We start from the raw sequence: 121,896 nt of genomic DNA, 5'->3' as shown, positions 1-121,896 counted from the left end.
GTGCAGCCCTGCAGGAAGAGTGCTTTTATGCGGACCACACACGCATAGCTAGAGATTCACTAGCAAAATTGCGTGAAGGTTTGCTACAGCGCAAACGAGAACATGAGGCGCAGCAAGCAGGGTATGAATCCTGGTTTAACCAATCACCCTGGCTAACCACTTTATTACCTAGTCTTGCTGGTCCTCTTATTCTGATGTTGCTTTTAACTTTTGGACCTTGCATTTTTAATAGACTAGTAGCATTTATTAAGTCTCGCTTAGACACAGTAGAGGCACAGTATGTTTTACTGGCTCACATGACTGACCATCATCACCAATGCACTTAATGTTGTATCTTTGCTAGCATGGAAGGGGGGAATTGTAGTAGCATAGGGATGTGGTGATGCTGAAGATCATGTGTTGTGACAGAAACGTAGGAACTAAGTAGAAAACCACCCACGAAGGGGCTGGCTCTACTACTTGTATATAAGTGCCTGCGCCTTTCAATAAACTGCCGTTTAGCCTTCCTCTCCATGAGAGTCTGAGAGCTGATGGTCCCTCAGGTGCGGCGCTGAGGTTTGGACATGTCATAAGCTGCACCAGTGAGAAAGTTTGGGTTTTGCTGGTTGCTGGAAGAGAGCCTCAGCAATGCTGAATTGCCATTCTCTGGTTTCTTGTTTATTCCTGTACAATTTTATATCTTTCAAGGTGGTAGTTTTCCTCTTAAAAACCTACACTTGCCTGAACAGTGCAACCTCTCACTGTAGTTCTCCTTGTCTCGTGTGACTCTACTCTGCAGCTTTCCCTATGGCTTCCTTACAGCTGAGGGCCAAATCCCTGGGAGGGGGAAAAGGACAGTAAGTCACTATACATTATTAGTCAAGTGAAGCCCATTACTTTGGTGCCCTCTCTGCACTTCAAATGTCACGTAATGCCCCTTGCTGAACTCGTGACTCCAGACGCTCTTTTCCAGGCAGAATAGCAAAGCACTTTCATCTGGGTGCACAGTCACCTGTGTGTGCTAGCGCTGTGTTCTCAGAAGGGCCATGTGTTTCCTACTAATACAAAGGCATTCACTATTCTAAATAAATATGAATTAATTCATATGAATTGTATGAAGAGTGAAACAAAATTCCATACATCTTGCTTCTTCCAAAATATTTCTACACATTCCATCACCACCTGTCTTTCCATCTGCTTTGGACTCTTGCCAAACTGGTAAATATTTCAATGAAGGTGAAACTGGAATGACAGGCAATTTCACTTGCCTTTTAAATCTTAGCCCTGTGCAAAGGGTTCTTAAGACTGAAGTGCTGATCAGGTAAGACACTGCCAATTACAACTGATCTCATGCATGAGGTGCTAGGGAAAACACTATACAGACCACACATCACAAAGACTCCTTGTTATCATGAAGCTGTTGATGAGGACTTTTGGAATGGAGGGACAAGACAGTCGATGATCCTGTAGACAGACATGTGATCTGATCTGCTTCAGGCAAATACTGGAACTGGGAGACCCTTATGAACTGGAGTTCACAAGAGGTCCACTCTCTGGAGGCGAGTAGGGCACAACAGACCTCGCACCTGTAATGTTTTATATAGTACCCTACGGCCAGACTAGTACTAAGGACAGTCTCAAGTATGAATAAATCATCTAAAGCATTTTCTTTGCTTGGCATTTATTACTGTTTCCTGACCTGTGGTAAGTAACAGTTGCCTTTTATTCCTCTTGTAATTTTTTAATCTGGAAATCTGAAAAAAAACCAGCAAAACTGCACACAGATACTCTTTTGCCAGATCTTGCTGTTGTACTGATGCGAACTGACATCTTGAAAAATCCTGTAAACAAGTTCTACAGAAAAAGCCTGCAAAATTAAGAATTTTCTCATGCTGACTGAGCAGCCTCTGCCAACCTCCTGATACAGGACTGAAGATGTCAGTGCACTTCCCTGAGATATGACATTGACTAAGGCATCAACAGTCCCTCATCCAGTGAGAACACAGGGGCTCCTTTTTAAGGAGTGGATACAATCAAAAACATTCAACAAGCACCTAAAATATAAAACTCCAATGAAGATACAATAGTCCTATATGGAATATTGCAATATGGAGATCTTTGCAAGGTAAAAGGCCTCAACAATACATTATTTCATCATGCCAGGACCTTTTCACAGCCAAAAATCTGGAGAGCAAATGTTGAAAAAACACGGGTCAATTCCCTATTCTATACTAGTGCCAAAAGAGGAAGGTTAACTGACTTGAAAGGAGACATTAAGGTTTCCAAGTTATTAGGAAGTGACAGTGCTCCCCAGAGAAGAGTGGAAAGAATATATCTAGTCTTTTCAGGTTCTTTGCAGTGTTCAAAATACTTACATACCAAATAATCTGTGGAGCAGAGATAGGCAAGTAGTAGTCAGTACCCTTGTTCACAAAATCTGTTGCTTCACCTAGAGTCACTTGGCGTGAAAGACCATGGACTTCCTTTTTACTGTAAAGCATTGCTGCAGGGAGTTTCCCTTCTTACTGAAAAGGGAATGTCCTCAGCTGTTGGCCTTTTCTATTGTAGTCTTTCCAGAAAGAAGAAAAAAATATATATATGGTTTTTCGATTCTACCACAAAAGGTGGAGCAGGGATGAGAACTCACCTTAAAAGTCAAAGTACACAATATTAGAACTATTACAGAACCAACAAAGATCAACAAATTGTTATCCAGCTTGGAACTACAGACTTGCATAGGACATGCGGTACTGTACCTTGGCAAAACCAGCAAGAAGGGTCCTAGTAGCCTCATACACGAGCTGAATGGTCAGTGCAAAGTTAAAAAAAAAGCCTTACCAGGCTCACATGATGCACTCAAGGAGTACTCCAAAAACAACTACCCAGTTCATGACAGTAATATGAGTTTCTGACAAGAGAATTTGAAAAATAACACACTCTAGGGAAGAGAACAAAGCTATACACAGAGTTCTATCATGCTTCTACAGCATCAAGTATTATTTTTTTAGAAGCAGGTAAAAAAAAATAATCAGATAGAGTGGTCATGTGGAGTAGTACCCTTTAATGCTTAAGCTAGCAAATGGTTGCTTGGGAAGATTAACGCCAAAGGCAAAATGCGCATAAATCAGTTATCAAAGTAGCCTGGACCTTGGTTTCTTAGAGTTTTTAAAAAGCCACCTGTTTTGAAAAAGTTTAAAACTATTTTTATTCCTTTCAGTTTATAGGAAATAGATGTTTCTATGTTTACATCTATTTTTCCTTTATACTATGCACATTTAACAGCAAGGATAGTAAGGGAATTAGTATTTGCTGCTAAGATAATTACCTAGTTCCTCCAGGAAAAAATCACATTAATTGTAGTTTTTATGTCATGTTTCTATACTTGCAGCAATAATCTATCTTTCAGAGAAACAGGTTTAAGAAATTTTATTGAGTATAAAAATGACATAAATATGAGGCATATTAACTGAACTGTACAAAAGATGCTCTAGCAGGAAATAAGGGAACTGTATCCATATAAAAGCCAAAAAATTTACAAACTACTCTTACTACTGAAATGTGTAGGTGCCAATGGTACATTCTCATTAAGATTTTACAGTCTGGTAAAAAGAAACAAACCCAAAATCAATAGCAGTAATTATTGTTCTAGTGCCTATTGTCTAAATTTAAAAGCCAGAATACAAATAAAAAATGGCTACCTGACTTCTGGTATCATACAAGAGGAGGTATATTCAAGAAGCATTGAAAAATTCCCTCAATTTTAAAATGTCAAGATGCACTACCTAGTAAAAAATTGACTGATGTTAATCTATGTTATATTACAACATAAAAATCCCCATTGTATTTTATAGGACCTAGGTCAAGGCCCAAGCTGGTTCTAAAGTCAATTCAGTTTAACTGACACACAGACCAATAGTTCAGCCCAATAACAAAAACACATTGCCAACATTACAAATGTGGACTTTTCATTACTCAGACTACTTCAATTTCAAAATATCACATTTGCCAGTACATGAAGGAAGGTCTTTGTGAACCTTGATTCTTTAACCCATTCCCACTGGGTTAGTATTGGTCCTTGGAAATTAAATTTATTTTGCTTTCATTTACTCAAGTCAACTGACTACTCCACATGGCAAAGAACCTGCAGATACTAATAAACACAAGAACAGCTAGTTACAGAAGCAGAAACAAACAGGTATCAGGCAGCCAAGAGAGCATAACCCATAAATAAGCACATATTTAAAAATAAAGTGATTATTTTGTATGGTTCACAGTTTTGCTTTATTAGAATATTGCTTTAGATAACAAAAATATTAGAAAGATCACAAAAAAGCTTCTAAAGAGAAGGAACACATTTGATAATGACTAGGCTGTAACAGAAAAAAATGTAAGAGTTTGTATAAAAGAGGACAACAGAAGAAAGCAGAAGTACTATCCACCTGTTAGAAAACTTTCATAGCTGTCATATTAAACTTCTGGAGTACAACACAAAAGAACAGAAAGTTAGAAGCTATGATAATAATGGCTTTAATTAAGTATCTGAAATAAAATACTCATACCAGAGCCAGAAGGTTCACACACTACGTTAAGAACAACTGAGTTTTATATATGCTCTGCAAAAATAGCCTAGAATTAAAGACAATCCAGTTTTTATTTGCAGCCTCTGTTCAGATGGTTCAACTTAAGTTTGTTGTAGGGATCTGCGTTTCATTCCAATTCTATAGTTATACGCAATATTAAGGACAACTTCATTTAGCTATCAGCTACTAAGAACTTTTGAACAGACTGCAAAGTTGTTTTTATCATTGTATATTTGAATCAGTGATACTCATCACTGAACTCTTTAAAAACTCTCACATACTTCAATACTTTTATTAGGAAATACCTCATAAACTAAACTATCCAAGACTTAAGTGTCTTTTTTTTTTTTTAAAGACAAGGTATATACAGAGTAGATAAGAAGGTACTACTTCCACATAGCACTGAACAAGGGAGTACAAGTTCAAGAGATAGTGTATGGGGATCTTCATTGCAAATACTTTGAAAAAAAATGTATACCTAATTTTACTGCTACTTTCCTGAAGGAGAAAAAAAATAAAATCAAATAGAGTCTGTTCAACTGGTCTAACAAGAATGCAGACTCATTGTAGACCATTTTGATGTAGATTTGGCTAATGTTGGATACAAGTGATTAGCTTAATTCCCAGAATTTATATGTTGTTCTACTTAGAGCTATCTCTGATATACATATTTAACAAGTACAGTGAGTTTCATCTGGGCCTGTGAGCAGTTAAGTTAGAGGCAGGACTTTGCTTTCAAACTGTATAACTACTGCTAGACTACTGTATAACTGCTGCTCATCTTTTCAGATAGGTTTTTGTTAAAAAAATTCTTAACTCATGTAAGAGCGGTCTCTGGGCAGTTTCATAGATTCATGGAACAAGCGGAAGACTGAGACGTTTATATTTGGTGTTGCTACTAAAAGAAAGGCTTGGGGAAGGATGTGCACTGTCATGCATGTGCACTAAATAGGTACATATATTACGAAATACACAAACTGTACTCCAGAAAGGAAAGTGTAACTTCTTCAGCAAATCTTACCTGTTTACAGAAGTGTTTAGCAATCTTAATGTTTACAAAACCCACTGGTTATTTTTAAGTAGCAGTATTTCAGGTTGTCAGTACCCTCTGCATTTGTGCTGTCACTTGCAGTTCTGTTTTTAAGTCCACTGTCTTGTTTTTTTTTTTAACAGGTTAACTGTAGTCTTGTCTTACTAATATTCTTAGAAGAGCACAAATTATTTGATTATAAAGAAAAAATGAGATTCAGCTTTTCCCACAGTTGTCTTGTCACAAATGTAATTATATGTAATGTATTGCAAGGAGGAAGTGTAAGCAAAGCCTTTTTTAGAAAAATGCAAATATATAGTTTAATTCTTAAATGTATTTGTGTCAAAACAAAAGGAAGTTTATAAACATTTCCTTACACTTAAAATCAGTTTCACTGCTAAATGCAGGAAGTACCCATCTTTTTAGAAGGCACTATACCAGAGCTTCAGAAATGCAAAATTTTCATTTTCACCCTTTTGGTAATCACAGACTTTCAGCCTTCTTTGTATAACTGTCTAGAATTCTGGTCAAGGTTGACAATAGATCTTCAGACATGAATTCTTCATAGTCTCTGTCAATTTTTGCATTCTGTTCATCTAGATATTTCTAGAAAAGAGTTACCAAAAGTTCATTAGAACTATCATGGTCTCTACTGTACTGGTTCTGTTAAAGCATTTTAAGCAGTCATTGCACATGTTAAGTGATTTCAGTTAAACACTTCTCCAAAAGATGTCTACCAGAAGCAGATTAAATCTGACAGGATGTTACTGCTGAAATTTAACAATCAGTTCTGATTATTTATACCAAAGGTTTTGTCCCACAGACTCAGTGCAGCAGCACTAAATAACTGATACTTTATTGGAAGGAATAAGTTCTAATTTCCATGTGTTTAACTGCAGTTGCAAATACGTCTAGAAAGATTTCATTCTGATTATCAAATTTTAGCTTACCTCTATAGATACTACATGAGTAGCAATCACTTCTAAAAGACGATTCAAGTTATCACCAGCTTTTCTGCTCTCTTCTGTTGTTGTTTGCATAACAACTTGGTATCTAAAAAGTAAAGACATTCAGAAAGTCATGTCTGTAATTATAAAATTCCTGACATCTAAAACAATCACTTCACCAAGTCTGATATATCATGTTTAACATGATATTTTCATTAGTATTAAGCTGAACCAAGTTAGATTTGTATATTAATACTCAGCTTAGAAGAAAAAGGAGCATATGGTGCTAACTGGTAAGAAACAAAGTACCTTAGAGTCCAAATAGAGTCAGTATAGTCTTTCCAGAGTTTAGAGTGTAAAATGTAGCTGTCACATACGTTTGGAAACAAACTAATTTCCTTATTACAACCACATATATGAAAAAATTATGTGGAAAACTGTTCTGATGCAGCAGATGTATTCTAGCAAAATATAAAGTGTCAAAGAGAAACATCTTTCAATTGCGAATTTGTATAACTAATATACTGAGATACATACCTGCTCACCAAAGAATTTTATGTTAGAATTCAAGAAAATGCTTTTGTCCTTAAAACACAAAAAACCTAAAACTTGAAGTTATGGGCCTTACTGTCGTTGAAGATCATGTAATTCATTTGTGGCTTCACTGAGACCTTCATTGACACCACTCTCAAGTAATTGTTTATGCTTCTCTAACAATTCCTGTTCATTTGCACATTTTTGCTCTTCCTCTTCTGCCTCCTGTAAACATCAGAGGAAACAAATAAAAATAAATTGCATAAGTCAGGAATAATTAGGATTTTTTTCTCCTTTATATTACCTTATTACATCCTAATACTTGAATTCAGAATTCACAAGTAACTCCAAACTCAGAACTAAAAAACCCCCAAGGACACCCCCTCAGACCTAATATTTCAGTCATTTTCTGTATCTTCCACCCAAAACTAGCCTAATCTTCCCTTCAATTCTCTAACCATATTTCAAGGTCTGTGTTACAGCTATTTTCCCTCCAAAATTCATCTCAAAGTGTTATTTACATATTTTAAATAGCTTAGAAATGGAACATCAAGAACAACTGTTTCTAGCTTTAAAAAATACAATCACATTTGAGTAAGAAAATTGTTTTTCCTTTTTGTGTCTGAAAGATAAGGACAAAATGTAAGTAAACATCTCTCAGAGGAGAATGACACTGTTAACACTACACTTAACACAATTAAATGCACAAAACCAAACTAAATTCCACCATCAAATAAAAAAGAAATTCTGGCAAATTACTGAAACATCATAATTTAAAAATAATTTTAATACTGAAGTCTTATGGATAGCATTTTAACGATCATGTCTTCTTATAATCATCCAGTTGCAACTGGATATTCTATGAGCTCATCTTAAGAGAAAAGCCTATGCAACAGCCCAGATCAAAAGCTAAATTTCAGGTGTTTTTGAAAGCAATAAACGAAATGAATTGCTTTCAGCCACCTAAGCAGGTATTAGCAATGAAGTAACCCTTCATGGTTATATATAACCATTCATGGTTATAGCAAAGGAGTTTGGATTTGAAAGAGCAGATCTATTAAATACAAGCTTAGTTCAAAAAGCATTTTTCTCCTGGGCACCACAGCCCCACCAAAACCATGGTGTTAGAGAAGCCGGGAGGTACTGAAGCAGCCACTTAGTTGTTAACTGAGAGAGCCGTATTTTGTTGTTAAACTAGAAGTGAGGAAAAAGACAGGGTCAGCTCCTGCACTGGGGAAAAACCCAAAGAAAACAACAGTTTTATAGCTTTAAAACATTTAATGTGCTTTTAGTTAAATAATGTTTTCCTTAGTTTTTAATGTGATTAAACATTAAACTGTAAGTGTATTTATTATATATGAACTGAACAAACAGGGCAAATTCTGTTAATTTAAGACCTCCTTCAAGCCCATGCTTTGAGACATCCCGAGGTAAGGAGATGATTGCCACTGCTTTTATTACTGGATATAGTAGCTTATGATTTACAGGATTTGCCAAGGTATGATGCCAGATTGTCTTAAGAGAAACTGAAGACTGACTCACTTAAGGTAGCACTCATATTTCTGAAAAGAATGAGAATCCTGTAAGAGAAATGAAAGGAAGCAAGGGCAGAGGTCCAAAAAAATGAAAATACAAACCAAAAATTTATGTATATATACAAAGATCAATATAATTAAGAATTAATTGTCATCAAACTGAAAGAAGTTCTACCTTAAGCTTCTGATGGTAAAGATCATCCAGTTTTTCAGCTTCCTCTTTCAGCATTTTCACGCTGCTTTTCTTGTCCGCTACCATTACATTCACCTAGAATGAAAACATGTCCAAGAAAATACAATTCAAAAAGAATTCAAACGTAAATCCGTACTGTCACAAACAACACCTGGTAGCCCAGAAATATTTAAACTGGGCCAAGCTGGGATAGCATTCACTTTCTTCATAGCAGCCATTGGTCACATTGTGGTATCTTAGTCCTAATCTTCCTTTACTAACACACCTGTTCCAAGGTTTCTTCCAAAGACATTTTCCGTTGAGTAGCTTTCCCAATTTCTTCCTCAGTCTGGTTTAGGATCTCCGTAAGGGAAGTCTGTAATACACATACAAGAAAATCTGGCTAATGCAGTTTGTTAGTTTGAACTAAGATGTACCCCAGTACGCCTTTTCCCTCTCCCATTTTTATTTAGGCTGCTGTACCTTCCAATACTGAATTTCCTTCCTATACTATAATGTAGTTATGATAATGAATCAAGCTTTTCAATGAAGTTTCATGGGAAGGTTGAGAGACCTTTCCAACATTTCTAAGGAAACACATTTTTTTAATGAGTGGTAACAGAAACATTCAGTGTTAAATCTCCTTACCTTGATCTGAGTGCATTTGACTAGGCAATTTGGTCCTGCCTCCGGATTAAACTGAATCTCAAAGTCATGGCCTTTGGAATTCTCTGCACTTACTGGAATTAATTTCAGCTTCCGAGCCAGTTTATGATACTCTGCTAGCTGCATTTCGATCTGTTCAGAGAAAAGGGCAAAAATCATAGAGGAACTAAAGTGAAAAGCTTTGACAAAAGTATTCATATAGTACTTTAAACAGGTTTGAGTTACATGATTCCATGTCATGCCACAGTATGCAACAGCTGTATGTATTGACAGTCCAGCAGTTTGCATTGTTGGATTAAGTGTTGGTTTATGATTCTTTCAGAGTTTGCTCTGCAAGGTTTCTCAGTGTGAATGGGTGAGACTGAATGGTTTCACCTGTGGTTTTCCCTACTCATCTGCCATATTTTTTCCTGCCTTAACTTTTTGAGGATTAGTTGATAGGGAAAGAAAAACATGCTTGGAAAGAATACAAATAATTTAAATGATCAGTCATCATGTTGATATGCATTCTCTCATTAGTTTTGACAGGAAATGCCACATAGCCACACATCCTAATACAAACTAACTTGAACATACCTCTAAACAAAGTTTATTAAATGCTCTATTTTCTAATTAATGAGTGTCAGTTATATGCAAACACAAAAAATATAAGTATTTTTTCAAGTTTTTTTGTGCTTCAAACTTGCACAGTATAAGGAATTTAATATTAAGTGCTTGGTAAAGGGTAAACCTATCAAATGCAAAACATATTTGAAACCTCTTTAGTTTTCCATCTAGCAAAGCAGAAGCTTTTAAATCCCACTACTTACAGGACCACATCTTTTAATTCTGTTTGAGGGAATAGAATTTGACCTTAAAATCTGTTAGAACTACATAAGGACCAAGCTGGCCCCAAATGCATGCAGAGATACTGATTCAAAGCACTAGTGTTGCATTGCTTCCTTGCTATGAAATTTTAACACAGGTAATTTCAGGCTAATGTTATCAAAGTAATTTCAAAGCTAATGTTATCAAAGCTCTTGATGCTCTAACAGTGAGAGCTGATAGTGGTGCTGTCAGCTGTCCCCCTTATGATGCAGAAAAAAACCCGAACACATTTATATTATGATTATATCAGAAAAGGGGCAACTTCCCCCATTTTTTCAGAGACTGTAAACAGAAGACATGCTTGTCACTTTAGCCTGCTAAGACATATCTATACTGTTGTTAAATTATTTAGGAAAGAAGTTAACAATAATCCAAATGCCAGGTTTAAGCTTGCATCATGAAAACTGATAGCCATCTCTCGGTGTTGTAGGGTTTTCACATACCGTCTCTTTATTTCTGGCATATTTTAGCTCTTCATTCCACAGCTGATGTTCTTCTTCTTCCACTTCCTTAGTCAGCTTGTTAATGGTTTGCTGTAATTCATTTCTCTCATGATTTATTCTCTCTATGTCCGCAACAGAGTACTTTTGGTTATCGAAGACGTGCTGGAGCCGGGCATTCTCCTGCTTCATTGCTTCCACTTCCATTTCTAAGTTCACAAAACATTTATATAACATATATAGCTAAACTTAATATCTCTGTACTTTTAGAAGTAAATGATGTGTGGTTCATTACTCTGGTGTACAAACAGCTATCAACCAAAAAAAAATAAAATCTCTTCACTAGCAATCCATTTTGGAAAGTTTACTTGCAGCACGATAATACACTAAGTATGTCACTCTGTCCTGAATCGGAGAATTACAATTATTTTAAACCTATTTCTAGTTTCACTATGCCATTTGCGACTGAGGCCTTCTTACCTGCTCTCTCAACTTCTTCATTAACACCTTCCATTTTTTGATCAAGGTTGGCTATAAGAGATGCCAGATTAGCCAAATAAGCCTGGTATTTCTGGACATCTCCTTGAAGAGATGATTTCAGCTTTCGTAATGATACTCTACGATCCTAGTAAATGGTGGAAAGAACAACCACTATTATATTAATCTAAAATAATGATCTTACCTTCCAGACAAAACAATAAGGTAATTTATTAACTTCAATAATATAAATATAAAATTAAAGAACATTATTAAATGTTTATCTCTGTGAGAGCTAAATCAAGTTAAGCATCTTTAAAATAACAAAAAAGGCTAAAGGATGGTTTGTACCTTAATTCTTGCATTTCAGCATTAAGTCTTTGATTTACATTAGGTATTGCATTAAGAAAGTTCTTACTACAGGTAATTAATAACTTCAGTATAGTAATACACAAAAAGTAGTTAAAACTAAGGGCAAGGAAAGCTGGGAATACAAGCAGCACATTTTGCACAGTAGGCAGGAGTCTCAATTTGTCAGCTGCACAGCCACTAAACCATTTTTAAACTTATGATATATTAAAAGCAGAATCCATCTTCTACAAAAATTTTTTTTCTAAAATACATTGTTACCACTGAACTCCATGCTTTCATGCCCTATGAAGTTCTCATACCACCTTTGGAAAGATAATGTTGAAGTTCAGAGAAAAAAAAAGTGTTTCAAGTATTTTATTAATATTTCTGTCAATGCAAGATCTCACTACCTGAAAATACCTTCATGATATCAGTGCTTAAGACTCCACAGTAAAAGCCTTGTACTGTAACAGTACAGAGTCTGCAATAACCCGGCTTAATTAAAATATCATAGAGCACTGGAAATAATTTTCCATTTGTTGTAATGTATCATCAGTATGTTCATGTAATAATGACAATTATGGTCAAGAATAGAAAATTCAACTCGCCATATAAACAAAGCATAGACACAATTTACTAACCGGCTCGCTTTCCTTTTCTTTTTCTAGTCTTGCAATTTCTTCATGAAGTCTTTTGTTGTCAGCTACTAAACCTTCTATCTGGAATTCATCTATATGAAATAAATCCTCTGGGGGAGGGGGAATATAAAAAAAAAGGGTGTGTGTTTACAAATTAATCTCATTGAATATCATCACCTAATCTGAATATCTGCGCTTTAGCTTCACCATAGTAAATACCCATTATCTGGACAATTATTTTAAACTAAAAAAACAACACCCCTCCACCCCCCCACCCCCCAACAAACCCATAAAACACTCACTTTCATTACAAAGAAAAACAAGCAAAAAAAAATAGTTTTTTCAGTCCTTTTATCATAAAAGAGCTCAAAATCACTCCTGCAAGGTCAGTTTCTAAACTGTCATACAGTCCACACTACAGGGTAGTGATTGTTAGGTAAGTGTCATCTGTTCCAGCTTCACAAGGTAGTCTGATTTATGTACTCCTTTCTCATCCACATACTTCCATGCCTCTTGAGACATCTTTTCCCTCACTTCCCTCAGTTTTTGCCAAACATTAGTAGGAAAAAGTAATCACGCCAGTCTCTAGTAACAGTCATAGTTATGTTTCATCTCCAGCTGATGGCTCCAGCTTGCAACAGAAGTCTCCTTAGTCTGGCTTTTTACAGAAGGGCACAAAAAGCAAGAACTACTTTTCCTCCTTGTTCTCATATTCTGTTTGTATTTCTGTGGGTGATGGAAATTAATGACTCAAAGATTTGTAATTTTCCACCTGCCTGAAGACAAACACAGGTGCATGCCAAACCCTATGTGGGAACCTTCACAACAGAGTTTGGAACTCTTGCAGACTGTTTTCAGACCTTGTAGAAGCTGAACTTTCTTACTCATCAGATGTGCATTCTCTGGTAATACTTTTCTTTTTCTAATGGCTAACTTTGTCAGACACAGACAAGAGTCACCTGCATAGATGGAATTTCTGTCTGAAAAACTCTGTACTGCTTTTCTATCAAAGCACCACTTAAAACAATAAGGTTGCACAGGTACAGCTCATAGAGCTTGACCCATCTGTCTACTAGTAATAATGCATAAAAAATAAAGTCAAAGTAACAGAGATACTTGAGAATTTCAGGTTTCTTACCTTAGATCACTTTCACTTGTAAACTGAGCAAAACTGATGCTAGGAGAAAAGAAACCAGTAACACAAATACTTTATTAAAACAGGAAAACTTACTTAATTTTGACTGCACTTCTGCATCAAATTCTTCAAAAGTATCATTCCCTTTCATGAAGTGCTCATAGCACTTCACAGAGTAGTCCATGAAAAGCTGAAAACAATTTTAAAAGTATCAGTGTAAAAGCACACATTTACCTTAAAACCATTTTTACTTGTTAACTGTCAGGTTTGTAACCTTAGTTCAAAATTCTGATTTAGTTTGATTTTTGCAATTATCCGATTAAATATTCTGGCACATCATACAACTCATTCCAAACATCTGTTGTGGGTTAAATCTGAATAGTACTAATAATCTATGATAAATTAGAAAAAAAGAAATCCGCTGGATTTTTAAGTACCTGAATTACATTGCCACCCTGTTTTGTGGGTTGGAAATTAAACGTAATGACCAATTTTCAAATGGTAAACTGAGTAGATATTGGCAGGAGCCACCACGTTTATAATTAAGTCAGTCTTTACACTTTACTGCTATTAACCTTAGAAGACTCAAATGCTAAAGAGAAATATACCTGATACCCTACCAAATCAATAAACAAACAGCATAATGACTCTTTCTCCACAAAGAACAGAAACAGTAGCAGCTCAGAGAATAAGGCATTTCAGTTTAATACCCAGTCTTCACCAATGGACTGGCCATGATGCCTACGCAGGAAACAATTTGATCAGGCTTTTTATGTAATGCTACTGTACTTCCTAGAGAACTCTGTGAATATACAACTGAACAGAACATACAAATACACTTAAAATTGTGTTGTATATTTAAATTCTTTTGTTACAGCATACAGCAATATTCAGTTGAACAAGTCTGATGATAGTTTACTTTCTATGGTACCTTATTATGTATAATTCCATCGTCCGTCTCACCTCCCCAGTTCTGGCCATCATCAAATGATGGTGAATTTTCCTTCATGGCAACATACAACTGAAAGGAACAGGTGTACATACAAAGAACAAGTGTGAAGATCTCCATTAGTTTTCATATTAGTTTAATGCTAATGATAAACAGCAGAGCAACATGGGATTAGGATTTCAGCAAGCATTGTGCAATGGTGCTGCTTCAGAATGTGACCAATCACCATCAGGGTAATAAGCTTGTGTTAAATTGACTAAAAGCACAGATGAAGAGGCATTAACTGGACATTCAACACTGCCAAACTGCCTTGCTGAGCCCAATGTGTCTCTTCAGTATAAAGGATGGGATTTTCATGTGTGCCCTATTCAGCAGTGGTGAACTTCTGTCACAGATTCCAAACTTTGCTCAGACCTGAGCTGGCAGCAACAAAGAGTTACCACTATTAAAAAAAAACCCCAACCAAACAAAAAAAACCCAAACACAACCCTCCCCACTCTGTACAATTACAGGACTCTTGAATGATTGCTATTGAAAATTCCATCCTTAGACTTCAAATTTATGAGAAAATAGTAGATGTCACCAGAAGATCTGCACTGAAAAAAATACATGATTACACCCTTTAACATTTCATATTTTTATGTGTGTATAAGTCATCATTTCCCCCCCCTTTCTCATACACAAATTTATCCAGTGCACGGTTTTTTAAAAAAATTACCATAATGTAATATTAAAAACTCAGTTTAAAAGTTGCTAAAAGTAAGGCTAAGGGCTAGCTACCAGATGGCAGGTAAGAACACACACCTTTCTTCACATAAACATCAAAGATTTTTAAGCATTTGAGATATGTATTGAAACTAACGTTCCAGCCTGAAAAGTGGAAATGCATGGCTTAAAGAAGACAAATGCTACCTTGACACAATCGATTAACCAAACCAAAGCTGTCACAATCTGAGGCCACGTGTGTGGTGCTCCCACTGTGTACATGGAGCTTTTTGACAAAGGAAAGGGGTACCTACAAGGGCAAAGAAAACACATTTTTAATAGCTGTGGCAAACAGTGATGAAAAACCAGCATGTTTTTACACACAGATCAAGGCATAGAAGGAAGAACAAACTCAATTGTACTTTATCCTGTACATCAAAGGAGATCAGCTGAGTTCTTATAGCACTATTGTATTGAATTATCATGGGTTTCTCATTTTGTGATTCATAGAATATCTCAAGTTGCAAGGGACCATAAGGATCATCATGTCCAACTCCCAGCCCCTCACAGGACTACCTAAAACTAAACCATATGACTAAGAGCATAATCCAGATGCTCCCTGAACTCTGACAGGCTTGGTGCCATGGCTACTTCCCTGGCAAGCCTGCTCCAGTGACCAACCACCTGCTTGGTGAAGAGCCTTTCCCTAATGTCCAAACTGAACTTCCCCTGACACAGCTTTATTCCATTTCCTCATATCCTACCACTGGTCATCAGCAAGAGATCAGCACCTCCCCCTCCACTGCCCTCCTTGAGGAAGTTGTACACTTCGATAAGGTCATCCCCTAGCCTTCTCTTCTCCAGGCTAAACAAACCAAGTGACATCAGCCACTCCTCATTATTCCTGCCCTCAAGACCTTTCACTATCTTCGTCACCCTCTGGACACATTCTAATAGTTTGATGTCCTCCTTATATTGAGATGCCCAAAACTGGACACAGTACTTGAGATGAGGCCACACCAGAGCAGCACAGAGTGGAACAATCACCTCCCTCAACCAGCTAGCTATTGAAGAAATGATTAAAAGAAAGGTACTGGTTTTTTTGCATATCCAAAGATGAGGAACAATGAAGGTCTCATGCAAAAAAAAGCACAAACTATCCCTTCATATGCTCCTTAGCCCCGTCCTATTCAGCTTAGTATGTTGCCTTGGTTTTGGTAGCAGCCAGATCGGTCTTTCTCTTTCTGAAGCTACTATAGGGGGAGAGATGAGCACTGCAGTACTAAGGAAAAGAAGTGGGTGCCCTGCTACCATGAGGTGATGCATGGTAAGGGGAAGACCTCAAAGGCAAAGCAAATACAAAAGAGGGAGTAATAGTCCAACGGATCATTTTTAGACATCCAAACTGGGTGTGCGAGCCTGAAGGATTTCTTAACACATGAAAACAAACTGATACATAGGGGTTTTGTTCTTAGAGGGCAAGAATCTTGCTTATTGGGTCAAATGCACTTTGAAAACAGAAAAGCAGCTGATAATCAGCTTAATGTCATGCAATTACAGAAAATAATTTCAGAACAGCTGCATATCAAAGTATTAACACTACCTATAAATATTGAACACACAAAGGCTATAAAAGTCTATACTGCTATTTAAAGATGTTCTCTCAAAATCTTTTACAGATCAAGGAAGACGTAAGTGCAGATTTTATTCCATCTTTAGACTGACAGCTGCCCAAAGTTAATTTAAGTACATAGGACAAGAAGCTACCAATAAACTAATAGTTCTAAATAAGTACTCATGAGCCATTTGGCCTAAGAATTTTTTAAAATTAATGATTTGGATACATTTTCTAGCTCTCAAAAGACAATTTAAAGAGAGTTCTCAAAATAAGTCTTTTTATCCAGGGTTACATTATTGGTACAGCAGAGTAAAGTCTCTTGAGAGCAAATTCCTTTTCAACATTTTGGCTAGGTGGCTAGGTCAGCAGCTTCAAATGTCATAGATTAAAATACAATTTTATTAAGTTCTGAGAAGTCAACAAAACAGATTTATACCTACATATAAGGAGCCCTAGCACTTTGACACTATCATGGGCTCAAATCTACAGAAGCAACACACTTTCCTTTAATGAGATTGAAAATCACTGTTATCAACAGGCAAAGGATTTTCTTTCTTGGGAAGTGTAGGTGCATTAATGATTTCAAACACTTACTGAACACGAGAAAAGTAAAGCAAGCAGCTAGTTTGTGTTTTTTGCACCTTAGTGGTAATTTTTGTTATTTCCACCCCTGCTTTGAAAGCAGAAAGAAAGAAATCACAGGAAAAATGATTTTTAACTAAATGAACTGGATCCATCATCCTGAAATTGGTTTTTAGTTCTTGGATTTTAACAGATTGAATCAGAACAGTCTGTCAAAAAAAATATGTGTCTGTCTTTCAAAGTTTAACAGAAATAAAGATAATCAATTAGATTTTACATTACAAAGCAAGCTTCCAACAGCCCATGGTTCTGGAAGTTCAAATATAAAGTGTATAGTAGAGTCTGAGAATCAGAGAGTGAACTTAACAGCTAAACAAAAGTGAAACAATAATCACAACATCGTAACTTCAGAGTCTTATCTGAATAAAGAAGCCTATTCGTTCTCCTCAGGTATCATGCAGAATTCTTAGCTTTTAAATTCCTAACTGTACCCATTTAGCACAACAGTCTAACAATAATGATCTTACCCAAGCTCTTTAAAAACTCTAGGAATTTCCTCTTCAAATTTTGAGTTAGGCAGTTCATAAGAAGGGCAAAGAAATCCATAGATAAAAGTGAAGATTTTTAAGAAGTCCTTAACTGATGGAGACTGTAGTGATTTCATCGAAATATTATGGACGTAACCATTCTCAGCAAGAAACTAAGGAAAAGAAACATGGCATATTAGTCACTAAAAACACAACGTTGAAATAATGGAAAAAAATATTTCAATTAGTATCTTTATGCCTTACAACATACGTTTAGAATATGTTAATAAGTTACCTCACAAAGCTGCTTGATACACTGTTGGATGAATGCCTTGTCATGAAGTGGCCTGGGGTCCTTGATCTTTTCTGTACCAAACACACCATACTGACTGTTGCGTGAACCTCCAGCCCCACTAGTTCTAAGAACAAAAAATAAATACAGTTTTTATAACAATATGTATAAAGAAAAACTCTCAATGTTTAAGTGACTACAATTGCTATTTTTATGTTTCTTTTGCGTTTGTCATGCAAAGAGATGCCTGAAGGCTTCTTTTTATTTAGGATGATAGGAAAACCAACATCAACCTGGAAACCATGATGCACACATACAGAGGGATTTTACTGCAACCTAGATAGCATTTTCTTGAGTTTATTGAAAGAAATGGAGTTTTACAGAGCAGAATAATGCCCCAAAGATGAAGAAACATAATGATATAGGTGACTGAAAATAAGGACTAAAATATTTAAGGAATATTTAAAAGGAATAGATTGCTGCAACAGCCGGGTCCTAGGAAAGAAGATAACCTGCAAGACATCAGAACACAGAAAGTCATGAACTCAGCTGAAAGACTGCAGAATTTTGGAAGGTTTGCATCTCAGTGAGAAGAGGAAACTAAGGCAGAATGTACTGGAGATATTGTTCTTCCTTAAACAGGCAAATGTATTGAGGAGCATTTAAGGTCTGCAGTGCATATCATTCCCAAGACGAAGAACAGCTCTCAAAGCAATTCCTACTCCACAGCATTATTGTTGAGTAATCAGAGTGGCGAAAGGCAGACCTGAAGGTCTACTGGCCTCAAAACCATCACTCCCTATAATGAAACTCTGTCAAGAGAGAAAAATTAAAAATTATGCAGGACTGTTATTGTTTTAATTTACAGTACAGAGATCTAAAGTTACCAATACCTCTTCCCAAAAAAGCTGACTTTTCTTTCTGAAGTTCCAGATGTAGGTTTGCTCATGCTCAGCTTCCCAAACGTACCTCTGTCCTTCCTGAGGGATAGGGAGAATGATTCAAGTGACTATTTCTATAATTTCATCTTTTGGTCATGTAAGAAAACTATAAGCACAAGCACGTAAGCCTTATAGCCAGATCTTCAGCATAGCAGTGTCTTAGAAAAGTCAACTGATTTTAATGTATTTGCCCATTATCAAAACTATTTCTGCAAGAAGCTAAGTATACACTTCATACACACATACACTCACTCACCTCCTAAGAAATACGTAAAAAACCAAAGCGTTAGAATTTGGAATGTGTCACAGGTATACAAACAGATTAAGGAAGTTATTTGGCAGAACCGAAGCACTTGTGCAAATATCCTTTAGCGCAAATTTTCTTCTCGCTTTTCCCATTTTTTTCCAGCTGCTACTCATACACTCAAACACACTACAGTCTCTTCAGAATTAGATTTACATACTTATTCTTAGCAAGATGATCAGCAGCACTTACATCTGAGGTGTTTGAAGGCCCATCTTGTTGCTGTCCTGCACTCTCAGTGCCATCATAGATTGACGACCGCTGCTTCCGGCAATAATTGAGCTTCGTCTCATTGTGACTAAACCATAAATCACAATCTGTCAGTATTGGAAAATCCAGGATCCAAGGGTATTTGTTTTTTTTTAAACAATACAATGACTTTTTAAAGGGTCAGAATAGGCAATAGGGCTGTACTTTGGACCAACCAGTGTGACAGACAGTATCCAGAAATATTGGATAGCGAAAAAAAGTGAATAGAAAAAAAAAGTTGTATGTCAGACTCCAGAACTATGTAGCAACAGCTACAGCCTTTCAAATTAACAGTTTTATTGATGAAATTGCCAGTGCTTGTTGCAAACTTAATGTTTTGCCTTTATTTATACCTGGTCATTTCTAACCTACAGGTTCCAAAAGCAAAACAGCTTGACAAGTTTTTCAGCCCAGTCAGCTACAAGGAAGGTCACACCAAAATGACGACTGTTTCTAACACTTCAGCCACCCGCCTGGTCCTTACTCACTAATTCTGAGCCTGCTTGTTGACTTTGCAAATGATGTGTCACAGTACCATAGCACAATAACTGGAATAACACAATAGTAATCACCTATTCTGAGATGCTATAGCTTCAAACTATACACACAAAATATAAATCAGTCTGGAAGTACTGAACTGTTACCACAGTGGTATCAAGTAGGATTTTGAAGCAAATACAATCAACTCTGCAAAAAATTCCAGCTTTTGCCCTCTACAGAAGATCTATTTTATTTGTGGGGTGGGCTCAAGTAACTAGATTATAGCTAACCAAAAAACCTTTAGTACAAATGTTACCAAAACACATTATCAATATGAATTGCGTTTCAAGACCACGCTTCTAGTTCCACTTCTTGCAAACCACGACAGAAGTTTAGCTCTGGCCCAACTCACTAGGCAGTTTATCCAAGACCTCATTTTCCCTGGGGAAGATGCCACGTTCTTCCATTACTTTACCAGGAATCCACCGCAGAGGGAATTCTTGTTATAAATATGCCAAAATTTTAGTTTAAAAGCAGAGTTTGCTAGAGTCAACGCGCCAGCAGAAAAAGAGAAAAAGGTAGGAGCGCGGCAGACCTGGGCACAACTACATCCCCCCGCATTCAAAGCGCGTTTGAACAGTCAGTTTTCAGCCCAGCGCCCCTCACAGCTCCGGCTCTGCCCCGACCCACCTCACAGCCGCCCGACCCCTCGGCGGGAACGCCCCGCGCCACGGAGAGCACCATCCCAACAGCCCACCCCTCACCGTTAACGGCGCCGCCACCTTCCTCTCAATTTCAAATCCGCCCGCCGACTACGTCACGCAGCGCGACCGTCACAGCGGAGCGACGAAGGAGCAGGATGAGGAGTGAAGGGGCACGGGGGCCTGTCGTCACTTCCGCCCGCCCCCCGCCCCGCGGGCCCTTAGGCGCTGAGCTTGGGGCTGGGCAGCAAGATGGCGGTGGTAAGTGTGTGAGGTGGTGCCGCGCTGTGGCAAGCCCTGGGGTTTTTCCCTGCCCGTAGCGAGGGAAGGTCGGAGGACAGCCCCCGGCCTGCCCGGCTCTGTAACGGCTTGGGGCCGCCGTGCCGAGCCCCGCGCACCGGGTTCAGAGCAGCCCCTTCGCTGCGGCTCGGCGGGCCGCGGCGGTGAGGAGGCTGCTCCCCCCTCAGGCTGCTCGTCCCGCCGAGCAGCGCAGGGCCGTGGGACGGGGACGGGGAGGAACCCGAGCTCCCAGGCCCTGCGTGCTTGCGGGCACCGGGGCTCGGCCTCTGCCGGCTGGTGGTGCGGCTGCGCCTGCGTTTGTGTTGCTGCTCCTGGGTGCTGTGGTATCAGGCCTTGTTTTATACAGTTGCAGTGGCGTCGTGCCATTTTCTAACTTGTTAAATGAGTCAGCTTAAAGTGTACTATATGAAATTATAGAACCTTAGTTAAAACTTGCTTACTATAAGTAAGTGAAATAGAGATGGAACAAGTCATAATGGGGAAAACAGCTGAAGTCAGAAGGGTTTGCAGTGTGTCCTGCATGTGCATGGAACTGCCTGTGGAAACATAGGTGCGATAATTCTGAAAATTGAACTCTTAAACAAGTTTGCACAGCAGGTGTTTGCTCCAGGAAGTGCATACGGTTGTCAGCAACAGTTTCAGGGAGTTGATTTTTCTTCCTGAAAAGAGGACCCATGATGTCTGTGGTACATCGGCTGACAGCCGGGTGGCTCGTGGATCATCTCTCTTTCATCAACCAGTGTGGCTATGAGATCTGTGACTCCTTTGCATACCCTGATGATGCCAGGCACAAGAATACTTCTGGCACATCTACTGGAGATTGTCGTGCTACTTCTACCGTTGCTACCACCTCATCAAGAAATGGTCCTATTCCTGGACCTGGAGATCCAACAGAAACAGAAATTAAAACTGTAAAAATGAAATACGTGTTTCGGGAGGAGTTCTTTGATATTTCTAAGCCCCATATAGCTTCAGCTCTTGAGGAGCAGCTGTGGCAGGGGTGTCCTGAGTTGAGTCTCACAAATATTAAGGCCAACAGCAACAGAGAGGAACACCAAGAAGGAACCAAGAGTGGCATTGGAGATTCTGTTGCCAGTGCTAGGAAGGTATGTTCTCTCTAATGCAGTAAACTGCAGTAATCCCCTGGTAAATAATATACTGCTAACATTTTCTTGCTTATTTCAATGTCCAGAGGTTATGTAGGAGAGCAGGAACTTCACCGCAGTAGATTTAAAGATGCACCGAAAATGTAAGCACTGGTGAGGATATTCTTGTGTCACTTGTATCAATAACATGCATCCCATTGTTACCCCAAATCTGGGTTCTTCACCCAGTGTGCAAGAGCTGGGCCACACACAGAGTCTAGATGCTTGTTTTCTGCATAGAGATGGGTGCTAGGTATTAAATCCACAAAGCTAGCGCACCTCTTAACACATAGTAAAACATTTTATAGGCTTTGAACAATTGTTTACAATTGTGTTTAGTCACACTGTTTCTCATTGGTTCTTACAAGCCTTGTCTCCATTTAAAGATACAGTGTTGTTTTTTTTTTTTTTTTGTTCACTGTGCATGTCCTGTGGGGAGGGGGCTTTGTTAGTAGGGGCTCTCTTTGCTCAGGGATGGATCTTTCAGTATGCTGATTAGGATAGTTCATACATAGATCAAGTAATTTTTTGTTTGGTCTTGTTAACTGTTTTGGTTCTCATTGAGCTTATCTTGTTATTTCTTAGCTTGATTTATTTGTGGTGTCTGTTCCTTCTCCCAAGGCCATGTCTTATTAACTGTTTGTAAGGATTAACTAGCATTCTGTTTTTCAAATTCTTTCTTGTTTTTCACTATAGATGCTTACTTTTTTTTCTTTTTAAAAGTAAATAGCTCTTGTATCACCAAGACTTGAAAGCAGTGATTTGCTCACAAAATCTTCTGACATTGGTTGTGGTCAGGGGTTTAGGCTGAAACTGTGGTAGCTGTCAAGATTGTACAGATTAAGGAGGAGTGAAGGACAGTATGAATTTACTTTCAATATGTTGATTGTTCAGTACTGTTTCTTATGGACCAAAATAGGAGTTGCAGGTCTAAACCAACAAATGTAATTGTGAAGACATAGTTAATTTTCTCCTGTTATTGGTAAACTGCACTTGACAGCTGAACAAACACTTTCTAGTATAGGCCTGAAGGAGGCATGAATGTGAACTGTGGTGTGCACTAGATACCATCAGATCCCAGTGCCATGAGTGACATAGCACAGCTTTAAGCCTGTGTACCTTGAGTATGCCTACAGCAGTCTTGGCATTTGAGATCATCTTTTTACTTATTGGACTTGTGATAGAAAAGAGATGGAAAGCTTCTTCTGCTTTTAAAAAAGTTAATTTTTAAGTTAGGCATGTTTCATTTTTTTTCCCCTTTAATCATGGAGTAATATGGGTTATTTTTTTTTTTCATTGTTTGCTCATTCTGCAGAAACGTAAAAGGAAAAGTGTATTCAACCAAGGTGAACTGGATGCTTTAGAATACCATTCAAAGGTAAGTGAACTAAGGTATTATTTTGTGAGTACGTGATACCTGAATTTGGGCACATACAGAGTGCAAGATGTGGTTGCAAACAACAATTTGTGTTTTTGTACCTTGTTCAGCTAACAGGAAAGCCATTTCTCCAGTTCTTAAATGACTAAGTGTATACAGAGAATGTATAATCTGTGTAGATACATGTGACACAAAGTAGACCTAAAACTGCAGGTGAGACATTTCAAAGAGCTGGAAACTGCGTTCACAAAACATCTTTTACTGTTATGGATAACTGAGTGTCGTATAGTGAGGAGCTATTAGTTGAACAGGAGGTGACTGATTTGAAATAAGCAGTGTAACCTGTTCTGAAGACAAACTCATCTTTAGTATATCAGGATACTGTACTGAAGTTGTTCAAAGCTTCTCTGACCAAATGTGCTCCAAGATGTCTTCTGCTAACAAGAGTGAGTTTTTCCTCTAACATTTTATATTGTCATACTTAAAGCATCATGAATGATTTAGAATTCAAGCCTCTATTTAGGCTCACACCAGTGATGTACTGGTAAAGCTGTGACTGAATTAAACTGGGGCATGCTAGTCAATCCTAGAAGTGTAATCTTCGGATGGTGTTTGATATATTCTTATTCATTTCCTAAATAGTGACATGAACCCGAACTATGGCTTAAACTTGCTTTCTTTCCTGATGGCGTTAGTCATTTTGGACTTCTTGTTTAATTCTATTCCTCTTGGACTATATTTAAATGACTAAATTTTCCTTCTTTTACACGACAGCAGTTTTGTAGTAAACATGTACAATTTGCTGTGATACAGTGTAGAGATCCTGTAATTATTGTTGTGAATAAGCTATGCATGTGCAGAATCGTGCTGAAGGAGAGAAGTTTGAAATTCAACATCAAACAGGTTTATGAGTATGAAAATATTTAAGCCAAAATACAGGCATTCAACAGTAGGAATGTTGGAAGAAATGAAGATAAATTTGACGTCTTAGAGGCCTGTGTAATTCTAAATTATTTTTGGTGAATATGCAAAAAAGACATAGTTTTGAAAAATCTGTCATCCCAGTTAGCCTCTGATACCATTCACAGATTAGAATGTATCGGGTTTTTTATTGTATTTGTAGTGTTAAAGGTTGTAGTTCTGCAAGTCAATTCACATTATTTTGGCAGTTATTTGTATCTTTAGAATAGTTTACAGAAAAACCCAAATTTGTGTTTGCCAGTGAAAGCAGGTGTTATATCCACTTATGAATAGGGAGCACTACAAAATATTTTTTAATATTTTGTATTAAAATAAAAGCAGCCATTGTTAAAACTACTGTTTAAATTACTTGACAGTCAAGAGGCTTTGTCCACCTGCAAATTAACAGATGGGTGTAGGAAGAAAAGCTTTCTGCATTAATTCGACTGTACGACTTCTAGCATTTCTAAAGGTATCTTTATTAATTCTGTTAAAGCAGTATAAACTTTTACTGTCACAAACCTAGGTACTAAAAAATCTCAGATATGTAGATGGTGGCACTGTTAAGGAAATTATTACAACTTCAAAATTAATAGGGGTGCAGGGTGCAGTGCATGTAACAATTATAGAGTATTTTGTAAAAACATCTTGTAAAGTTGAGGATTCCATAATCAGGAGTTTTAGAAACCATGATAAGTATTTGAAATCTTTGATAAAGCCACTGTAACTGTCAGTATTGCTATTGTGAATGAACAAAATTGCCTGATAATTAAAACTCACAGAGGCTCAATAATTTAGGAATGAACTAGGTCTCTAAATTTTGCAAAGGGAGGGTGTGGAAGTGAATGAGTGTGTATATAGATCCAAGAATCTTGTCTTCCTGGTCTCACTGGCAGATTGTTTGAGGGCTGTGTCACTTATAAAAGTTTCAAAACCAAATTCTAATTTAATTTGATTTACTGATTGTACTTCTGTAGTACTTTTAAAATGCACAAACTACTGTTTTTTTGAAGTGAACTAAAATGTGGGAAAATACTGATTTTTGAATTCCAATATATGTCTCAATTAAAAGTACAGTAACTTGAAATTGGATTAGAATTTTAACTTCAAATTATTGCTTTGAAATTTATGTTTGTTTGGAACAACAATAATATTCTACCTCTATTGGTAGAATATTGGTTTATTTGGTAGTCTCTCTTTCTTTCTCCAGGTATCTAATTTTTATTTTTTTTACAAAAAAACCCCCAACAACGAAAGTTAGCATACCCTTATTGTCATGCCCTTGTAGATTTTGTCAGTGATCTCAGTGTCTGGAAAGCATCCTTTTCCCACTCTGCAGATTGAAAAGTTTTGGTTTCTCTTGCATTCCTTGATCAAGAAGATACTTGAAAGATCATTTCTTTTTCTCTTGATTCTGTATGACCATACAGGTCAGGAAGCTCATTTGGGAAGGCACTTTGCATTTAGTCCAAGAAGGACTCAAAAGTGGTTTTCTTCACCACACTACGGCAGAACTGAATTGCAGGAAGAATGTTGTTCCTGGACACATTGGCTGTGGGTTGGCTGAGTTATGTGAAATGGCAAAGCAGTTTCCAGATGTGAATGAAAGTGACCATCAAGCTGTACATGTGCTAGATGATGAAATCTCGATTCCAGAGCAGGACCTGCTTTCGTGTGTTACAGAAAACAGCTCAAACTGTGCAAAGATAGTTGTGTTAATGGGGCAGAAGTACTTGGTGCCACCAAAAAGCAGTTTCCTCTTATCTGATATTTCATGTTTACAGCCCCTGCTGAACTGTAAGTATCTTTAGGCATTGGAATTGACCACTTCTCTCATGCCTGAGAAGGGCAGTTAATGTCAAGATGGCTAAGGACTCAGTGAACAGATTTTAATATACAGCATCAAACTCATAGGAAATGCTGCTGCAAGCTTTCAGTTGTGCAAATAGGTGAGTTTTCAAAGGAATCTTGAGTGGTTAGGAGCTCAGGAAGCTCCTTTAAAAATCTCAGCCAAAATATGACAGTTTGTGAACATGTTCTGAGTCCCTGTTAGTATAGAAGCCATGTAAATGCATAACATTGGGGCTTGCTATGCTGCTGGGTCTCTCCACAGGGTGAGGCTTTAACATGGGTAAATCCATGCATGCTGCTGGGGTGGTGTTCCTGCTGTCTTGGTTTTTAGCTAGATTAGTCCATGGAAGAGGGATGTTATTATGTGCCTTAAAGCAAGGGGTCCCTTAGAGATCCATCCTGTTCAGTGGCAGGGTCTATTTAGATTGGCATAAACTGATGGTGAAACCAAATTCAGTGTCCCCCAGAGAAGATAATAATTTGAGAGGCTGCTGCACCCAGCTGAAGGTTAGTGACACTTGAGCAAGGCCATGAGTAGCAAATGTGAGTTGACTTCTTAGCTGCTACGTTTCACAGCTGAGAGTACTGGCTTAAGCCAAAATCAGTGACAAGGAAATAGTGGGATTTTTTTAGAGTTAATGATTACTCTGTAAAAGTAAATCAAAAGTTATCCAAGCCAGTATCCCTACCCTTAACGGACCATACAGAAAGCTTTAAGCTGACAATATGTGGCAGTCTTTGCTGTACTTCACAATTTCATTAGCTTTCAATTTGACCTTTGTTGTTATTAACAGCAGCAGCTAATCTGCATCAGACAGTCTTACAGGAAAGATGTTGCCTGTGAAAAAGAGCTGAGGATTACTGCTTTGCTCTCTAATCAGTAATTTTAGATTTGCTGCTTACATGTGTTTCCTCCCTTCTAATATGCAACTTGTATATTCACTTATTTTTTTAAATTTTTTTTATTAAGGTGACATGCAGAAGGTGGAATCTTATTATCCAAATAATAATTTTATATTTGAAGTCTGGAATTTAAGCAGTTAGCTGTTTTCAACGGTATGAAAGAAGGAAGATCACCATCCTGTGCTATCGCTATGCACAGCTTGCATACAGCAAGTTTGGATTCTTCCAGAGGTCAGAGAGCAGTCCAAGAAATCTGAGAAAATGTTTTTGAAGTAACCAACAGTGAGAGTTAATATAATGCCATGACTTTAGACTTTTGTTTTTGAGGAATTCTACTGTTGGATTTTAATATAATTTTTCTTCTTTCCTTTTACCTGCCAAAAGATAGGTATTTCTTGCTGGTCAACCCACCGTGAGGATATCACCTCCAATGTTAATAAAGGAATAAGACGTAGAAAGCACATTAACAGGCATTAAATATTAAGCTGTTGTATTTACTAGCTATTTAAATATTTAGCATCAGACTCAATGAAGGAACAAATATGTTCTGTAGAAAAAATAAAATTGGAGAGTCCTGTTTTTTCGTGGATATGTCCTGTATCTTACTACTTCCAACTTAAGTAAACCCATCTTCTTCCATGAAAACTTCCAGTTCTCTTCTCCATTAATTTCCATTTCATATGCTGGATCTTGCTCTGTCTCTCTTCACCACCAATAGAGTAAAACAGTTTCCCAGGGCTGGTATGGAGCTCTGTGTGTACCAGCTGGCCTGCTGAAAGATCAAACAGGGCAGGATCAGCCTTTCACTCAGCTGGGTGCCTTGTTACATTGCTTACGTTAGGAACCTCAGAGAAATTTTCGTCTTTGAGGCTTGCACTGTTACCAGTTTTTTTCTGAAAGTCCCCAAGATGTTCAAATTCTGAATTAAAACAAGCATGCTAGAAGCCTTTTAAGTTCTTATTTGGAAAGAACAGAAAAAAGTGGCCGTTCTGCTGCATATCAGTTTTAACTAGTAGATTTATTTTAAAACTAACTTACTGGCTGCTTTTTTTTTTTTAATTTTAATTCTCAGACAAGAAAAAATATGACGTAATTGTGATTGATCCACCATGGGAGAACAAGTCCATTAAAAGGAGTAACAGGTAAATTTTGTAGTAAAATAAAATGTCATCTTAGCTTATAAGGGGTGATTAATATTAATACAATCCAGGATCGATATAACTGTGAGACTGTAGGTTAAACTACCAAATATTTTGTCATGTGGCTACCTTCAGGTCTATGAAATGATTTTTCACTGAAATGGCTTGGATACTTTGCATACAAAATATTTGCAAGAGTAGATCTTAAATTACCTAGCCGGTGAGAGAATGTTAGTCCTTGAGACTTATAAGGAAAGTCTGGAGTCAACTGTTTTGTAAGGCCCAGACGGTGCAGGTATTAATTTGAAATTAATATGGTTCGTCTAGTGGGGATAAAGCTAGATAAATGAAAGTATTTCCAGGACTCAAGTCCTATCAGAAAGTTTTAGGTTTTAAATTTTTTTAGTTTGAGCTTCAGTCTGATGGGTAGAAGAAAGTGATAATGCAGCAGTAAAATCCTCAAGTGCAATAGGAACTTTGAGTACTGTACTTTATGAAGTCATTAACTTAAAATTTTATGGGCTTTCTTCTCCACTGAGTAACATCAGGCTTATGCCAGTGGAGCTCTCTTGATTACCACAGAATTGTATCCATGTGAAAGAAGGGCAGACAGGAAATGCAGCCTTACAACTTTCTAGAATAATGTCTTTGGAAGCTTGTTATGAAGACTTAATTTGAGGATGCAGAGACTGATTAGTAGGTTCTACTTTGAAAGCCCTACAGAAACCTTTAGAAACCCCTGAGTTAAACTCATTCTTAGTGTCTTAAGTGTCTTAACTACGTTAAGTTACCTAGAGGAAAATTCTAGTTATTCGCAAGCATGAATTAGCTAGAAAGACCCTCTCTCCCTTACAAAATAAAGGCAAAATGTGGAAGATCTATCTCTGCTGTTGGTTACCTTGTTGATGGCTAATCTTTGTTAAGCCTTTCGCATCTGTGCTGTGCATCTTGTTTTCTCTGGGCATTCTAGTCCAGGAGGTATTTTTAATTTTATCCTTGTTACCTGTTTCTTGCTGTTGCATGGTACAGGGATCCCAGGTACACAGATGGTGGCTGTTGATTCCAGGAGCATACCAATGTTTTTGATGCTGCAACATGTACGTTGTAAGAATTGCAGCTCACTAACAGTGTAAAGTAGCATCATAAGAAAAATGGTAGAACAGAGCAGAATCTGGAAAACATACTGTATTCACCAGTGTAGCATACAGTTAGCTCAAAAATGTGCACAACTGTTCTGAATAACCTAGAGAACTTTTACCATAAATGGTAATTTAAAAATACTGTATAACTTCTGCAAATAATTCAAGAGTGATAACTCTTTTATGACCTTTTAACTTGCCAGTGAAATTAGTGTTGCACTTGTAAATGACTCACTTGTAATTTTCATTCAGAAGAGAGATTGCTTTCTATGAAAAGCAAATAATGTTACATAGACTACAGAGCTACTTTTCACTAAATAGCTCTGTTCTGGTTTAAAGATGAGAGTGTTGAATTACATATGATAGTTCTTAAACTAAATGTGAGCTTTTAGACTTCTTCAGAATCACAACTCATAATACTTTATTTGGGGGAACAGTAGAAATGTAGTGAAATTTTCTGCTCAGTAAAACTTAAGTACACTAATAATTTTATATCAGAACCCATCAGATTCGGCCACTGGGTGTCAGTCTTGATGCATTTTTATTTTTCCTTGAAACATCTTGCCTGTGTAACTTCTGTATGTGTGTTGCTTTTCAGTTTTTGTTTGGTATATGCTAACTTGCTTTCTCACTGTATTGCCATATAGATACAGCCACTTACCTTCATGGCAAATCAAGCAGATTCCTGTACCAGCACTAGCTGTTCCAAATTGTCTTGTAGTCACATGGGTGACTAATAGACAGAAGCACTTACGTTTTGTTAAGGATGAACTTTATCCTCATTGGTCTGTGAAAACGCTTGCTGAGTGGCACTGGGTAAAAGTAAGTTCTCAGTTTCTCAGTTTGGTTTTGTTGCTTTTTTGGAGACTGAGAGGGCTTGCACTATGATGCTTTGTATTCTTATAATTTGTCTGCTTACTACCGTGTGCTTTTGTGTTTGAAAGGTATGGTGTCATCAGTATCTTCCTTTTTATAAAAAAAAAAAAAGTCTTGAAAAAATTGGATATGAAAATCTTCCACTGTGTATTTTTAACTCCTTTGTGTCAGATCACTAGAGCTGGAGAATTTGTATTGCCTTTGGATTCTTTACACAAAAAGCCGTATGAAGTTCTTGTATTGGGGAGAGTTGAAGGAGATACAGAAGAAGGTTTAAGGTATGCCAGGATATTTATGGTAAATGTTTTGGGTTTGGTTGTTGTTTTTTTTTTTTTTTTTAGGCTGCTAGGTTTGTAATACAATATAATTGTCCCCAGATCTTCTCTTGGCATCATTTTTTGGCTGATCACGGACTTAAGAAAAAAAAGCCTTAGTAGCTTTGGGATAAGGGAGTGCTTTAGTGAGATTAAAGATGGAAACCTTTGCGTGTTTTTTATATCTGTCTGTGTTGAGGAACTGGCTCAGAGAAAAGTGTGGACAGGGCTTCCTTAGCTGACAGGTTCTCTTGGACCATGAGTCCTTGGTGTAGGCTGATGCCATTTTGGGGATGCTGGTGCTTTTATACCCAACAAAGCATTCAGGACTATATGTATTGAGTTTGTTCTCAATGGCTTTGTATGGCTGTTGTTAACTGTGTTTTTTCTAAAGCCTCAGTGGTTTCATAAACTGTCCTTTTATATATTATGGCCAAGCAACATTTAACTTCCCTTAGGCAAACTGTAAACATTGTGTGTTAGCTCCCATCTGAAGTAGCCCTGTGAGAGCTGCAGCATTGCATTTGCTGGTATTCATTCTCATACTTCTCTCCTTGTTTTGATTTGTACAACAGGAAACCTGAAGATGTACTTCCAATTCCAGAGCATAAGTTAATTGTCAGCATACCCAGCAGCCTGCATTCACATAAACCCCCTCTTACTGGTATGTTTTGTTGTGTAATGTTTCTGTAGGTCCTTGGACTTGGATGTCTGAAATGATGTACCAAAATGGGATACCTTTATATATAAAAATGCCTTAATTTCACATATGCTAAGCAGTTTGGCTCAACAGGACTTGTGGTTCCTCAACGTTTTTAAAAACGTTGTCAGGCACCTAAGTTGTGGTCTATAAAAATAAATATGAAAAGTAGAACTTTCTGTGAGTATTTTGGGTAGACATGTAAAAAAAAAGTTGCATTTTTAAACTTTGCTTTTTAAATGCTGCAAGAACAGTTTACAGATACTTAGGTATAGTTATGCCAAATGACCTAAAGTACCTCTTAATTATGTCATCCTGAAATAGATGTGTTTATTTCTGCATGAGTTGCTTATGCACCTGCAGCACAGTTGTGCCTTTACACCAAAAAACTTGCTTATTGTTAAAATTTTCAAAATAACTAACAGATAAGGCAGCTTCTTTCTGAGAAGATACTTAATTTACTGAAATTAATACAGTAATGCCAGCCAGTCAGTGTGGGCATGAATTCAACTTTTCAGAGTTTAGTCCAAAGGATTTGAAGATTTCTGTGTGATACGTTACCTTTTGCATGTTGTTCTGGAGCACCCTGACTAATTTCATCAGTAGAAAGTTATACTGCTTTCATTGTTATAGCACCTGAATACCTTACAGTGCTATGGGAAGAAACATATTTTACCGCTTATTCATTCTCTGCCAAGGGGAAAACTCATGATGAATCTGCAAATATTCCAGGTGCACATGGTGCTATGTAGTCGCATCAGAAAAGGCTTGTAGAAGAAATACATGTTGCTGTTGGAGAGGAGAGGCATCACAGGGTGCTTCAGTGACAGGCTTTCTTTCCTCTTTCTGTTCTCAAGGAACAGAACAACTTCAGTTAGGAAGCTGATCTGGACAGTTACACAAATTCTGGAGCATCCCTGAATGCATTTTGGGCTTGTATATGTATGTATGTTAATTTAATAAATACCTGTTCAAATAGTAGAAGACACACACTTTGGTTAGCTAAAAAAAAGGGGCAATTTTAGAAGGACCCTTTTGCAGTTCTGAAGCCACATCTTTAAGAATTAGGGTAACAGCAGAGGGAAATATGTGTTGATTTTAAGTTAGGATAGTGATTTGTGAGGCAGCCACCTAGGGCCTCTTCAGAAAACCAATATTTAGCAGTGCACTCAAACACAAACAGGAAACTTGTGAGGTATCCAAGGGTGCAAACGCGCAGTTTGTATGTATTACACAGAATTCTCATGCCAGAATGGCCCTCCAGAACAATTCTTTTATAGGGCAGAATCTAGAAACCATATTAGGGATTCCTTTATAAATGATGATCCTGAATGGGTTTTGAAAGAAGTTGTTTGTGCTAGTTCTTGTGTCTCTTTAGTCTTTTGAATGCTGGGATTTGATACTATTGTGCAGCATTTATGTTTCTACTCAAAAATTGAATTTGCTGTCAAGCAATATCAGTGCTTTACAGCATTTTTATAAAAATCCACGTGTATCCTACAGTTTTGGCAGCTCCATTCAGAACATGGTTATGGAATGGAAAGGTAGACCGTAATACAAAAGCTGATTGCTGATGCTTTGACTTCAGTGTTGTAAAAGGGTATTGCTTTCACAACCGGACAGTATTCTCAGGTGGCCAGTAGAGAGCAGCTGAGCCATGCCTTGGAGTAATTCAGAAGAAATTTGAACAGAAGCAGAGATTTGGCAGTGGGGGTGAAGGACACTTGATGAGTCACACGCATTCTTTATGCTTTGTTTAAGTAGTTACAAAGCCAAAAATATTAGTATTTACTGATGCTCTCTGGCACTTTATTTCTTATTACTACTATAAAAGTTGTGCGCTGGTACATATATAACCACTTAATGACTGATTATAACAGTTTATCTCTCTGGGGGAAGAGAAAAATGTAAATTAAAGTAAGCCATTGTAAAGAGACATTTGGGTTCCTATGGTGCATTTAACCATGAAATTGTGACTGTAGGGGCTTTTGGTGATGCATGTGCTGTGTTCAGTGCTTAGAGCTTTCATATGTCATTGTAAATGTACTTAAGCTTCTTTATGTAAATGTGTTAAAATGAAATTTTATTACTCCTAGTTTTGATTCAAATAACAGCAGGTTTTCTTCCTAATTCAATTCAGTGTTGCTCCTAGAAGACATGGAAGGTATTCTGTTACACAGATGAAGTAATGTAGAACTTCAAACACCTTTTTTACTTTTCCTGTTTTATAGATTCTTCTTGTTATAGCTATTTCTCCTTCAGTTTTTAACTATGTATGTTTATTGTTAGAAAATAATATTGTCTTATAGAAGTATGCCTAAAAACATTGACATTAATTCTTGGCTATGTTCTACCCGCTTTGCGTATCTCCTGCAGAAGAGTGGAGTGGGGGATCTTGGGAACTTCTTCCTCCTGTAGCAACACAGGCTTGTTAGGCCATGTTATAAGAGTGTTCTTGGAAGTAAAAAAAGGCCTTTTGTTTCCTTGTGCACCTTGTGAGCCCTTACTGTCAAACTAATTGATGGTACATCAACATCTAGGTTTAACTAGAATCTTGGGGAAGATGCAGAGATGTAAAGCCAACTTTGTGCTGAATTTCAGATGTTTTTCTGGTCCTACTCTGTTCAGGGATGAGACAAACTGGGCAATAAGGACCTTTACATTGCAAACTCTTTGAAAGGTTACCATGAAATAAGTTCCGACATGTGCTTTGTGCTTTGCATGGCTCACAAATCAGGCAGTGAAAAGCTGACAGTCATTTTCACTTTCATGTATCCAATTTGCCCTCCAGGACTCACCATTTAGGTAATGGAAGTTCAAAAGATATGGAGAAACTGTTACTTGTTTAAAAAATGATACCTCCTTTTGCTTATTTAAACATTTTTAGCAGCATGCATCTTCAATAGATGTTTGGGATTAAGAGTAGGCAGGCATGGCATGACTGCTGGATTGTGCTTCAGAAGGAAGTGAGTTTTCTGGAAGGCTAGTGCCAAATGTACCAGCCAGCTTTGTGCTAGCCTCATGTGTCCTAAGGCATCAGATGTTCAAGTATAGGTGCCTGAGTTGGTGTCATAGTGTTTGACACCTGCAAATGATAAAGAACAACCTATTTATTTTCTGTTTAAACTTTATTGTCAGTGGTATCTGTAAGTGGATAGTCATAATTGTCTGGTGGTTTTTTGTTTAAATCTATTCCTATAGTAGAAAAACTTAAATATTTAATCTTTCTACTGATGTAGATCCTGTAACCTGTTTTCAGAGAAAAGATCCCAGAGTTTGCTTAAGGACTGCAAATCAGATCCATATGTGCTGAGATAGCCTTCTGGTGACATGAAATCCTAACAAAGAAGCTATAATTTCTAACTTGAACATTGACTTTCTGATTTTAAGGAAACCAGTGTAATGAGATTTCATGCCAACAAAACACAGCCACATTATTGCCCTCTTGATATGGTAATTTCCATTGCAGTGCAAGTTACTGCCTGATGTGATTATGTAAATACCTGTAACCTAGCAAGAAAAATTATGTTATGATGTGATCTTGAATTAGATGTAATCTGTCTCTGTGTTTTAAAAAAAACCCTCTGACTTTAAAATAAAGATCCTCTGTCTGGCAGCAGGAGAGAGGGAGATTCCCGAGACCTCCTTTTTAAGTTCTTCAACCAAATTGATTGAAAGATTGGCACAAGCTTCCTGCTTCTGATGAACTGATGTGGTTTTTGGCTATCTCTTTTTTGCTTTCTGGTGATGCAGTCTTTTGAGGTTGGTTGAATCTCCTATGTGTGCTTTTAAAATCGGTTCTTTTAGGCATGGAAGTTTTTCGTGCTTAGTAAAACCACTTTTGATTGGACTTAGTGCTGTAATGATAATTTTAATCGATACTTTTTAAGAAAAAATGTCAACATTAGCAATGTGCTTTTAATGAAATTTTGTCACCTAAATAATTGCTTCCTTTATTTGGAAGCCTATGTAAAGCATAAAATGGTTCATTCTTGTTTTCACGTAGAAGTTGGGGGAAGGTCATATGAAGTCTGACTCTGCAGTAAGCTCTGCATGCTCTTTTGCCCATTAGGGTCAAAAAGATACCCTACAGGTGGCAGGGTCTGCTCCCAGAGAGCTTATTGAAAGCTTTGGAGCTTTGCTTTGCACAGTCTCTCTTCTGTGGAAAAAGTGCAGCCTCCTACAACATGGGTTTTCTTAGATGATCAGCAAATAGATTTTTGGAAGACCTTTGTTAGTCATAGAATCATAGAATGGTTTGGCTTGGAAGGGACCTTCAAATATCATCTAGTGCAACCCCCCTGCAATGAGCAGAGACTTCTTCAACTTGGTCAGGTTGCTCAGAGCCCCGTCCAGGCTGACCTTGAACATTATCAGAGGTGAGGCATCTACCACCTCCCTGGGCAACCTCTTCAGTGCCTCACCACCCTCATTGTAAAGAATTTCTTCCTTATATGTAGTCTAAATCTACCCTTTTGTAGTTTAAAATGGTTACCTCTTGCCCTGTTGTAACATGTTAGTAAGAAGTCTGTTCCAGTCTTTCTTACAAGCCCCCTTTAGGTACTGAAAGGCCACAGTAAGGTCTCCCCAGAGCTGCCTTTTCTCCAGGTTGAACAACCCCAACCCCCTCAGCCTGTCCTCATAGAAGAGGTTTTCCAGCACTCTGATCATTGGCAGCAAATTGTGCACCTTACTTAAATAGCGCATGGAAAAAGAACAATAAATTTTGCCACATTTTTTTAGTACGGTGGCTTTGCAAAATTGTATAAAAGCAGTTACTCATAAGTGATGTCTAAATAGATAAACTGACGCCAAACAGCAGTGTTCAATGCAGCAAGTTTTCTGTTGATGTACGTTTTCCTCTAAACCTCCCAGAGTCTTCTCTGCAAATGTTAGATTTGTTTAAACGTTTTAGCTTGCCTCTAAAAGAAGCAGGTTTTTAGAATAAAATTCCTGCTGGTAGCAGTATTTTTTAGATTAAAAGCTGCCTTGGTGGTAACCCATCTGAGACATTAATTTGACATTTGTTAAAGAGTGGGGGAAGGAGAATAGATGTATATGCCGTGCCAAAATACAAGAAAGTCTGGAAACACCTATTACAAAATATTTATGAAAAAGTTTTGAATGGATTGAAGCTTCGGACGAGGTGGCCATGTAGGTAGGAAATGCATCTGGGGTTGTTTAACACTACTAGAAAGTGAAGTGGATGATCATCTTTCTGCAACAGGAGCAATCCATGACAGGATGATCTGGGGTCTCACACAGGGGATCTGTGACTGGCAAATTTGATGTAAAAAGTCAGAACTTGGATTGCATCAAGAAATGCTTTTACCCCTTTAAGATGAAGAGGAAAAGAGTATGGTCTTAATTAAGGAAAGGTTTTTATTTATTTTTAGGAATGTTGCCTCTGTGTTATAGGAGCAAAGTGACTCTTTAGGAGGTATTTGGTTGATATTAGTGAAATATTCAGACCTCATTGATGTGGAGGCTGAAATAAATCCTCATTCCCTTTTTCTAAATGAAAACCAATAAATCAAGGCTATTGAAAGCCTCAACAGTATTGTTCAGAATCTCAAGGGCACTTATTTTAAATGACTTTCTCACTATAAATAGTCCAGCTGTTTGATGAAACCCCTGAAATTAATTTGCTGTCTTTCCCTTTTTTAATGAAACATTTTGTTTTTTCATCCACTAGCAGCACTGGGGAGGCTTTATTTGTTTACTGGTGTTGCTTGTACCTTTGTTGCTGACCTTTTTTTTTTTTTTTTTTTTTTCTTCCCCCCCCCCTCTCGGCACCCCCCCCCCCCACCCTTACCACAGCAGTTCTAGCAGAGTTCGTCAAGCCAGATGTGGAATGCTTGGAGCTGTTTGCTCGGAACCTACAGCCTGGCTGGACCAGCTGGGGAAACGAGGTTTTGAAGTTCCAGCACACTGATTATTTCACTCTTCTGCAGAATGAAAACTAAGTTGAGTCTTGTGGAATTTCAGAATTAAACTACACCTTCCCAGGAGGCTCACAAACTTGTCTTTATTACTGATGGTGCACTCAGAAGGTAACGGAAGTAAAACCAATTGCACATCAGTTAAAATTCTTGAAGTGACAGGATATCTGTTTAATGGTATCTCCATTTGTACAGGCTGATCCTTTGTTTTGATGATCTTGAGATACATAGATAGTGATGTTAGAGTGTAAGTCCACCCCCGTTTGGTTTGTTTTTTTCAAACCACAAGAAAAGAAAGCTGTTTTAAAGTATTCTCACTGCAGCTATCAGATCTGAGCATCATAAGTGGTACAGTGTTGCTCTTGTATTATTTTAAAAGAATGATAATGTATTTGTAAAGAGTGGCAATGGAAGTAAACAGTTCTGAATTACTCATTTCCTTAAGGAAGATTGGGTTTTGCAAAACCTTGGATTTTGAGCTAAAATAACAGTGAAGGCAGTGTATCCTACCTGTTTGTATCTGTCTACGTCAGGAAATAAAAAGCAGTGCTTGTGTTAATTGACAAATGCATTGTTCATTGACCACATTCTATGTAAAATTATACTTTTAAAATACTTGGTAATTCCATCTTTCTCTATATGGTATTCTTTGAATACTTTGTAAATATCTGTCTCACCATCTTATGAATTCTATATATGAAGTTGTTATATTTGACTGAAATTTTATCAGATAAGTATTGTAGAAATTCCCTTAAGTTCCTGGAACATGAAAAAGTTGTGTTGGTGAGCTGTATTTTTCAGGTAGCGTTAAAATTCTCTGGGGTTTTGTTTGTTTTTAAGAATGATACAATTTGTGTGTCCTTTGCTGTCTTTAGATTTGCTTTGAAAAATAAAAACCAGGAGGCTTAATGAAGCCTCTGCCACTTATTTGAGGCAGTAGAGGCAGAGCTGCTGGACAAGCTGATTTGCCTGATGGCAAGCTCCTGAGCTCTTGCTGTTCATAATGGAGAACAAAATACATAACTTCCTTACATTCATTTCCCTTTTGTAGTCTGTTCTGAGCTGTGAAGGTTTTTAAATGAAACTTTAAATGTTAGCAGTTTATTTTTTTAAATAATTTTGTAATAAAAAATAAAAACTTGCCAGTGTCCTATTTGCAGACCTAGTTTCTATATGACTGTTTAATTTCATGTTTTGCTTATCGGAGCAGTGGAGTTAACAGAAGGGGGAAGATGGTTTTTGCTTACCCCTCTTGCCCCCAACATACACTTAAAATAAGTAAATAATGTAACAGTGAAAGCAGTTACCAGGCAAAACACTTCTTGCTGTGTGATTTCATTTAGCCTACATTTTAAACTCTGTATGTAATCAACCTTACCTACAACTATAAGGGGATAAGAAGTTTCTTTATTTGCTTTCAGTTTTACAAGACATTCCCTACCTGGAGCTTCTCAGTTCCCAGGCAGAATACCATTGCCCTTCCAGGATGGTCTCATCCAGGGCCAAATCAGTGTATGAGACTTAAATATGGAATAAATCATAACTGGTGCACCTATCTTGTTTTCCTTTGTACTCTGTAAAACAGCAAGAACTGATGATATAGTCTGTTCCACATCCAGTACTATGAGTGGCTCTAGGTTATCCTTTAATTGCAAATAAAGGAAGGTGTTGAACACAGAGATCAGGAAACCACCTTTCTCCTCCCTTGAGCTGGGCAGCAGAACCCTTCTAAGGGAATGACCCTTGAGCTGTTTAAGAATTGATGACTTAATCTGTCTTTTCTGTGGAGTCTCTTTGCAAGGTGTGGCCTTCTAGCCCTGCCTGTCTTCTGAGCTACTGCGCTCAGAAGCTGAGCAGCTAATTCCAGCACCTGGGAATCCAGCCTCCTGACTATGGTTTGTATGTGGAGGGCATGTGCAGGCAGGCTGTAAACTTCTCAGATTGGAAATCAAAAGTTGGAGATTGGAGTCTAAATAATACCTGATCCTGTCATAAACAGTTACAAAACATTGCCTTGGATAGCGGTTTGCTCTCCTACTTTTCCAGTACTCTGGCTATGAAGAAAACCTTGAGAGTATGACATAAGTGATGTTCTTTATCTGCAGCCACCCTGGAACTATTGGGTTTTCTTAGGAGGAGGTTTAGTATCTCAGTTTGTGGCTAACTCAGAAATCTCATAGTATTAGCAGTTGGTAAGAGTCATCTTTTAAACATAATTATTGGCCCGTTATGCTTAATTCATAATTTGAATAGCCTTTTACACATTTCTCGCTGTCCGAAATCCCAGCTGTCCCCAACCAGCCATCAGATCTTTCAGTGTGAGTCAGATGATTCCTCTGAGGCAGAATCTGAAGCATACTGAAAAATCAGTGACGAGTGAAGCCAGCTGATATAAAAGGACAATTTAAGATCCACTTCCTTTTTATAAAAGAAAGTATCTATATCAATTGTTCTGTATTAGTTTTGTGGTGGAATGATGCCCTCTGTTGTGTCAAGCCTCAGATAAAGAAAATTGTTCTGCTCTGAAGAGTTTATGGACTTGCTAAGAAAGGGAAGAACAAAGGAGAAGGTAAGGATGGAGGAACAGTAATGAGATGTTGAGGTGAATAGAGTAAGCAGCAGTCTAGGATACGTGCATCTTCAGTGTTCATAAGAAAGGTAGGTTGTTTCCCCCCCATTTTTCAAGAGATTTTCTGCTTTTCTATTTTGTTATGTTAAAATTCACGTATTCTAAGGAAGAATAGGTGAAATATATATTTTATTAACAACATTGACAAAAGTTTTTTTCAGTTTTAAATTATTTTTGTGGGAGTTTGGTGAAGTAAGAACTGTGTGCGAAAAATTTTTGAGAATACTTTATTTGGTACATCTGCTGTTATTTTAGCAGGACAGTGATAAAAATTATTTGTCTAGGTGTTTTCCGTTACTTAAGCATTTCAGACTTATGTCTCATTGCAAAAAAAATCAGTTCATAAAGCAGTAAGAAGTAATTTTAAGCTGCTCCTATATGTAGAGTACATCAAGTGTCATAATCATACTTACTTTTATGAAGCTTCAGGTTTGACTATGATTTTGAAATGTCAAATTAGCATATGACCTTTAGTTGTATTTTTAAACTTCTATAAAGTAAAAAGAATTATACCAGTAAGATATGTTTTTGGAATAGTGATAGCTAGGCGTGAACTCCTGTGGAAACATCCTGTGGAAAATCCTTTTGCAAGATTAAACATTATTTAAAAAGTGAAGTGAGCATCTCTTGCCTCTTTATAGGATTCATTTCAGGTAGGTGTCAGCAGCAGCAAAGATTTGACTTTGAAAATCCATTTCCAAACTACATAAACAACTGTAAAATTACAGGAGAAAAACGCTATTATGCCTTGAGAATTATGGTCATTAGCCTCAATGTACCATTTAAGACTTACCTATGGCTTATTTTGAGTTGTACATAATAGTAAAGGAATGGAAAATGGCTAATAGCCAAGGGACGAGGTGATGAGGTTTGTTCAAGTTGCTGAAAGAACTCTTGTGGTGTCCCAGCTGGCAGGTGTTTTCATAAAATGAGAATAGTTTGGGTTGGAAGGGACCTTAAAAGGTCGTTCAGTGCAACCCTCCCTGCAATGAGCAGGGCCATCTTCAACTTGATCAGGTTGCTCAGAGCCCCATCCAGCCTGACCTTGAATGTTCCCAGATATGGGGCATCTACCACCTCCCTGGGTAATGTCTTCCAGTGTTTCACCACCCTTTGTTGCATTAACAAAGCTTGAGCCTGCAGTTATTAAACACTTAAACCCCACCATGCTGGGAGGGGTGAGTGGAGATTTTGGTTGTCAGAAGCAACTTGGCATGGACCAGTCTAGAGACTTTTGGGAGGGGATGCTCCTGCAAGACGGTGTTCCTAAACTGGGTCTTACAGGATGTTCCCAAGGGGAGAAGTGAGCCTCATACAGAACAGTACGATAGAAATGATCTCACCCAGAAAGCTGTTTCTGTGGTTCAGCCACAAGTGCGCTTTGCTGCTGGAGAAGGCATCTTGGGTACTCCAAACTAAATGGTGATCACCTGAGAAGAGCACAGGTACAATCTTGTTTGTGGCCCGCTGTCAGATGTGGGAGGGCATGGCTACAGATGCCAAGAGTATGGCCTGGTTTGAGAGAAAGCGTTTTTAAGGCTGTGATCGGGCAGCGCTGGAGGGGTGACTGCTCTGCCAGTATTTTGTAGAGAGAATTGCGTGTGTGTGTGCATATTTGTGTGTGCATGCAAAGCTGGTCTGTTGGAGTAGTGTGAGTCAGGGGTATACTGTCCTTTGAATAACAAGCAGAGTTATGCATTGCTAGAAATCTAATACCTTTGCATTTTTACTTGTCTGTGCCCTATGTTACTATTTTGTGGGGGAACAATATTTTTTGTTTGTTTAGAGATGCCCTGATAACACACATGGTTAAAAGCTTGCCTGGGGACTACATGACGGTTATATTTTTGCTTGATGTTTTCCTGAAGGCCTAACATTGACACTGATAAGTGAACAGCAGAGCAGCTGTCAAGGTGGGTTCCCATGGCCCTGGCCATGTCTTGACAGTGCCAGAAGCACACAGACGGTTGGGCAGGTGGGTGGTTTCACTTGTCCTATGGCAGCTGCAGTTCAGCTTAGCATCACTAAAATGCCATCAAAGCAGCTCTGACTTGGCTGGGTCACCTTGCTGGGCCTAGCTATAAGGATTTTCATTGCTGGCATAAAGGAGGTGAGGCTATGACCTCATCAGGTTTTTCTTTGGGTGGATTGTAAATTTTATGGAAAAAAAAAATTGTTTTAGCTTGCAAACGTTTTTTATTAAACTTGTTGAACTCCACTGGTGTGCTGCAGAGCCTGGGCTTTTAGCTTTGAATGTGAGCCTGCCACATGGGCTGTCCTGGGATTAAGGAGTTATGGCCCTGCTCCATGGGGCTGAGACCCAAAATGCTCACAGTTTCCAGGCATCCTCTTGGAAGCGCTCTGGCTGCCAAACCGCAGGTGGTCCCCCTCAGAGGTCCTCCCTTCCGGCTTTTTAGGTTTTCAGCTCCCTCTCGGTTCTATGGGAAGAAGGGCTGGGAGACACAGTTGACACTGTGGTCTTGGCACTGGAATCCCTGTGGGTTTTTTCTTAAGAAATGTTGCGTTTTTAATCTTTTCCTTGTGATGAGAAAATCTGAAATTTATATTACTTATTTCAGCATATTTACATATTTCAGTTAGTAGTTTGCCATTTACTTATGACAAAATAAGTTTGACTTTCCATAAGCTCTGGTTATTGCTGTGTAGTTCTGCTTCCTTTCTCCTTTGCTGTCTTCTGTTTCTCAACTGATTTGCTTCGAACAAACATCCATTTACACATCAGTAACTTTATTTTGTTACATCAGTCTCATTAGTGTTATTGGAATCGCCTTAGATTTCATGTAACTGTTGGGAAGGCTTGGCCATAAGATTGTGTGGTTTAGGAAAACCCAATTTGAATTGATCTGTTACCTGTTCACACTAAGAACTGTATGTAACTGAGTGTAGCATGGGGTTGGAAACAAGTAGGTGGAGGTGAGAGAAGAAAGAGGGGCTGCTTAGTAAACACAAGCAACAGCATCATTGATTATGCAGCAAGAGCCATCTTGAGACATCTGAAGTACCACGTGGCCACACTCTTGGAGTTTAGGATTTGAAATTGTAGCAATAGTGAAATTAGCGGCTGTCACAGGGACATAAAGGTGTGCAAACCACGTGAGAGAGATCTGTGATTTCTCTGTTAATCATTGTGTCGCCTAATTCGTAGGTATGAAGATAGAAATGAATCAGCAGTAGGTAAGATAAACAGAACAACAGTACCATAGCAGGATTGTTTTCAACAATTGGAATTTTATTTACCAGTTTTCTGGTGCTACCTGTTTGATAACAAAAGAACAAAATGAGGCCTTATTTGGTGACACTAATGGAAATGATAGCCCTGCCTCTGAATACAGATGACTTTTTTCAGCCCAGCTAGGGAGATCATATTCATGATTAACATACTATTAATAAAATGCTATGAAGGCAAATATTTGAGTAAGATTTTTCCCTGACATTCAATACACAGTGCTATGTCTTCTTTTTTCCCCTGTCAGTAAGTAAATTGTCTTAAAATAAAACAGTGTATTGCTTATCACTAGTTGGAATATTGGGCATCCTTATCCAGTTTTCCTTTTCTTTTGTAAAAACCAAAAATTTTCTGCTGAGGGAAAGGGAGGTCAGTCATTCTCGGTTTATCTGTAACATTGCCTCTATTTGCCTCAGATTAAACCTTGTGAAGCTGACAGTCCCGTAAGCATCTGGAACTGGTAGGATATTCCTCACCTTGGCCTGTCTTAGACCTCCTCTTTTTTCCATTCTCTTTCCTTCCTTAAACAGCATTTCTGTTAATGTGTGAGAAAATGAGGGACTGTAGAGAGGAAATATTGCAGTGGAATAATGGGAAGAGAACTGTACACTTCCATAGTCTAGTCCACAGCTAGTGCCACTGCAATACTCACGACTCTCTAAGCCACCGTTGTGGACTAGCTCATACATACGTTTGAGACTTTACAATCTGTAATGATCCATCTCTTAGCCTTTTTGGAGATGGTGTCATTTTTCAATACAGAAGCGTGAGTGTAGTTCCACTGGCCAGCATCTTTAGCACAGTGGACATTGCATGGTGCTGGTTACAGGTCAATTGCAGAAAGTACAAAAATGTGCATTTAATTTCTGACCTTGTTTTGTCTATTATGTTTTCCTTTTTAAAAAACTATTTTGCTTAAAGGAGGACCCAGGTAAACAATTGTGTTATTCGTACAAATTGCAAGATGAGGGTCAAAATGTGAAAAATGTCATTGTTTTCTCATCTGCCTAAAGGACTGTAGCGGTTTAACCCCAGCTGACAGCTGAGCACCACACAGCCGCTTGCTCGCTACCCCCCCCGCAGTGGGCTGGGGAGACAAGCAGAAACACCATGGATACTTCAAGATGTACCTGCTCTGGTGTGGACATACCCATGGCCACAGATGCTTCGGAGTCTCCTGCTCCCACGTGGACTCAACCGCAGGTCACAGTCCCTTCAACTCGAGCTCACACTGGAGTTCCAGCCTGTCCAGTACAGAAGCCCAGAAACAGCAGCGATGCCCTGGCCACCTGCCAGCCCCAGCGCATCGCCATGGCTGCTATCGAAATGTTCCCAGACACAGCACAAGATGAGAACCAGTACTGCCGTATGGCAAGCAGTGAAAGCAAAAAGCAGCCACTAGCAACCACTAGACTAATAGACACTAAGGCAAACAAGCCCCATGGCAAGCACAGAAGCCTGCCGATTAATAGCTAAACAGCAATAACAGCTATAAATCTGAACTAGCACATTCCAAACAAACCTATCATTATCTTGAACTCTTTGAGCCCCATGTTGGGTGCCAAAAAGGACCGTTGTGGTTTAACCCCAGCTGGCAGCTGAGCCCCACACAGCTGCTCACTCATCTTCCCCCTGTGGAATGGGGGAGAGAATGCAAAGAGTAAAAGTGAGAAAACTCATGGGTTGAGGTACAGACAGTTTAATAAGTAAAGCAAAAGCCACACACACAAGCAAAGCAAAACAAGGAATTTGTTCACCACTTCCCATTGGTGTTCAGCCATCTCCAGGAGAGCAGGGCTCCATCACATGTAACTGTTACTTGGGAAGACAACATCACTCTGAACACCTCCCTTCTTCTTCCCCCAGCTCTATACACTGAGCATGACGTCATATGGCATGGAATATCCCTTTGGTCAGTTGGGTTTGGCTGTCCCAGCTCTGTCCCCTCCCAACTCCTTATGCCCCTGCCCCAGGCTGCTCGCTGGTGGGGTGGGGTGAGAGGCAGAGAAGACCTTGGTTCCGTGTAAGCACTGCTCAGCAGTAAGTAAAACATCTCTCTGATACCAACACTGTTTCCAGCACAAATGCAAACCATAGCCCCATACTAGCCACCATGAAAACAATTAGCTCTACCCCAGCCAAGCCCAGCACAATGAGGCAGAAATTATTATATACGTCAGTAACTGAAATAATTGCTAACAATTAATAGGCTAAAAATACCAAGCAATGTGGATCATGATTTTACAGGATCATTAACTGAAGTTTGTAGCTAAATTTTACTGTTTTGTTTAATAGTACTTGTGACAGTTATACACTATTAATTCAGGAGACAGCTTATTGAAAATATTTTTATGACACTGTTACTGCACTCAAACTTTTCAATGTGTGGTTTTAACTATGTGACCTTTGTATCTTTCATTACTCTGTGCACTCCAAAACTTAGGCTGAGTTCAGAAAATATGTGTCTTTTCCTAAGGTTCATGGTTCACCTGTCAGTTCACATAACTTCAAAGAGACAGTTCTGACATAGATATACTTTTTCCCACATTAAAGTGACCCAGTCAAAACTCTCATCTAAAATTTTATAAGGCCTGCAGCCTAGCTCATTAAAAAACAACAAAAAAAAAACCAAAAAAAAAAAAACCCAACACAACAAGAGGGTTTAGATTGCAAAGAACTATTTCTGATCAACTAATGGGCAGGAAAAGTTATAAGGATTTCTAAATTTCTAATAAGGTCAAGGAAGTGCAGAACATAAGAGCAATTTGAATAATGTTATAATTTTCACCGTGTGATGCAACTCACACATATAATTCTTTGGTCCTGTGATCTTCAAGGTTAATTGTGATAACCCTCAACTAAAAAATGCAACAGGAATCAACAATGTTAACATTCCTCCTAAAATTACAGGAGGAGACTTTCTGGTTTTCTAGTGCTGAAAAGCCTCTTTTACAGAGACTGGGAACTGTCTTGCACGACAATTTCACAATTTCATTTTGTTGATACAATCATAGCTTTGTATAGCCATTTACATAATGACATTATAGGTCTGTAAAAGAAACAGGACTGCATTATTCCATAACAAAGTTACTGAGGTTTTGGTATTATAATAATACTAAGACTTTGTTTTTACATAGGATTTTAATGAGAATGCTTTTTAAAGGAAATGATTTAACCATTATCACATTGCTTTTTTTGAGGTCTTAAGGCGACCTCAAAAGCCTAGGCTTTTTGCAGGCTGTCTGCTGGCAATAGCTGGCAATTTCACTCCAAATCACTAGGGGGAATGAACTATTATTTTAAATTAGTGGCTTGTCTATTCTTGTCCTCTGCATACAGGTGTGAGAAGGTGAAGCACAATAAAATTGCATATGTCTTTGTCACACGTGTTTCTTTACAGGAGGATTTGATTATTGTACTAAGCTGTGTGTGCAAAAGAAGAAGATATCCCACAGATTTGGAGAGGAATGATGGGCAGTCAGTAGTGACCAGACAGTGGGATTGGTCCTCTCTGTGGGGTATGCACTTCCTTGTAGTTGATCTCTCCATAGTGGCGAGTACTCTGCTTGGAAAGGTTGCGTCAATAACAGGGGATTCACTTAAAATGAAGGTGTTGCCTCTGAGTTGTTAAGTCATAAGTCTTTACCGGAAATCTAAATTAGCACTCTGAGTTTTCCAGATCTGAATGTTATGCAAAACCTCTTTGTTGACAGTAGTAGCAAAACCAAGTAAAAATAAATCCAGATGCGCCGGTAGAGTTAAGACTCCCTTTGCAGCCCAGAGATGTGAGACTATATCTGTTGTCTTCATCATTTTTTACTGTCTAGCCATTTATGAAATGCTTACCCAGTGAAGATGTAATAGTTTTAATTTAAAATCTTGGTACTAGATATTTAGTCTGAGACCAGCTGTGACACTTAAGTATTTCCTGCTTTGATGAACCAGATGATGAAATAATCTAATTAGTCTCCTCATGAGAAGCAGTCAGAAGTATGATAGCTTTCCTATTTAAGAATCAATAAAATGGCAAGATGGTAAAATCTGTCAGGGCATCTGTAACATGAATGTTTTATTATGAAAAGATGGAAGCTTCATACAGATCTGATTACAGAACATGGCTTATCTTCCTTTGCAATAGCCAGAGATTAGCAAACAGTCCTTATCCTTTTACATACTCCATGTATTTGTGTGTGTGAGAGAGAAGGGAGTATTTTACAGATACAAGTCCTTAGTTTTCTTTCTCCCAGTGGGTACTGTAGATGATTACTTCATTTTTGCAAGACCTGTATTCTTCCTCATCTTTCTGTATAGCAGTTATTGGAGGTACATGTGTTGATCCTCAGCTCGTATGCACTTGGGAAGTTACACTGAAGTTGGTGAAATTGTGCTAGTTTACACCAGCAAAGCCATAGCCCTTTACCTGACCGTTCCCGGTGTCCACTTTCCCCATTGCTGATGAACCCTTCTGTGAATTTCTCAGCTTATTCAGACTGTAGAAAACAACAGACAGCTCCCTATAAGGCAGGCGTAGTGTTTTCTAAACCATCTGTGACTATTTTTTGACTCATCTTTTTCCACGTGACCCCAGCCTTTTCACTCCCTGCAGCAGAAGTAGCTCCTTCCATGTCTCTTGCAGGGGCATCAAACCAAGCCATAATTACAGGCTGCATGTGTTTAGACTTAATCCTTTGCCTGGAAGGAACTGAGCTGCTGCTAGCAGTTACGGGTACTTGCAGTTCCCTGTCCTGTGAACGTTGCAGCCTCGTGTTATAATCTCCATTCGTATCCCACCTGCTGTAGAAATGAACTACAGCTGCTCTTGCTATCTATCATTTTTAACATCTTTTATGTCTTTTATTGACCTTTAGAAACATCACAAACTACAGCCTTAGAAACACTGAGCTAAGTATCTAGCAATTCTCACTTCTAGGTCACACGGTGTGTTGGAGCTATGCTTTCTCTTTTATGGTAACACTTTCACCTGCAGACATTTCCTTTTTATCTGCTTGTCCTAGTATAGCTTGTTCATGTGGAAATATAAATCTGTTTAATCTGTTTAGATAGAAAAAAGACCAAATATTTCAGGAGTCTTTCTAAAAGCAGCCAAAGCATTTATCTACTTCAGTTACAAGTATTCCAGCTATACCCAACTGAGCTCTATGTCTGGGGAGAGCTTAGTATCATACAGAGTTCTCCAACTGGATGGGGATCTTTACTGTATCATTTGTGAGTAGTAAGTCTCTTCTTTGACATTTACAGATGGTGTTGCCATTTCTTACCTTCTAACTTTTCCAGGCAGTGAGTCTTCCAGGAGGGCCTGAGCTGTCTCAGGCTGAGGCTCACTCGCCTCCTAAGGGAAATTGTTTTGCAGTTTCAAATACCTCAGCTATTCATAAAAAGGCAATGCGACTTTGCTAGCCTGAAGAGTACATCTGTCTCAGTGACTCACCACAGAGATGCTGAAAACAAATCCACTTGCCAGTCCTGATAGCGGTGCTTGGTTAGTTGGTGATTTCATCCAGTTGGAAGGACAAAGGTAAGCCTTCTCAGGAAGGGCTTTGGGCAGATGGGTCAGGCAGAGGCACCCAGCCAGGACAGCAGCTCAAGGGGAGAGAGAGCTGAGGGGTGCATCATCTGGTTCATTAGAAGAGGAAGCACTTACCTGTTACGGGTGGTGTCAGACTGAATCTCTAGCACCTAGGAGAAGAAAGAGAACTGTTGGGTATAACCAACAGGGACTCTAGGAAGAGGTGACTGGTAGCATGTAATGGGGAAGCTTTGTGAGGACCTCCAAGAGAAAAGTAAGAAGTCTACGTAAAGTCTGAATTCCAAAATAAAGGGTCAGTATAAAGGTTAGGATTCCTAGTGAAAACTTGCAATGCGCTACTAGCCTTTAAAATATTTAATGAACTTTTCACTTATTTCTTGAAAATTTTACCTGTGACGAAGATTCTGTTTAGCTTGTGTGGCCTGAGCTTGTTTCTGAGTTAGTTTCTCCTCCCGGTTTATGTTGGCAGTACGCTCAGCTGTGCATGATGCAAAATGCTTAGCCGTGTATAATGGAAAAGATTGGAAAGGCAACTCAGGCCTTCAGCTGTGTTTTTTAAAGAATCACTTTTCACATGCTCATTACTGAGTAAGAAGCTCAGTTTCATATATGCTAAGTCACTTAGCATGGTTTACTAAGTCACAAAGATGGTTTACTTACTCCGTCTTTGGCAGCAGGATAGTAGGTGAAAAATGAAAATGGAGGGTCTGGAATAAGATGAGAAAAAGCAGAATCAATGGTTTCAGAACATTGTAATGAGGGATAATGTGTAAAATAATGTAATGTAAAGGGTCAGCATTCTATTAGACAATGTTGTGGTACGTTGTGGTGTTCACAGCAATTGATCTCATGTCATGCTAGACCTAGATCTGCTTGACATTTATTTATGCTTTCACATGATTTTGAATGTCACAAAACAGTCACCTGACTCTTGAAAATCCAGCTGAGACAAGAGTATTTTATTTCTTTAGCTCTGAATAATAGAAATGCTTAGCAGGTACAGTTGGTACTTCCTCAGCCAACTAATAGAATAGCATAAGACTTACTTTGAGAACTTTATTTTGTTCAACAGGTAATATAGCCATCAGTCACTCATTGCCAGTCTAAGTGTGTATTTGCAGTGTGCATGGGTTTTTAAATGTGCTCTCTGTCTGGGATAGGTTTTGTCTTGCCAGACAACCAAAATGGATGCATAGTCTATTATTGCTCAGTTCAAATCTGACTATTGCTTACAACGACAACAAAAAGATCACAGCAGAGAAAATGGTCCACAGTTGTGTAAAAGAAGATGTGCTAGTTACTGAATGAACTGAAAGCAGAGCTAGATGTCACTGCCAGTTCTTTTCCTGTGTGCTAGAGGTGAATATCCCGTGGTCTCCGGTCTTACCTAGCATGTTCTTCTACAAACCCTCTGTTGCGGAAAAGCTGGTTGTCAACTGAAGAAAAGCAGCAAATACTGAAAACCACTGATGGTGGCACTAGAGGCCTATCCCTGTATTCTCCTCTCCAGAAAGCTAATAAAGAACATCAAAAATAGATGTTATCAGGCCATCAAGAATTAACAACATGCAGCAGATGGTAACACCTACCCTTTGCTATATACCTAATTTTAGCTCAGACTATTTACCAGCAAGCTGTGGCAAAGGTTAAGGAATCCAGCTCTGAGGAGTGGGAAGCGAGTAGAAGACAGGAGGGAGCGGAGAGGTTCTCTGTCACTTCTGGCCCTCTTTTAGGTTACCATTTTAATCAGTGGCTTTGCACACTATTATTACTCTCAGTGAAATGAATGAAGGTGGTTCCTTCAAACCCAAACTATCAACTGATAGTTTACAGCCCACAAAATCTATGACACACCCAAGAAACTGGAGCTATATGTTATGGCTGAAATTGAATGATCTTCCTGAAGGTCTTGTCAAGGGAAATGCAATTACATTACGCAGTGTACGTGTATGTGCTTATGGATGTACATATGTATTTTCACTCATCGTGTTGTGTCCTTACCTGGCATTTTCCCTCTGCTTTATTCATTTTTCTTTCCTGACACTATCAACGCTGTGATTTAGGACAGTAAATGTGCATTGATGCATGTTGGATGCGCCACCTTTGTGATGGATCATCTAGACTGAGAGCATGTTTTCACTGCCGGCTTAACTCAGGTTCCCACCCACATTTTAGTACAAATCTGTCTGTCAGCAGTGCACTTAAACTTTTCACCTGGGCTTATCTGAGCTCTGAAAAGATGTCTGCTGGCCCAGCAAAGGGCACAGGCTAAAGGCAAGGTGCTGCTGAAAGGCAGTCTCTGAATGTCCAACTCATCAGTGCAGCTCTGCTGTGCCCAGTCTGGCACAGGGAATGAAAGATGTCGAGAATTCTCCCCCTAGGATGAAGGATGCCACTGGTGGGGTCAGCAGGGCCCGCAGCAGATAGGTTTGATACCCAGGTGGTCTGGTTTCTCAACTAGAGGAGAAGCTGGTGCCACTGCTGGAGGTGTCCACCCTGGAGGCTGCAGCCCCCTGGCAAGTGACAATTGGCATTTAACAGCCTCACCTCTGTGCTCTGCACCACCGAGGCCAAACTGTACCGACTTTGCTACAGACTTAGCTCATGGGTGTGCATGCTCACATCCTGCAGTGCAAGACCATCGTCGTTATGCTATCCAAGGGACTGACTGGATGCTCTGTCCTAACCTGCACCCTTTTATGGACCTTTTCTTGCTCAGTCCCTGCTAGGTGTCTTGGCCATAGGCTTAAATTTGCCCTGAGTCTGTACTGGGAAGTTGCAGGGAGGTCTACAGATTAGAAGAGCTGAAAACTTCTGAAGGAACATGTAAGCAATGGCAGGGTTTTCCCCAAAACATCAGGAGAAAAAAACGTTCCTTTGCTCCTCCTTTGAGAGGCTTATGTATAGATTTAATTTCTTTTTTTGTTTAATTGCCATATCACAAGCTGTGTTTCCTAATGGGAAGTTCGGTGCACAAGATGTTTTTCTCTGCTTTGGATGCTTTGTGTGAATAGCACTTCAGTGAGAAACTGCTCTGAGTTGCACAAGTGAAAAAAAAATGTCTCAAATCCCTGGTTCTGATATACTGACTAACTACTGTGAATTGTCTGTATTTTGTGCCTGGTTTGAAGTGCCTGAAAGTTATTGGTTTTTATATTTATTATTTAACAGACTTCTCCTGGGAAGACAGTTCTGGCCTCTCTAGTTGGTTCAGCCATGCTTTTGAAGACTAAAAAGCTTACAAACCTGTTCATTTTGAAAGTTACATTAATGGAAAAAGGACTTGATTTTTTTAAGGTTCTGTTTTCATATTTACAGTTGGAGAGATCATTCATAAGGAATTGTTTGAAGAGTTTTGCCTTTACATTTATAGACCTGCTGGAAATTTCACAGGTACCTGCATTAAATTTCTGTGAGTACTTCAGCACGAATATTTTTTGAGAGATGCAGATAGCCTTTTGTGAGTAGTCAAAATGTGAAATGCTGGTTGTATTAGTTAGGTAAAGCACAATTTGTTATCCCTGAGTGAATCTGATAGCACTGGTGATTACAAAGTACGCAGGAAGCCCCAGTGATGCCAGTAATTCTTGCGTGAGTAAATGCTAACCCATAAGAGCATTTAAGAAGGAAAATTATTAAAGTAACATAACTGTGTATCCCTGGACTCCCAGGGCTTCAATGTCTCTTCAACTTGTATTTGCATAACATCAAGTAAAATCAGTTGCTGGCAAATGCTGCTGTTACAACCAAGCTTTTTGTTGTTTTTTTTTTTCTTGTTACTTAGTTAATGCAAAAAGTTGAGAAAACAAAGAAGAAAAAAAAACTTTAATGTTTCTTATTCCCATGCCCCTTTAATTAAGATCTCAAGAAGTTAATAACTTGTAATAAATTCTACCAAAAAAACCCAGAGAACATCTGGCATTTGACTTCATAGCAAACCTGGAAAACAAAAAGACACATTTTTGTCATTATCCAGCTGACTGCACCATCCTTGGGCAATAAGCAAGAAGCCAGAGTCTGATCTGCTTCCTCTGCTGCCTTAAACTGCAACAGGCCTTAAAAAGAGACTTTCTAGTACTAATAGTGTTGAAATTAAACTTTCAGAGGATTCATTCAAGTTGAAAGTTTGATTATGTTGACACACAAAAGACAAATGTCCTTTCTCTAAAGGACTTTATTCTGCGGCATGCTCAGGAGCTAGCAACAGCCTTGAGTTAATTGAATGCAGTATACGAGAGAAGTATAACATAGAATCCAGATGCAATACAATATATTCAAGTATTTGTCCATATGTAACCAGTTAATTGATTGTGTTGCTAGGAAGCACGATTCAAGGTTATTTTATTATCTTTAGCACAAAGCTGTACAATCACAACATCATACAGGTTGCAAAATACATTTAAGGGCAAGGTAGGCTTAGCTACAATGTTGAAAATGACAATGAATATTTTTGCTTGTTTCTATCTTACTGTACCCTTCATAGCTCAGGGACAGCATCTGGTGCTCAGTGAAATCCTCATTCTATTTAGTTTTTCTGCTAGGAGGAATGACGGTGACAGAAATTGTGTGTGGCTTCCAAGGGCATGCATTCTTGCTAAAAATGGTTCACATTTAGAGTCCTGATTCTTGACCAGTCCCAACCATTCATGTATTATGATTTAAGCCTCTCAAAAATACAGAGATGTTAAAAAAACCATAGAAAAAAATCCTACACAGGAGTTAGTTTCTTTGTCCTCTCTTTCTAAACCTTTTAAACACCTTTTTCTCCATTACCATGAAGTCTAGAAACTTATATAAAAGCTGAGATTCTCCTGGAAATCGTCCAAAGGTCTGGGGAAGTGCTGAAATTTCCAGACTTTTAATGAAAGTGTGGGAGCTATATACTCCTATTTCTTCTGCCCAAGTAATCATCTGGACTGTGTGAAGCTGATGTGAAGACAAATGTGAAAGTAACACTGCATCTTACGTTGCCTTTCTTTAGGTCCAAATACACCAAATCAGAGGGGTCTTGCTGGGTTAGAAAATTTTGCATTTTTGGGCTGGATTTCCTATTTTTTCTCCTGTCAGCCACCAGTGCAGCTGCAGGCAATGCTGCCCTGGATGAGGAGCAAGCTGGGGCAGTAGGTGGAGGGCAGTCAGCACCACAGGGCATGTGGATATTGCACCAGCCTATGTCACCCTTGAGGTACAGTGGTGAGGAAGGAATGAATGGGTCAAGGTGAAGGTTTTTTAAGTTCAGGAAAAAGCTAAACCTCATTAAAGGCGTATGACATTTCTACTGGCCAAGTGAACAGCACAAGCTTACTTTACCACCATTCCTGTGCAAGCACATGTACACTTCAAATTGTACAGTTTTTGTGTGTAGCTGGGGGAAATGACATAATGTAAAATTTATAACTAGCTCTAACTGAAAATGATGAGGTAGCTATAAATGCTGTTACACAGTATCTGACATCTTAATTCCTTGCTATTTAAGGGAGACAGAAATGTTTGTGAAACATCTGAGAAAGCTGTTATTTTTAACAAGTGACAGGCTGATCCTAGAACATAATGGCCAGGAGCTTTTTAGCAAATTAAATAGCATGATGTTCTTAGGATGAGTGTTAGCTAGAAAAAACTTCCCAGAAACAATTATTTGAGGGCTAAAAATGGGATTTTATTGGGGATGTCAAATTATTGTAAATTATGGGTAGCTTGGAAAAGGGATTTCCATGCAGAAGTGTTACCTTACGTATCTTATCTATACATTAGATGTAGTCTGATTGTATCCAAGAGAATGAAAGCACACCCTCTGTATCTTCAGTTACAGTGTCTGTGTCAGCTTATCTCCTTGAGAGTGCTAGTCATGGTTTCCTCTAATACATTTAAAAAAGAATATGGATTGCATATTACTGTATATATTCTTGGATTTCTTTGAATTTAGTAGAAAGTTAGAAGTTAGCGTTGAGACCCTGAAGCACTGTACACAAACTAAGAAGTGATGATATCTAATAAGAAAGGAAATTGACAAGTTGAAACAGAATAATAAAGGAAGGAAAACATTGATGCCTGCATGATCCTGGAAGATGATTGTTATGTTCTGTTACAGAAATTAAAATAACTTCAGCAAGGATTTATTACTGAAGAAAAGTAGATGTGGGAATAAAACCCAGGAAAAAAAGCAAAACCAAAACACCACTGCAAACAAAAAGCCTTTGGCAGAGAAAGGACACCAATCAAGACACAAACTGAGTTTTGAAAGTATTGGTAATTAAAATGCTTCATTTAGTATGGACAATAATAAAAGAGAAGTATATTTGAAATCCAAAGCAGGTTTATTACTATAGCAGATCTTCTAGATGCTAGTTAAGAAGTTATGATTTATAATATCCAAAATTAACCCAGCTATAAAGAAATCTATCTGTTAATAGTTTTGCTACTGCATCTGCCATTTTGGTGCATGAGCACCATTTGCTCTTTTTATCCAGGCTAAAAAACAGCAATCAAAAACCTGTGGAGAGTTTGCGTTTTTTAAGGATGTTCTAGCCCAAGCTGGTTTGATACAGCCACCTGCAGTAATTGCCCAGCTTGGTGATTCATTAACCAGTTGTTGAATTTTGTTTCCATGACAACTTCCTATATTGTGTTATCTTATAAACTCAGTAGAATTCAACCATCAACTTAAAACACCTAAATGTTTCTCCGAGATGCATCTCTTGTTTCCTTGGCAACTTCCTTTCAAGTCACCCTAGGATATTTCAAGGCACCCAAGACAAATTCCATCACATTGATCTTTTTAATGAATTTACACTGACCTGCAGTATACTCATTGTACCAAACTTAAAATATTAGATGACAGAATCTTTATTGATTTCATTCAAATGCTGCTTCTCAGATGAAATCCAATTACTTTGACCCAGTGCGTACATTTTCCCCATTAAGGCTGCAAAAACAATGCTGTAAGGCACTATCTATATATATATACAGACCAATTTGAAGATTAAAACCAACTTTGCATACTAAGTGCAATATTTATGACAGAAACAAGGACACGTTTTTCTGCTCCAGAGTAATATATAATTATTAAGATAAATTTGAATGAGACAAGGTGAATGCAGAAGAAAACACAAGAAGCATTAACGCTTGCATTCTTTCTGGTACATTGAAAATGCAGTAGTTAAAAAAATCATAACAGAAGCAGAACATCCCAGATGCTAAATCCCCACCCCCCAAAGAAAAGAAAAAGAAAAAAAAGGAAAGATGTAACACTGATGTCATCCTGGTCACAAAATATGGCAAAAGTTGGTGATTCAGTAGGTCTTCCCTTAGTTCTGCACATGCTATAAATTGTGCTGCCTTGGAGCAGCGTAAGATGCTGAAACAAACCAGATGAATCTTGCATCTTTGCTGCAGTCTCTTCCTCCAAAGTCCCTTAAGGAAACAGTGACCAGTTCTGAGCCAATATTTAGTCTCTACAGTGGGTAAAGGCTATTTTCATCTCCCACTTTTCTCCTTCCAGAGACTGGTCCCACAGCTTAAAGAAGTGAGAGCTGGATCTGTGACAATTGAATGAAAAAGCGGAAAGCAGATCAGACCGTGAAAATTAATCTCTTCTGGAGATCAGAAAGAGCTAAAAGTCTAAGATCCAGGCGCTTTAGTCTTATTACCCATCTACATTATTTATTCCTACCATCTCGGTATTCCCAGTGTAAATCCATATCCTATTATTTCTGAAACTGGCCTACCTTCTTACATCAGCATCTGTACTTTGCTGACCTCAGCCCTGGTTTAGCATCTTCCTGTTTTTCTCATGGCTTGCTTTCATCTGGTTTATTAAGTATGCTTCACTCTAAAGTGACCCAGACAACACAAGTGCACAGGCTGATTTAGCCTCTGTGCAGATGGATGCAGAAACCATTAAAGTTAGCACCTGCAGCATCCTTTGCCGACATGTTTTTCAGATCTCTCCTGCAAGGGTAATTTGCTGCTTTCAGAGATGTTCTGGAAGCTTTTGCATCTCAGTTTGAATGTCTCCAATTGACTGTTTTTCAGAGGAAGAGAGATGTGAAGTCGAGAGAGTGCTCCGCAGCGCCCGTGCTTGCTGCTTTGCCAACCTTTAGGAGCATTTGCTTTTGGAGCCGGAAGAAAATTTATGTTTGTGCTCATATTCGCAGAAGCTCAAGGTTTAGGAACAGGTGTTGACTCTGGCAGGATATTTCAAACTTGTTCTTAAAATTTCTTCACAAGGATGAAATAACCCTTCTTACATGACAAGAACAACTTCCTTTTCTGAATCTGTGTTACCGAGATGAGCTGGCTCAAGCAAGAGCAACTTTCTGAGTATGTTTGAATCTGAGGTTTTAATCTGAACCAGGTAGCCTTACCCAGGAAAGACTTGGGGGTAGTCTCTTTTGGTGAAGATCCTTTGAGTCTAGTTCTGTCTGGTGCACATGAGATCAGAAGGGAGGGAAGAAGCAGTGGAAGATGAGAAGGACCATGTTTTTACGGCTGTGGGAACTGGCTGTCATGGTGTCAAGAAATACAAATATTTATGTAAAAGAAATAGAATTGCTGCTGGCAAAGAGATGAATGAAGGATGTTTTAAGAGAGAGAAGAGTAATTTTACTGATTTGAAGTTAGGCTTGGTACCAAGGAGAAACCTAGACAAAATTAACTACTTTAAGCTTTTAAAAAGCCGATCAAGCAAACAGACTTTAGCAAAGCCTTGAATCACATTAATGCTAATCGACAGATGTGCAACACTTGAGAAGAAGATGAGACATAGAGTTATATATAAAAACTAAGTAACAATAGTTTTGTAAGAGGTAACTGGAGATGATTAATTCACACCTTAAAAAAAGAATTAGCGAGTTCTTTGTCTAAGCCAGAACGATCATTCCTCTACCTTGTATCTGCTGCTTTCTTACTTTCGCCTGGCAGGAAATGATCCTTTGAAGACATAATGACTTGTCTAATTTTCTGCATGTTAGAAGTCTCATTAAGTATAATAAATTATTAATGCCAAAGAGATTATGGTGGAGAGCGTTTGTTGGATCAAAGATACAAGTGTTAAGCCCTTCTGGCAAAAGCTGTGTTTGTCTATGTCTGTACAGTACCAGTTTACTGGGACCCCAAGCTTGATAGCCTGATAGCTTTGGGTAGGATAAATAATAACAACATTTATAGGGACCAGATTATATGATGAATGTGTCATTTCAGGCAAACTTCAAATGCTGGGCAAGTCAAATGCTATTAAACTTCCTTGTCTCTTAAGCTATATTATATCTTTTTTTTAAAAGAATTGCACATGCTCTTTCCAAATCTCCAATGCATTTCATAGTGTTTGGTAGATGACTTGCACTGCCAAGACTTGCTGTTATGCAGAATGCACTTTAATTAGGATTTTAATGGATTTCTTATGTCACCATTCAGGGTTATAATATGCTGTTTTCTCTGGTGTTTTAGCCTAGTGGTAAAATATTAATATAAAATTTTCAGTAGAAACTGCTCTTTGAAAGTATTTTTTTGTTCTTGCTTTTCTCAACTAATTGTTCTCTGTTACACAAGTATTTCGACTTTATTTAGGTGGGTGTATCAATACACGATAGACTGATTGCTGGAGGAGATTAAAGGACTAGGGTCAGGAAACACAGTAAAAGTCTTCCCAATGATTTCAATTCACTTTGGATTGTGCTGGAGCAAATACTTTAAAATACTACAGTTCCATATTGACACTAATGTTATGGCAGGTTCTTAGTAAACTAAGGTATTTTCTTTCTGAAAATACATGATGCCAAGACTAGAAAGAATATTTCCTGAAAGTGATCATCTGTTTGTTTTAGTCATAATGTAGCTCTGAGCAAGAAACACAAATGTATGTGTGTTTGAAATAAAGAGCATTTGTTGTACATATGGAATCTGTTTTTTGAGGTAATACCTTACTATACCACTGCTTTCAAATCATTGACAGAACTGTGGATATTTTTGAAGAGAAGGAACAATAGCAACAGCAGCTATATTTACTCTGGAGACAGCAAAAAATCCCACAAGGTCAGAGATAGGATGCTGATCTGTGCGTGTACTTTGGGTGTAAAGGAATGTAAAATATACGGCCTTTGTTCCATTTAGTTGAATTCCTGACTTTAATACAGGAGGATTGCCCGAAACAACAAAATGCTGCATGACATGGTGGTACCTCTTTTGCAGCTGGGCATGTGCCAATGACCTGAGGGTTACATCTGCTTTGCATATGAATTTGCACAGTATATTCATCAGAGCCTAATGGCAGGGTTAGCCTTTATATATTTGTATGAATAATAAAGCAACTGCATAAAATATGTTTCAAAGGCTGCAGGGGAAAAGGGTATAAAAAGGAAAACTGACACTTCTTGTGTCCATCCCTCTCTTCATGCATTATTTAACACGCTTTCCACTGCCAATATCCATCAAGCTGAAATTCTTCAGAAAAAAAAAAAAGCTAAAGCTTTGTTTGGAAGACAAAGAACCTCTCAAGGCAGATAATATTTGTCCTGAAGCTGAATGTTCACTTTGCTAGGTGCAAAGCAACATCAGAATAAAACAAGAAGATTTTGGTGCCAGCAGCACCCTCAAGTATATGTAGGAGTGTTGGAATCTCGTCCAAAACTGCCCAGCCAATGAAGTGCACCATTCACCCTTATTCCCCATTTACTTTTGATTTCCCTGGGTGAAGTCTTAAAGCGGTGAAGACTTTGGAGTGCAGTTTTCAAATGATATTTGGCCTTATAAGGCCCAAGTTTGGGCTTCTCTCATGCCTGTAAAACCAGAAGGGTTTTCCACCAAGAAGTTCCTGGTAGCTGAGGACCCTTCTTCTCTGCCCATTACTTTGGACAGGGACTGTATGAGAAGTTATGTTGAGGAAGAAGTGGCTATGACCATTTCAAGTTGTGTTTTGGTCATTTGAGGCTTCTGCTAAGATTTATTTAGAGAACTTTCTTCTTCCCCATAGCATCTTTTTCTGTGCTCAGAATTGGCACTAGGGATTCCTCAGGGAAAGTCTGTTCTTTGACTAGGAAGCTCAACAACATCTAATCACTTTATAGAGAATTTCACTTCAGAGGCAGAAAATGTAGGCATTTCCCTCTTATGTGGTTTTTTTTTGTTTGTTTTGTTTTGCTTCTCTTAATTTCTTTTAAATAAAACTTAAATCTGCCTCGGCTGGTGAGGTCATCATAGACAACATGGGAAACAAATGAAGTATTTTCCAATAGCACATTTTAAGGCCAACAACCAGACAGACCAAGGGCCGTGCAGTCTAACAACATGTTAACAGAGAGGGACTGAATCTTCCATTGCACTGGTACAGCTAAGGTCAGCAGAAAGTAGCGTGCTGTCCTCACATATAGTCTCTTTTGTTAAGAAATGGCAACAAAAGTAAGGTTGAAGTGTCAGATTCTGTGCTTGCATCTGTGTTAGAGCCCCCCTTATCTTTGTCACAGACAGCTGGTGGGTGTGTGAACGTTCACTCTTGGTTGTAAATCAGACTTCAGCCCCAGCTGAGATCTCAGCTTAAGACCAGCACCCCTACCTCAGGCCCACCATAGTCATGAGGCCTGAAGAAATGGATAGATATATTCACTACAACAGAGTCCTGCTGACGTTAAGGCTGCACGTGGTATGGGTTTGGAGAGTTCTATCTGAGTCTATTATGACCTTGTCAAATATTTGCCTTTCACTTTGAAATAGTGCATGCCCGCTGTCAGCCAAGGTCACTTTTTTTTTGTTAGCCAGGAGGTTCGAGCCGTAGCAGATCTCCTTTTCTGCGGAGAAAATATCATTCCCCTAAACCACCCATATTATTGCTGTGCTAAATGTAAAGCCCTAGCAATTTAAACAGGAAAGTGCCTCATGGTTTGGAACAGACACTGTAAATCTGATGGGAACCAAGGGGCTTGGGTTACAGGTGTGTGACCCAATAGCCTGGTGAAAATCCATTTTAATTTGTCTACTTGTAAGGGTTTTTACATCACACTTCCAACACAGGTGTTCTTTTTTAGAAGACAGAAAACCTCTTTCTCTTTTAAACCAGTGATGTACCAATATTGAATGAATGTGAGCTCTATCTATATTTGACTGAAGCGCTTTTGTCATGGTCTGATCAATCTTTCCTGAAGCTCACAGAAGCCTTTGAGCTGGCTTTACTGAACTTTGCACTGTCTTTACTATATGACTGTAGTTTGTACGGGAAGGATCCAGAAGGCTTTGCTTACCTTAGATATTAATCTGCCATTTAGATACCTTAAGAGTTATTTATTCACGACTGTTATGTCATTTTTTTTTAAATCCTTGCAAAGATTATGATTTATTATAGGTATGGTAACAGGACAATTTTTTATAATATAACTAACAAAATTGTTGAAATTGAGTGCCTTATTTTTGCAAATACTCTTGACAGATAATTCTGTGCTTGCTATACTTTTTATTACATAAATTAACAGCATGTACAATGATGGAGGATATAATCTAGTGACTCCAAATGAATATTTGCTTAATCAGGGACTCTAATCAATGTAAAAGTCAGAGGGTTTTATCATGAAAAGTTACAAGTAACTTCTGAATTTTATCTGTTTCTATTCCATGACTGTATTTGGAAAGTATCTATTTGCTATAGAACAATTATAACTGTATAGTCACAAAATTCTGTTGTAATAGGTGGTAGACTGAGGTGCTGCATTTACCTTCTCATGTGCCAAACAACTCCATGTTTTAAATCTCAGCAGTATATTTTTATTTGTCTGTCCAATGTAGATGTGGATGTGTAACTAATATCACTGAAATATATGCATACATTTCCATAATCAGAGTCTTGTGAGGATAGATTTGGATTTAATGGGGGGTTCAAGTCTTAAATGTCTTGCAAACGGCAATATATTGATTAATACTGTCCTCTCAACCAGCACTTAGTTTAACCTGTTTCCAAAATTAATTAACCTGTTTCCAAAAAATCCAGAAATCCACAACTGGAGTAGCCTAGCATTTAAATCTGAAAGATAAATAAAGTTAGATGGGCATACGGCAATTACACTATCCTTCTAAAAGAATATTATTGAATCTGTGGTTGGTAAACGTTTGGGAATAATTCTAAATATTTTTATGCAGAATGTATTCAGTAATTAGAATTGGCCCTTCAGGTAACCTTTCATACAGCAGCGATATTATTTCAAAGTGGAAAAGTGGAATTATTAAATGACTTAAGGGCACAATATTTACCAGATGTAATCAAAGTTTAAGAATGAAGAACAACCAAGACTTGGTTTTCTGTATAACTGCTTCCTGCAGAAATCACTTGAGCTGAAACTGAAACTGAACTGAAATCAGAGTACATGTGCTGGGCAGGGGAAGGTTTGCTTCCATTGGTCCTCCTTAATGAAATTCTCCATGTATGCTACACTGAAACTGTAGTCACCCAGAAGGAGCAAACATAGACAAAAGGAAAGTAAGAACACTGTGGAATTTGATACCAATTCTGTTTCTATTGGGCTTGCCTTTGCACAGCGTGCTTGGAGCCCCATCTCTTTCTTAGGGAGAATCCATCAGCAATTATCAGAGGATTATCACTTCTGAAAGAGGTATACAAGAGGAAGAAGAATGAATGTTAATAGCCAGAGATTGTTTGTTTTTTGTTGTGAGAATGTCAGTCAAATGTTAGTAGCCTGTTACTCTGTAATGAAGCAGCTGCCCAGCTTTCTTACTATCACTTTGGCTATGTATCTCTGTGTCTCAGTTTGATTTTTTGGGTGGAAGATTTTACTCACCTATTATTTCATAAGGTGTGAAGAAAGTCAGAAGAAAATAATTACAGAGCTAGTGCCCTGCCAGGCAATAACCAGTTGATTTATTGATCAGGCTTGTGAGGGCTCCACTGGACCAGAAGACTTTTTATGCCTGAGTTTGCTGCCGGAGGACAGTGTCTGGAACAACTTCTGTCTGCAATAGAAGACAACATTACTCACTCTTAGCAAGGTGCCTGCCACTCAAAGGCTCTGTGAGAGGCATGTCTACAAAGTTTGCCCATGTCCTTGAACCGGCATTATTTGTTCTAAAGTGACTGAGTATGAATGACCAAAATTTCAGAAGTAGAAACATTAAGCGCTTTTCTTCTGTTTTGTGAAAAGCACACCAGAAAGAAGTCTGAAAACAAAGTTGTAGAATTCCATTTGAAAATACTTTCCTATCAAAGTAGGATAAAGAAGCAAACATGTGGTGTATACAAAGTCTGCAGGAATTGGCTCAGACCAGTGATTGTCCTTAAGCAGCAACTGAGCCCCCCTTTTGAGGGCTGCAGAGCAGTGATTGATTGCCTTCCCCTTCCAGACAGCTGGCTTCCCACACTTTATCTGATTGTCAGGATTGAAAGAAAAGGAGAAAGGATTGCAAGGGAAAACTAATATTTCTCAGATCTAGAGGTTTCTGTGTTCTTTCATGCCTTGAACTTTCTTTAACTTTATGGCTACACCATCTGTGGTCCTGTTGCTAACTGCTGCCCATCAAAGTTCATGTGTGGTCACAGCTCTCAGACTGTCTCACCTCACACAGGGAAATGCCTTCTCCTGTTCTGCTGTCGACCAACTCTGAACTTTATTGAAAATCATTCTTCAGGATCTTTGTGCTTTTTCCAGAACTTCAGAAGACAAATATTGGTATCTTTCTGCACATTTTGCAATTTACCCAGAAACCCACAGTTTTATGTCTTTGCATCTGCAGTTCAGGAATCCAGGACACTGACAACAATTGAAAAGTGTCTCAGGTGGTGTGGTAAGTGTGGAATGAAAAAAAGTCATTGCCCCAACCACGAAGATCCTTCTGGTATTGTTACAGAGAAGATTAAACTAAACTGAAAACATTGCCCAAACTGCAGACATTTGTGAATCTGCTTGGGCATTACCATTACATGTGGAGGTGACATTGCTCGGGTTGTAGAGGTAGGGAAAAAAGAGAAACAGCACAGGACACTCCAGTCAGACCCTTCACAAACATTGGTACAGCCCTGAGCCAGACGTGAAGAGAGGGAATACTTTTTGTTCAGACAGAGCTTGAGAGATGCTGGGAGCTCAAGGAGAAAGTCTCTCCCACCTGATTCCTCTTGCAGCTCAGGAGCCAGGCTTTGTCCCCCTGTCACAGAGAAACAGCTCTGTGTTGGCAAGATCGAACTCCACCCGAAGCTGTTTCTCCTGGTGAAAAAGGAAACTTGGTCCAACAGTTGCTTTAATTGGAAAATATTACCATTTTACATGTCTAGTCCTAAATATGTACATGCAATTAAACTTTTTTTGGGTGTATATTCTACAGTGATACCGAAACAGCCTCTGGCATTATGGGAATGTAATGGCAAAGAACTAAAGCCTATTTCATAGTGCTGGGCAGGACTGCTATTAGCCAAAACCATCCCTGGCACTAACCTGCATCTCTCTACCTCTTTGCTGAGTCTCAGCTCTGAACTTTGCTTTTGACCCTTCCTATCTGGTCCTCATACAAGTGTGAAGACAATGTACAAACTTAGTTTTTCTTAGGCCCATAACAGGAACCTACTATTTTCAAGTGAAACATTATGGCCCCCACCCCTTATATAAGAATTTTTTTTTTTTTGGCTTGTATATGATCAGCCAGGGGAACTTCATCCATAAAAAAGTAATAAATCTGCTAGGAAAGCTCATTAGTTTAATTTATTCTGATTAAATGCAAGGATTGATCACTTCTCTGTTTCATCAAGGATTATAATCAAGATTTTAAATGTGGCCAGAAGGGACATTTCAGCTAGTGATTCAGTCTGTAAGATAGAAAGCACAGTTAAATATGTAAGCACAGTGTGTCTGTGTGTGAATTTGAAATACAGTTGCATAAGAATCTCAACATTTAACATGAAAAAATTCTAGGAGGGATTCATTTGGGAGTGGGAGTTGAGCACCATTATTTTTCCTCTTATTAGTACTGACTTTAACATATAAACTTTGAATATGAATATGAGGAAAATAAACAGTTAATTCTTTGCAATTCAGAACTCACTGGACAGAGAGGTAGGTTTTAGGGAAGACTTTTTTGTATATTTCTTGAAAGACCTAAAATACTTCCAAAAGCAAATTAATGTTTTGAGGGACCTTTCACATAGCAGTTCAACTAGCTAATAATCATCTCTCCTAAAATTACTGCTTATAGTGCCTGTGACTCAGCATGTGTTTTCTAGCAGTGACTCGTGAGAGAAATGATCTTTTGCATCCTTCTTCCTTACACTGTCCTTATCTATTCCCTGAACCTGTGCGTTGAATTCACTCATGGTTTTGTCCTATCTTCGGTTTTTTTTCTTTTCATCTTTTCCATAAAACTTTCCCCAAGTCATTTGTATTCCCCGCCTCCCCTGCGGGAGGAAGGTATCAGCGAGGCAGCTGTACGCCAAGGGCTGGTGTTTTACCGATTGCCTGTGCATTTCTGTAGAATAACAGAGGAAATACAGGAATTGCCAGAACGAATCAGACCTGTGATTTCTCTAATCTGCCGTCCTCTGACATCATATATATATTCCTCTGAACCATATAAATTCTCTGTACTGGTTTTCTGTTTTCTCCCCCTTTATAGAGGTCAATTTTGCATAGTCTGTGGGTACGAAAACAAAGATATAGTAGCAGAATAGAATAGGGTTTCAGTTGAAGGAGAAACGTATTTCTGGGCTGTTCCATCTTCATAATAAATGTATGAAAAGGGATATCTGCTGAAGCCTGAACTGTATAATGAATAGTGCACAACACTCCTTCCACTTTACAAAGCTAGTTTGGGCACTTACTGCTGGTGAGTGTGTGAGCACAAAGTCATTCAGGAAACACAAAGTGGAAGCAGCATGGAAAGCAACATTACTATGGGATTTGAGGCAAACACTCTGACCTGTAAAACTCAAAGCATGTTTCCAAAATGGAAAATCATATTTAACCATATTTAAATAGAGGGAAATATGGTAGAGAAAAGTGTAGTTATTTGTTGAATGTCACTTAAGAGGACTTAAGACTGAAAACGAGCAAAACTTGAAGAGAATACCCATATGGGAAGAAGGGAGATATTACATTTATTATCAAATGGAGCACATTAAACATCGTTTGTGTTGCAGAGGACAGCTGGCAGACCAAAATCCCAGAAAACAAAAGTTTGCTGGAAAATGCAAAAATTTAGTTTGTGAAAACTAAAATTTGGAGGGCGTAACTTAAACCTCCACTTCATCAAAGCTGAAATTTTTGTTCTAAACTCAACTGATATCCCCAGATACCTATTAACTTGGTGATTAGGCTACCTGGGAATGGGACTTCAGGAGTCAATCTCTCTGCTGGATGCTTCAGGCTGGTGGCTTCAGTGTCACAGTCTGAGGAAACCATTTTCTGTGGAGGTCTGGGGCAGGAATGAAGTGGCCACTGCTGCAGAGATGACTTCTGGGCAGCCAAGAGCCGTATGATTGCACCGCTCCCTGCGTCACCAGGCACCTGTGTCCTGCGACAGTGCGTAGTGTAGCCTGCCATAGGGTACAGAGACATGCTGCCCATCCTTCCTTGTGAACAGCTGTATTATGTCTTTCTGCTTAGACTATACAACTTCAGTAGCAGGACCTGTGCTCAGCCATCTGTCTCAAGCCCCTAGGACTGGGAAATGCGGCTGCATTACTGTAGGCTTTTTAATCACATGGAGCCAGGTGGCATACCTTCTATTTCCATTAAAATGCAATTCTTTTCAATGAACCCTTGCATACATGCAGGGGCTACCACACTAGATCATTTGCAATTCCTGCCACCATCTGGGATTTATGTTGAGTGTTATTCAAATGGTACACGGTGGAGCTTCAGGAAAATAACAGCAGTGAAGAGAACGTACATTGAATGCATTCATCTACCCTATTCTATCTGAAGAAATGTGGTCATTCCCAGACATTTTCTAATGCTAGGAGGAAAAAGAGAATCCATTAGACTCTTTTGATTATAGATTTTTAAGATAATGATTGCTGAAAAGGAATTATGTGCATTAAAGTTCATTTTACAAGAAAGACAGAAAGTGTCATGAATATATCGGTGAATTATTTTCAGGTTTGGCCCATGCATCTGACTGGTTAAAGAAAGCTTGAGTTTTTCAGGCAGTCTCACATGTGATGAGGTGGTTGTTATGGAAACAATACATTTTTTATGAGTTATAATAATGACAGAGCAACATCTTTTAAATTACCAGGATTTAAAGTTACAGCTGCTTTGTTTTGTCTTTCATGCAACCCTTGAAAATACTGAAATATTTTCATGACCGTGTGGCACCATCTGTATACTTTTCTTGAGTATGTAAATAAAGAGCTTTAATAAGGGGCAAATAACATCTCAATAAATGAATAACAACTTTCATTGTGCCTCATGAATATTCCTTTTTTTATCCCCTCTGTGATTACTTTTTACTATTTTTCTAAACAGGCAAGTTTCTCACTTGCAGTGTGACAGTCTTAAGTGTAGCCAAAGGGCTGGAAAGATTGCTAAGTGTTCCCAGAATTAATATTGCTGCTACAGTAACTTTCAGTTAAGCTTGAAGGTAGTAGTTTTTTGGGATACTTATGGGAAGTTCAAGAAGCATTGGACTTCAGTGATCCTCGTGACTCTCCTAGATATCCCTGCTGGAAAGATCTGATCTGAGGTGTATTCCTCACTGCAGCCTGCAAGCATGTGGTGCATGAACACCAGCCCTGACCATGACCACTGCTCTCACCAGAAGTCCTGATGATACTGAAGGAGTGCAAAGACAGACTTTTTTTCTAAGAGAAGAAGGATTTTTGTCCTCTTCAACAGAGAGAGAACAGGAATGACATTCACACATAAGTTGCATTTATCACTGCTCATGCATTAACTAGAAATATCAAGATATTTCAGTCTTTAGGCTTCTTTCAGGCCCAGTTGTCCTTAACACATTGAAGTCATCCATTTGAACAGGCCATCCTGCTGTTGTTATTGACCAGCCTTTGGATGAGCTAGACTGTACTAAAGAGAAATTGTGAGTAGTAGCTTCAAATTAACCATGGTTAGGATATTTCTGGAGTCAATTTTTGAGACATTATTATCTGTTCTGGAGTGTACTCCATTCACAAGCAGGACCATGCTGAATGCGGGGCTCCTCTACTTGCAGCTTGAGGAGCAAATGTTTCAGCTCAGTGCTTCTTCTACTAATGTTATCGGTATACCAGAAAAAAGGGTTGTGGAGGAATAACACAAATGTGGATTATCTGTAGAACTGTAGAAAGAACAGAAGTGGGATCCAGGAAGAATTTATTCATCCCTCACTGTTAAGGAAGGCACATGCCTAAATTGTAAAAAAATACAGTGCATCATTTGCTTTCTGTACATGTCTTGTGTGTCTAAGAAAATATTTTGTTTATTTCTGAAAGTGTTTGCAATAATACTTGGTCGTCTGTAACTGTCAAGCTTCTTTACCTTCTTGCTGACATCTGCCTTAGGCCATTTGCTGACAAACATCTATGTATCATTGCTTCTAAACACCTAAGAGACCATTTTAAATGTTAAAAAAGCCCTTGCCCATCTGTCCTTTGAATACTTTTCAATCAAAAAAAAAGACATTTTCATGTAGAATTTGACAATCAGTAGATGGTGCTTTGTCCAGTGCTAATAATTAGCTTTTCTCTTTTTTTTCCCCATTTGAAAGTGAGGTCATCCTCTGTACTCACCCCCCTCTTGGCATCTAAAGAAAAGAATTGCTCTTAAATTGAATGAGAGGTGACTGAAAGATTACTTTTACAACATGAGATCAATCATCATATGAATGAAAAAACATCCATTACATGTTTTTATTATGGAAGTTTTTCTTTTCTTGTACTTTAGAACAGCTACTGCAGCAGCACATAAACTGCTTGAAAATAACCATTTTCTCATTGACTTCAAGAGACTATCCTTCTGACTGGAAAATATCAGGAAAGACTTTTCTTTATATGCAGTTTGGCGGTGGAACAAAATATGTCTTTGTCTACATAGCTCTGGTTTTAGATTAGTTGTCAGAACGGAATCAATAAATATCATTCTAGCATGCCTGATTATTTAATTTGGTAGATATATATATGTCATATTATACACACATGCAACATCATCAGTTTGGGATTTTTTTCTCCTTCCTAGACATTTTTGAAGAAGGACTGCTCAAAATACGAGACTAAGATCTGGAAGGACTGCAAAGGGTTATCTTCGGAGGAGCGCCGCATAAACTTAGGAGTTTACTAAATCTAGAGTTCCTAAGGATTTCAGACTTGTTGAAGGATAGGATTAGAGTTTTTTTTAATTTTTTTCCAAATTAAAGGAATGATTTAGAGGAAACCAGAATTCAATTTAACAAAGAGATGCAAACATAACTAGGGATAGTCATGTACAGACGCAGAATGGAGAGTGATGGCTATGCAGAAGTACTGCTGAGAAGGCCCTTGGTTACAGTGGCTCAGAAGCTGAACATGAGTCATGGTGTTGTGGCAAAGCAAACAGCACATTATGATGTATATAAACTAATGCATTACCCCTAAGATATATGCAGTAATACCATCCCATAGTGTATGGGCACAGCCTCCGCTGCAGAGCTGTGGCTTGTATGAGTGTTGAATTTAGTAAGAATATGAATGACAAAAAAATTAAAAAGACATATATATATGTAAACTGTAGAATCAGGCAGATGTAAGACTGACCAGATAAAGACATGAAAATTAATATTTCTCCTTTCTTACAATCTTCATTTTTTTCATGTTCCCACAGGTCACCATTTCAAAACTGCAAAAAGTAGCTACAAAGAGGAACTTAAATTCTTTTCTACATCTCTTGTTCTTCTAAGATGGGGAATACTAAATTGAGGATTTGACTTCAGGATGAGGAATATTCTTTTAACAAAGCAGTGAAGCGCTAAAGTAGATTGCCAGGAGAAATGCTGGAATCTGTCAGGTTGCCTTTAAGAACAGGTTGGGATATCTGTCAGAAAAGACAGTTGATCCTTAGGGTGAAGAAATAACCTAGATAACCTCTTCAGCTCTGTTTTATAGATCTCTCAGAGTTTTGCAGTGTTGTGGTTTAACTCTAGCTGATAATTAAGTACCAAGCAGCTGCTTGCTCACTCACACTCACCCAGAGAGATGGGAGAAGAATTGGAATGGAATGTAAAACTCGAGGGTTGAGATAAGAGCAACTTAATAATTTTAATCAAAGAAAAATGAAAAGGCAATAATAATAATAACAAAATTATAATGAAAAGAGAGAGGAAGAGAGGAATGCAATCCAAAGGGAAGGGAGGAAAGAAACCAAGTGATGCACAATACAACCACTCACCACCCACTGACCGATGCCCAGCCAGTCCCCGAGCAGCGATCGGCCCGCCCCAGCCAGCCCCCCAGTTTATATACCCTGCATGACGTCCCATGGTATGGAATATCCCTTTGGTCAGTTCAGGTCAGCTGTCCTGGCTGTGTCCCCTCCCGTTTTTTGTGCCCCTCCAGCCCTCTCGCTAAGCTAAATTTTAAGTCCTAAACTTAAACTTAAAAGTCCTTGATTTAGTATAAACATTACCCAGCAACAACTAAAAACATCAGTGTCTTATCAACATTGTTCTCACACCAAATCCAAAACCCAGCACTGCACCAGCTGCTAAGAAGAACATTAACCCTGTCCCAGCTGGAATCAGGATGTGCAGGATGCTGTTTTGACCTACAACACAATGCCATTCATTGCCTGTATAAAGCTAAGAAGTTTGTGTGTTTTGATATTCTTCCACTCTCCTTTCGTGTGAGTGTTCCAAAACAGCTAGTACACTCTGTAGCTGGTATTTCAAAAGACTGGGTAAGCAAACTTTCAACAAAACACTGTTTGAAAAAATTGTACTCATTAAATCATACTAAGAGTTTTGCAATGTGGTGATGCAATATAACTACAATAAAATATTCCAGTATACAGGTATATTAGCTTTAAACTGTAGCACCTTGGCTACTCCATGGAGGGCATTAGTTAAGCATTTTTTGGCTGATTTCAAGACTCCACATTTCTTAGCATCCAGGCATGCGTAAACACGCAAGCTCCTATCCCACAGTTGGAATGCAATAATTTGCAATAAGGGTTTCTCTAGAGTGCTGAAGATGTGATGTGAAAAGTCCTTAAGGTGAGTGGAAATACCTTATTTCAATTTTGTCTATAGTGCCTGTCAGATAGGGCCAGTGCTCTGTATGATTTCGTGAACTTTCACTCACTCTCTTTGGTGACCAGTTAATCAATTCCACACCATTTATTTTAGTAGCACTACTTTGTCAAGTAGCTCTTCAATGGTTTGGGCAGATATTAAAAATCTGGCTCCTGCAGCACCTGGAGGGCCAGATGCTGATACCTTTTTCCAGCAGAACACACGCTTTCCTTCACCATCATCCTCCTTGGAATCTGTGAAACCAGGCACGCTGCAAAATCAGTGAGTTGATCTTCACATTTTGGAGCCAGGGCACAGGCTGATGCCCTGAGATAACTGTGCGTCCACCCTAACAGGTGTAGGTCTGTGCAGAAGACTAAGGCGTTGGCTTGCTGGCTTGACATCAGTCCCACATTTGCACACTATACAGATGACTGTAGAGGATGGCAGAAGGCTGTACAGGAGCATCTGGTTGCTGATTTCCTGGACTGGAAGTGAAAATCTTTTGGGTATCTGCCAGGTGGGAATAGCATCAAGTGGCAGTTTCCACAGACTCCCAAGTGCAAAGGTTTGCTCAAATGTGGTGGGAGTGTGATGGCAATCGGCCCCTTCTTGGAGGGCAGTGTGGCCATAGGTGTGCCTGTGTCTGGCCAAAGCTGCTTCTTTTTTCTTCACCTATTTTGTATTTATTTGTCATCTGTTTTTCCTCTCCATCTTTCTGATTATGTATAGAGGTACTTTACTCCACCTTGGTGTTTGTATTTTCCTGCAAAAAAAATCTTTCTGCTTTGATTTGTATCTCTATAGCAGATATTGTTTATAATTTCTATCCTTTCACTTTTCTGTTGTTTTTCCAGTTACCTCCTAGTATTTAATAAGATCCTGGGAAATTCAGACCATAACTTTCATTTTTTATGGCAAAACTTTTGTTCCTAGCTTAATATAAATGTTTTTCAATGTTTTTTTGTCAGTGGTAATGATATAAATGCATGGGTTTATGAAAATACTGGTTCATCTCAATGAAGGTAATGTGGAAAAGTTTAAAAAAAATGTTGCTCACTGTGAAATTATTAGTAAGAGACTGTTTACAGATGGTGACACATATCTGTTCTCCTTTAGTGATCAGGAAATCCAGCTCATACTGCTACCTGATAAAAAGTGTGTACAGAGGTTTCTTCTTATCTAAGTTATGTGTCAAAAGGGATCAAAACTGACTTGTTCATTACTCCCAGCATTTAATAGTCAATAATGTCTTGGTTTTAGGTTTATCTTTTTTGAAACCATATGTAACAGAATTTAGAATCTCTCAAAAATCTTCTTTCATTAGTAAAATAAAGATGCTATCTGAAAACAACTTTTCTCAAAAGCCTGGAAAACATTTCTATAGTCCTAAAAGTTCTGATGTTAATCCAGCTTCTTAAGTATTTTCCTCCTACCAGGGAACACTTTTTCAAAGTAGCTACAAAATAATGAGTCAGCCAATGGCACATGATTTCTCACGCACACTGAACTGAAAATCTCAAAAAAAGTTTCATGTTCCTGAAAAACAGCAAAACCACAATGTTCTTTTCAAATTGTATAATTTATCGCTCTCATTTTTTAGCCCGCAGGCAAATGATTAAAAAGTCAAGTTCTGTGTACTGCTGCCTAGGAACTACAACTTGCAATTTGTACTGTTTCTAACATCTGTTTTACCTGCATAGATAACACGTTTTGTAGAAACTTCTTATTTAAAAAGCTCTTTCTGCTTGAAAGAGCTTTGTGCTTGTAGGCTCCTGGTCACTAATATTTGCAGACGTATAAACAAAAGGGAGATTTTCATCTGTAAGCCCATGAGGCGACTGCAGTTACAAATGACTGGCTGAGGAAAAGGAAGACTAAAATCCAATCTGATAGTCAAGAAGTAATGCCTCTGGGAAAATTAATCTGAGCTATCATTGGCAGTGATGGATATATTAGTAGCTACCACTCAGGAAAAAAAATCTTTGAACTGCTGTGAATAATTTTCTGAAGGTGTCTATTAAGCCACATGGCCTAAGTGCAAAGAGTTTTTCAGGAAGACCTTAAAGCTCTGATTGCCAATGGTTAAGAGCATATCAGAGGACAAAACATTCAGTATTTACTTTAGTTTTTATACACATTTCCTTAACGACTGCAATTAACCACTTACAGATTCAAGGCCAAATGATTTGATAATCCACCTCCAGACATAATCAATTTCTATGAGAAAACTTGCAATAATGTTTTACATTGCTTGTAATTACATTCAGGTTTTGTTTTTTACTGCTGCCTTTGACTTCTGAAGGTGGAAGATGTCTTCATATATTTTAACCCTACATAATATGACAAGAGAATAATGAAGAGTAACACTAAGAAACTGCTGTGGCTTATAAGGGATGCCACTTCCTAGGGTTACACAGGTATCAAAACAGCAGATTGCAGCCTGTTGGGGGTCAATGTTCCAATGTGAGTATACAAACACTTATTTAGGAGAATAGGTGTGTATTTAGCCACATATTACGATGTGTAAATGTCATTTTTTGCAAATGTCCATACATTTGGCATACACACCTCCAATCTCTTTTCAAAACTCAAACAGGGTGGTGTCATTTGTGAAGAATTTTAGCCCTAAGTGCATGAAGACACTAGAATTCAGTGTGTACACCTGAGGTTTTCCACAGCCCTAAGGATGAGATGAGTGGTCATGCAAATAATCTATGTACTGTTACACCTTTGGCTGCTGCTGGGTCTGCTCAAAACATTGTCCTCCAGTCATTACTGCCTACATCTGAACTGCTCTTTTTTTGAGGATGACTGCATATGTGTTTTCATTACTGTAGCCACCATATATTAGTTTTCCTCTTTCTGGTTGAGGGATTCAAGAGAGATGTCAGTTTTTCATTAACCTTCAGTTTGACACTAGTTTTTGCACTATTTCAGGTTATTCTAGTGGGCCTGTGTGGACTGCACCACGGTGATGCAATGGGCACAGCAGCCTCAGCCTAAGGTAACCAGGTTACTGAGAGTTCATTACACGTGCCAGCCAGTCCAGGTCTCTCCGTATGACTTGAAATAACCTCTGCCTGCCATATATATTACTGAAGATCCTGGGACTGACCTGATGAGGCAGCAGTCCTTTCTTAATTCTTAGTGTTTTGATTTGATTTGACTGCTCTCTTCCTAGAAATACATCAGTTTCTATCCTTTCTCTTGCATGAATAAAACCTTCTACCACAATTATTGAATTCTGGCTCTTATATAGTATTTGTCTTTGGAAGATAGTCAAATATTCTATCAACTTCATTGAACGAAGCGTGAATGTTCCTCTGTGAAGCACCAGATCTACTTTGGTAACGATACTTAGAAAACCTAAAGTGCTGCAAACTATAATTTGAATGAAACTGTAAAATGAGTTTGTAGCAAAGCGAGAAAGAATGTTTGTAAATCCTGACTTGTAAACCCCTTCTTGGGTTAGTGGATAATGTTTCTTCCGAGCTGGTGGCAGCTACCAGCTTCAGTTAAGGTGTAGTTAGATGTGCTCTTGTAACATGATCCATGGGTTTAGGAAATTATTATCCTGACTTCCATTTAATTCTTTTTGTTACCAGCTACCACTGCATCAAGTTAAGTCTACTAACTGAGTGTGTTAAGTCCTCCTTAATACTAGGCTCACAACTTCTACTTCGTACTGTCATGTTCCATCTCTGGACTTGAGCTTCTCCCAGAAAATCAAAGCAAACCTCACCAGCAATAAACAGTTCCTCCCAAACACCTCTGTTGACAAAAGGCCATTTACATGCGGTTGCCCACTGCTGTTTGCATAAATACTTGGTGTGCCCTGCTTAGCAGTTTAAGTCCATACGTATCTATTTTTCCCAGCCGTGTTTGTGCATAAAAAAGAGGTGATGTTTTAAAACTTCTTCAAAATAATAAAACCCGTTGACTTGAGTGTGATACGGGGGCACAATCCCTGGAAGATTCAGTGTTCATTTTCATTTTGATCACATATAGCAGTGTGTAGAGATGCGCAATGCATGGTACATGATGAAAATTTCAGATGACTTGTTCAAGGTGATCATATAGGCAATATCAGAGAAATGGTTTTTAGGGAGAGTAGTCATCAAAACTCTGGCCAGTAAGTCTGTAGACATTTCACTCTGTCCTCCACTGTCATGTGGTTATCAAATTGGTGAAGGGTTGTGGGTAGCCACAGAACAGCTGCTCTTCCCATTGTCCAGTGTGGATGTTCTGAGTTTCCTGAGTAGACCTGCCATCTCACATCACTGCTGCAGCTGTAAAAACACATCTAGATACAAAGAAATGTTCTAGTGCAAGAAACAGGGACTGACTTTCAAAGGTGCTGTGTAGCTGAAAGTCAGGCACTGATGAGGAATCATGAAATTAAAAATATAAAATATTAACCTAAATCAATTGTCATAAGAAGCTTTTTTTTCTGAAACTGAAAATGTGGTGGTAGTCCCAGTGTGCTGGAATAATGCAACATTTGAAAACTGCTGTACTGAGACATTACTTGTGGTATGGAAGCTGGGATTATGCTATGGTATTAGTTTTCTAAGCATTTCTTTGATGATTTGTCAGCTACTGAAGCTGTGGGCAACCCAAAGGACACTTCTTGGTGACCTTAGAGGCATGGAAAGGTAATTAATGAAAATCTCCAAGTGCTGAAACAATACAGCTAATGAGATTTTGAAAGTTTGAATGCCTGGGGTCAATACAGGTTGTTTTGACCTTTTTCAGAAAGCTAAGAAGACAAAAAGGATTAAAGCTGTAAGGAGTGAGAGCACCTGACCCAAGCAGACATGAGGATTTGCCTGCCCATATCTCCTAGGGGACCAAAGAGAGCAAACTAGCAGTATCAGGTTTTAAGAAAGGCTTTTCTGTAAGATACTGGCACTATGCTTTGCATCAAATCTGGCTGGTGGCTGAATAACAACTGACACTGAAAGAATAGGCCAGGGCTGAGCTAGTGTCAGATCTCTTGCAAAGATCCTTGCTGCAAACCCTGGGGCAGCTGCATCTCAAAAATTCTGTTATCTGGCAGGAGTGGATCATGGGGCTCCATTCCTCGTCCTTCCACCAGCAGCAAGAAGGAAAATGGCCACAGCCTGGGAAATGAGTGGGATGCTTTGCACAGGCCATGCGTAAAAATACATATTTTGCTGTCCTGCGGTTCATTTAGATGTTGGGCACTTGTGCTACAAAATTACAATGATTTGCTTGAATGTCATGATAAGAATATGTTTTAATCATAAAAGTGACCATAAAAACTACTTATGATAAAAGAAAAACTCTACAAAAAGGTCAGATAATCACTCACTAGAAAAGAAGTGTGACAGCCATAAAGTCAGATGTTGAAAAAGTAGATATATTTTAAGAAAAAATATTAGTTTTAGCATAATTTGTTATACAGAGCTCTCAGCCAAAGATAAAGGGTAACTTATCCATAGATGAGTGTACCTTCATAACTCACGCAGCAAAATCAAAGTGATTAATGTATGTATGAATTCAGAATGCTTTGGATTCCAAATATTAGGACCTTAAGTAATAGCTGAAACACATTTTTATTTTTTACAGAAGTGCATTGACTCAAGAGAATAGCATGACATTGTCACCACAGGTACTCTGGTGTTCTGAAAATCTGAAGGGGCATAATTTTCAGTCATCAGATAACTTGGATTTGTGGATTCTGTTTATGTCTAGGTTGTTTCCACCCCTTCATACCCTGGGGGTACTGAGAGTCCTGTACAGTACTGAGGACAGCCTGCGATTCCTGACAAATACCTGCTAGTGCCAACAGCTGGAACAGGCAAAATGTGAACTCCCTGAAATGGAAAGTCACCCAAAACCATGCTTCCTGCATCCCAACTCTCCTTTACTTCCTAGAAGCTAATTAAATACTTGCCAACAAAGTGAATTTGTAAAAGGAAGTTAAAAGTTAATGTTGATGATGTGCTTCACATACTCCTCTATGCAGGCTTTTAAATCTGTCCCTTATGGGCAAGAAACAGCTGGACCAGATATTATTTCCACAGTAATTTTTGATGTATTTTTGTTATATGACAAATATTCGTTGACAGTTTGTAACAGGTTGCCATTGTGGTCCTGTTGACTTCCCATGGAACTGCAGAAGAGCACCTGAGGAAGGAAACTGGAGATCTAGAAAATGTAACTGCTGTGGAAAGATTGAATAAACTTGGTTAGTTTACATGGAAGGCTTGGATGGAGATTGTAAAGGTCTTCAAGTATATGAAGAGTCCTTGCTAAGAAAATAAGCATTTTCTGGTACAGAATTTAAGCTACAGCCATGTGTGGTGATGCACTTTTCCCCCTTCTCTGGACTATGCTATGAACCCAGGAGTATTGACTAATCCTCAGCACCTTGAGTAACGAGTCGGGCAGTTATGCACCCCTTAACTGTACCAGCATCTCTTACTCAGCTAAGGCAGAGAATGGCACTGTCCGTACTGAAACTCCTGTTGACTGATCAAAACAGGGAAGAAGAATGGAAACAGTTATTCCCTGACAACTCCAAAATGCTCCTGCTGAATCATAGCCTGAGTGGTAACCTAATGATACATTGTTCCTGGAATTTTTGAGAAAATTGCCAACTCAGGTTGCAGTCAGGATGGAAATTTGCCGATCATCTCACCACCTTATAAGCAGTGGTCCTAAAGTGAGATCCTTTTGAGCTCTCCTGGACTGCAGCGAGCTGTGACCAGCATCTCCGTTTGAACGGAATGCCACTCAGAGTTCACAAACCACTAAATCTGTGATACATTGACTGTCATGGAAGGTTGATGATGGGGTCTGGGGTGATACCCCTGCTCCTCAAGGCTCAACCCTTCACCCACTGAGGAATGCAAAGGCATTAGATGTGAGTATTTCACTGAACTCGAGAGGAACTTTCAATAGGTATACCTTTGCTGTAATATACATTGCAAACTTGAATTAGGTTAATTGCGTAAATTTTGTGATTTAAAACAAATTGTATTGATTTGCTGCTAAAATCTTATGAGTAATCTTGAATTGTGAACAAACTCTCTGTCTCTGTCTCCCCCCTTTAGATCTAATCTGTTGTCCGAGTCTGAGACTAGAAATAGATCTAGCTGCACCTAAACTCTGAGAGTTTAGAAAGGAGGGGGTCTATTCTGAACCTTGTGACTCAGCAGAAGGGTCTCCCTTATTATTTACTCTATATTTCTCTCCTTAGACATAAACCATTGACTAAGTCTGCGCCTAAGATTGGATATGGCCACACCTAAACTGTGAGAGTTTAGAAAGTAAGGGGGTCTATTCCAAACCTCATGACTCAACAGGAGGATCGACTTTATCCTCTTACGCCTTTGATCTTCATAAACTATCTCCAACTCCATTCTGATTCATTTCAACTTGATTTATCTCTGTGCATTTACTCCATGTAATAAGTAATGGAGTGAACCTTGCCATCAAATCTTGTGAAGTTGCATTCCCACAAATTCATATTGAACTATTTCACTCAAACACTTTGGTAGTAATTCTTGAAGTGACCTGACCTAAATCACCTCTTTCACGACTCTATGGTGATTCAGTTTAGGCATTGATAAGACTTACATTTATTAAGTATATTTAAATCTAACAATAAAATGCTTAGCAGACCTGGAAAACCTCCATTTGAGGAGTTTAAGGAGCAGTTTAGATGATGTGTTGCTAAGACTTCCATAGATGATTTGAACTAGGTAACTTCTCAGATTCACTTTGAGCCCCAAGTTTATGTGCCTGTGATTTTCCTCTGTGATGTCCACTGAGCGGTTATGTGTTATCAATATTAATTAATGAACTGAAGGATTCGGGGAATACTTTCTTGTAAGTAGCAGCAGATCAACATCAGATGAGAACTTCTCAATCTCTTCAACTGTTAGTCTCATCAATGGGCTGCTTACCATGGTATTAAAAGCACTAAAGAAAAATGCAGAATAGTATGGGACAAGGGATATTTCACGGAAGACCTGCAATTTTCCATTGTTTTGCTACTTGGCACCTTACAAACCAGAGCCTTTAAGCTGTAGGAGAAAAAATATGTTCAATCATTTTTATAGAAAGAGAAATGTGTAAGTTAGAATCAAGGGTTTTGCTGTTATGTTTACTCAAGAAGAGAATATATGGACATAGGTTTTCTTCCTTCAGTGGTAAGAGATCAGCTTGGTTTGTGGCAACTAATTCTCTCCCCATCTAACAATATGAAAAATTCCACATTACTTTCACTGTTAGATTCACTGAACTCATCAGAGCCAATGGCTCCTTTCAGGCCAATGTCATAATTAAAGAACAGCCTTATGTTATAATTTTATTTTAATCTTGTGAAGAGCTGAAGCAAATATATATCCAAGGCTGATTAGGCCTGCAAAATTCTTTAATGAAATGCGGAGTAGAAAAGTATATATATTTGCAATATATTTCAACAGAAGCTATATGTTCCAATGCGATTTAGATTAAGTTTTTTAAAAATGTATTACTATTCATTTTAATAAAGAAAACAGTACAGTCTCTTAGTCATTTAATCATTAGTAGTTCATCATTTACAGAAAGGAGAGTATAAAGGAAGAAAACAATGATATCAGAAAGCTGACTCATCTCTTTTACACTGATACAGAGGCAAGAGTCCATGGAACTCAATGGAAATGTCTAGCAAAAAACTTGTGGAAGACATAAGAAAATCAGACCTCAACTTATTTGGGAGTGCTTGTTGACCTAAGCACTCATGCAGCTATTTGTCAGCTTATGCAAATGGCTGTACTTGATTTTCCCACAAGGACAATTCATTTATGTGGCAAATCTTGTGCTCAACAGACTAAGTGTTCTAAATTCACTGCATGTATTAATTATGTACTTACCTATTCACAAACAGTCCATAATGAATTTTAAATTGTTAGGATACTCTGGGGAAATGGGAGATGGTAAAGTTTGCTCCTGGAACCCTAGGGAAGATTTCTGTCTCTTCTACTTGAAGTAGCACCACGGTTTGTTCCTGAGAAATGGTAAACAGCACTCTGCATTGCTGAGAACCCTTTTCTTTCATCAGGTCTTAACTGGAGCTCTTCACATTTCAGCAGTCCTAAATAAGTGGAATGGATTTATCAGCTTCCAAAAGACAGGAAGCAAATGAATCCTGCAGATAACTCCACGTTTCTTGTAGCCTGTGAGCACCAATATATTGAAGAGTCCAACTGGGGTGTTTTAATTGAGTAGAACATCCCAAAAGTGGAAACCCTGGATTTATTTCCTCTTTGGATGTGACATTTAACCACAATTTACTCCCTGTGCTGTTTTGTGTTGTCATAAAGACAACTGGGTTTTTTGTTTGTTTGCTTGTTTTTTCCCCCAAGAGCCAACACTGCGTAGTTAAGTTATTGGTATACTGAGTACTTCTAACTGCAGCCTTCAGCATGGGCTACCTCTATCAAATAGCCTTAGTAGCATTACAGAGTAAAAAACTCTTCAGAATTTTTTAATGGTTGAAGTCATGCAAAAGACTTTGTCATTTGTCATTATAATCCAATACAGCAAAACAGTTACCTTATAGGGATGAGGATGGGAAAGGCTTTTATATGATTACATCACAAGATGATAAATGAGAGCAATTTGTGTTCATTATGAGAACAGCATCCCAAAGAGAATGTTGTTATAAATTTTGTCCTGCCCTCCCTTCCTCGAACAAAACTAGAATACCAGCTTAGAAATAAGCATGCAGGCTCTGACAATGATCCAGACTGGAGAAAAACAATGCCAGTGAAGATCTGTCTGCATTTTACTTTAGCAAGTACATTAAGAATTAAAAAAGTAATAGAGAAACACAGAAGTATACTTAGGACAAATTCTAAAAATATAATTCCCCCTTTTTCTTAAATAAATAATATTTATTATTTTTTTTTTTTAGTAAAACGTTTATCCTGTGGAAAAAAACTGACTTGCTTGAGAAGTGGAACAAAATTATGTTTTGCAAAGAAGTCAATGAAAACATTTAATTTGATAAACTGGAATTACATCAATTTATGCTGGTTTTGGCTGGGATAGAGCTAATTGTTTTCATGGTGGCTAGTATGGGGCTATGGTTTGCATTTGTGCTGGAAACAGTGTTGGTATCAGAGACATGTTTTAGTTACTGCTGAGCAGCTTACACAGCGCCAGGGCCTTTTCTGCCTCTCACCCCATCCCACCAGTGAGCAGCCTGGGGGGGCACAAGGAGCTGGGAGGGGACACAGCCGGGACAGCTGACCCCAACTGACCAAAGGGATATTCCATACCATATGACGTCGTGCGCAGCATATAGAGCTGGGGGAAGAAGGAAGGGGGGATGTTTGGAAGGACGGTGTTTGTCTTCTCAAGTAACTGTTAGGCATGATGGAGCCCTGCTCTCCTGGAGATGGCTGAACACCTGCCTAATGATGGGAAGTGGTGAATGAATTCCTTGTTTTGCTTTGCTTGCACATGCAGCGTGTGCTTAACCTATTAACTTGTCTTTATCTCAACCCATGAGTTTTCTCACTTTCAGTCTTCTGATTCTCTTCCCCATCCCACTGGTGGGGAGTGAGTGAGGGGCTGTATGGGGCTTAGTTGCTGCCTGGGGTTAAGCATAGAAACTGAACATTTTAGTATGTTACTTACAAATTTGAATGAAAAATAAGTTTAAAGTATTATTATTTCTATTTTTATTTTTTTTTTAATCCAGAGATGTCAGTCTCCCCCAAGCAACTATGGGTTGACCAATCTGAATTTTCAAAAGAAAAAACATTTCATATTTAGAGGGAAGAGGGAAGTTTCTAACCCACTGTGTAACTGAATGAGTAACAAGGTCAGCAACTAGGTAGTCCTTCCTTCCTTTCCCCATATGCATCACTGCAGCAGCAACAGGCTGGAATGAAATCTGATGCATTTGTTTTCTGTGGCCTGGTAATTGCCAACTATTCAGCCATGCTGCCTTAGTTTGTGTCTATGCAGCCTGGATTCTAGGATTAAGGTCAGTGGAATTCAGTCTTACATCTTTATGTACATTTAAAAAGACATTAGCAGATCTGCTTTCCTCTTCCCTCCCTTCTTTTTCTTCTCTCCACCACTTTAACAACATCTCCAACCTCCCTGTATTACCTGTGATATTTAACAAGCTGAGCATGGAAAAAGCAATGCAAACACTCTGTGCTGACAAAGAAAAGATGAAGGGTGAGCTCAAACACCTGTGTATGTGTGACTGTGTATATGTGACATGTATGTGTATATGTCCACACAAAAATTGTTCAACTTTAATTTTAAGAAACAGAGTTGCAGGATACAACCTACCAATTATTGACACATTTCATGCAATGTTATTTCATGCCAGTAATGATGATGATATACCAGTATTAATGAAATCAATCCCTTCATTGACTTGATTGTATGGGTGCAAGAATGATGTCTAGAATGGGCTTGATAAAAGTAAAGCTCTTCCAGTGTCTTCCTAATAGCTGCCAAATACCATGATTGGTATTTGGAGAGGTGACTCCTGATATATAACAAAGAATAAAAAAGATGTTAAGGGCAGCAGGAGACTGTCTTGTATTATGTTACAGATCAACATGGGATATCTACTTTAAATGACACTTTCAAGAGATGAACTTTTGAGAATGGGTTTTATTTCTATTATTATTCTAGTAATCACTGTCTCATCCTTTGCATATTTGGAGAGGTGTGCTGGGGAAGTGATGCTTTTCCCTCTAAATATCTTGGACTAGAGGAGGATAGTTTGTTTTCCTGAAAGTATTGAGAAAGAGGAGGAATTACCTAAACTGGAGTGAGTTATGGTGAGTTATGGAAAGACAAATACTTGTTATGGTGAAGAAGAGCTAGTAACAACCACAGAATCTGAGATGATCTCTCTAACCAACTTTGCTCCTATCTTAGAGGACTTGCATGTAGTATTTAGATGATGAATATTTAGGATGTAATTGAGATTTTTGGGAAAACAGTTACTATTAATAGTTTTGATTTTGTTGATTGTTGGAGAGACTGGAGATCCCAGATATACTTTCTACAGAAACTGCAATACAACAGCATATTTGAGTGTCTGTGGCAAGGTGCTGGCTGCAGAGGTGGCCTCTGTGAGGAGAGGCTGGGGCTGCTGTGTGCTGGACACAGCTGGTTCTAGATGGTTCCAACCAACCCACCACAGGGCATAGCTCCACCCCTCACCAAAGTGGTGGTGCCTCTCAGAAAACATAGTTAAGAAAGGGCAAAAAATGCTGGACAGGAGGAGGAGAGGAAAAAAAGTGTGAGAAACAGCCCTGCAGGCACCAAGGCCAGAGAAGAAGGAGGGAGAGGAAGTGCTCCAGGTGTTGGAATGCTAGAACAGATTGACCCACAGCTCTTGAGGAAGACAATTGGTGAAGCAGGTAGATGTTTTCTGAAGGAAGCTGCAGCTTGTGGAGAGCTGATACTGGAGCAGGGTAAAAGTGTGAGAATGAAAGAGCAGCATAGAGGACTGACCTTTGGACTGATCACAACCCCCGATTCCCCATCCCTCTGCACTGCTTGACAGGAGAGAGGGGCTAGGAGTGGAAGAGTGAAGTTCAGCCTGGGAAAGGGGGGACAAAAGATGTCATTTTAACATTTAGCTTTGTTGGTAACTGCTAAGCAATTTCCCTGTCTTGGCCCCAAATTTTCTCATCCTAGTGCCTCCCTAGCCCACTAAGGCAGGGGGCGAGCGAGCAGCTGTGTGGGTATTTGGCTCTTAGCCAAGGTTAATCCACCACACAAAGTCAGCTGCTGAAGTTTATTCATTCCTCTAACATATGGAAGTGAAGCTGGAAAAAAAGAAACATTTGAAAACTCTTCAGTATGAAGTGGCTTCAGCATTAGATACTTCAGGTTTCCATTTTTTCCAGGCTTTTTCTCCTTCTAGCCAAATACTTTGACAAATTACAATAGGTGGTTTTTACACCTGCAGTCAGAGTAGGTGCTGTGAATTTTAATAGCAGTTGAAACACTGGTAGCTGACAACAGCTGTTTTTTATTTTAATCTTGCTTTTGTGTGTAGGTTGAAACTGCCTACACAGCATAGTTTATTAAACATCTACTTGTGAGAAAACTCTAACATCATAACTTTATGCCAGACTTTGTAGACCTAGCCAAGCAAACCTACTCTAATCATATGCATCACTATTGGCCTAAGTGAGTAAGTTCACTTTTCTATTGCCAGCAATATATTCGCTTGTAACTAAACATTTTATTTATTAGTACTTAACATTTTCCAGTGTTTCTCAACATTGGAAGGAGTTCATGTATAATCAAATGATTTCTTCTCATTGTAGTTTTAGTTAAACTCACTAAGCCTAGCAATATGTCACACCGAAGGTTTTTCCTGTGCTGTTACTGCATACACCCATGTATATTATGAGCTATCCTTCTCATAGCAACATTATTATATCTTCTATTTGGTGGGTAGCAAGCAGCAAATTGTATCGATTATACAGCTGTGAATTCTTCCAAGCCTCCCATCTTGGTCTGTTTTCTTTTACCTTCGTTTTTCAACAGAGTTCTGCTGAAGGACTTCCCACTTCTCTGTTCCTTTCTTCAGTAGAGTCCTCAGCTTTGCTATTTTAGTTAACACTTTATTACCATTACAGTATTAGGCACTCAGCTAAAATATGTTCTCTGAAACATCTACCTTTCTTCTAACCTTTGGTGAATGGAAATTAGTTAACCCTTCTGTTCCCTGTCAAGCTAACCTATTGGTGAAGATGGAGAACAAAGAAGGTGGGAGAACCTTCAGTTAAGGCTGATGGTTGAAATCTGGAGATACAAAAATTTGTGGATCCCTTAGGAAAATAGGCTATTTGTAATCAAATTTAGTTGCTTTTTATTCTTCTTTGAAGCTATTTCTAGAGCTCACATTTTCAGTAAATTGTGTCTAGGTTTATTCTTTCATGCAGTGGAATAATTAAACTTCCGTTTTCTAACTTGTTCTTAACTGTATGGAGGGGAAGAAGAGAAGATTTGAATCTTGGTCAATACTTCCAGATTACTGAGGCATAATCTACTGATGTTAAAAAAGGTAAAAATTGGGAACCACATCAATATGACAACTTCAGAGATGGTAATTCATCAATTTTACTATGGTGAGCTCTGTGAAAACTTGGTGCTGCTCTGGATTACAGACATATGAAATGCGAGTGCTGTAAGAGTTTGGGCATCCAGTTTGTTCAGGCTTGTGCAGTTTTTGATAAAACCAGAAATCCTTCCCATATAGCTACTAAAATTATTCTTGTGTTACATTAAATGTATTGCTGTAAAAGCAGTATCATAATTTATGATACCCAAGTTGTTTCAGGTTTGTTCCAGTTTTCCTTTAAGTATTCATCTCTAGTATTCATCCTTCCTTATTTTACCTGCCACTCACGTCTCTGCCTTTGTCTTTCTAAATATAGACATTCATATTCTTAATATTATAAAAACATGATTTTGGAATGTGCCTTGGAGGTAGAAGTTGGGGATCAGTAATCCCAAAATGTTAACACTGTTATGTCTGGCTTCAATCAACAGCCAGTAATAAGTGACAGGTAAGTCTTTTTTGCTGTTTTTAACCTGTATTATTTTGATCTGTAAGTTGATATAAACTCCAGTAAAGGTGCCTCCTACGCTGAAGAATACCAAGTAGTCATCAAAATCTGACAGGAGACTTTTACATCTTACTGATGAAACACAGCAATCATTTATGAACAGGTTAGGGATGTAAAATGGCTCTAAGTCCAGCCGTGGCTTTCACATTCATAAGTAAAAGAAAAACTTTCAATTAAGATGATGGCCGAACCATTTCTTGGTTTTTTTGTTGCTTGAAAGAACAGAACAGATTTTCAGGATAAAAATTAAACTGGTCTAAGCCTTCCCAGAGGTCTCAAAAGGAGAAACTGATAGGAGATGTGATTATAGGAGAGATGAGGCAGTGCAGCAACTGAAACCCACCTTGTCAGAAAAGAAACATGAAGTCAGCTGGTTGAGGGAAAGAAATCTTTCTTACCTAGTCAGGGTCTGCAGATTCAGCACAATTCTTCTATTTCTTCTTCTGTGTCTTTTATAAACATTTATTAGTCTCTCCTGTAAATTGTATGAAAATGTTTGTTTTCTTTGTCTTAACCTGGATGGGATCAAATATGAATTGAGGTATAAAAGCAAAATTTTCTTCACCCAATGTAGTGGTGAGACTGTCACTGGGTCCCTGAAACACCTGGCTCCTAGGCTGTCCATGGCTGAAGCCAAGGGGCAGCAGCGTAGGTCCCCACGGGAGGGGAGCTAAGAACGCACAGGTTAGTTGAATGAGAGTCCTCTCACACCAATTTCAGCTCTCAGGTGTGTGACAGGAGGCACATGCTTGAATTTCAGTGGTCAAGAGGAGAATGCAGTGTTTGTGTATTGGGTAAGAAGGCACCACTGAGAGGACCAGATTCAACACTAGAGAGGAGCTTTTGTACATTAAGCCTCCAGCTTTAGGTCTTGTAAAAGTAAAACATAAATTGTTTTGAAAAGACAAGCAAAAAGAAATAGCTCTATTCAGTGCAAGTTGTAAAGCATATTTATAGCATGTTATTTACCCTGGAGTAGTACCTGGTAGTAATGGAGCTACCCCAGGAGCAAGGCAGCCTTCTCCTTGATGTGTTCCTACAGTCTAAGAGCAAAATGTAACTTGGATGGTGGGAAGAGTCTTGTGACTGACAGGTGAATGAAGAAAACCATGGATTGTGATTATAACTGATAGTAGGCTAGCTGTGATACTCATGATATATATTTTAAGTAATTATACAATATTCACAATATAAGGTAAATATATTATATATGGTTATATACAGTATAATATATATGTTGTTACCACCATTGTCTTCTTGCAGTCCCAATCTCTTTCTTACCTCTTTGTTTCATCCATAAAAGCCTGTTTTTGTCTGCACTTGTGGGCTGCTGCTTATTACATCTGTGTAGTGCTCTGCACAAGACTTGCCATGACCTGTTGGGAAGCCTCAAGGCTTTATTGCAATTTGTAATATGATAGAATTGGATTCAAAAAATAAAATCAACCAGAAACTATCTGTAAAAGTGAAACGGACTAGTCTAGTTTAATAGTGCAAGCTGGAGGAAGTAAACATCTTAGACAGGGGAGAGTAAATTAGATTCTTTAAACACTTTCAATTTTAATAATCTCCTTACAACATAGGCAGACCAGTTTGTTAGAAAGTGTGATATTTAATCTGTCAGTGTGCCTTTAATACTCTACCTATACTTGCTGTTGCTGCCACCGTCTCTTTGCTACTCTTAAATGTCACTGTCCTAAACATGCCTTGCTCTCTCGGCTGTATTGGGGGTGTTGCTTCCCCAAAGTCCATTTGCTGCAATTTTGGCTGCAAAGCTCCCACTTCTCTCCCTCTTTTTCTAGAAAAGAAAATGGCTAGGCTAGGGACTGGGCAAAGCCAATCTGCATTGGGAATTCATGGCCGCCTGTCAGTAGCAGCAGACTCGGGTCATCTGTCAAGGGCACTGATGGGCCCAGAGCTTCAGCTGCCTCTCCTGTCAGATCCGTCTCTCTCATGGGGCAGAGGCTCCTCCCTGGGTCCTGTTGGCTCTTTAAAATGCTCATGAGTTTCCTGGGGTGCCGTGTTATCAGCCAGCCATTTCACCTCTCCATTTCCTAAAAGCTGCTGTATATACGTCCATTCGAAAACCTTAAACTATGTAGACTCAAGCTCTTGTTTGTCTTATAACGACCCCAGATTTTTCTCCAGAAATGTTTGTACATTACAGGAAGAGTTAATCTCCTGCTTTCCTTCCATTCTTCACTCTTTGAGTTTGAGTATCTTTTGTCCTGTTACCACTGTCACTCATAATGTTACACAAGGAGAGAAACTCAGGCTGAAAAATGTAAGAGGACTACAAGGCTCTGTGTGTGACCTTACACAGGGTAAGAGATGCTCACCGGATCAATAAAATTTCAATGGGAAAGCTCACTGGGCAGAAGGGAAAGGTGGAAGACCTGGCCTTGAATATACAGCCCCATGGGCAAAGCAGCATTTCTGGGAGTTTCCCTGTCTAAACTGGGTGACAAGTGCCCCTCAGGTGGGCCTTCATCCTTGGGGATTGCTGCTGCTTTGTGTAGACTTGGTCTGCCTTTTTTCTAGCTCATCAGACCTTTTGAAGTATTCTGTCAGCTGTGTTCTTTAAAAGCTGCTGGGGATGTTTTACAGCAGGACCTCATTCATTCAGTGCAGCTTACATCTTTCTTTCTCATTTCTGCAGTATCTTGACAACACAGCTGTCGGAACAAATCACTCAGCAGATCCACTGTATGCATACACACAGATAGTTACAGTTTTTGTAAGTATCCCCCAAGAGCTTATTAATAATATGACAAAAGAATATGTGGTAAAGCAGCAAATACAGAGCTAGGAGAGAAACAATGCCCATAATGAGAATATATGTCTGTTTTCATAAGGGAGGGAACAGAAGGGAGAAATAGAAGAACCCTCATCTCATGCAAACATTAGGAATAGACCTAAGCACCAGTTCAATTCAGCTGTCAAGCACGTACAATGTGTGTAATGTTTTTTTTTTCTCTATTATTTTTAATGAACAAAGTATTTTTAGAAAGGTGACAGATTTACTATTTGAGTGTCATTTATTAGGAGATTAAGGTCCCACTGTGTGAAGCACTGTAAACATGTATCATAAAAGGCAATTTCTGCTCTGCCCTGAGGCCTTTGCTGCCTACAGAGATGAACAAAGGGCTGCAGAAGGGAAATGCAAGGTTCAAAAAGGAAAGCAGAAATGCAAACTGAGGCAAAGAGAGATATCTTAGAATCCTACTCCCATTACAGGACTTTGGCAACAGCCGTATTTCAGAATTTCTCCGATCTAAGCCTTTTATCTGAGTCGCTAATGAATTCTTCAGTCTTTCACATTTCCCACATGAATTCTTTCAGAAATGTGAGCAAATGTCCTGTTACAATGTGGTGAACTTATGACATGTAATGAATGATTGAAAGACTGGTCGGTAAGGTGGCTTCTGGTCATTGGAAGACAGAACTCCTTCACTGGACCAAACCAGATTTTGGTGACTGAGAAGCATCTGGGAAAATGTACCTAGGTCATGCACAGTAACACCTTGTAGTTCTGTAAATTTTGTAATAATCTCTTGGAATTCTAATGGAGAGGCTATTTTGGGGCCATTGGTTTGTCTAAATGTTTCATCACTTCACAGGGAGCTGCCAGTATAAAGCAATCCAAACTGCTAAAGGGACCTTGTGACATTGCCAAATTTTGTTGACCAGGCCAAGATTTACGGTAGTTCAGGGCCTTTATTAGATCCAAAGTATTTAAGGAAAAGATGTTTTGAAATTTATGGGAATTTTCACACAGAAGCATGCAAAAGACATTTGTTTTCCAAGTAGGAGGTCGGGAAATGTCACCATCATTTTATGAGATCCTCTTCCATGCAGTAATGTCCTTCCTTAGTGCTGGCTGTTTAAGGAAAGTCAGTGCTGCTGGAAGATAATTAGCCTTGTAAATCTTTGTATGGAGTAGGTGAGACATGATGTCTCCACCGAAACCAGTGGTGGCTTGTTGCAGCACTCTCCAAACTATCAAGCTGCAGCAAGGTCTTTTACCATCTCATACCAACATACTCTTCATGCCAGTCCCTCTGCTGCCTTCTCCTCACCCAGGGCACACATTCTCTCTGCTTCTTCCTCATCTCTTCATTGGCTGCCCAACCACTTAACAGAACAGGCACCGCCGCGCCCCCCCCCCCCCCCTTGAAGCCAGCCCACAGCTGTATATTATCAATGCTAATTAACCCAGCTTCATCTCTCTAGAGTGGCTTGTCTGCTGACTGTGTGCATTTTTGTCCTGAGTGCGGCCTATTATCTGAAAGAATTTGATCTGTAGACAGAAAGAATCTAGAAGAACAAAACCAGAACAAAATTTGAGAAAGAAAAAAATCCAAACCCAAATCCACTGAGATCCACAAGGAAATGGCCTTTCAGTAAGTTTCCTTTCTCCTTCCCTATTAATATTACATAGTTTTATTTGCTGTACTTTGTACAGTCTGAGAAAGCTTGTACTACGAAATATTTTACACATCCTTTACTTTCCTCTCCCCCACTGCTAATGCCTCTTCTACTGCCTCACAGAAAATATTCAAATTATTTAAATATTTCATGTTGTAGGGCCTAGTAGGACAGTGCAATATATGTAGATACCATTGGGAAATGGATTTTAATATTACTTTTAGAATCATAAATTATTCATACAGTGCAAATAAACTGGTGGAGAGCACAATCTGTGATAAAAGCACTTGCATTTTTTTAACATTTTCTGGGGTAGTTGGAGTTGACAGATCATCAGATGTTTAGTGCATTATTTATTAAATGTTTTAACATAACTTTAAAACATTCAGTGAACACTGAGCCCACAAAAGACATGGCTGACTGAAGACGCAGTGATGCTGATGATGGAAGCATGTTGCATAGTTTCCACTAGTGCAATACGCAGTTTGTGTTTTATAAGGGACTATTTTTGTCTTGCTTGTTTTACTCATACCATCCAGTTGGGGGGCTGTGGTTTATGCTTCTCTGTTGACAACACAAACCAATATTTTATGGAGCACTATGCATGGCTTTACTGTATTTAACTGTGAAGACTAGAAAACATTCAAAGAGTTGCACTGGTTAATGTACCAAAACTAAAGTTGAAGGAAATGCATTTTCTAGTCTAATTTATGGTTTTCTAGGAAAGCAAAATGTGAAGAGCCAACAACTTAAGTAATTTAAGACAATGAAAAAATACACAAGAAAGTAAGATAAAGTGGAACATGTCTTTCAGTATAGAAACGTGCTCTGCTCATTAGTTTGTGCTGGCACACTGAAATGAATAGACTGTATACTTTTGAGAACATAATCTTTTTAATTTAATCTGTCTCTGAGTTCTTCAGTATTTTATGGCATTTGGAAATTGTGCCAGAGCAATGTTTAAGAACTACTTCAATATTTTAGGAAGCCCCAGATCCCAACTGTACTGTTCACTCTTTGTTAAATTAAATCCCTTTTCCCACCAGATTCCTTGTTTGAGGAAGAAAAATAAGCATTGTACTTCAGGTTTATTTCTGGCGCTAATATGATCTGTATTGTGTGACCATCGAACTATGACAAGCCCAAAAGTTTGGTAGGGAACATTAGAGAGGAGATGCAACCAAAAACAGCAGAAGAGGAATCCCAGGGTTATGGGTTTTGCTCCTTTTGTGAGTACAAGCATTGTTGTAACCGGAGCCTCCAGCGATCACTAATTCAATTCCTAGTGCTGACCAGACAATGATACCGGAACTGCGTAGGACAGAAGGAAGCTTTGGTCTGAAATGGTTATGTGCGTAATAGTGATGCATGTCTGAGAGATGCATGCCCACATCAAAGTTGCTTATTACATCAGTCACATTGAGTTACATTCTACCAGGGAACCTCCTACAATCATGACTAGTACATTTAGATGTGGTGCGCTGCAGCCTAGGAAATTAAGAGCCCTGAATCTGAAGAACTAGTTACTTTATTTAACAGTTAGTAGAGAAAGCATTAGATAGAATTCTCTGTATCCAAGACATTTTTTTGGTTTTGCCTCAAGAACAATCAGCTTTAAATTATCTTTACCTGGCCAGCATAACCATATAAAGAATAATGAATAAATGAACTCCCTCAGAGAAGCAATAGCCGCAGCAATGCTATAAAACACTGCCGTAGGTCTTCTCTTACTATAAAATTTGCAATTTGTGAATTGAGTTCAAAGACTCATTTCCAAGGGGATATAGGCATAAAGCAAGGCACAAAATACTTACCAATAGTTGAACTTCACCTAAAGCTAGCCTTCTCCTTCTCCCTCCCCTCCCCCCCCTCCCCCTCCCCTCCCCCCTCCCCCTCCCCTCCCCCCCTCCCCCTCCCCTCCCCCCCTCCCCCTCCCCTCCCCCTCCCCCTCCCCTCCCCTTTCCCCCTCCCCTTTCCCCCTCCCCTTTCCCCCTCCCCTTTCCCCCTCCCCTTTCCCCCTCCCCTTTCCCCCTCCCCTTTCCCCCTCCCCTTTCCCCCTCCCCTTTCCCCCTCCCCTTTCCCCCTCCCCTTTCCCCCTCCCCTTTCCCCTTTCCCCTTTCCCCCTCCCCTTTCCCCCTCCCCTTTCCCCCTCCCCTTTCCCCCTCCCCTTTCCCCTTTCCCCTTTCCCCTTTCCCCTTTCCCCTTTCCCCTTTCCCCTTTCCCCTTTCCCCTTTCCCCTTTCCCCTTTCCCCTTTCCCCTTTCCCCTTTCCCCTTTCCCCTTTCCCCTTTCCCTTCTTGACAGATGTCAAGTCCTCACAAGGCTGATTCTCTGTTAAAAGAAAAAGTCTCAGTGATTCAGATGGATGCTTTGTTAGCATAACCTGCATAATTTCGCCTGTTGAAAGAGTCCTTGAAGTGTGGTTGTCATACAATGTATAAACCAATCCCAGTTTAAATACATTCAGCGAAAATGCCACGATTTTATTATCAAGAAAAATTCTATGACTAATCATAGCATGGAAATAAAAATGAAAAGTATGAGAATGGAAGGTTTCAACAGGTCACTTAGTCCATACCCTGTAAAAAGATGATAAAAATTATAAAGAATGTCCCTAACAAATGTCAGCCTAATCATTCTTAAAATCTCCAAAGGAGAAAATTCCTCAATCCTGTTGCATGCATATATATGTATCTGTGTGTGCATGTGTATGTATTGCAGTATATAATTGTATTTATCATTAAAAAATGTTTTGCAGCAGCTAATCTAAACCTCCTTTGTTTTAAATCCAATTAGTTTCTTCCTGTCACATCTCCAGTAAATCCGAAAAAAAACCCCCTCTGACATTTTTTTTCACAGAGGCTTTTCCAACGTTGGAATGAAATTAGTGTTCTTTCCTTCCCCTTCTCTTTCCGAGGCTGAGCAAGTCCAGCTCCTTCGGCCTTTTCTCCTGAGCTGTGCTTTTGAAGTCTGTTATCATTCTTCCTTTCCTCCTAGATAACAGGCCCTAGAGGTGGGTCCTAAATAGCACCAAGTAGAGCAAAATGATGACTTCCACTGTGTTTTGGGTGTGCCAGCTCTGTTAATGCAGCAGAGCATTTGATGCTTTGACTCTTGTGCTGTGGAAGAAGAGACAATGTTGTTGCTTTCTGCAGCTCCCACATCTTCTGCAGATCTGCTGCCCGCCTGGCCATACCATGCTCTATGCTTGGGCATTTGGAATGTGAATGAAACTGAGTCAGCCAGATCTGTTTGGTTCTTGAGAACCCCTGATGGGTGAATTTCTGTAACTTTATTATTGTCTAGAGGCTTTCAGGCCTCATGGTTTCTAGTATCTTGTATCTAGAAACTTGGAGTTAGACTGACTAGCATATTACTTCTTTTGCTCTCTATTTCACTGTGCTCTGATTTAAGTGTGTAATATTTAAGTGTTCTCTGATCAGTGCCTGTAATAATCAAGCCCCTAATGGTATTTGCTAACATCAGCTTTGGTAGCATTTTAAGCAGGAGTGTATTTGAACAGCCCATGCCATGCTGAACACATCTGGCGTTCTTGTTGTTGGGTTTTTTTTAATACTTTCAAACCCATTTCAAAACCTGTTTTAGTCTGTACGACATTAAAATTAAGTGCACTCACAATCGGTATATATAGTGAATATAGAAGAAAAGAAGACATGGTCTATGTTGCTTTAAGCTCTTTAGCAAGTTATTTACTCTCATTTTCTCTTTTGTATGAGTCCATTAACATCTGCAGGTGCTTAGGAAGTTCCTAATACAGTCATTTTGCTCTCCTATGATGACTTCCATCTTTTCTCCACATTGGAATGATTTAGCCTTATAATTGTCTTATAGTCTATTTCTGGGTCTTCACCCCCCCCCCCCCCCCCCTTTTTTTTCTGTCACATCTCTCAGGTTATCTTTCCATCTCTTCCTGCTCCCTCAGTTGTTGAAGTCTGCTTTCTTGGAAGCCCATTATTTTAGTTGTCTATTCTGGCTTCTTCCCATATTTAGCCTTTTGACAGAAAGCAGCCCCCAGCCCCCACCACGGCTGCTTGAGACAGCTTGTCAATAATCCTTTTCAAAAGAGTAGCAACAACAAAAACAGGTTCTTATTTCTCCAACAAGAACAGTACTAGCCTAATTAAAAAAAACAACCCACCTATAAGTCTAGGTGTGGTTTTGCCCCTAGTCATTTCTGCCCTAAAATTTTACTTCCTTTTATCTTCCAAATTCTGTGTGGTGCAAGGGTCTCTGCTAACAATCTACATGTATTTTGTAGATGCTTCCAGACATTTCTGGGAGTTTTGATGACCAGGTTCGAATACCTGGAACCTTTGTGCAGACTGATATTTTGATTTGGATTTTTTGACTTGGAAGGCAGTTGGGACTCAAGAGGGATGCAAAGGGGAAGACGACATAAAAAATGAGAGAAATTAATGCCAGCAATCCTTGAGTGTTACTTCTGCTGCTCATTCCTCTCTCCGTATCTCCCACTACGTCCAATAGCAATCAAGGACCTGATCTGATATTTCAAGCCCTGACCAGCAGGTAAGATAATGCACATGGAAGGTAGGAACTAGCATCAGAGTCTGGGCAATGTCATGGGACCCAGAGCCAGCCAGACCCTTGAGGTGACTCTGAACAATTAATTTAAAGCAACATGTTAGCAGCACCAGATGGCCTTTGAACAACAGGAAGAGGGTTTTACTGGAGCACACACTGGAACACTGAGCACTTTAATCCAGAGAAAGATCTGGCTGAAACAGAATTTGAATAGGAGGGGGCTGCACAGAAAACAACCGCTATGCCTTTGTGAGATAGATCCACAACTCCAGGCGGTTCCCAGGCTGGTGACTGCATGAGTGTCTGCAATGCAGCAGCTGTTTGTTGCTACAAATGCTACAGAGCTCATACTCCGGGTCACAAGGACACGGCTTTCCTCCCATACCCAGGATCTGCATGTGTGCTGTCTCCCTGCTCTGCCTAGCAGGCTTCCAGTCCCTGCCTCTGCCTCCCCTGCTCCCTCTCCCTGCCTGCCTCACCCTTGCTTGAGAGGGGTGTGGGTGGGTGTGTTTCTCCACCAAAGGGAGGAAAAGAGGAATCGCTCCTGTCCGGCAAGGCAAAGGCAGCTTTCCTCCCTTCTGCCCATGCATGGCATTTTGGCAGAAAGGATGCAGAGCAAATGCTCTCCTAAGCTTAACAGGGTGTAGGACATAGAGCAGACATTGTCCACCTTGCAAATATCTTGTGCTCACAGCAAGACAGATGTTGATGTACAGCTATGTACCAAGTAAACAGTCAGTTACAGACTTGATATGTCACACTAACAAGTATTCTGCTAGTGGATGAAGAGGCACAGATGTCTTACACATCACCTGTGCAATGTCTCCAGCCTCTCCTGCCTGGTGGCCTGTGCAAGGGGTGCCTTGCTTTCTGGCTAGTTTGGAGCACTGTGACTGGCCAGGCAGCATTCACATGCTGCTTGGTCAGCTGGCTGCTGCCATCCCCTCAGTGGGTGCTCTAATTTGGTACCCACTACTGGTTTTATGATGCCGTTTGTCAAATTTGACTGAAAGAGGCTAGTGGGCTCAAAAGCAGTTGAGGAGGAGGGACTGAGAGGCAGCTCAACAGATGAACGGGCAGATGGACGGTAAGTGTCACTGCTTAAGCCTCTCTTTTGTAGGAAGTCAGTCTGAAAGTAGTACAAAGTGAGATAAATGATTCCTTTTCCCCCTCCCAAAGATATTACATAAAAATGAACAACTATGAAAACCTGTCTCTTTTTATGCTAAAGAAACAGATATTTCAAGCCAGAACAGTACATTCATTTACAATGAAGTTGATGAGTTGGCTTTGAGTTGCCACAAATGATACCTTTGCTCTGTGTGATCACAGTGTAAACTACTGAGAAAACTACCTTTCTTACCACTGTATCACATGCCACTCTACTTCTGCCTGGGAGAACTTCAGTGAAGCCTTGACATTGAGGCAGAGAGTAGAGAGGAGGGACAGGTGAATGATCAGGAAGTATCTGGAGCTCTCTCCAGTATAGAAATATAATTTAAATGGAAACCCTCAGATTTCTTGAAGGTTCAATGAAAATTTCTGTGACCTAACAGCATGAGTTTGGTACTCCAGCATGTAGGTAGCCTGATTGTATTCCTGTTTTAGATTTTTGTGCAGTGCCTAAATGCCAAAAGCAGTAATTAAAATTCATATAAAGATTCTGGTCTTATCTAACAGGGATGATTCACCAGCAACTGTGGGACCTGTCAGAGAAGATTGATAGAGAACTTTCAAAGACCCTGAAGTATCCTGAGCATTGTACAAAGGATAGACTAAGACCTTTCATCTGAGGCAAAAAGAAATACATTACGTGCTGCACATTTATTTCAATTGAATGCTTTAATCTATGGGAGTTCTAGGCCAGTTTTGAGCTCCAGGATTAAAAATATCTGCATTTATCAAAGATCAAGGTTTATCAGATACCAAAAATGCTGTCTGTTCAGCCTGTATGCTTAATTTCACATCACTTTTCTTTCCTCCAGTGACTTACCTGCAATTCAATGAAGTCAGTAAAGACATAAACGTCTTTTGTTTCAGTATATCCTTCAGCAGCACCAGGTTAGGAACCTGCTGCTCAGCCCTGGGAGAGGTGAATGCACCAGCTCTCTGCTTGGCAAAACGAGGAACGTTAGTAACGCTGACTACTCGCAATATCAAATCTCCAGTATAACAATAATCATACGAAGGAAGACATAGTAGCACCTGGCTTTTTTTTTTTTTTTTTTTTTTTCCACAGAAACCCACATGAATAAGCATAAGCTGCTTATACATGGGATCAAAGGTAAGTGAAAATTGATTGTGGCAATGTAATTGATTGACACTATCTTTACACAGATCTTTCACTGGTGTTTTCTGTGTAACCTCTAGACAACAAAGACTGGTCACACATGGAAGTGGGCTGGCACAGATTCTTTATATAGCTCTGTTAGGATAAAATTTATAACCCTGCAGGAAGCTTTGGTGGTATCTAACTGAAACATAGGATGGGAAAAAGAAGTTACTTTTGAGGATCTTTCAAAAAAATATCTTTGCTAATATATGCTATTGCCTAGGGGACCACTGAACCAAGGTCGTTAGCCTGTTAAAGACAACATTACTTCAGTTAAAGTTGCTCATAATTCTTTGCTAAGGAGAGATTTTTGTGCAGTATGCCCAGGTAGCTAATACCAGTGGTATTTACAAAAATTAGTTTCTTCCTTGAACTCCACCTGTCTTTTATCATATTTATTTCCATCCCCTTTCTTTAATTTTCCTTTACCATCACCTCTTCTAATTTTCCCAAGTCACTTGATTTATGGCATTTCAATAAATCTTTGCTGAAATGAGTGTATTCACAGTGCCTCAGATTCCTGCTGCAGTTTGCAGGGCCTGCATTTTGCAAGCACAAACACGGTGATCGAATGGGTCACTGTGTATCATATGCCATTGCTCCTGGGCTAGGAGAGAGGGCATGGTTTGACTGGTACTTCTTGCTGTACCTGCCAGAGACCTGCTCAGCTCTTCTGGTAACACCGTTTCCAGGTCTCTTCATGGCATGTGAGACACTCAGAATTGTCTGTTCAGTCATTTGTGTGGAGACTTCATGACAACAGATGACAAAGAAGATGTATGAGAATTCCTTCCTTCCCTCTTTCCCTCCCTCCCTCCTTCCTGAGCCAAATGTTGCAGAAATACCATGCTGATGATGAAACTTCACATTTTTTATCAGCGTGACTCAATTTGACCTCCTGAACTTTCAGAATGGTTATAGAAAATACATAAAATGGCTTCAGACACCTGGCAGAGATTTTAAGTCAGGAAGGATGGAAGAGGTATATTGTTTTACTTACAATTTGAGCGTATTTCATGTGGGAATCATTGAGAGGCAATAAACATAGAAGCTCCTGTGGTTATCGTCAGTCACTTTTTGGGCCAGAACAACAGTCTGAGCCTGATGCAAAGGCTATTGACTTTATTTGAAGGAGTATTATAGATCTCAATGAGCTTTCAATCAGACATATGCAGTGTTATGACAAGAGGGGTTTGTTTGGAAGTTCCTCATGCAGGTCACCCAGTGTTAGCTCCAGAGGGGGAATAATAATGGTACAAACTCAGACAATATGTAACATGGAGGATGAGTAAAAGCAGGATTGTTTCTCATTTACTTCCCTTGCAAAGCCTACAAACTGTAAGAGGAAGAAAGAGAGAGAGAGAGAGGGAGAGAGTGTGTGTGTCTGTGTGTGTGTGTCTCTGTGTGTGTGTGTCTGTGTGAAACGATGCCAAACTACATTCCCTTATCTTTGCTCCCATGTTTGCAAACCCCCCAAAAAGTAGAAAGAAACTCCTGAAATGTTCAGTGAAGGAAATCAATTAACATTCAGAAATTTGAAATGGACTTTTTTAACAAGATGGTTTGTAATCTCAAGGTTTCAGAAAAAAATTACTTTTCATCATGAAATTCAGCCATAACTAGAAAACACCTCTTGCGGAAAAAACCTGGAAGCAAGAACAGGCTAGTTAATTGTCCTGCAGTTTTAAAGAAAATTAAGTCTGTGCAACAAGAAGGGTTAGTGAAGGAAAGTGAAAGTTCCTGTAGAAAGCTGAAAGAGAAAGAAAGGCTTCTTATCTTTTTGTCAGAGTTGGATCTGTTTAAGGATGAAGGAAGCAATCCACAAAACAAACAGTGTCTTCTAGAGTTCTTTGCGCAGGTTCTGCAGGCTAAGTCATTTGAATCTGGGATATATATTTTTTAATATGTATTTTTCTCAATGGAATCAGTTTTACACTGTTACCATTATTCATGCAGTATTATTGCCATGAGCCATTTATCTATTAGACCAATTGCAGTCACCTACGTAACCTGTTAAGCAGTTCTTAAGCTTTACTGTCCCCTGGGGTACTCTGCTTGTGGTGGTGTCATACTTCTGGACACCTGTCCACTTGGATTGCAGCTGTGTGGACTCTTAGGTCTGAGCCAAGCCAGGTGGTCTGGGTATGGACATTATCTTGTGAGCCACAGACTGGAGACTATTAAAGTAAGTAGATTCAAAACAAGATAGATTTGGAGCCAACGTGACATTTCCACATTGTGACACTGTTCAAGCTTTGTGTTTAAGAACGCCCCACCCCTGCAGCAGTCTGTGAGACCCAGCTTTTTAGACATTGAGTTTTTCAGGACAGGGAATTTCTCTTTGGCTAAGCCTGTTTGGAAATTAAATTTGCTGAGAATTGCTTTGTTGTCTGAAGCCAAACCATCAAGAAAAGGTGTTGACCCATACTTGAAAACCCTCAGCATCCACAGCAATCTGGCTGCTGGTGGCTGCCTCTTGGGACAGCCCTCACCAGTCCTCATCTGCCTTTCTTTACCAGTTCAGATGTAGCCACAGTGTTTCTTACAGCAAAGCCCAGGGCTTTTATTTAGCTGTGTTTGTTCCTGTAGGTCACAGTCTTGCCATAGCACGTGGCTGGTATTATATCAGCTTAAAGTATGGCTTATTGTACGAGTTTTACACCAAAGTCTTCTCAAATATATTTAAATGTACTTTGAAAGTGTAATTATCACAAAGGGGCATTGCCAGTATGAGTAGTTGTTTCTGCACCTGTATAGATATTGTAAATGCTACTGGAAATGAGTTGTTGTTCACAACTGCTTTTGTGGTTCACACACATCACATCCATTCATTTAAGCTGTAGTAGCTGGGGTAAAGGGATGGAGCAGGTTGGAGAGATTTTACAAAGTGACCAATATAATCTGTATGTAGTGGTTTTTTATACTTATGCTTCTAAGTTATTTTGCATGGTTTAAAATAAGAGACCTGATTGAAGATCTGGATTTTCAGAGCTTTCTAAAGAAACAAAGACGAAAACAAAAGGGACACCCCAAAGGTTAATTTTGCTGACTTGATCACAAAAAAGGAGACTTCCAATATCATCTTACAGATGTGGTTGTTTTGGGGACTATACATCTGTACTAACTTCGAGCCTCTCACATGGGTGTCCCAGTTTGGAGGTGAGTGTCTATGGGCACTGAAGGCAATAGAGGGAGGGAAACAGTCTCTCCTTTAGAGTGGCCCAGAGACTTGTGTACCTACCTGGGATCCCTGCTTCTCTGGGGAAGCCTTTTCTCCTTTCCCAGAAAGACATTGAGGAAACTAACCTGAGGACTTCAGATAAATATTTAATAGCCACTGTCACAAATGCTTCTTATGCTGCTTATTAGCAGTGCAAATCCAACACAGCCCCCAAGTTTAAAATCTTCCATGGACTTGCCCTTGCTTGTCATCCGCATCACTTCTCTCTCCCAGCCCTTGCCCTGTCCCACTCCAAACTTTGCTGTGCTGCAGTGGGGCTGCCTTTCCCTGCAGCTTGGGCTGCATGGAGCAGCTTCATACATTGCTTTAGCATCTCACTGATGTGCCACTTGCTGTGGGGTCCCTGGCTGCTGCATCTTTCCTGCTGTGCTTGTGCCTGGGTGACTCTGAGTCTACGCTATTATTAATTTTTTAACTTGGGAAATCAGTCTGAGCAAGTTTACATATCAGATAAAATGGCACTGTATTGCCCAAATATTAATATATTTTCCTATTTGGTTTAAGAGGCAAATCTGTTTGAACGATCTGATGAAATGTACATAGAAGGAGGTCTGAATGCAAAATTGAAACTGCACGTAGGATAATATCTTAAAAGAAAGAAAAAGAAGGAAATCTCAGCGCAGGAGGAAAAGATTTTAAAAGAACTGCTTAGACCAGGTCATTTGATACTAGATGTAATAAAGCACAAGAAACAAATTCTTACAGTATATTATTTTAAATTACAATGGTGGGAGACAAAGAAAGCATGTATGTTGACTGGAGGAAGGATGAACAGTTCATAGAGGACAATAACTGACACAGAGTTTTGGCTACATCTTGACCTAACTTATTAGCACTTCCTTTTTATTCTTAAGACGTGAAAATAAAATCAGATGCTTCGATTCCAGACCCACCGTGCCCAGGTCTGGCCCTGGAAATTTGTCTGAAATCCTATTTCCCTTCTGAAACTTCAGTCTTTGTTTTTCACACTGTATTTCTAAGGAGGGTCTAGGGTGCGTGCTTTTGGCAAGCCAGTATTTCCAGCTGTAGTATGAAGAAACCGTAGCCACCACATCTAATGTTAGAGAGCTGCACAAGGAGGAAGAGCACCGGGAGGAAGAGATATTGTTTGCTTAAAGTCAGGAATTGGCATTTGGGAAATGAAGAGACAAAGCCTGTGCCTTTTGTTTTAACCTTTCCTTTTGCAGGAGAAACCTTATCATGCAATGGAGCTCCTAGAGCTGGGCTTCAAATGGAACAACATATACCCTGGGGCCCTCAGCTGATTTTAACTTCCTTTGTTATCCATTACTTCGACTTTTAATATACAGATGCAAACTTTAGGATGAAAATCCAACATACCCCTCAAATTTTATTACACTTGGGGTCTTCCTTTCAACGTTATGAATTCCCAGAGAGTTTTCCTTTTGCTACTTTTTAAAGATTTTGATTACTTCTCCTTATGTGTGTTCAATAATGATTGCATGTTTTACTAAGGGCTTGACTAGAAGATGTGTAGGGGTTTTATAGGAAGAGTGGAGGAGCTACGATTTAGTAATGTTTTAGAAGATCTAATTTTTTTTCCCCAAGGACTTGCAGAAAATTTTTGTATAACCTGCTGAAAGACCGTTAATGTTCTGGAACACAGGATGGAAAAATATGCTTTAATTGTGGAACAGGAGACACTAGCAAAACCAGTTTTGCTGTAATTTTTTGTTGTGCAGGGTTATGAAACAGTGCTGAGAGACAAGCTGATGCAGCTGAATTTTGGGCCTAACTGATGCAATTTTTTACCTGTAGCACTACAGATTATCGTAGGAGATTATACCTTGTTGGTTGTCATGTTTCTGTTTCATGCATTTTCACATCCTGCAGCATTTTTGCTCATAAATTAAACACCAGACTGGTGTTTGTCTAGCAATTGAAACATGATCAAGAGTAAATGATTGTTTTGGGTGGCCAAGCATCCAGAGAAAAGAGAATAGACAGCTTCAGGCATAGCTACAATCAAAAACCTGATTGTCTAGAAATGACGTCATTTCAAATGAAGCTCAGTTACCTGCACTCAGTGCGAATTATTTTGTTCACAACATCCCAGTTCCTACTACTTTGTAAAGCAATAGTATTGCTGAATCAGCAGTGTTTTGAAAGGCAAGCTGAAAACTTCACTGGCTCATATTTCTTTGACAACATTGGCTTCCAGCTGGAGGGATCTGGTCATGATGTGCGCAGAAGGGAAAGCTTGTGGATTCTTCTTGTGTCCTGCCTGGAGAAGCCACCCATGGCTGGGCCACCAGCGTGGAAATTACTACTGGTCAGGCCAGTGGTGTTTTCCATCCAAGTCCAGAGAAATTATATTAGCTCTGCTCTGGCCCAAGTGGTCTAAAGTCAGCTATGGACATGGCTGTAGGTGATGAAACTGCTCTGAGTTGCACAGATGTATTCTGTCTCAAACAGAACCTGTGTTTTATAGGTAGAGAAGTAGACGCCTGGGTTTTGCTGCTGAAAAAGCTATCTAAAGAAATGTGTGTTATTTTAATATATTATACTAACAAATCACTGGAAGTGTGGAGCCATCAGAATTTTCCGGCAGCCTTGAGCTAACATTGATTGCTCCCTGGTTATGAACACACATTGCATCCCAGCATGATATGGAGGGTACTGCAACTTCCCTGTGCCAAACCAGAGGCGCGGGAAGTTTAAGCATAGAAGAGCTGTCTTTGTCATCCTCCTGTGTTCTCAGATCTAGCAGTGAGTCCATGGAGCTATGACAGTGCTGGGAAGCAAACACCTCTGTCTCGTCGGGGCTGTTTGCATCTCATCAAACCCCCAAGAGTTTTATTCCTTTGACAGCCTCGGAGTGGGATGGTCTGCCTGGGTCTGGATGTCTGGCCAGGCCTTTTGGGCTGCTTTATTCCCTTTACCACGCAATATATGTCTGGCTTTTCTGATAAGTGAATAATGGCTGTTACAGTGATCCTTGCTGAATAGCAGAAAGGCTTTTCACTGCGTCAAGCAGCTGTAGAAATACGGCATTAAAGTAAGAGAGAAAACTACGAACTCTAAAAGTGTAAACTGATAGTGATAGCCTTTATTATCCCTTCAGACACTAATGGCAATTTTTTTAACAGCTTCTTCAGTTGGCTGATTGCATGAAGTAAAGCAATTACGAGCTAGGTAGCATTCATGGCACAAACAAAAATCTCAGGGAAATGGTTTGTTTACTGCTTTCAGCTTCTTTACAGAACATAGCAATATACTCAGTAGAGGTGAAAGGTGTAGTACTAAAACCAGAATCAGGGAGAAAACAAGTTCACACTGTCTTGAATATGCATGTTATTGTAACAGAAAATATAGTCAAGCTAATTTTTAATTTGTAGGCATCTGTGCAAGGCTTGTGGTTGCCAAGAAAGAAAATATAATCAAAGTGTGAGCACACCTAAAGAGCACTGACAAGGAGAATGTCATGTAGATATGAAAACAAAGCTCCTAACATCTCACTTCAATTCACAGTAAACAAGATTTAAAAAACAAAACCAGAAAGAGGTCTGAACTGGAGATGTACTGCTATGAATAATGAGAACGGTTTTGTCCAGCCGTGGTTTAAACTCCTCTGCACTGAACTGACCTATGAGTACTCACATGTCATTGTGGAGAAACAGCTTCCAGGAGGAGCTGCAGCCAGCAGCAGGAGGTGGTAAGTGCTTAAACCTGACCCACAAGAGCAGGTGGCCTCGTCCAGCTCACTTTACCCACATGTGCCAGCGGCGGGCAGGGCGCATTACCCCTATGTGCTGCCATCAGATAGGCCACGCTTTGCTTTTCACCCATCCTGTGTCTATCAAGCCTGTATCAGTTTTAAGCTGGCTGAGCACCAGTGTGTTTGGTCCCGTTAGACCAGTGCCTATCATGCTGGTGTTCGTTCTTCACCTGCCCCAGGTATGAGTGGCATAAACTCCAGCGGTGATAGAGGCACAATGGGGTTTGTGGCAATGGAGCTGAGAGAGGCTCTGCAAGAAAACGGCTTTGAAAGTGAGCAGAGGGAAATCCAGACTGAGGGTTAGTTTGGTGATGGGGGAAAACAGGCTTCTATAATTACTTCTAATGAATTATAATAAACATAGAACAATATCTCCCCAGCTTCTGGTACTGAAGGAGTAATTAAATCTGGAATAAGCCACAGTTGAAATTCTGACTTAAATGCAAAGGATTATTTATTTTGTGAAGGTTGAGCTATGTCAGACTGTGCAGCTGTCTTAGTGACCAAGGAAATGGTCATTAAATGAGCTAATACTAGCAGAAAGGGCAAGGGAATCAAATGTCATATTTCCTTTCAAAATATATTAGGAATAATATGTTGGTGAGTCTTAGGTTAGCACCAAGTAAATAAGGAGAAATGATGATTAAGAATAAAACAACTAAAGAGCATGATATCTTGGAGGATATTGGTAGGATTTCCATGGTAGAAATTTATGCCTGGGTAATGTCTTTTAATTCTTTGGACTGCTCAGCAAATAATCAAGAACAGAGAATTAAGCTTTCAAAAATCCTTGGCCAAAGGATTTCATAAGAGATCATTAAAGACACTAATGATTCATAAGGTGAGATGTAAAGTTTTCCTGCTGGATTAACTACCTCTACTAAGCTGCTGAGTTTAAGTGGACTTTTGAGGAAAAACTGAAGCAATGGTTATACAGACAACACTAACCAGAAGAGAAGCAACTTGTATCAGCCCCTCCCCTGAATTGCATCATATCCCTGTTACATTGGGGAAATTTATTATACCTGTCCTGTAATTACTTGCAATATTTGCAACTATCATGCTTTCAATTATCAAACTATGTACAGCTGCTTTTATCTTAGCTAAACTCTACCTGTCTGAACTGAATTTCTTCATGCTAGTTATCTACCTGAGGCAACATCTTACTGGAAGGTTTGAGCTGTAATGTTTTTTGCTGAGAGAAGAGTTGAGGAAGAAATATCTCCTTTCTCTGATTTTTAGCATACTCATTCCTGTAAAATTCTGGAAACCCAATGCTTTAGCACCAGTAATTACAACTTGTCTCAGTGGGGGGTTCTTCTTGGTCAGGTGTTGCTCAGTTTTGAACAAACTGTAGCTTTTCGAGGGTAAAGATGTGAATACTAATTGTTGCAGAGACCAGACTGGTGTACTTGGAGCCCAGCCCTTCTGCTCCCTTGGGCCTGTGCTGGGGTGAAAATATAGATAGAGCTACTTTGGCATGGTTAACCTAAAATATCTTGTAAAATTGTAATACTGCTGTGACAACTCTGCTTTTATTTTTCTGGAACACTGTAAATATATTAAATTTTTAAAAAATCAATGCAAAATTTTAACACACTCTCCTCTTATGATGAGTTGTCTACTTTTTCTTACTCTTTATTTTCTACCATCTGGTCAAATTCTAATCCAGTTCCAGTGAGTACTGATATTTCTTTTTTTGACATCAGTTTTGTGTACTTTGTTTATGGAAACAAAGCCCAAACCAAACATCACTGAACCTCCACTTCAAAAAGTATAGTTGTAAGCTTTCCTTGCGGTAAGTTTAGGGTGGATCTTTTTTATTTTAAGGAAGCTTCTTTCACAAGTTCTTGGAAAAGCTAATAAAACTAATAAACTGTCTGCAGTGAATTTCTAGAGAATCATTAACCAGCGATTTGTTGCCGTAGATACTGAGACAGGTAGGTAGCCTACTTAAAAAAGAAAAAGAAAAAAAAACCAACCAAACAGTCCCACAGACACAAAACCAACCCAAAACAATTTGACCTCATCTCAAAAGTAAGCTGCAGCAAATTTTTCCTCTTCTAACAGCAGATGTTGCAGTTACAGAGGAGGTGAAGAAATACGAAGAAGAAAAGTGGTAGTGAAGTAATTCTTAAGGGTTGCTTCTATGCTAATATAACGGCTATAACACAATCCGCGCCAAAAAAACTCTAGCAATGAAGTAAACCATAAGTAATGAATCAATCTTTTACAAGTCCAGAGGTTTTGTGTTTGTCACTGTTGAGGGGAAAGGCCTTCATGTATGCTGTGTTATACAAATTTAAAAGTAACTCTGACAATTTAAGGGGGTTCCTTTTATTTTTTTGTTTGATGTTTTATGGTTTTCTCTGCTAGGGATTTTTAAGCCATCGTCAATATGAAAATGCAAAGCAATGCACAAGAAAAGAAAAGACCTTGTGGAACCAATTTCAGTGACAAATACACACAAATTGCAGATGGCTCCCGAGCTCTGTCTGCATCGAGGTTCAGCTCCTGGAATCAGTGGGACCTGCTCTGACAGCGGTGATGGCCCGAGTTATTTCTCACCACAAGTGCAAGGTGGGATGGAGAGAGAGGGTGGCATGTCCACTTTGGGCAGGCTCTTTCAGGTCACCGCAGAAAGCTGTGGTCCTGGAAGTGGGGTCTGCATTCATCCCTGAGGAGGATGAAGTGGAACCAGGAGAGGCATTTTTTGCTTGCTGGCTGCCTCTAATGAAGGGCAAGCCATCAGTGAGCCAGCTGGGGACCGGGCTGCTCCCCTCCCAGTGGGGACAGGCAGGTTCCCTCTATGTGTTGTTGCAGGTTTCCTTAAAAGTCTTTTCCATTTCCAGCTCTTACTTGAAGAGTTAATTAGGGAGACAACCACATTTCTTCTTCTGGTAGCACTTAATGATCCCCAAAATGCAAATAAAAGAGAGAGGTGCAGCTGTTTAAAATATTCCTGCTGCTGCATTATGAAGTACAAGGGGACAAACGTAAGGTCAGGAAGCCTCTGATTAAGAGCAGGTTTGTATGGCTATATGGATGTGACTCAAATATCAATGTTTTTGGAGCTCAGTGCTGGTTCAGTTTTACCCCTACCGATGAGGCCAAGCTTGTGCCTGAATGTTTCATATGCCTGTGCTCTTTGAATCAAACAGGATGCAAAATACCTCTGATGTAAAGTTTTTAAGGCTGGTATTTATTCTATTGACATAAAACTGTGTTCGCTGGGAAAGACCACATGGTGCCATAGACTCAAGAGAGTATGGATGAGCGAGTGATACTGTTTGGGACTGAGAAGAAATGGAATGAACTTACTGTCTCCTCTGTATTTGCTGTATGTCACATTGAACGAAGAAGCAGACTAGGAAAAAAAGTATTTTTCTTTTTTGAACACAGGTCTTTTTTAAGTGTCTTCTTGGTTACCGCTAATTAATGACAGTAACACGGCTAGCACCTTGGAAAAGAGGTTTAGTATTCCTGTTTAAAAAAGAGAAATGGAAATGGAAAGAGCTTAAGTGGTACAGGAGCTTGCCTTGGGCAACTGTGTTTTATGACTCATGTTTGGATGCCTATGTGCTATCAGACTACAAATACTGTAAATCCCATGTTTTCGATCATCTTGGCCTTTCTGCTCACATAAAATATATCTAACTTTGTTAACAATGAAATAACGTCAAATTCAGTCAGCCACAAGCAATAAAGGTGAGAAAGGGAGACTTTGCCTTTAGCTAATTCGTATATGAAGGCCTGGAGAAAAAGATGCCACGTTTCCTCTTCCTAAGGCTAGTCTGTACTGTAATATTAAAATATCATTTCCTATGACACTCCAGGTTAGCCTGGGAGACTTGAGCCTTAAAAGACTCAACTCCCAAAAGACACAGGCAAAAAGTGAAGTGTTTTGAGGAACGAGGTGCTGGGGGACCGTGGCTCCTCTCCCGGATCTGCTTGGCTGGTCTGTCCTTTGGCATTATCAGTATTTATTGCCATTGCAAGAAAAGCACCTCCTGCTGCTGGGATTTATACAGAGAGTTTGGTATCCTTTCAAGGCTTTGCTACTTACTTACAAGGCTTAATAACAAGGGTAGCGTGCCTACACTTCTTTTTTTTATTGTAATAAACAGTGAGTCTCATCCTGCTGAGACGGCACTCAGACCCTGAGAGGCAGAGCTGATGTGGGTGGTGTGTGCTGTGGTTGTTATGTACATGTTTCGTGTTGTTCTGTGTCACAGGTATGACAACATGGTGGGTTACAACTGCTGTCCAGGAAAGTGGCAGCTACCCGTCAATATAGCTAAATGTGATCTAATCAACAGCTTTCTGATGAAACTTGGATTTACATTGTGAAAAAGGCTGACAGCCACTTTTCTGCACAGCTTTCTGTGCTATTCCTGTGAGTGCTCCACAAAGTTTGTTGGAGTAAGAAATGAGCATGTTTTGCAGTGTTAAAGTCAATATTAATGTAGAAGCCTTTATTAAAAGTAACAGTTCCACGAGGAGTGCACCTTTTGGTCAAAGTGGTTTTGGGAAGGCAGCTCCTGGAGGGGTTTCTACAACAGCTGGAAGCAGGTTCCAGCAACCACTGGGCATGGCTTGGTCATGCAATAACAGCTGCTGTCCCGGTCAGCACTACCCCTGTTCATCCAGGCTGTAGCGCCCCACGGCACACTGCAGCACCCCATAGAAGTGCTGGCTTGTACCTGAGCATGTTGCAGTGTGCCGATGGGGTTCTCCCAGCGTGGCTTCTGCCTGGGGCATCGTGCTGCACAGCTGCAGCAAAGTCACTTGGGCTGCTGTGGTCTTTCACCTTTCCATCTCAAGCGTTGCTGCGCAGGGTGGACGCATCTGTCTTAGTCCTCCTTTTAGAATCATGTAGCTGTGAATCAGAACACATTACAGCAGATAACTAAAGTCACTGTTGTCAAGTTGTGAATAACAAATTCCTAACAGCAAAATCTCTGTGCAAAAGTCACAGCAAGTCATACTGAGGCCATTAAAAGGACACAATATGCTAGCATAAAATGTCACTCTATAATATATATTAGATCATGAAATTACAGGTTCATAAAAACTCTGACGAAAAAGGACTAAAGCAGTCTTGTGTTACTCTCTGGAAGTTTTTTCCTCCTTATGCTGCTTTCATCCAGACTAATTTCATGTGCTCTTTAACACTTTTTCCTTGGTGCTGTAAGTCTAAAATTTCAGTACAAAAAAATAAACCAAAGGAAAATACATCCCTTGGTAGCCTTACACACAAAAACACAGAAAAAACTTCTCTGGAGATTTGTTTCGCTGCTGGGCTGTTAATTTAAAGCCAGTCCAACCTATAATTACTCTTCTTTGTCCAATTCCAAAGCTCACTGAAATCCGTGGCAAGGCAGGAGCTAATGTCTGACAAGGCTGAAAAGCAGTTTGATGGTTCATCTGGAATTAATGTGATGGTCTTAATCAAGGTTTTGGGTGACAAGCATTCAAATTGCAGAGACGGCTCATATCTTGTGTTGACCAGACCCACTGGCCCATTACACAGGCAGTGCAGATACTCACCAAGGAGGCTTTGCAGTGGGGAGCACATGCATTCTTCTGGGACTTCCTGATGAGATCTAGTCTGGGATCATTACCCCTTCTTGAAACACTGTGGAAAACATGGAAGTGCATGAATATATCTTGTGCCTGATCTCCTATATCTGACATACATTAGCTTTTGTTCCTTGATAGGTACTGGGCCTCTTCCACCTTGGACTGTCTATTTACGGTGGCAGAGAGCTGTGAGGACCGAAGTTGCTGTGTGGAAGCAGTTCCTACCTGTCTTGGAATCACTCTGGTGGGTGCTTCGAGGGCAAGGCATAAGGTCCAGGGGTTTTCTGTATGTCATTCAGGACTTTTGTCATACCTGGAAACATCTCCATCTTTTGATGTTGTTGCAGTGGGGCCAGCAATCTCCATGGCCTGGTGAGTTTACCTTCTGTTTTGGAGAAATTATCACTGTGGTCTTGCTTCTTGTCCATGCTTTTGCTCTGCTAATTTAGCTCAGACTTCAAACACGCTATGAGGCTGCAATGAATTTTTATAATTGCTTTGCGGGGATGAGGGTCATCCTTTTTGTCAAGAAGGGTGATGTGGTGGGAAATCTGAATTTAACTCACAAGGCATGACAACCACTACCTCAGCACTGCTGATACCAAAGTGAGTCTGAGGCCAAGCAGGAATTGATGGCTGCTCCAGCCTTGTCTCCAGCATGTCCAGGAGGAAACACTGCTAAAAAGGCGCTAGACAGGGTGGGGTAAGAACAGGCACCGTAAAACATTATTGCACAAGCCGATAAAAACTCTCTGGTTTTGACTGAACCTGAAATGCATCTCCTTGCTGCATCCGAGTCTGCTGTTGAGCAGTCTGCTCAATAGCAGACCCTCCTGCAGCCTAAATGGATGAAGCCATTCAGTCATATATAGGGTGCGGCCAGCCTTGCCTGTGTGGCAAGATTTTGTGTTGCAGCAGATCTTTCCCTTTCCTACTCTCACTTAAGATGGACCATAGTACAAGCCATTTGTCTGTGAACCTGAAAGCCATGGAGACTGAGAGAGCAAGGAAACCGTCTATCTGATCACACTGACATCTTTTGATACAGCAACTGGGGAAAAAAAATAATCCTCACTGCAGGTTAACTTCTGACAATGGGGAGGATTGGTTTGCTGAAGACTAAGAGTAAAAGCAACTAATAAAGGACAAGAGCCCTTACATAGTTCCATTATCCCATCCATCAAAATGCATCTCGTGGGCATTAATGAATCATACTATAACATTTTACAGCCATCAAAGACTTCAGCAATGCTAAATAAGGAACTGTTGAAGGGTCAGTCTTGGGGCATTTGGAGAGGCCAGTCTGGGCACTTACGTAAGACAAGATGATGAATATGTGAGCAGCAAGAGCTCGCACTGAGTCCTAGGCTTATTCCAGGCTATGACTTCAACAGCCACTGCCTAAGTGGCATTTCTGAATGGTTTCTACACATCTGTCCTGCCATAAGGGATGGAGCTCAATGGCTTTTCTCTTGTGAAGGAAAGAAATATGAATGTGTCACAGCTGGTATAGCAGTTACTGAAAATATGTATTTTACCTCTGCTTTTGTAATTTTGGCACAGCCTTCTGCAGCTGATTCTTCCTGGAGGTTTAAGACACAGAAATTTCTGAATAAGGGTGGACTGAAGGAACTGTGTAGCTCAACAGGGTGCATGAGCAGAAGAATCATATGTGACCGAAGTTTCTGCTGAATCTGGTTGCTAGCAGGGAAAGCATACCAAACTGCATCCTGGGTGGCTCTCTAGAAGGTTTAGCACTAGTTTTGTCCCCACTGGGGCAGGTATGACAGATAGTCACGCTGTTACTCCCCCACACTGGATGTCAGGGGGGAGGCTCCTGTGTGGGGAGTCTGAGGGTGAGCACTCCATCTGCCCCCTGCTCCGATGCCCAGGAGTGTCACAGCTCTTCTCTGGCTTGCAGTGGTCTTACTTGGCTCATAGCCTGAATGCTGTGAGAACATTTACTTCTGTGGGGCAGGGAGGGAGAAACTTGTGTAGGCATGAGCATGGCAAAGTCATTTTCGCTGCCCGAGATGCTGGTCCTGCTCCTTGCAGCACGCTGCACGGAGGATTTGTTTGCTTGGCAACTGACTGGTTTGACTCTTTTTAGTACATGCCTGCCCAGAGCCTCAGCTCCTCAGGTTGTCATACTGAACCACGGTAGCCTCAGAAACCTTCCTCTGAAGCAGCTTAGGAACAAAACCTTAGGGGAATTTCTTTCACAAAAGTTCTCTGAGTGTCTAGAGGGGACTGGCTGGAAAGCGAGCTAAAGATCCTTTTGAAGAAGAACAAATCATGGCCTCCCCACTGCACAGTGTAGGCACAGTTAACTTATGTTTTAGGTAAAACATCAGCACATCCTCACAACGTGAGGCATGAATCCTGTGAATCTCTCCTGCAGATCCTGATACAATGCTCCAAGCATCCTGCCCAGAGCCCTCGGTAAGGCCTGTGATGCTGCAGTAACTTGTATCACCTGGGAAGACCTCATTAGTAGTGAGTAGAAGTCCACTGATATCACCTTGACACAACATTTTTCTTTCAGGGAAAAAACCTCTCAGGTAAAGCAGCTAGTCCATCACTGGACCTGATTCAGACCAGCCACTTGAACCTGCGTTTCTCATCATTAGCTTCATGTGAGAACCTCATTAGTGAGATCCCTAAGTTAACAAGCTTATTTTCTCTCTCCCCCCCAGCCCAGTGATTGTTCCCTGTGTTTAGAGCTGCTTCTATGAGTTCATGATCCTTTGCACTTGAAGTCACAGGCTGGTAGGAAAGTATCTCATTTACTTAACAATCTAATTTCTTCCTTTTTAGTCCAACAAATTGAATACCTTCATGAAAATGCCAAAAGTAAACAAAAGAAAACCAAACAAAAAAACCTCCCCAAAACCCCAGCTCACATTTTCATAATGATGCTGGTTTAAAGCATACATGGGATTCTGTATTTTATTTTAATTACAGGTGCACCAGAAGAATAAAATATTTATATTTGTGTGCACTTCCTTCCTTTCTGACAGCAGAGTGAATATGATAAGCTTTTCTGAGACTGTAACATTTTTCATCTTATGTTTATATGCATATGATACATATTCATCAATACCTTCTTATTATAGTCACTGAAGATCCATCAAAAGTGAAGGAAGTAGAAACAAGTATAGGTCTCAAGCATTTCTCATGCTAATGGACATGTCTGCAAAATATACATAGACACATTGCCTAAGAAAAAAGGGTGCTTCAGAAAAGCAGAATTTCTCTGGCTTTTTCACTAAATCCAGTCATCTTGGGCAACATAGCCATATAATTTCTCTTCCAAATGGAAAAAAAAAATTAACTCTCAAAATTCTGTGTAAAGTCTCATTTTCTTCTTCCTAACATCATCACTGTCTGGAAAGACAGATATATTTAATTGTCATTCATTTTCAGTGTTGCATCTCACTACTGGTAAACAGGAGAAAGTCCCCTGAAGTTTGGACTTTCACCACATTGTCTCCTTGATTGCAAAGGAATGGATTCTCTGCAGCAGAGGGTAGTACTGAGAATCATTAAAGAGACAGCAATGCAGTGCACAGTGCCATTTAATCTGTGTACAATTTCCTTATTCAGTTTAGAGTAAAGATCAGATTAGAGAGAAAAAGCTCTAAAACCTTTGTACTAGCATGTTAGAACTATAATCTTGCACCCAGTCCCCTGGAGTAAATACATGTATTTGCAATGATTTCATTTGAGCCTTGTTGACTTATACGGAGTAGAGCTCTGAATTCTTTTATTCCAATTGTTGTTATTTTTCATAAGACTATCAGATCCACTGAAATAATTTAGGGCATCAGAACCATGTAGCCCTGACTATACTTTCAGAGCCACGTGGTGCAAATGAGAAATATCAATCAGTTAGGAGTAATGGTGAAAGGGAGTGAAAATCAGTTTGGCATGCTTACCGATAGCCTTGCATGTTTTCAGGAAAAATCAACCATATTTTCCCTTTTTAATAACTGTGATTACTTGCAGATTTATGACCTTTTTCCCAAGGCGAAATCAGAGGAAGAATATAGAAAAGGCACCCCCCCCCCAAAAAAAAAAAAAAAAAAAAAAATTCTGAGTGCTGGAAAAAGGCAAAGGGATACTTTTTGAATCCTTGAGCTGGTCAGCTGAACTCCAACCTGATCTGTCTCCTTTCTCGTCTGGCTGTGTGTCTATTTCTGAGTCCTAACCTGCCACTAGTACCTAAATTAAAACACCCATGTTGAAGGGAGTACAGGCTCTGAATCTCTGATAAAGCTGCCACCAGTCTAGCTAAGGCTGTCTCCTGCACAAAAATGATGTAGATATATATTCTGCCTTTGATGTGGCTGGGTTGAAAATTACAATTCTGTCATTATTCAGATGAAGTGTATTTCTAGTCCACTTGTGCCCATTATTCATTGACAATAGTTATTTATTTTCCTCACATGAACTATATTCCTCCATCCAAAGACTGTAGAGTGTAGCAGTTTTTCCCAGACACAGCAAATGGCAAGAGCCAAATGCACAAGGCTTCCCACCAAACTCCCTCTCTATTACTAAAGACACTTGTTTAGGCCTATTTTATCTCTCCAGGGCCTTCCTCTCCAAGTTACGCCATTCCAAGGCTGTCAGGCTTCTTGTTACTATATTATTTCCAATACAGAGTGCTTTCAGTTTCCTGGCTTCCTCAGCAGTTGAATCGGTTGCCATCTGTCAAGCAGTCAAATGTGTACATTTCAGCAGTAATATAAATAAATCAAAAAGCAACAAGCAAGGGGGAAAAAAGGAAATAGCAATTCTTTTTTCTTGCTCGTAGAACATCCTTAAACATTTCTCCTAGGTATTTTTGTAAGTGAGATAATTAAATTGGCTAATGTGCAGTTAATACCTGTGTTGCTAGAAATGTGTATAGAGCTGATTCAGGCACAGGAATTTTACAGGAATAAAACCTACAAAATTTAACCACACTGTAATATGTTTAATACAATAAGGATGTTTAATGTCTTAGCCACTACGTAAGCTATACTATTTCACAGATGATAAAATAGAATTGCTGCTCCCTTGGCTGATCCCCACAGATAGGGGAATTTTAAACCATATCATAGCTATCTATTATTTTCAATTGGTAATTTTAAGCTTTGTGATTACCTGCAGCCTCCTAAGAACTTGCTGCAGGAGGCACAACAAGCATGACTGCGTAACTGCTGAGGTCCACCAGAAACAGTACATGGACTCCAGGAGTCCACCTTACCACAAGCTGAAAACCACAAAGCAAATAGGACTAACCATGGCAATGAATTAATAAGAAAGAAAAAAATGCAGGCATCAGCAACAAGGAAACACCAGCCTGATCAGAGTGGGTGATCTTTAATTCAGTGGCTTCCTCCTACCTGTGATAACTGGCAAGATTTTCAGAAGACAATGTCAAATGAATCATAAGGGAATGCTGTTCAGGGGAGTTTCCTAAAACTCCTTATTTTATGCACTGAAGTAAAAATGTTTCCTCCGTTTTTAATTTTTTTTTTTGTTATTTTTTTCACTGTAACAACGTGTGCATACATCACCAAAATAGCCTGAGCCTTCTAAATCTTTAAGAAGGCTGCTGCACCTGAGCTAAGTAAAATTTTGTGGTAAATGAGTTTGACAGTCCAGTCACACATTTTAATGGGGAAGGTTCTTTGCGATACATATACATTTATTACCTTTCACTTTAGGGAACGGCTTCATACTGTTACATTGTGAGAAAGGAAAAAAATCTCAGTGGACATCCAGTTTTGGTTTGCGCTGGAAGTCAGGTTATATATATATCAGGTATATTTTGAAAATCTATATCAAATACTTTCCATCTTTCACCTGTAGGTCAGGGACAGCAAAAGCCTGACTGAGAAGAGATTTAGCTAGGATTCTGCTCTTCTAATTTCCATTCAAATCAGAAGTTATTCTTTCTGGTTATTTCCACGTTTTCCCAAACATTCAAGGAAAAACACAACAGGCACAGGAAAATAACAACCTCTTTTAAATTCTCCTTGGCATGACAGTACTGAAAGTTTCATGTCTATGTCTTATGACTTTATTATCCTAAGCACAAACTGTTGACCTTGGTTACCAATGCACCGAATGCACTTGATTTGCTGAACAGAATAATAATTAATCCTTGACTTGCAATGTGGAAATTCAGGCACCTATTCAACAACTGCGTGACTACAGTTTAATAAGACAAACTTTAGTCAGAGGAAATTAATTCAGCTTCAGTTTAATTGGTTTACTCAGGTGCTGGAACTCAGCATGTCATGAAGGGTTAAAAAAAGAGAATGAAAACATTAATTAAAACATACTATGCAACTGTGCTTCAGCACAATGTGCATTATAAAAGAAAATATGTGTTTCTGTGCATCATCTGTGTCTCAAACAAGCACATGCTTAGGAATGGGAAATATGATTTACAGCTAGAGTGAAGTTAGAGTACCGTTAGTTTCTTTAACATCTCAAATTCTGGGCAAGAAGAACAGATGAGACTTTTTATATATCATCCATTCAAATTCTACATCCTACATAAGCTCACAATGGGAACTAATGCTGTTTTCAATCAGAAAAGGGCCTACTGGCTTGATTCATGCATGCCTGATGTGTGTTTTGTTAGGTTTGTGAAATTGTAATTTCAATGGGAGTAGACAATCTGCTAGAATAAGCATGAGAAAATTCCTTTTTTAGCAGTATTTTTGGCATTAAAACCGATCCCGAAAGTACTAACAAAGACAGGTCAGAGCTTGTCAGGAATTTTCCCTAGAAAGTGCTGATTCATCAAAGCTGAACTGTTTCAAAGTTCACCTGTTTTGACAAACCTGGTGAGAATTGTGGTTGGTTATGTCCTGGGTGTCTGAACATTTCTGTGGCTCTGATGTTGCTTTTGTCAGCACAATGGTCCCAGGTCTGACAACTCTGGAGTTTCCTGGGGTCTGGAGTGTCTCTGACATCCAAATACAGTTGCTCTCCAATGCTTGGCCCTGTAACAGGGAACCCGGAGGGTACTTGTGTATCTAATACTATAGCATCTTGTAAGTAAGAGTTATGAATACATCTGCATACACTCCGGTATGCTGCTCAAAAGGGTTTATGGAGAGGTTCACAGAGAAAAGAAATCAGTAACCACCAGGGTGCAAAGGATTTATCCTGTTTCCAGGTAATAAGACCCCAGCTCAGTGGTGAACACAGTTTTATCTTTGGCTTCAGTCAGGGTTGAGTATGATCCACAGTGAAGCAGAAGCCAAATCGAGGAAGAGTAAACAGAGATATGGCCTCAACCTTAAATAAGAATACATTCTGGTTTTTATTCCAGTGAGGCGTCCCTTGAAACAGATGGGACTAACTGTGAAGGAACGGTGGTATGGGATCCTTTGCTTCCCCTGGGCCCTTTAAGCTCTGCTTGTCAGTGTTCTGAGATGTCTGAAAAATCACATAGAAATCTTTACAATGGCCAAAAAAAAAAAAAAAATAGGCAAAATTTGGAACCTTATTTTTTAACAACCATAACTACTAGGGATATCAACTGGGAAAAAAAAAGTGAAAAAAATAGAAGAAAGAAAAAATATCAAAAGCTGAGAAATCAGAGAACAAGATAACAGCTTGAGAGAGGTGCTGGTTTGTTATGCTGCCACAAAACAGATCAATCCACGCCTTGAAGTGAACACCCATGTGTACATCCTTTTCCACTGAGGTGTCTGCAAAACTTAAATAGATCTTCTGCCACATTCTGCTATCACTGATCTCTAGCCTCTCTCTAGCTGCTTGTGATTATATTAGAAATATTTTTCAGGTCCTAGTCTTACTTAACTGCCTACAGAGCTAACAGAGAGTTCACAAACACATGTTCAACAATTACAGAAGTAAGGCTGCACCACTAACTGCTAAACATAGGTGTCAGGACTTCCAGAAGTTGAGATACAGCTGCTGCTGAAAACACAAGTATGCTCGGGCAGGAGAAATCATGAGCACCTCCCAGTGCTTTTGTGGTCCTGCTATTGACATGTCATCCATGCTGTGAGCACATAAGGGGAAAGAACTTTATGTTCACACCCTGTTAGTTCAACTGACAGGTGCAGTGCACGCACCCTGTAACGACTGATGAATGTGATATCCAGCACAGTACTATTCTGAAAACTGGCTTGGTAGGAAAGGCTCCACCTTAACACTGTGATTAATACTACCATTTGGCTTATCTATAAAAGTGAGTCACCCACCCCTCTGAGTGGTGGAAATCTACCAGATTACCTGATACCCAGCAGCTAGACCTCTGGTAACAACATGACACATCCTGCTGTGGGCCTTCTACCCTGAAACTTCTGCTTTTGAATGTGCCATTTTTGGTGAGTCTGAGGCATAACCTAATCCTCCTTTCAAAAGATGAATAAAGCGGGATTTTGGACTTTTGTGTTACTGAGTGGCAGGTCTGTTGTCTGAGTGCTATCTGTTTCTTTCAGCACGCTTCTGGAAGTGTGGGAACAACTGTTTTCCAGCAAGTGCTGCAGGAATGTCATATGCATGCGCTAGAGTTTATATAATCTCTAAGTATGTTTTATATTCCAATGCTTATTGAGTTCTTTTGACCAAAGAGTCTTCCTGGGAGCTTCTCACACCTGAGTATCAGCTATATAACCCCCAAGAATTCCCCAGAGGCACAGACTGTGGCTCAGGAGGGCACCCTCTGTCTTCCCAGCCTCCTCTATTTTGGAGCTAGAGGTAAAGCAAGTCATCCTGATGTGACAGCATCTTGATATGTGCAGAGGCCTGCGCCTTTCTGAGATTATTTGGTGTGTAAGGCAGGAGAGATACCTCCCTTGATTTTTGTACTGCTTCAAGTACCTAATAATACTGCCTAGTAGTGTCTAAGAAATAAACTTCCTAGGCAGGTATTTTTGAGAGAGACACACACACACACACCTGCCCCAAATTCACTTTTTATATCTCAGTGTCATACTTCTGCAACAGCAAAAGCAGAGTTCAGTTTTGTCTTGCAGGCACAAGAAAGATATGTTTAATATACATTATGCTGCTTATGCTAAGGCAGAGTACTGGAAAGAAGGTGTATGGCAGAGATCTAGCTCTATTTGCTAGATATGACTAAACTCCCACTGAAGAAACGTTACTACATTGAACAGCCCAGATTCTCCTGGAGGTAACCAAATTAATTTTCATGGTTAGTCAATATTCCTGAATATTTAATATATGGCTTCTTGTTCTTAACAAGGATTTTCATAGAATCATTTAAGTTAGAAAAGACCTTTAAGACCATCAAGCCCAACTGTTAACCCAGGACTGCCAAGCCCACAACTAAACCATGCTTCTAAGCACCACATCTACACATTTTTGAACATTATAAATACAAACTTCTAAAGAGACAGATACCATTTTGATAACAGCACATAATTTTTTGAGGGTTGCTGCCAAAGTTGCTGCTAGGAGCAGTGAAAGATTATTTTAGGGAAAAATCCCTGGTTTTCTTTTTCCGGTCAGAAAGGGATAAAAGTGCTTGCCCTGCAAGGCTGTCCATGTTCTCTTTTGATCTTCTTTGACCTTTTTGAAATCTTTGAGCTGTATGTAGTTCCAGTGAGTCAATGCTACTGTTGATGTGCTGTCTGTATATTTTATGTAAAATACGATTTTATGCTTCAGATAAGATTCTGGTGCTATTTAGACCCGCAGAAAGTTTTGGCTTCTGTGAAGATTTTCCTTGGAGTGTTTTCTTAAAATTTTGGAATAGTAAAAGGCTTTCAATGAAGACATAAATGCTTATGTTGTGAGAAAAGTATGTTACATCTTTAAATCTCAGTCTTTCTCTGTGTTTGCACATGCACAAATACACACATGATTTATACATTTCAAACATGAAAAAGAAAGGCTAGTGCCTCTACTGGAGTACATAATATCATTGCAGGAGCATAATGGCATTTTTTTTCCTTGTACCGGTTTATGTCATGATCTGATGAATTCCTCTTGACTGCAAATGTTAAGCTGGGCTCCTCTTGAGCAACTTTAGTTCACAATATTTGAACCAGCATTGGGAGAAAGTAGAAATGGCATTTATAACAAAAACCATAACTGAGAAAACTCTTTTGAAAGTACAAAGGAAGTTCTGAGGAATAATGACTGCTTGTCTCAGAAGTCTAAAAATGTCATCAGTTACAGCTGTTGTAAAATAAGGTACAGGCAGGGTGGGTTTGATCCTGTAACAAGGGTGAAAAGGAATTGATTGAAATTGACATGAAAGAAATTCCTTAACGGTTCAATTGGTATTGTTTTCCAAGAAATCTGTGATAAAACCGTTGAAAATCCATTAAGAGTCAGTTGTTACAATTTATAACACAAAACCAAGAAGGAGATTGAGAGAACTAATTAGAGCATAATAGTGATAGCAAAACACTTTAGGTAACATCCTGTAATTGATGTTGACAATGAAATTAATGCTTTAGGCATGGTATGCTACTTGAAGAGGAAAATTCAGTCTTCTTAGAGATGTTCTGAAAGAAAATAAGGGAACTCTGTCTACATCTGATAATTAACACTTTAAAACTCTGTACAGTGTTTGTTTGATAATGTTTTTATCTCCTATATATTTGGTTACTTCTAATCCTAAACTTGTTTCTTTGCTCACGGAGCATTTTTAAAGGCATAAAGGCAAAACATACAAGTACGTGATTAGAGCTCTTGCTTAATGAGTCTTATACACTTAACTTTATGTAGACGCTTAAATGCTTTGCTGGCTTCAATCCACAAGGCAAGTTAATGTGGTCAGGAAACCAATCCATTCAGACTATTGGACTTGTTGATTATTCTTTTATGCAGAAAAACACTGGCAGTTGGTACAGAATTCACTCTAGTCTCTTCAGGCTGCTGAGACTGTTAAAGGAAACAACACATATTTTCAGAAATTAGTTTGACATTGTAAAAGTTCACCTTGACAAACTGGGAGCCAATTAGATGTGTGGCAATAGACAGCTACATGAAGAGACAGACCAAACTGGGTGTTTCTGAAAAGAGCAAGCATGATGTGTAGAATATAAAAATGCTGTTCTTCACGATGGTACTACAACTAAGAAAAAACACAAAACCATATTGGTGCAAAATCAAATACATGAAAACTCAGAAAGGACTGTCTAATTTTGGTCAAAAAATGGTTAAAGGGGGACAAATTTTTGATAAAGCCAAATTACAAGCTAAAATGGAAAGAGAAAAAAAAAAAGAAATTATCACTTATATTAAAACTAGTAACATACTCCAGCAGAATTCAAGTAATACCAACAGTAAATCAGATTCCTAACGTTATAAAAGTCAATGTATGAGTCCAATCACAAAATGACAGTACAGTTTTGTGAGGTTCTGTTACCTTGCAAGGTCCCTCTGGACTGAAGCTCTGTGCTTTGGGGTCTCAGCTACTCCCTGTAATGAAGGAAGGCATTTTCTGGGACCTCCTTTCCGTCTCATCATGTACCTCATCAATGAATATATTGAACAATACCGGTCCAGGTTTTGATGTCTGAAAAAAAGATTGCTCATCTCCAGCCACCAAATGCATGTTGCCATCTTTGTGCCTGGTGGTCTGGCCAGATTTGCAGCCCATCTAGCAGTCTGTCCAGCCCAGGATTGCTTGGCTGCCTGCTGGTGAAACTGCTGAAGACCAGGTCAAAAGTGGTTGAAAGTTAAGCCATATGACATGCATCACTCTCCCTGTGCCCTCAGGCTGACCAACCATGATTTGCCTTTGGTAAACCCACCCTGACTGTTTCTGATTGCCTTTTTGTCCTTTTGTGTTTAAAGGGCTAGGATAAGGCTGATCAGTCTACAGTTTTCTGGATTCTCATTTTTCTTAAAGATGGGTGTATTGTTTACCTTTTTCCAAACATCAGAGACCTCACCCAATAGCCATTTTTTTCAGAGATGGTGGACAGTACACCAGTCGTCTTTCAGCACCCTTGGCTGGATCCCACTTGGCCCCATGGATCTGAACACATCCAGCTTCCTTACACTGTCACTAACCATGTTGCCCTCCACTACCAGCTGCCCCTCTGCTTCCCAGACTGGACTGGGAAATAAGATGTTTGACAACAGGCTTTGGCTGTGAACACTAAGGCAAAAAAGACATCAGACATTTATTCATTTCTGTATCAGCCATTATTAAGTTGGTTTTCCGTGTTTCTCAATGGACGAATATCTTCTCTAAATTTTTCTTGTGAGCACTCCATTGGAATCTCTTCCTGTTACCCAATATGTCCCTACCTATTTTTAGCTTCAACTGCATGCTGGCTTTTCTGATGTTGTCCCTAAGTGCTGGAACAATGCTTTTACATCTTCCTTTGTTGTTTGTCCTCATTTCCGTGGCCTGTATGCTCCTTTTTTGCATCTTAATTCACGGAGGCGTTCTGTACTCAG

General features: G+C 39.3%; 2 protein-coding genes across 13 annotated transcripts; one reads left to right on the top strand and one right to left on the bottom strand.

Annotated features, from left to right (window-relative positions):
• Positions 1 to 3,923: 3,923 nt before the first annotated feature.
• NDC80 (NDC80 kinetochore complex component) lies at positions 3,924 to 20,851 on the bottom strand. 3 transcript variants are annotated; one of them, XM_056330052.1, is made up of 17 exons: positions 20,763 to 20,851; positions 19,462 to 19,567; positions 18,918 to 19,004; positions 18,028 to 18,151; positions 17,733 to 17,905; positions 15,213 to 15,315; positions 14,283 to 14,372; positions 13,448 to 13,541; positions 12,220 to 12,326; positions 11,231 to 11,375; positions 10,754 to 10,959; positions 9,426 to 9,575; positions 9,064 to 9,153; positions 8,781 to 8,873; positions 7,165 to 7,295; positions 6,540 to 6,642; positions 3,924 to 6,195 (listed from the first exon to the last, which is right to left on the bottom strand). In XM_056330052.1, exons 2-17 carry the CDS (start codon positions 19,560 to 19,562, stop codon positions 6,073 to 6,075), a joined length of 1,920 nt encoding a protein of 639 aa, XP_056186027.1. In that variant the 5' UTR covers positions 19,563 to 19,567; positions 20,763 to 20,851; the 3' UTR covers positions 3,924 to 6,072. The 3 variants fall into 3 exon arrangements, with proteins under 3 accessions (XP_056186027.1, XP_056186029.1, XP_056186028.1); XM_056330054.1 differs by lacking the exon at positions 20,763 to 20,851 and adding an exon at positions 20,689 to 20,754; XM_056330053.1 differs by lacking the exon at positions 20,763 to 20,851 and adding an exon at positions 20,007 to 20,065.
• Positions 20,852 to 20,895: 44 nt separating this feature from the next.
• Positions 20,896 to 58,657, top strand: METTL4 (methyltransferase 4, N6-adenosine). Of its 10 annotated transcripts, XR_008820509.1 has the most exons (10): positions 20,967 to 22,105; positions 23,460 to 23,522; positions 25,913 to 26,279; positions 28,309 to 28,378; positions 30,162 to 30,336; positions 30,562 to 30,668; positions 31,280 to 31,368; positions 52,089 to 52,163; positions 54,859 to 55,010; positions 56,802 to 58,657. XR_008820509.1 is itself a non-coding variant. In XM_056330057.1 (9 exons), the coding sequence occupies exons 2-9, from the start codon at positions 21,674 to 21,676 to the stop codon at positions 37,368 to 37,370; spliced, it is 1,449 nt and encodes a 482-aa protein (XP_056186032.1). In that variant the 5' UTR covers positions 20,896 to 20,960; positions 21,597 to 21,673; the 3' UTR covers positions 37,371 to 38,505. The 10 variants fall into 10 exon arrangements, 7 of the variants coding, with proteins under 7 accessions (XP_056186032.1, XP_056186031.1, XP_056186034.1 ...); XM_056330057.1 differs by lacking the exons at positions 52,089 to 52,163; positions 54,859 to 55,010; positions 56,802 to 58,657 and adding exons at positions 20,896 to 20,960; positions 37,225 to 38,505 and having other exon boundaries at positions 21,597 to 22,105; XM_056330056.1 differs by lacking the exons at positions 52,089 to 52,163; positions 54,859 to 55,010; positions 56,802 to 58,657 and adding exons at positions 20,944 to 20,960; positions 37,225 to 38,505 and having other exon boundaries at positions 21,585 to 22,105.
• The last annotated feature ends 63,239 nt before the right edge of the window (positions 58,658 to 121,896 follow it).

The sequence above is a fragment of the Falco biarmicus genome, chromosome 3, assembly GCF_023638135.1.
Source record: "Falco biarmicus isolate bFalBia1 chromosome 3, bFalBia1.pri, whole genome shotgun sequence".
NCBI classification, from domain to species: domain Eukaryota; kingdom Metazoa; phylum Chordata; class Aves; order Falconiformes; family Falconidae; genus Falco; species Falco biarmicus.
The sequence above is the reverse complement of the archived record's forward strand: the minus strand, read 5'-3'. Positions and strand labels throughout refer to the sequence as shown.

Bases quoted from the DNA above. Each gene is read 5' to 3' on its own strand.
- NDC80 (XM_056330052.1), bottom strand. From the start codon at position 19,562: ATGAGACGAAGCTCAATTATTGCCGGAAGCAGCGGTCGTCAATCTATG. The intron at 12,327-13,447 runs GTAAGTTTTCCT...CCCCTCCCCCAG, and splicing joins AGAAGTGCAGTCAAAATTAA to AGGATTTATTTCATATAGAT. The intron at 11,376-12,219 runs GTTAGTAAATTG...ACCATTTACTAG, and splicing joins AAGAAAAGGAAAGCGAGCCG to GATCGTAGAGTATCATTACG.
- METTL4 (XM_056330057.1), top strand. From the start codon at position 21,674: ATGATGTCTGTGGTACATCGGCTGACAGCCGGGTGGCTCGTGGATCAT. The intron at 23,523-25,912 runs GTAAGTGAACTA...ATGACCATACAG, and splicing joins CTTTAGAATACCATTCAAAG to GTCAGGAAGCTCATTTGGGA. The intron at 30,337-30,561 runs GTAAGTTCTCAG...CCTTTGTGTCAG, and splicing joins CTGAGTGGCACTGGGTAAAA to ATCACTAGAGCTGGAGAATT.